Consider the following 120,424-nt stretch of genomic DNA (forward strand, 5'->3'; position numbering starts at 1 on the left):
ACATGCAACTCAGCTCTGACTCACAAGGAAAAGTTAGAGGGAGTGAAAGATGAGTGACACAGCAATAATCTCAGTCTACTGCATTTTCTGCGTCTTCCATTGAGGCTGACAGGATATGCCATCCTTGCAAGGAACTTTGTCTCTGAATGAATCTCTCTACAGACAACTTGATTCAGAAAAGCTTTTGCCTTGCTTCACGTAGAGCAAACCTCTTCTTTCATTTGCTGCTGGGCTGGTGCTGCTGCCTGTCACCAGCACTTCAGAAGCTGATATCCTTGAAGTCCATGCACCAATCTCTATGGCTTCTGATGTGAACACCTGGAGATAAGAGCAGAGCGTGGGAAAACTCTGGGATGGGACTGTGGTGAGACGATGAGCGAGAGCCTGTGCTAAAAACTGAAGAGAAATTGCAGAGAGCTCCTGGTCCTGCCCTCCTCTGCCACCCACCACACTGCACAGCAGAGCTGGGGAAGGCTTTCACCCACAGGGATGTGGTCACTGAGGTTTCTGTCCCCAACCTGGGCTTGACCCCACTGGGTGTGATGATACTGTGTGTATTTGCGACAAGGTTCTCACCAGAATGCCAGACATGTTGTGTGGCAGCTGTACGAGAAGGCCAAGCCTTCCACCTACACAGCTCCTGACAACCCTTTGATATGCAATCCTGACCCCACAGCAGGGTGTTGCCACCTGTCCTGGAGTGCTCAGGCTTCCAGCCCCACTTTAGCCCAGGCTGTGGCCCCTCTATGTCTCGGGAACGCCTGGAGACGGTGATGCAGCTGCACTGGCATCAGGGAGGGAATTTCCCTCTGCCCCACAGGTCTGTCACTCCCTCCCCACCTCAGGTGGCGAGAGTTTCCTGTGGGAGTTGCACAGTGTCCTGCCAGCTCTTGAGGATAGGGCAAGCTCTCTTGGGGTCAGGGCATTGCTGGGAGAGAGTCTCCTTTTGGCTTTGTTTCTGGTTTATCACTATAATCACTGCTCTCTGTGTTTTACCTTCTTCACATGTGCATGAATAACCATCAGGCTTGTCCAGGGAGATGGAGCAAAATTCCAGTTTTGGCCTCTCAGACCTGGTTCCTTTTGCTCCCTCTTAACGCACAGAAGAGCCCTGTTTTTTAGTAACAGTGAAAAGAAACCTCTCCAGTGTTCACATCTGCTCTTTGATGATGGTATTACCCTTACAGTTAATTTTTTTTTATGACTTCTCAATCATGAGGAAATGGAGACTGCAGCTTCTAAAATGCATGTTCAGCTTCAAGTCTGCTCTTTTATCATCTCCTTCCCACCAGGTGAAAACAAGGGGCAACACCTCCCACTGCTCCCCATTTCTGGAGAAAAAAGACCCAGCGTGGCCCTCAGTGGTGGGAATGTCTCCAGAAGAGAGGACATCCATAGCTGTACTGAGGCTTTACCATCAGACTGTGATGTAGAAAACTATAACTCTGAGGATCTTGGTGGGGGGTCAGTGAGATAAAGAGGCTGGAGAATTAGAAGGGAAGGCAACCTCAGGCAGGCTTTTTGTCTTGGAGTGATCCCACAGAAACACAGAGTTGGCACTATGGGAAGCCCAGAGCACAACCCAATTAACCTGCTGAGATGGGTGCTCTGGGCTTCATCCTAGCACCAGTCTCTGCCCTGGGACCTGGAAGATGGGAAAGCCTGGAGAAAACAAGGGATGCCACTAAGTGTCCTGTGGGAGCTGGAAGTCTCCATAAACATGTGGGAGAACTGGAGAAGAGTAAAAAGTGTTTTGCTGTAAGCTGTGAGGTTGGAGTAGAAAGGGAAGCAGTGGGAAACTCCTGTTGTAGCTTTTCTGGGTGACTTGAAAGTATTAATAGTTTCAGGGTTTCTCAAGCACAGAACTACAGCATGTCCTGACAAAGAATACAAAGTAGGTGATGGTGAGGGGTGAGAACATGGAAGACTTCAACTTGTCTGTTGTGAGGTAGTCAGTCCTACAGTCCCCATCATCTGAGTTCCTGCTGAGACAAGATTCTGGGGACAAATACTCAAGAAGTGGTTTGTGTCTCATGAAACCATTCCTTATCCCTGCAGAGGAAATCCCCAAACTATACTGTCCTTTACTGTGAGTGGATTATGCTCTGACAGAGGAGACACCAAAGGCAACCAGACAGCTCTGACAGCAGTTCACCTTGTGCTGTTGGGCAGGGCTGGAACAGTGCTACCTCCTTTGTTTCCTCCTAACTCCACATAAAAAGTTGATGACCAGCATGAGGGTTGTGCAGAGCCCCAGGTGTGTGGTACTCAGATGCAGATGGCAGTTTGAAGCCGGTGTGTATTTTAAAGTCCACAGTTGTTAGCACTGAGATGCTCAGAATTAGCTTGAGGAGAAGGATATGGAGAGCAGTACATTAACACACCTTTGTCATCTTCTCTTTAGATGTGCCTATAGGGTTTTGCTGGACTGCTTGTTCACTGAGTTGTCACCAGTCCTGGGCCCAGACTTGGCCATCAGTGACCAAGCATGACCTTGATCACAGATGTTGCACAGTGTTGTCCTGGAGCTGCTGCCTGGGCTCAGCCCCTCAGGCCCCCACCAGCAGGTCTATGCTCCACAGGCAGGTCAGTGCCAGCATGGAGGGGCTGGGGAATGAGTACCCTTTTTTACTGCTTTTTGTTTGCACTAGGGACAAAAGATGCTGGGTGGATGGGCAGGATTGTGTGTAAAATTGTGGTATTTTTATATATTAATTTATTTTTTAAGTTTGCTGTTCTCCCTGTCCCTTGTCTCTCAGTATAGAAGGCAGGGGGAAGGCTTGTATGAGCCAAAAGCCAGAAATCTGACACTCCTGGAGCAGTAAGATCAGAGATTGGCTGGAGGCAAAATCTGAATTCTTAAGGAAGCTTTTCCCACCATCGAGCATTCGTGTAGATTCTCCAAAACCTGTGAGGGTCATACTCCTGTTACCTCTTTCCCTTCACTGGAGTTACTGAAGAATTGTCTTTCCTCTGCTTGCTTCTGTTTATGAAACTCCTAAAACCTTAATTCCTTTGAGACCTTTAAACATCCATAATATTTAGTTGAAATTGGAAAGTGTGCTCAAAAGGTACACTGACGTGTGTTTCTGTTCCCTTGGACAGCGAAGCTAAAAACATTTTATTGCTGGTAGGAAGGAATTATTTCCTTCTCTTCAACTTTTTCTAACAAAAAATCCCCAAATATCCCACAGACTTCTTGCTCTTAAAAGAAATTCATTTTAACTTAAAAAAAAAATTAAAACAACCACAACCGCTCCCCTGGAAACCCCGAGCTGTGAATGAAATGTTTCATCCCCTGATGTAAAGGGTGGGGCTGATTTCAGGCAAATCCTGAAACCAGCAGTTGAAAAGGTGGCTCAGAGGAAAGTTGGCATCTCTCTGTCTTCCTTGGCTCCAAGTTGTTCAAAGGTCCTTGGACCCATAGACCAGTACTGGAGCCACAGAGATGTCAAGAAACTATGCCTCTCCCTTTCTCCCTTTTCAGGAGGGAAGCTGCACAAAGGCATCCTGGCACTGACCTGGGTGGTGGTGGGGAGACCATTAGAAATCCCCAGCAGTCTCCTCCCAAGGATATAAATGTTTGCCTCTGCTAAAAGATAATCTCGTGGTCATTTCAGTGACAGCTCAAATGGAAGCCAGAGAGAGGGTGCATGGAGGGGTAATGGGAGAGTAGTCCACAGCTGTTTCCCTGTCTGTTTTTCTCTCCCAGACGTGGAAGCAGCAGCGGCGGAGCGATGCCCCGCATTCCTGCCCACCTACACACATGCTTCCTCCGCATAGCCCTGTGCTGCCTGCTCACCACAAGCACTAGGGGCTTGGCTGTAAATCCACTGTCCAGACAGATCCCTGACACCCTGGCTTCCGCCCTGCTTCTGCAGGACACGTGCCTGTAGCTGTGAGATCAGCATCACACTCACTACCAGCACGGAAGCCTCCATGGAAGGGCAGTGAACACTGAGGATGTCACAAGCAGTCCCCTTGCCAGCTGACTACCTTTGAGGTCTGCTACTGCAAGAAACTCCCCCTTGCCTACACTCCCAGGCTGCTTTGATCATAGAAAGGTTTGGGTGGAAGTGACCTTAAAGATCATCTAGTTCCAACCACTCTGCTGTGGGCAGGGATACCTTCCACTAGACCAGGTTGTTCAGAGCTCCATCCAGCCTGGCCTTGAACACTTCCAGGGCTGGGGTGTCCACAGCTTCTCTGGGCAACCTGTTCCAGTGCCTCACCACCCTCACAGTAAAGAATTTCTTCTTAAAGAATTTCTTCTTAAAGAATTTTTTCCTAAATTAAGAAATTTTCTAGTCCTCATGTAGCCACTCAAACCCTCTCTGAAATCTCCAGCTCTTGAACATTTTGGCCTCCATCTTCCTGTAGATTTTCTTTAAGGCAATGCAAATGAAGTTGGCCAAATACCACTGAGAGCCTTCCAGCTATGCATGGGGTATTGTCAGCTCACACACAAACACACACACACCCTGTGGCTTGTGTTCCCACTGTGGACTGCGCTATGCAAAGGAGCGCCTTGCAGCTGAGAGGAGCTGGGTGCAACCTAACTGCAGGGGTGAATATCTCTGCCTAAATTCATGGTCAATCAACCCACAGCTAAATGTTGGCTGTGAGCAGGAGGGAGGAAGGAAGTTTGGATTGGAAAAGAGAAATCGGAAGACTTGCTGGCTTTTGCAGGGGGCTTTTGTGCACTGCTGCCAGTGGGTTTCCATGGTTCTATTTTCCAGTTGGAATAAGCCAAAGATAGACCTTCTGAGCTACCTCAGAACACATCCAGATCTCTGTGGGAGGCTGAAAATGTCCAGTTCTCTGGGAAAAGCAGCCAGGTGCTGTGTGCACTGCCAAAACAAACCAATCTATGAGGAATTTGCACGTGCCCAGTCCCAGGCACGAGGACTGGTACAGGTCTTGGGCAGTTGGTGGCCCCTTTAGAAGTTTTTATGGAAATGTCCTTGCTGTAAACCGCTCTTGTCAGTGCCTTGTGAGTGAGAAGAGAGCCCTGCTCCAAGCAACTATTTCTCATCAAAATTATGTGGTGCTGCTTTTAAAAATAAAGTGTTTTTTTTTTTTTTGAAAAGTTATTCTTTCGGTGTGAATTGCTAGATGGAGGCTAACTACCTCTTTTTGACTGTGGTGCTGCTAGACGTGTTCAGCATTAAAACCAAGAATCACAGGATTGATAGTTTGGGCTGTAACAGACCTATATTTACTGTCTGGGGTACCAAGGGGTACTCTGCTGTGCAGAGCTAAGGTAGTGTAAAACCAGAGGCCAACTTCACCCTTGGACACAGAGGCCAGCCCAGCAGCATCAATTTCAGGAGCTGCCAGTTGTACTTCACAAAGCTCTTGGCATGTGTGATCTGGGCATGTGCCAGGTGAGAAGACTGGCCAAAACCAGAAGTGGGTCTATCTCCAAGTGGGAATGGTCGAGCCTTTCCCTGCTCCCAGTGTGTTGACCCTGGCACTCAGGCCATGCTGGAGAAGACTCTTCTCCAGCTCCTGTGGAGAAGTAGGTAGAGCAGGATTTCACAAGAACAGCATCTATCTCATAGCACTTCTTTTGTCTTTTAGGCTGAAATCTGTCAGAAAAGACAAACTTTTCCAGGCTGTTGGAAGAGCACACAATGCATGACCACCTTTCCATGAAACCAAGCTTGGAGATGTAACAGCTAATCCCACCACAGGCATGGTAGAAGAAATCCAAAAAGGTTCTGGTGTTTCTCCAGGAGCAAGTATGGGGTCTCAGCAGTGTATCCAGAGCCCAGCCTGCTGATTGATGCTCCTCCCAACAGGTTGGTTATCCATATCCACGGGTGCCTATTGAAACCAAGTCCTGACGCAAGAGAACATGAACTCAAGCTCTTGATAAAATGGTTTGTGCATGGAGAGGATTTGCCTGCCATATCTTTGGTTAAGGGTGCATGCTTAAAGCCTAGACCAGAGCCAGGCTAGGAGTGTGGACCATGAGTTTGTCTGGCCCTCCTTGCCCATTCCCTGGAGTATTTGCTGCATCAGGAGAGGCAGCTGCTCAGGGGTCAGCACAGCACTGGTTTCAGCAGTGGAAGGGGATGCAGCCCTCTGTAGCCATGCTCCCTGGGCTGTTTTGTGTGTGTGCAAGCCCTGGTGTGATTCCTCCTCTCCCCTTCCTTGTAGGTTCTGGTTTGGAGATTCCCACACTTCTTCCCCAATGACACAGGCTACAAGATTTGGTGTTTATTCTGGGGTTCAGCCTAAGAGAGGGAAGGTGTTTCATATTACTGATCTTCCACAGGCAAGGCAGAGGAGTCAGTTTCCAGCTGTGAGGGTTTATTAACTTCAGTTAATAAACACATCCTTCACTTCCAGCCTCTCTTCCTTGGCGAATGCCACTTAGCGAAAGCTGCTTAGGCTTGGCCGGGGATCAGCCCTGCAAGTTTACAGGATTCACAATTCACAGATGTTAGGAACTATCAGGCTGAGTGTGGGTGGAGAATGTCAAGACTGAAATAGCTCCCCTGCCATCCTGGCACAGGCAGCAAAGAAAATGTTTCCACGTGACATTCTTCGAACAAAAATTTCCTACAAGGAAAACACAGAGGGAAAAAAATAAGAGGCCATCGCTGCTGTCTCAGAGGGTTCCTGGTTTTTGCTTGGGAGGCTGGCATTTGTGCTGACATTGGCACAAAATATAGGTGAGTTATAGGGCAGCCCCTTACCCTTCTCTTCATGTACACAAACGTATAGGTCTGCTTCAAGATGCAATCCCACTGGTGCACAGATATGTGGATGCTATTTTTTTCCTACTGGAATCCATTTTAATTTAGCTCCTGATTCATATTTCATTCATTCTCCAAACCCACAAAACCAGGATAGGTTTACAGCCTGTACTATTTGGATAAATCACGGTGGGGCAAAAAACAGGGGACAAAACAGGTTGCTTTTCTGAATGATTTTCTGTATGACTCAAAGGACAGAGAAAAAAAAGAAAAGGAGGTAGTGGGGAGAGAATTAAAGCTATCCCTTCTTGCTTTCATGTTCCTTCAGGAAAATCAGATCTGCTTTTCCTCTTTGGTACTTTGTTTTGGTGGACTTCACTTTGCTCTCATTTCTTTAGGCTTTAGTGGCTGAAAAAGATGTGATTTCTACTTTCTTTTATTTTCTCCTCAAGAAAATATTGTGGTTATTTTAATTATGGAAATGTATATACTATTTACAGAACACCAGAGCAATGACAGATTTCTATGTCATCTCAACTTTTTCAGAAAAAAATGGTAGAAATCTATAGAGGGAAACATTAACAATTATGTCTGATAGTTTTCTTGAGGGGAGGAGAGCAGGAAGGGGAGGGAGAAGAGCAAAAGTTCAGAGTTAATTTTAATTGAGGAATTTCCCCATATTTTGTCATTCAGCTTTTGAAACTGTGACTACAACAGGCTGTTTGAACTGTGGTGTAAGAGAGTCTGAAAAATTCCCCAGGCAACTATATGCAGGTACTAGCCACAGAGTTGACAAGGAGAGCTTTTAAAGCAAGATGAAATTCAGCACGGGCGCTGCACCCAGCAGAGGAAACTCCGGCCATCTGGAGACGAGGATGACCAGCAGCCACAGCAGTTTGAAAAATTGCAAGGGCTGCCAAAATTAAACTGTGAAGTCAGGCGGGAAGGCAACCAATGACCGGTGAGATCAGAAGTTCAGAGAAGCCCCAGATGAGCTCCCAACAACAAGTGTGGCCAGCGCACACCAAAGTTTATTAAGGATGTTGAGAGGAGGGGAAAATATCCGTGTAGAAGATGCCCAGCTGGCGAGGAGGGAGTGGTGGTGATGCTCATGTCACTTGATGAATCCCATTGGCCAAGTCCCCAGGAGATCCCACCCATTCGCAAGTGTAAAATAAATCTCTAAAGTTGTACCTCGTGTACCACTTGACCTTATTGCTTTTAGCCTGCTGGCTTTATAACTATTTATTTATTTTATTTTGGTTTGTCCCCAAAGAGGGGCTCAAAAGGAAATGAATTTCGAACCAGCACCTTTCACCACCTTGCAGTACTACCCTGATCCCTGCATCCAGCGGTGAGTCTCTGAGCGTGACGTAACTCTCTCCTATCGCAGGTTTGATCGGAGTGTCTTGTGTAATTGTTAACTTTTCTGCTATCGTCCGGTGGCAGCTGGGCTGCATGCGGAAAAAATGTGCCGCTCTCTTCATGCTCAATGGAGCTTATTATTATTTTTGGCTTTCTAGCAGGTTACTGTTTAATTATAGGCATCCGTTTAAGATATCCCCTTTTCCTCTTTGGCATTAGAGGGGAAAAAAATATGATAAATAACATGAAGGCTGATAGTATCTTCCCCTGTGTTTTGGAGCAGAAGGTTACTCTGTGCTCTGGGTAGTACAGGAATTGCTTTAGCTTTCTATAGTGTGTTTATTTGTTTCTTTAAATGAAAAAACTCCTGGAGATAATATGAGCTTAACTATCAAGCTCTGAGATTTTGGTATTTAAAGGATAAATAAAAAATTTAAAATATTCAGAGAAATAAAAAACTGCCTTCTAAGAGCAAGTAATTTTCCAGGAATATTTTTTCCTTCTGTCTAACAGCCAGCCTCAGAGCCTGCCAACCACTCTTATTTTAGCTTTGTTGTTACGCGGAGTTTTATAACTTTCCAGCAGATAAAAGAGCATGTCCGCACGAGGTGTCACAGTATCACATTGTCGGTTTGTTTGTTTCCCCCAGCAGAAGATACTATATTTAAGCATGTAAATGACATGTAGATGGTATTTTTCCAGTCATAAAGTTCGGAGAGGTGAAATCCTCTGAGCGCAGTCACTTGTTGAGCTGTTTTAAGACTAGTTTCTGTCTGTGTTTTGTAAAAGCCCTGGCTGGTGTCTCATGAAGACATTCAATCCCTGGAAGAGTTAACTATTAACTCTGCATCCTCTGCAGGGTGCTGGGGAAGGCTACTCACGATTAGCTCTCTGTTGAAGAAAGGGCTTGGCCACCATCACCCAGCCCTTGGCATCGCAGGCAGCTTTGTGATCTTTATTTTTTTCCCCCACTATTGTGACTTGTTACAAGGTTTGTGGGGGCTTTTATCCCCCGCTTAATCCGCTGGGTGCCTGGTGCCACCGCTGCGCGAAGGTCCCGGGGAGGAGTGTGGAGACCTGGCAGCGAGGAGGGGACGCGTTTGGGGGCCAGCAGAGGGGAAGGAGCGGAGCTGGGAAATAGCGCACGGTCCTTGGCCGTGCTGCCGTGGCAGAGGAAGATGGAACGAAGCCGGCGGGGTATTGGATTCCCTGGCGAGACCTTCCACAACATGAGCCCCAGGGCTGGCCAGGCACATGCAGCCACGCTCTGATCTCCTGCAAATCCACTCAGCCCTGCTGATCCCGATGGGGATGTGCCTGCAGACAGGAGAAGAGCAGTACAAAAGCGGTGCCCATCCGGGAAGGTGGATTCAGGCTGGCAGCAGCGGAATCTTTAGCAGATTAATAAATTTCCTTGGCTGGAAACCACAGCCAGGCAAATTCCAAAACAGAAAATGAAGAAAAAGAAAAAAGGGGGAAAAAATTAAATTAGAAAGCATGAAGATGCAATGCAAAGTACCAGCCCCTCCTGACAGTCACATCCCATCTAACAGGTTCAGAAAATTGGTGCTGCAGCTCAGGCAAAAACATTCAGGTGGAACAGGAATTAAAGGGGGGAAAAAAAAATCCCTTGACTGTATTCTGTAGAATTTTTTTAATGGGTCTTTCACCCCTTCAAATCTGCCTCGTTCAGCAAGTCAGGCCTTTCTACTGCTCCTCGCCACATGCCTTAGCAGCATGATGAGTTTTTAAGAGAACAGTGCAGTGTGGGAAGCCTCGGGACAGATAGAGTTTGTGACACCCCTCAGTCATAAAACCTGTTCAAGATATAGCTTAGAGTAACAACATGTCTCAGCTGTTATGCATGTCTGTTTACATGAGCCAAGAGTGGCATTTGTCCAATTATAAGTGACTGTGCTCTGCCACAGGTCAAAATCAGCTGAAAGCTGGTCCCAGAGATACTTTCCTCAGTTTGAAGACATAAACAGTCTTCAGCTTTAAGCTCCATTGCTTGCTTATTCATGATGTGCTGGGTGACATTTCTCTGACTGCTTTAACAAAATTCAATAGTTTCATAACTGCATTTATTTTACAGAGTTTGAAACACTTCTGCTTTGATGTGGTCAAAGTGCTTTATTTAGCTAATACCAGTGTGCTTCTCTGCAACTTCAAAATTACATCTAGTAATTATCTAACCAGCAAACAGATAACGTTGAGCTGAGGCACGCTGGCAAAAAAACCCAATAGTGAAAAGTGTGTGGAACCTGTCAAATTGCGGGGAGAGTGTCACCCTGTAGTTCGGTGTGGAGGGGGAAGCAGTTATAAATCCCAGTTAGCTCAAAGATTTCTGGCTTCGAATTTACCCTCTGCTGTTGCTTCATCTATTAATCTCTTCAGTTTGGGGGTGTCTGGCAGGCAGGCAATGTGGGACACAGATAAAAGATTTCCTCTCTCAAGAGGTGAACACAGATCACACCGAGCAGCGTTAGCTAATGTGCCATTATGATGCTCATATGCTTAATGCCTATCATTTCACAGGCCACTGAGAAATGGCATATCCAAACAACACAATAATTCAGTGCCACAGATGAGGAAAAATAGCTGGGTGGCCCGAATCTGTGCTATCTGTGATTGTTTAGGCCACTCCAGCTTCTGTCTCAACAGCCCAGCTCCCTCACTTGGGCTATTAATTTCTTTGTAAATGTGGGTATCAAAGCAAAGCATCACAAAAAAAGCATAGAGAACTCAGCTGGGCCACAGAGCAGAAGCCTCCTCCTTCACAACCCCACTCTTGCTGTGGGTGCTGGAGTTCAGTGCTGGAGCTGCAGCCCAGCTGAGAGAGGGGCAGAGGGACACTGGGTGCTGATGGGGATGTACATCCTGGGGCAGAAGTGAAGGGTGCAAATGTAGCATGTGACTGTCTGAAGTGAGGTAGGTTGGAAAGGTATATCCTGAGTGTGCTCATCTTCTTAAACGGAATGAGCTAAGAGATGCTTAAATTCAGCAAAAACCTCAAAATCTTTCTCAGTCTGCTTCCCTTATAAAAGGAAATGCTTGAAATCAGGAATATAGCCCACTCAGTGCTCTGGCTCCTGGGACTTGGAAAGTGCTGCTGTAATGAAAGAAGCATCTGCATTGAAGTGCTAAGTCACTGACCCCCCTGAGTTACTTGCTTGGATGGTACCGTGGGAGCTCATCCTGTGCTGCAGAAAACCCAGGTCAGCTCTGAGTCATAAAAAGAGCTGACTATCTGAAACAGGCGGGATTTCCACCTTCCAAGAAGTGCCCACCTAGCTGCAGCTGAAAGCCACTAATGTAAGATGAAGAAGGCACTGTAATTATGATCAAAGTCCAGCTGTTGAGAGCTATGTAATTAGTATCTCTCTCCAAAGCTCTTTTTCTTCCAGCTAATACCTGGTTGGGGGAGTGATGTTTACAGATAAGTTACTTGTGTTCTTGGAAATAGTGGTCATTAGGCTGTGTTTAAACCAGGAGGTCTCTTCTTTTGGGGCTGTTGGGAATGCACCTGCTGGTGCACTGGACTATGGTCCTGCCTGCTCTGCTTCCCCCCTCTCCCTATGACCAGGCTAATTGGTGGCCTCAGGATCTGGCATCCTTAGTGTGTTGAAGGTGTTCACTGTGGCTCACTCCTCCCTTTTGGATGAAAGGCCTCTTACACAAGCTGCTCCCTCTTCTTTCATTTCTGGTTTTGTTTTCTCAGCTCAGTGTGATATGGTCCAGCCTCCCAATTCTCACTAATAACAGAGGAAAACTCTGAATCCTCTGGTCTCTGCAGCATCTATGCTCAAAAGCTGATTTTTCAGACATGGTCCTGGGTTTTGGGTGGGTTGCCAAAACTAAAAAATCACACAACTTCTCCCTGCCCCCCCTCCAACCAAGTATGTAGAAAAAAAATCTATTTTTAGAAGAGAATGAGGGAAACTGTCAGAAATTAGTTGGGGCATGGAAAGGAGGGGAGGGATGGGCCATGGAAGCATCACATATTGGGTGCTGTATCCAGACAGATTTTGGTGAGCAGGGTCTGGTTCCAGCCAGCCAGAACTCCTGGGTTCAAAGAGATCTTTCATCAGGAGCACTGCATGTGTCACTTCACCTTCCTTCATTGGTTCCCACACGTATCAAACAGGGCTGGTAAACGGACTGCATTTATCAGATAGGAGTCTCTCCAAGGTTAATGCTTGCAATGCAGCACAAAGGTGAAAGCTCACTGTACTCAATGCTCATCTTTGCTAATAAGCACTAATGAAACATCAGGCTTCTCCTCTTTGGGGCTGGCTACCCCTCCTGGCTGCAGGCAGCAGTGTACTGTGTCCCTTCATGGTTGTGAATCCAGCAGCTCTCCTTTCTCTTGGGTGTTAGTATTGTGACAAAGATTTGCTTCAGTTGTCATAGGGTCATATTCTACAGGATCATGTCATCCCACCTGCAGGCTCTGCAGAATCCTTGCATTTGGGCAGCTTGCATGCTTTTTCTCTTTCCTCATGCTATGCTTTGCTGAGGGATAACTGAACTGCTGCTCTGACAGGGTGGACAAATCTCTGCTGCCTTCACCTTTGAGATGGGAGACCAAATTTGCTGTGTTGGCAGAAGGACTTGAAGTCAAGTAAGAAAAGACACATGACTTGGTATAGATCTATTTGCAGAAACAGCCAGTGATAGAGCAGGTACTTTCCAAAGACTCAGAGAGGGGCCAGAAATTTTTCTGAGCAGCTTGTGGTGTGCTCAGAGCAGCTGGTGCCTTCTGGAGGAGCAGAATTGGCTCCGTGCAGGAAGGAAAGGTGGAGGGGAGCTGGGGAGGTCCTTTTGCTATCGGCCTTGGAGAGCTCTCCTGTGAGGTGGTGTCACCTTCATGGCTGTGCTGCCACCCCTGGTAGAAATTCCGTGGGGGAAGGACACCAGCTGGAGCCAGATGCACACGAGGGGACAGCATGCCATGTGCCAAAACAACTCTCATAGGGTGGCCTCCTTGGCAGGAGAGCTTTGCAGACTCCTCTGCAGTGGACATGCTGCCAACACGGGCATAGCTGCCTTCAGCACCTTGCCAGGGAGGGGCACTGTTGGTGGTGAGGAGGGGAGGGTATTTATTTCTTCCTTGAGATCTGTTCTTAGGTCACTGTCCTGTTCTTGCCCTGCAATCTCATCAGAAGATGGGTCTAGAAGATAGAATCTTTGCAAAACGGTGCTCAAGAGATGCACATTAAACCCTCTTCAGTTCGTTCTTCCTGGCAGAGCCCCTGCAGTCTGCTGATCCCTGCTGCCCTCCTCCAGTCTGTCCCTGCTCTATGTCACAGAGACTTCATTGAGCTGAGGATGTTGCAACCCCTCCACAGTCAGTGTCAAGGACAGCACTTTTTCCTCTTCAAAACAGTATAGGCTTCTCAAAAAAAAAAAAAAAAAATCTGCTTGGAGATACTTTTAAAGCTGCTTAAAGGATTAAAGTGGAACCAAATCAACCATTTTCTGTGTTTTCTCAGATCTCAAAGGATTGTAAGGAGAATATGTGAATTCTTTCATGTGGTCCTTTTTACTGAAAGGAGAGAACACCTAGTTCATAGTGCCTTGCTCAGCTTCCAAAAATTCTGAAGGAATTAAAGAAGCAAGTTCTTAATAGTTCATCTGTTCAGAGGTGTTTAGGGTGTTCATGGTACATGTTAAAAGTTATAATTCTATGCTGATTTACATTGCACCTTCTACTACAAACTAATTTGCAGTAGCTCCCGTCAACAAACACAAGGATTTCTGGCCTGATAAAAAGCAAAAGGGTTCAGCTTTGATTTTGGGAAAAATAAAACCTTCTGACATTCAACAAGAGTCCAAATGAGTAATGAACCTTTATAAAAAAATGTCAATAGGGGTCATAAGGTATGGGGGAGGAAGGAGGGTCTTGGATGAGGAAGAAATCAAGGAAACTTAGCTTTCAATTTGGTACCTGGCTCTGTGTTAGTTTTACACTTACGTGAAAACCTTCATGGGAACATGGACATTGTGGTGGGAGCCAATGCTTACGATGCCATACAAATTTTGACTTCTGTTTGCCTCAAAATTTTGTAGCCATGATCAACACTGAAATAACCAGAAGGGAAATGTTTTGCTGTAGTAGATTTCTGGGGTTTGTTTGACTAGCTCTGCTGATAATAGATAACATCTGCTTAGATAGCTTCATGGAAATATCTGTATCTGTTCATAGGGCTTACTTGGGAGTTTTTGGTGCCTGTTTATAATCACTTACTACTCTGTAGCAGATCATCTCCCCACAGGATTTTGCTGCTGAGTCATTTCCAGTCAGGTGTTTGAATGCCACAGGTGGCCTGATGTGACAAATACCGATGCACATAAGCCAGGGGAATTCGGTTAGTGCACGGAGCTATAAAGAGAACAGCCACCTCCAAGACTGAGAAGGGGGAAACCCTGCAGTAAGTGATCGGGGGTTCAGTAGGTTCTTTGCAACATAAAAATAAGTCTGCTTACAAAACCTTGCCCTGGGAGGTTCAATGCCTGTCTGGTTTAGTGATGTTGATATGCACCAAAGTCACTGTATGCTGAACAAATGCATGGAAGGAAGCTTGAAGTGTGCTGGTGAGCTGGATGCTGCAAACAGCAGTGGCTCAGCTGTGTATCACCAGCAGTGTCTGCCTCTACACCTCGAAGCAGGAGCTGGTGAGGCACAACAGCGGGATTGCTGTGCTTGCTGTCAGTGGGGTCTGTGAGGGGGCTGTGACAGGTGTGAAATAGAAGTTCAGTTGGCTCTGAGGGTTAACATGGGCATTAGATGATCAAATATAACAGGATTAAAAATCTCAATATTAGACAACAAAATTTCTTTACACTGTCTTCCAAGTTTTGTTGTTCATATTTGTGAATTTTCCTCTTAAAATATACAGATTGGAAACGTCATTACTGGTTTTGATGGAAAGGGAGACTCTATGTCTTCATAGCACTCCAGGAGCTACAGCTTTAAAATAATTACAAGCAAAAATCATAAATCACATTAGGTGTGGCAATGTATTGATAAAATTATAGGGAGCCAACCCTGTAATTTCTTAGCACCCATCGTAGTTACAAAAGCAAAGATCCTGTGAGTGCTCCAGGTAGCGTTCCCTTACACACCAGCAGTGTTCCAGATAAACAGTTCATTTGTTCTTGTCTTCCAGGACTATAATCTGCTCTTAATTCTTTGTTCTTCATCTGCCCTGTCTTGGAGCTATTTTGTGACACAGAGAAAGGTTTCTGCAAGTGCTGTAATTTTTGAGAGAAGGATTCTCTGCCCTTGGGCTTAGCAATAGCTGCCCTGCCACAGAGTTGCTACGTGCTGAAAAATGCAGCTTGCATGGTATTTAGCAGAAGACTATCACTGGAGGCAGGGGTGAGGAATGGGAGTTATTGTTTAATATCCAAAACACATCAGATTTCACAAGTTGGCTGTGGGGGTAAAAAGTGAGAGCTTCAACCGAATTCATATTACAAGAATCTGCACCTAACATCTGCTTTGCTGGCGTTTCTGTTTTGCATTTTAATTATTTACTGAAACACAGGATGTTGCTGTTTACAGTTTCCTGCTTTTAAAGAGTTCTGGGGACTTTCTGTATTATCGTTTTTATATTTTTGTAAAATTCAGCCTTTGAGAGAAAGTTTGAGAGAGGGACTTTGTAAGTCCTCTGAGCAGTTCATAGAGTAAAGAGTTTGTGTAACTAAAGACAGAAGCGGCTTTTGTAAGAGTAGGTAATTTAGGCAGCCAAGTGTCTTACCTGGCTTACAAAATGTGATGAGTCTTTTGCAGTAGACAGTCTCAGAACCCTCCTGTTCTAAAAAGGAATCATGTATTTCATGTTCCCTGTCTGGCATAGCTGTCTCTCTGCTCTCTGACTATATTTATATGACTAAATGCCCTGCTATGCATAGTTTTACAAGGCTGAAAATCAGTGTTGGCTGCATGATTTCTCTTGCTTTGCTTCTTCTTGGTGGGGGGGCCATGTTGAGGCCTATGTGGGATGTCTTCTCCCCAGCTTCTCACTGCCACCTCCTCACAGTGGCCAAATTTGAGGAACGCCTGTCCTACATGAACCGGGACAACAGCAGCTCTGCACCTGCTGTTGGGTGGGCAGGGATGTCCAGTGCCTTCCTGGAGGTTGTAGCTGCAGCACACCAAGCACCTGGGCAAACAAATCCTAGGAGCTGTTGGGGCAATCCTGGCAGAGAGAGAATCTGGCTCCTTAAGATGTCAAAAAAGTTCAAATCTCAGCAAATTTAAAAGAAGCTCCATTCTTGGCAAAGCATTTTGGTGTCTTGGGGCTTATATCCCCTTAATACTACTGATAGTGGTGTGGTGCAAGCAGGGAAGAGGCTGTTTGCAGGAGACATGTCAGGCTCTAAATGGAGCTCAGAGCATGTTGGAGGACTACAACCCCATCATGAGCCATCAGGGCTGCAGGCATAGTCAGAAAAGCCCATGCTGCGTGTGTCTCTGCCATGCTGTGGAGTCTGGGTATGGAATACCCCTTAGGTTTGGTCCAGAAAAGAGCATTCAGTTCCATGCATGCAGTTTGGCAGAGGTGGGAGGGAGCCGATTACTGCATTTCTCATTTTGTTTTTCTAAAGGGTTCAGATGGCACCAGAGCTCAGGAAAGGTTTGGAGGGGGCTGAAACTTCCTTACCAGGAGAGATTACTCTCTCTCCTGCTGGCTGGAAACACCTGGTGTTCCATGCAGGAGTGTGAGGAGAGGTGCTCAGTTTAGCTCACTGCCAAGACCAGATCCCAGAGAACAGCCCCCTAACACCTCGGACCTGACCCACAAATATACACTCACCATCATTAACGCAGGGACATGGAGGACAGTCAGCCACATGAAGATTTGAGCTGGTTTTACTTGGTTTTCCAAAGCTCATAGGCACATGCTGAAGACATCCCCTCTTTTTCCACTAATCCTCACCGCAGCAGGCTGGATGAGGCACACACATGTCATGGTGAAGAGCTGCTTCATGCAGCACTGAGTGTTCACAGCTTCTGGGGAGTTGTCTTGGAAGGACTCGCATAAATGCACCATATCTAATAGCAGTCACTCCATCAGTTCCCATACACCATACTTCTGTGTTTATCTGCCACTAAATGGAGCATCCTGTGCTTGAAATGAGCTATTATCTGCTCACCTGGGTGCTATCTGTATACTTTGGTCCAGAGCATGTAAATGAGTGGTGTGAGAGTTCCTTGGATGATGTTTCATCCTTGCACTCCCTGGGAGAAGCACTGAGCATGATTTCATCTCTGCAGGCAGGAGCATTACATGTGAAACATTGTTGGGTCCTGACTGTATCTTTTAAGATACACAAATTGATGTGGGTTTGTTTGTTTGTTTTTCTGGTTTAACCCTGTTGCACTTCGGGAGAATTACTGCCCTAGTTGTAGTCTCTAAGCTGTTACTCTTTGCACCACATAATCTCCATTTATTGTGTTAACAAAAAAACCAGTCAGGAACCCAAGGAGATCTCCCTGGCAGCTACCCAGCACAGTGCAGGTCCCTGGTTTGGGGGACGGCCCCCATGACGAACCCTTGATCTGAGGGTTTCTCTCAGGTTCTCTTGGTGATACACTGCCTGCAGCTGGCACTTGCTCTGATAGTGAGCAGTCCTTAGGAAGGGATGAGCTCAGGACATTTGGTGGTACACTGGCTTGGAGAAACCTCATCTGAGACCAGACCTAACTTTTCCCTGCTATATAAAATGAGAGGTTGGGCTCAACAGTGCTCACGGTCATTTCCTTTCCAGGTAGCCCTGTGCTCGGGTCAGGGCCATGTCTCAAAAACGTGCTTGCATGCAGATAAGGAATAATACACAAATCAGACCTTGAATTCCAGCCAGACCAGCAGTGTGGATGTAGCTGAGGCCTTTCCTTGCTGCTCTACCCTGGCTTCAAGTTAAACTCTTCTGTTAGTTTGGGTATTTTTTTCCCTTGGCTCTGGCTTCTTTCAGAGCCTTGCAGTATCTAATAAGAACCAGTTCCTCACACCCTGATTGCCTTTCTGAAGCTCTGATGTGTTTGGATGAATTATTTTACTATCTGTAATAAATAAAGTAATTTTCATTCTGTGTTGTGGTCTCTGTATTGGTGTGATGAAGATAGACCAGTGAAATTTGAGAGATGCTGGTTGCACTCAACACTGCAAAAATTCAATAGACAATAGTTAAGAGTCACATTTCCTGTGGGAAATACTGAAAGCAAGCTCCTTATAAAAAAGAGACAGCAACAAATTGAGGTAGATACTGGTTTGGGGTAAATGCAGGGAAAATACTGATGACCAAATCTCAAAAGAGGGGAAATTGATAGGGCAAGCCTCAGGAAGGTCAGATTTCTGATCACTGCCTCTCCAGAACTTCAATTTTCCTATTAAATACCTAAAATCACTAAAAAAAAGAGTAGTGATGAAGGCCTGTAATATCTGTATTTTTCTCATGACTGCCATCTCTTGAAAATAACCTTGCCCAATTTCATTTTTGGAGCTGTTGCTTTCTTTTCTTTTAATATTCCCTGATGCTGTGGAGACCTGGGTAACTGGAAAGGATGTGGTTAACTGGTTTAGGCTGCTTTGGGCATTTAACAACTGCCTTTCTCCCACTCCTCCTCCAGAAAAATGAGGGGTCTTCCCATACTGTGCAGCAGAATGCAACAGCAGAGGTGTCTGAGTCTCCTACTTCCCTAGATGCTTCCAGGCTGCAAACCACTACTGATGGTGGATGAGGGGACCATGGAGTGATTTTGGGTTAGGCATTGCCCCCGGAGAGACAAAAGATGGTCTCTGTTGTCTTTAATTGTAGCTGCAGCTGGGCAGCAGAGGTTGGCATGTGACAGCAGGGCTGGAGGCGGCACTGACCCAGCAGGAGACCTCAGCAGAAACCTGTACTTGTCCTCTCCTTCACCGAGCAGAGAAAGCATCACTCTCTTTGTCCTGCTGTAAAACCATCAGGGCTGGCTGGCTGCAAATCGTGTTGAGCAAACTCCGAAAGGTAGACCCAAATATGTGTTCTCAGCTGTGTATGTGAAACTGAGCAAATGATGTCTTTTACTTAGACCAAAGGGATTTTTTTTTTATGGACTTGAAAATGTTTTGTGGCTTTTGAACAGTTTGCCTGAAAAGTTTCTCTAGCACTCATTTTTGAACTTGGCTCAAAAATACCTCAGAATTTTAAGGGCTGGACCTGGATTTTTCTGCTTGTGCTGCTTTAAGAAGACTATCTCACTGTGTAAAAGCTTTCACCTCTGCCCAGCCGCTCTGACTCTTCCCTCTGCAGGTGGGCACTGCTTTTAACGACCACTGCAATAGGTTTGGGGAAGGGATTGACTGGAAAAATGAGTTACAAAATAATGCAACTGCTTTTTAATTGGTTTTCGGTTCAGTGCTTCCTTAAAATTGATTATTTACATGTCCTTTTATTATTTAAATTGAAAAGTCTTGAGAGCACCTTACGCTGCAGAGGTACTGATTGTCAACAGGTCGCTATGTGCTTTACAAATCTGGGGATACTCCTATACCTCAGGAATGGAAGGACAAAGATGGACAGGACACCCATGGGCTGGGGGTTGGGCTGGGTGTCCCGAGCTCCAGGCTTGCACTCTAATTCTGAGCTTCTCCACAGAGATTGCTCAGGTTCCTAGGTGGTCTTCTGGACATTATGAGGACTCTGTACTCCAGACTAAAATGCACCAATTGCAGTGGAATTGCTGTGGCAGTGCTTCACCTTGGCCAGAGCTCCACCCTTCAGCCCCTGCTGGGAAAGGGAGTGGGTGTCGGGGCTGAGCTGAAGGGGAGGAGATGTCCATGGCTGAGTTTCCAAGGATGGGTGAGAAGGGGGTGTCCAAAATTGAGTGGGAGATATGAGAGGTCTCGGAAAGTTCACAAGATGCTGAAGGAAACCTTGAAGGAAAAAAAAATTAGGGGTGACTTTCTCTAACAATTAGGGGACAGTAGTGCTGGTGGAGTGATGGGCTGCCTGAAGCCCTGAGGACACAAAGAAATACCTCTGTTATATGGAAGTGGTGACTGTTGTCAGGCTGATAATGATGACATGTAGATAGCTGATGTGATGAGACATTGATAGGAGATGCAGTGGGTTCCTAGGCTGCAGGGGTTACTGATAGCACACTGAAATCGTTCTGCTTCCAGAAGCCATTCCCAGCAGTTTGCAGGGAGCAGGCCATGCAGTGCTCATGCTGGAAACCCTCGTCATGGTAGTAATGGGAATGCAGAGGGAGTCTTTTTCTCCCAGAGGAGCTCTGCAGTCTGTGCTGGAGCAGGGTGCTGGCACGGGGCACATGGCTGCAGTGATATAATGTGCTTTGAGTGGTGGCCACAAAGCTGCAAATGTAGCATTCACTGCAGGCAGTCTTACTCAAAATGACTATAACTGAAAGGAGATGATGAATGGAAAAAAATCCCCCTTGTGTTTTGCAGCATGGTGAATTAGGAGGATCACTGTGCAGCCAGTTTCACTTTCTCTGATATAGGTCAGTCTTTTCTGCGAACTGAAGACTGAAGCAAAGAGCAATTAGGAAGCAGAACAATCCCTTCCTACCCCTTTCCATTCAGTTCACACACATACGCTTCCAAAAGACAAATCTAAGTCACAGGGAGATCAGGATGCACTATTACAGTAGACCCTAGCAGAACACCGAGCATTCCTCTGAGACAGGATTGCTTTATCTCCTCTAAATATATAGTTCACAGTTGAAACAGGTTGTGTGCAATACAAGTGCCATTTGCCTAGTGACTGTGAAAGGTAACAGTCACAGAATCACAGAAAATGCTGAGCTGGAAGCGACCCACAAGGATCATTGAATCCAACTCTTAGCCTTGCACAGGCTGACTCACACCATGTGCCTGACAGTATCATCCAAACGCTCCTTGAGCTCTGGCAGCCTTGGTGCTGTGACCAATTCCCTGGGGAGCCTGTTCCAGTGCTCACCCACTCTGTGGGTGAAGAACCTTTTTCTAATATCCCACCTAAACCTCCCCTGACACAACTTCAGGCCATTCCCTCGGGTCCTGTCACTGGTCACCACAGAGAGGAGATCAGTGTCTGTCCCTACTCTTCTCTTCACAAGGAGGTTGTAACTGCAATGAAGTCTCCCCTCAGTTTTCTCTTCTCCAGGCTGAACAGACCAAGCGACCTCAGGCTCTCCTCATACGGCTTCCCCTCAAGGCCCCTCACCATCTTCACAGCCCTCCTTAGGACACTTTCTAATAGCCTAGTGTCTTTCTTATATTGTGGAGTCTAAAACTGCCCCAGTATTACAGATGAGGCCATATCAGTGCAGAGCAGAGTGGGACAATCACCTCCCTCGACCAGCTGGTGATGGTTTGCCTGATGCCTCCCGGGACATGGTTGGCCCTCAGGGCAGCCAGGACACTGCTGGCTCATATTCAGCTTTCCCTCCCTAGTCTGTCCTTGGATGCTGTAGGACATTGTCAGTGTCACGGAGCCCTTTGCCACTGTCACTCCCAGTTCCTTCTTGTGTTCCCCATATCTCCTTGCCTGTCGGCTACTTCTGAGATCAGGGTTCACCCTTTTGGCAGTCAGCTTCTTTCACATTTTCTAATGCACATCTCTGTGCCACTTGACCACTTTTCTCTCAGCTGCCCCTCCCCATAACCCATGCTGCTGTCCACATGATTTTTTAATGAGATATCAGATCTGGGAAACATCTGAAAAAAGTGAGAAGTGGAAAAAAAGAACAGGCAATTGAACCATAGGTGAAAGTTCTATTCTGTCTCAAAGGAATCCTGAGCTGGTGTTTGTTATTCCTTACATTTGTCCTTTCTAATCCATGCAACCATCAGTTTTCTTTTGGACTGACACATAGAAGCAGTGTTATATGGAAAGACAATCTGAAGGGTTTAAAGAAGTTGCTAGGAGTCTAGATTTTAAAATGCTAAATCTGAAAGCTGGGCTCAAAATTGAAAGGAGAATAAATACCTGTGAGCACAGTTCAGCAGGACCTGCCTCTGCCAGGATGGGAGTCAATCTGTTTTGGGATCATGTGAGCCAAGACCTTGGAATATGGCATCAGGCAGAGAAAAAAAAGAAGACAATGCATTTTACAGTACAATTCATGCTGGGAAGGGAGGTTGCTTGTTGATGAAGTAGACGCAGAAAAAGTGCACTAGAGTTCAATGAAATTCAGCCACAATCTTCTCCGAGGCAGTTGAGAGCCTGCCTGTCTACCATTTGGCTTTCATTTTGGCACCCCTGTTTGCAGGAATGAGCCAGGCTGATTTCCTAAGGTCTCTAAGGGGTGCTTCCAGGGTATGCTCTGCTGGTCGAGGGTGGCCACTGCGGTCATGGGGGACAAGAGCGCTCTGCACTTCGGGGAATTCCAGATGACACTGCCTGCCAGGCGCAGCTTGTCCCGTGCTGCCAGACCCCGCATCCTTCTCCTCTTGCACAGCTGTGAGCCTCATTAGGTACCGATGTCTACAAATCACTGCAGTGTTACAACGCAGAGCAGGGGGAATTCCAGCAGGACGAGGGCTGCCAAGTTCCTCGAGTTTTAATGGTATGATCTGAAAAGGAGCCCCCTCCCCACTCAAAACCTAAAAATACAACTGACACCAAGATTTAGGCATTTAGGCGTAATGCTTGTGAACTTTAAATTGTTTGTTTACCATTGCTTTTGATACACTTCAAGGTGTAACTGCAGAAGACAGGGATGAGCATGTGGATTTGGATTGCTGATTGCCGACTTCTCTGTGACTTAGTTCTCTACCCAGCTCGTGCCCTGTGATGGTTGAGCACTAATCTATTAATCTGTGCATGAATTAAGGGTTTTTAAGGGGTTAACTGCTTTAAGCATTCAGGAAGAAAGATTAGAGTTTAGTCTGGGCATATAAATTGGAATTACACTTCCACTCTGAAATGTGAGTGTGGTTTAAATCTAGTCACAGCATTTCTGCAGCTTTGATTTTCATTCCTGGGCATCAGCATTTTGGTGCCTGAAGATAGATAAGTAAAATTTGGGAGTTTCTTGTTCTAGGAAGTACAGTGCATACTCCACCTGAAGAAATTAAGGCCTTTTTTAATTTCGCTATCTAAACACCCAAAATCATTAGTTCCTTTTAAAGCAAGCACCAGACTGGGACTCGGGTGACCAAGGTTGTATTTCTGGCTTGCTGAGTAACGATGAGTAATCCTATGACCTCCCAGTGTCTTAGTTTTCCCACAGGTAAAATGGGAGTAATTACCTTGTCTTCCTTTGTAGAGCACTTTGAGAATTATGAATAAAATGAGCCATATTAGATATCATTATTTAGACATTATTAATTATTTTTTGGTACATTTGCATAATGTGGAAGTGCTTTCTTCATAAGACCAGATGTTCTTCTCTCTGAATCAGGGTTTCCTGAGTACTCCACTAGCAGGTCCTTTAGGGGAATATATCTTGTGAAAAAAGAGCAAAATCTGTAGCTTACAGAGAAAGACTTCTCTGGCCCCATCTACATGTCCACTGGCTGAGAACTACAGACTCAGTGATAGAAAAGTGTACACCATTGATAAGACATCTCGTGGGGACAAGCAGAAAACAACATTCTGTAATTTTGGCAAGAAGAAGAAAAAAAATCTCCAGATCATTTTAGTCGTCCCTATTGTGAAAGTTTTCATGTCACAAAATTTTACACTGTGGTTATACACCAATATCAAGCCATGAAGTTCTGCATCTTCAAACTATATGATAATTTCTGAGAATTTGCCCAATGCAGGAGGAACGCAAACAACCCCAGAGCTCCAGCTTTCAAGGGAAGCTAGGGAGAACAGAAAGTGCTTGGATCTCTTGAAACCCAACACAGCAGCTTCACTGAGATACCATATTCGTTTCTGGTTTCCTCATAAACTGTACTATTAACCCAGGAGTGGCTCAGAGTGTTGAAGCACCAAGCCCATTTTGGATGAAAAAACAAAGGAAACCAGCTATCTCTTGGTTGCGACAGTCTTTATTTTTGGAAGGAGGCTGCTGGACTCACACATGCGCCCCAGTGGTGCTTGAGCTGCACCCTGTGTCAGATTTGACCCTCTATCAGCGAAAGCAGGTGGCATCCTCCTTTAAGGTTAAAGCTATAGGGGAGGGGCTGTGCATGCTCAGTATCAAACCTAGGTCTTGTTTTCCTCAGGAGCTCCCGTTTTTTCCCCAGGGGTAAGTCAAACCTGGGTGTTTTGGCTTTAGCCCTTTCTAAGAAAGATTATTTGCACTAAAAGGTGGCATTTTGGGTGAGAAGTGTTGCTGTATTGCAATAGTTGAGTTTAATAGTTTTCTGTCATTTTTTTCCTGCTGTGGAAAGTAGTTTAGGGTTGTTTTGTTTTGTTTTGTTCCTTTAATGCCTTTGATGTGAAGGTGGAAAGGGGGTGAATGTGGTGAAGACTGGAAGCATGTGCTTAGACTGAGTAGTGGGAGCAGAAATGTCTTGTTTTCTCTCTAGTTTGCCACCAGTTTGTGGTCGTGCTGGGCCAAGCAGTCGGGGCTTCATTTCCTCCAGTGTTGGGACCTTCGCTTCCAGAGAAAGTCAATTGTAGTGCAGATAGGTTAAAGCTTATGAGAATCAAATTCTGTGCTTGCCTGGATTATTTGGTTTGGCTGTTGGTTTTTGGAAGGGTGGGTTGCTTTCTTTTGTTTGGTTGATTGGTTTTTTGTTGGTTTGGATTTTTTTTTTTTTGGTTCAGTTTAATATTCACAGCCTTCTGGAAGACTCTGAAAGTGAGTGCTGTGTGGACACGGCTACGGGGGCATGTGTCTCTCATTGCTGTATTTTGCAGAGATCTCGCTCATCAGTGAGATGGCAAAGGGGATCAGCTGGGACACATCCCCAGTGAGGGGGCTGTAAGGCAGCTCTTCTGGGGGAGTGGTCAGGAGGCAGCAGAATAATCAGTGTGTCTTGAGGCTTCAGCCCACCTAATTAATCTGGAAAACTGCTTTCACCTGGAGTCTGGGCTGCTCTTGCTCCATCAAAATAAATAGGATGGAGCTGAGCTAGGTCTCAGTGGGAGTGCATTGCTGCCTTAGACCTGGGAGTCAGTGGCTCAGGAGCAGCGTCCCAGCACTGCGTGAGGAAACACTGTGCTCTTGGTGAGGTCCCGCTTCTTGGAAAAGATTTAACTTGCTATTAATAATCCCCTAGTGGTTTTTGAAGGAGGGACTTGTGGATGCAATGTCCTATTCAGCTTGCAGTTTGATGGGGGCTGTAAATCCCCCTGTAGTTCCAGTCTGGTGTAGCCAGTGTTCTCTGCTTGTGAAAAGCAGCCTGCTAGCTAGTTCAACAGCTGATGCAGGGCCTTACCTTAAACAGAGACACACTAGACAAGACTTACTACTATGCATTGTTCTGTTGTAATCAGCAGTTTGGTATAAGAGCCAGTGTTCAGTAGTGCCATTTCCTGTGATGCCCTTTGGGAGAGTGGATGTGGCTAAAAGGGATGTTGCTTAAATGTCTGTTGATAAAAAAGTAGCTGGTTGGTAGAACCAATTTGAGCAATGCAAATGCTTGAAATCTTGTGTTTAACTTTAGGCACACTGATTATTTTACTGTAAGTAGAGCATTTGCTGATGTGGGAAAGGACAATTAACTAGAGTAGTGACATTTATGGATAGATTTTGCTTAGGCTTTAGCTGTTATTTTCCTGTGGAAATTCAGGCCCTTAGGTATATGTTTAGTAGACAGAGGCTGCTCCTTTGTGTTGAAGGCTGATAGAAGGAAAATGGCACTAGGTTTAGGTTTTATTAAAATCACAGGAAAGAAGACAGTTTATCTTGTATGCAGCTTTGTGCTGACGTTGGTTTTCATGCAGCTTAACAGCCCTTTCCAACCTGAGAGCAGGATGCTCCAAACTGAGTAAAAAGCAATGCTCACTACCTGTCTAATGCCCACAGTATTATCACAGCTGCCTTGCCAAAGCTGGCTGCCTAATCCTGCTGCCTGCTTTGGAAATAGACTTGTACAGGTAGTAAAGGTTGCAGAGAGTGTTGAAGGAGTCTCTCAAATTTTGCTTCTGTGAAAGCATTAACCAGGAGACTTCTTGTGCATGGTATAGGGAAACATGCCTTTTTGGCTATCAGGTAGAATCTGATAATGCTTTTCTTAGAAAACAGTAAGCTAGGAGCTTGGCTGGGTGCAGGGATAAAAGTGAAACAGCTGGAAAATACTTCTCTGGAGAAATTTGGAGTTGTGTTTGGTAGAGGGAAGTACCATCTGTGTCCTTAACTGGTGTTATCAGTGTGTGCAGCTAATACCTCCTGCCTCTCCTGCACTGCAGGCTGTGGGCACTGCTTGTTTTGGGGGAGGTTTATGGTATCGCTGCTGAATGAGACCACCAGGGCCAGAGCAGGCAGGGTGAACTGGGTTGCTTTGCCTTTTTGAGACCAAGATCTTTGTCCAGCAGTGAACCAAAGCTGGGGCATGCCATGGCATGCGGGAATCAAGTTGCACCGAGACTTTTCAAAGGAAAGGTCTCTGAGGAAGGTCTGTTTTGTTATAACTATTTATCTGTTGAAGGTAGTTCCTGTTTATGCAGTAACAAGAAGTGTACAAGTCATGAGCAGTTATGATAAGTGGAAAATAATTGTTAGAAGTGACCACTTTGGTGGCTTGGGAGAACCTACTGTGGGGTTTCTCTGCCCACTCCTACGAGGTCAGGACTGAGTGCAGGGTATTGAGCAATGCCTGAGGTCTGTGGGTTTAGCGGCAGAGCAGGTTGCAGAGCATATGCTCCCCCACTGTGATCCTTCAAAGCTTGTGGTGGCATTGAGTTGCAGCTTATGTGGAAGGTTTTAGGCTAGATGTGATCTTCTGGGTTTCAGTGTGGCATTCTTGAAAGTGTCTTACCAGACTGAAAGCCTGAAAGGAGTAATTTCTGGTACTTTGTGGGATAACTGCTGTTCTCAGAGAATTTGTGATTATTCACATGTAGTGTGGATATGTGCTCACATCTGTGAGGCACAGCTATTAGCTGTGACACTTCTGCATTTTATTTGTCTCTGGCTGTTCATGAGATTTTAAATGATGTTGGTTTTGGTTTTTTTTTCATTACAAAAAGGATAAGCAACTGAAATGATACTTTCACCTATTTTGAGGCATGCCCAGCTTTGGCTCTGGGAGCTTAAGACACTTTGATTTCCATTAGCTTAGAACAATGGTCTGCTCTTTTCTAAGAGCAGGAAGTTCTGTGGACAGCAGAGGTGAGGAAAGCCCCACTTTTTGCAGACCGGAGTCATCCTCAAAACATAAGAGGTCACACAAATTAAGTAAAGAGAGCTAGATCCCTCTCTAACAGCAGCCAGAAGTAGATACTTCAGGAAAAGAACTGTAGTATGATCTTCCCTCTGAAACACTCTTTCTTAATTTTGGCAGTTTAATAAATTAGGGTCTTCCAGGCAATTTGTTTAGACCATTGTGTTAAACAGGACGAATATGTGCCAAATAAAATATCAGTCCAGTTCTCTTTGGAATCGAGTTATAACCGTGGCTCTCGCCACTGCTGTTTCCCTGGCAAGGAACATGGCCATTTGCTTGCATTGTGCTGAAATAACTCTTTCATATGAAAATTTTGCAGGATGCCCCCAACCCTGTAGCAGGAAAGGTGGTCACCTGCCTCATACTCTAATTAAAGTTGAACTGAGAGTTTTTGTCAACTGCAAATATACTCGAGAAATTCCTCCCGCTCTCCTTATATTCCTGCAGCCGTCAAGTATTTTGACATGGGTGTAAAAGCTGCTGTGTTTGAATTTAGAAATTGGCCAGTGGGATGAGAATGTGCAGCTGTGGAAAGCATGAGTGCTCCAGCTCTGTCACTGCTTCTCTTGGGTCCACCTATTTCTGTGAGGCTTGTGGGAGGTTAAGGGGATAAAAATGGCCAAGGTAATTAGCAGATCTGGTGGAAATCAGTGGGTCAGGCTCTGAAATCGTTGGAGGGGAGAAGGCAGAAGACAAGTAGAAAAATTTTTATGTGATGGAACTTATTTCCATGGAAAATAGAACAAAAATATTATTTATTATTATTTAAATTTAAAAAAAAAATACTGGGTTTGAGACCTCAGCTGCAGTGGCTGGGTGTAGGAGAAGTTGCCTAATCATCCAAGGGCATGCCATTTAGAGAGGTAACCAGCCAGGGACAGTGAAATCACACCCTGCTTAGTTGCTTCACCTGCTGCAAAGACTACCTGCTTTATATGGGGAGTTGATTATTTTGGGGTAAAATGGAAAGTGGATTTTTTTTTTTCTCTCTGGGATTCTTATGATGCAGCATCCCAGTGGATTCTGAGGGATATTTAACTTATTGGGAAGGTTGGCCAAATTCTCTCCCATCTAAATACAGCATCTGCAGCAGTGTGGAATGTGTGTTGTACAGCTGTGAATGTTCCAGGCATTCAGCATGTCTCCTTTTTCACACAATAGCTTCTATTTATGGGTTTTCATCAAGTTGTACTCATGCATTCAACTTGTCTTTGTGCGTGTGTTTTTCTTTTTTTCCTTTCTCCTTTTTTTTTTTTTTTTTTTTTTTTTTGCTTTTGTTTTTTAAGGTTTGTAGAAACTCCGAGCCCCTTCTCCTGGAAGGAGAGTTACTACCGATCAGCCATGTCCCAGGGCTCACAGCCGAGGGAATTCCTCAGCCCAGAGGTAATCCAGCATCTCTGGGACTTCCTGGAACAGTAAGTAGCCCTTATGTGGAATTTGTGAAAGGTGTTTTAGGACAGGATGCTCCAGGGATTGATGCTGGGGGTTTTGGAACCTTATGTACCTGTTGATTAGATATGGATGTGATGATTAGATGTGTCAGTCTGTGGTGACTTACAGCTCTTGAGCTCTCAAGAGTTTCCACATCCAGGCTATGGGGACCAAATGCAGTGATCAGCAGTGACACTGACTCTCTTCAAGACCTCTGGCTGAGCTGACTCCTTTCTAGGAAGTGATCACCTAAGGCACATGGTTGGCATTTTCCCCTAAGGAAATGGAAGGAGGTGAAGATGGTGCAGAGTTCACCCTCCCAGGTCCATTGAAGGAAATAAAACTGACTCTGTTCCCATTCCTGACTTGCCATGACTAATGCTAAAACAGTTACTGCTATAAATCCTCCATGAGTTCTGTCTTTCAGTGATTTAACTCTTGCACTCTTATCTCATCTTTCTGGTCAGGCAAGTGAAATGTCCCTCCAGGCCCTGTCCTGGTTTGGGGCTGCTGTAGTACAGCGGGTGAGGAGATAGTTGTTCGTTAGTAATAACTTACTTTGTCATGAGACTGGTTCGTGGTTATGCCGAAGTACTGGATGACACCCTAGCAGGAGGCATGGGAAGGGAAGGTGGGGTGGTGGAAAATGGAATTTGGCCAGTTTTAACTCTAGTACTGTGTTCTTTTCAGGCCAATATGCTCAGTTCAGCCAATTGATTTAAACTTCATCGATGGCCCATCTGAAAATGGCTCTACAAACAAAATTGAGATTAGCATGGACTGCGTCCGGGTGCAGGACACGGAGCTCAATGACCCAATGTGGGTGAGTAGTGAGAGCTTCCTTGACCTTTGGGGAAACATGGAGAATTTTTGCAGGAGCTATTCCAGCTGTGTTGCCCCAGGTCCATCTTCCTCCCTTGGCTGACTCCTGACCTGCTCTCCTTCTCCTGCCACAGCAATGGCAGGAGAGAGGGATGAGGCAGCTAAGCTTGGCAGGAGAGCTGGGGAGTCTCTTTCACACACTACTCAACCATCCCTGCACTCTCCCTGCTTAGAGGTAGTTTTATGTGGCCTTGTTTGGGTTCTGGGCGCAGTCACAATTTTGCTGACCAAGGCCAGAGGTTCTTCACTGGTTTTTGTTCTCTTGAGGGTCATATAGGAGTGAAAATTTTTTTTCAGACCACAGTTGGGTTTTTTTCCTCCTGTTTCTCCAGACTAGAGAGTGTTTATATTGAGTCTTGGCCATGGGTGTCTCATCAGTATGGCTCAAGACTGGAATGCAGATGAGGCACTGGTGGTTGTTGGTTCATTGCTTTTGGCACAAACAGACTGACTCTTTCTTAGCAATAGCCCTACTGAAGAAGCCAGGTGCTGTTCTTGCAGGCTGGAGCAGGAGCTATTTTGAAGTTTGAGTTGTTCATGTCCTGTTTCTGTTCTTCCTGGGTTTTGTATACTTTAGGATAAAAATAATGTGTAGTTTGGAATTTGTTTTGGTGTCTGTAAATTTTCTTGTTCCACTGTTTCCATCCTGAGAAAGTGGTGCCATTTGATTTCCTGGCTAATCAACCACAATTTTTAATGTACCCAAAAATGGTATGTTGGCAATTTGAATCCTGGCAGTGTTTGTAACCTGGTGGATTGTGTCTGCAAGCAAAGAACTCCTGGGTCATGCTGACTGCAGTCCCCAATGACAGACAGTTTGATCTGTTAGTGCTACTTTGGTGTGACTGCTGGGGAGACTGCAGTGCTCTTCTTTTTCCATGGAGGTTACAAAGGGTTAAAAGGACAATTTGAGGTTGGGTATGTGCTCAGCTAATGTGGTGAAGCTAATCCAAGTGCACAAGGAGAGGTGACTGAAATTAAGTCTGGTTATCTTTTGATTCTGCATTTTTGGGGGCACAGAGGGGTGGGGTACAAGCCTTCCATCAGCATGTGGATCTCAGCTTTTTCCACCACTATAGCAAAGCTCCAGTGAAATGTTATCTCTTCAATGGGCCAAAGATTCTCCACGTTTACAGGGACTTCTGACTTTCAAAGTGCATAGTTATAGTCTGCTTGAACTATGTCCTCTTAAAAAACAATACCCACCAGTTTAAGGGTCATCAGCAGAAACTTTGCTCCTTCCACGCTCAAATCTGGACTTGTGGCACTGAACACTAGTAAAGCCTCCCCATCTCCAGCTCCTCTGAGCTGTCTGCAGAGCACAGTGGTGGCTGACGGGCTCACTGAAGGCCTGTTCAGAGTCTCCCTCTCCCGTCTGTGGAGCAGAGAAACATGAATGGAAAGACCCTTTCCCCTGTCCTCTCTGAACCTTGCTGAAGTGAGCACTGGTGCTAGGGAAGGGCACAAGCAGCTTTCTCTATGCAATAACCTCTTGCTTATGATGGGCTTGATCCCAGCCTTGTTGGAGGCATTTCTGGAGAGGCCAAGCTGTACGGTGACTTCTTTTTAAGAAGTGTTTTTCACTGACGTGACAAGCTGAAGGGGGAGCAGGGAAATTCCATCCTATCCTCACCCTTACTGTAAGGCACCAGCTTAGAGTACATTAATGTATGTACATTAACAAATGTTCCAGTTTGTCTCCAGTGGAAGACAGCACCTTTGCTCAGTTGAATGCTGGACAAAAGCCTTCACAAAGCAAAATATGCATCGCAAACCTGTGCAAACAGCCTGTCTTTTAAAATGAGGAAAGCTCTTTTTACTCCCCTTACCACCACCACCACCTCCCTATAAATTTGCAAACATCCCTGACAGGTGACAACTCCCCTTGCAGAGAAGTCTGTGTTTGCTTTGCTGTTTCTGGGGCTCAAAGCGGCTGCAGCTTGCGTTAGCAGAGAATGTGTAGCCCGAGGCAAGGTGTTTGCTTTAATCTGAAATACCTTACAACCCTCTTCCCCTCCAGCTTCTCTTTTCCTTTGGATAGCTTCAGGGCACGAGCTTTCCTTGCACCTGTCTCTCCTGTAACCTCAGCCATGTCACTTCTAGACACGAGGTGCTGCACGCAGCTGATTGCAGCAAAGGGTTGAAGAGGGCAGATAAACACAAAGGAATGCAGCAGAAACAGAGGGGCCCTGGGAGATGAGCACTGAGATCAAGGCAGAGGGCTTTATAGTATTACATTTGTCTTAAGAAAAGAGCAAGGCCAGCTTTTCTCCAAAATGTATCGCCATGTGAGATTTAAATGGGTGCAAAGCAATTAAGACTGGTGTTTTTGAAGCAGTTGTCCTTGTGTAGACTTTGAGGCAATCCCAATCAGCCTTTAAAATAAGTTCTGCACCTTCTTTCAACTTACTTCTGAAAAATGAAACTTTCAGTCTTAAAAGATGTCCACCTTTGATCCCAACAGTTGTATTGGTAAGACCTGTGATTTTTTTTATTATTTTTTTTAATTTTATTTGTATTATTTAACTTTTGGGGGTACAGTTGTTTGTTCACAATAGAGTTGGCAGTGGGGAAGGAGCTATAGTATTCAGAACAGTGCCTGAAGAAACTGTCCTACCAGTGGGCTGGAAAGTGAGCATAAGTTCTGCCCTCCTGAACACCCATTAGTTGTGTTCATTGCCTTGAAAATGCAACTGTGTGGAGAGAGAGCTGGAGAAGAGGGTTGTGTGACACAGAGATCCCTCTCATCTGAGCCCTTGCAGTTCTCACACACTTCTTTTTAAGGAAGAAACATTCTTCCTGTGTCCATTTAAGAAAGGGGTAAGAGAAACTGGTGATCTGCACTGTCTTGGGATGAAAAGAGCTGGAGGGGCCAGGAAGAGGGTTTGTGGGTCTGGTGTAACACCAGACAGTCAGCAGCCTTCCCTGGCTCTGTGCCTTGTGACCAGCTCTTTCACAATGTCCTGGGTGGCCCCTCCGTCAGGGTGTCGGCTGTGCCCCTTCCTTTCCTCTGGTGTGAACCACAGGCAGACTGGAAAATCCCAGCAAAGATCTGCCTTTTTGCATGACCAGAGTGAATGGCTGGTGGTCCCTGTGGGTGTGGAGAACGTTTAGCTTCTGCCATGGCCCTAGTGTGGGAAGGAGCTGCGGATGTCCAGGGAGGTAAGTTGAATGTGTGTCCTTGTGGGCCTCCTGCCATTCATTAAGCCCACCAAAGAGGGGTTCCTCAGCCTCTACTCTGATCAAGGATGCAGCCAGCAACCACAGGGTCTGTGGTGGGGTGGTGTCTAGCTCCCTGCGTTCAGGAGGAACACTGCTTACAAAACCTATAACCTGCAGTGCTAGAAATTAGGCAATGTTATAGCAATTTTATATTTTTGTCTGACTGACTAAATGCCCTGGAGCAACAGGGAGGAGAGGTCTGGAGACCTCTCTCTAGGAATGAGTGTGTGGCAGTGCAATAACCCTGCATTGCCCTGGAGCCCTCTTAGTGCTGTCAGTCTGACCTACCAGGTGCAGAATTGCTTTCCTTCACAATCCCTCAGAGGTCCTGTAAACTGTTCAGCAATGCTTAGAGATGCTAGTCTGGACCCAAACAAAGCTGCTTTGGGCTAAGGACTTCAGCGAGCAATATCCTGATAAAAGTGTTATTTGTGGGGTTTGCAGAGTCTGTAAGTCGTCTGCCACCACCGTCCCAGCAGTATGTCCAGGATTCCAGGGAGCTTGCTGGCAGGAGCTGCAGTGCTGTCCCCAGTGATGGAGCAGCTTGTCCCCCTCCCCCTGTACATACCTTCCTTTCATGCCCCTGAGCGAGCCGTCCTCCCGCAGCCCCTTGCCTAACCAGTTCAGTGGAATGCCTTTTGCCCAGACAGTCGCCGTGGTCAGAGTTTTCTTAACCTGGATCCATCCCTCCCCATAAAAGGCAGAGAGAATTCCTCGTCCTTTTTTTTACTTTTCGATATTTATTTGTTCTTCCTCGTCTTCTGCAAATAACTGTGGGGATTTGCTGTGTGTGGCTTGATTAGGCACCGCTGAGCTCCTTGTGGGGTGGGTTTTTGCCTTGGAGATGGTGGTGTAGTACAGGAGGTTGTCCTTTTGAGTTTGGGTACTCAGCTTCATGGGCTGTGGGTGTCCCAAGCCTGGTAGCTACAGAAATTTTTGAGGTGCAACATGCATTTCATAGTTTTATAAATGAGAGCTGAAGCTCCGTGACTGCTGTTCTCTATACATAGAGGTGAAGATAACTGTTGGCTCTAGGATAGACAGGATGCATCTCATGGAGGACATGGAGGTGTCGAGGCTCTCAGCCTCAGCCCTCTTACCAATGACACATCTCAGAGCTGGTGTTTGATGATTCCCAATGGAAACAAGAAGCCTTTCCCAAATTTAGCTTGCTGTAGGCGCATGAAGGAGCCACCCAAGCCACTTTGTACAAGATACCCTCCCCTGCTGCAGCCCAGTGGGCTGTAGAGGAGCTACTCTGGCCCAAGGTAGCTGCTGGCTCTCTTCTGCATGCTCTCAGCCTTGGTACTGTGTAAATCAGTTCAGTAATTCATACTTGGCAGCTATGCACTGAATTCCTGGGTCCCCATCACCTGGGAGCTGTGGTCAGGATCAGATGTGCAACACTACGAAGGGCAGACACAAAAAAATCCAACTTACTGCCCAGAAGGATGTCTGTGGTGTCCTATCCAAGACTTTAATATTAAAGCACAGGCTCTAAACTGTGTTAGCTTTTAATTGCTTCCTTAAAAGTGTTTGTGTGGTTCAGGAGGACTCCACTTGCTGCACGGTAATGGCTGAAGAAGCAGATGAATGCTGGTTAAGGGGCGGCGAGACTGTGGGACAGGCTGGACGTCCCTGTGTATCCACAGCAGGGCAGGGAGAGTGCCTTGGTGCAGGGACTGACTAATACATGGTGTGTATTTCCACAGGCTCTAGCAGGTGTTGCAGTCCTGCATTTTGTTGGGAAATGGTTTTGCACCTGGAGGATAAGGCTGATTTGATAAATAGATGCAGCAAAGTGGGTTGTGTGGCCATCTGTTTCCACGCCTAAGTATTCCTGGATTGACCATAGAAAGGAAGGAAGGACTTTGTACAGCACAGGGATGTGATCAAAGCTTTTATTACTGTCTGGTTTGTGCTTGAGAGAGTTTGAGGCTTGCCAAGTTTCTCTTCTTTGTGGGTATTTATTCGTTCCATAGCCGTGCAAAGAAAGTTGAGATTATGCACAGGCATTTCCATAATGAGCAAATGCATTACTCTGTTGGAAGCTTCCCTCCAGCACCTCTCTTGTTTGCAGTTAAACTCAGAAGCTCTCCTAATTTAGGCTTGGCTATGTAATCTTACTCAATGTTTAATCTTCTGCAGTGTAGGTCCCTCCAAATGATCTAATCATCACATTTAGAGCTGCAGATCCAAATCTAGAAATGGTCAATTCTTTCAGATAAGAATGAATGTAAAGAATGCATTTGTACATTCAGTTTGGTCAGAGCTTGAAGACTTCTCTCATCTTGTGTGTATCAGGAGTCTAAAGACGTATTCGTGTTTCTTTAAAATAATTTTTCCCTAGCTCCCTTTCCTGTGCTACTTGGCCCTGGTTCTGGCTGCAGACCAGGACTGGCTTCATTTCTTCCTGTAGGAATGCAACCAGTTGATGAATATCCTTACACCAAGTGTTTTATTTTTATGTAAACTCCCAGGATTCTCAAAGGTATTGAAGAAAACTAATGGGTGATATGTCTGCTGTGCTATAGATCATTTTGGAAGCATATTTAAGATTCCTTTAAATATTTCTTCCCTTTGAGCATCTTGCTTTGCATCCATCTTGGGAAGGAATAAACTAATTTTAAGCTAAAAAGCACAAAACTACTGGAAGGTAGCCACATGTGAGATGAGGTGTTTGTTCTCCTCTGGAGGGGTGGCTTTAACTCCACGATTCATATTGCTATGAGCACCTGAAGTGGAAGAGTGTAGCAATTGGAGTCCTGTCGTCTGCCCACATACAAATACCTCAGAACAAGCGAAGCAGTCACTTCAGAAAACATCTTCCCCAAGCAGCTAGGCCTGCCTCCAAAGGTTTCCATGGTGCTGCACGTGCTCCTTGAGCAAGTATGGAGCAATAATGCATAGTGCTTATTTTACATCTTTAAAAGGTCTGCACAAACACTGAATTGATCTTGAAGCAATAGATTGTAGGAACTTTTGCCTGTGGAGCAAGTTTTAAGGTTTATGCTGTTTTGATGGGAACTTTGCTCTGTTTCTACCTGGTTGATAGGATCCTCTTAGGATCCTCTTTCCTTCCCCCTCCCCCCAATTATAGCCATAATTTCCATATTTTTTGGGAGCACTTTGATTGGGTTAGAGCCTGTAAGTGGTAAACCCCTTGGGTGGCTGGCGTTTCAGCAAGCCATGAAGTGCAGCATGAACACCAGTAGAAGTGGAGTGGCCATCCCCAGAGTTTGCCTTCCTTTAGACTTTTTGTGTTTGTTTTGCCTTGTTATTTTTGGTTGTTTTTAAACCGAGCTGCTGGAAGAAGGAATGTAAGATCCTTTTCTCTTGTTAGCTGGAAGTAGGGTGATGAATTGAGCTGTCTATATCCAGCCAAGTGAAAACTTATGGAGCCTTGTGGTGTCCCTCTTTGTAGGCTGAGATGGATGGAAGATGGAGAGCACCTCTCAGTGCTGTTGCAAGCTGCAGAGCTGACTGTGCCAGGGAGAGGTTGCTCCTTTCAGGCTAAGACAGACCTGGAGCACAGCCCTGGGAGTGTCCTGCTCGCCTTCCTGGTCCAACACAGCCAAAGTGTCTGTGCTGCAGAGAGCTGTGGGGTGTAGCTTTTGTTTTAAAAGTCATTTCTTGCATTAATTGGGATTCTTGCTTTGAAGAGAGTCTTATGCATCCAAAGTCTCACTGTATATGTTGCTTTGTGGTTCTGCACATCCTGCCCACAGTCCTGTTAATGACTATTATTTTTTCCTCCAGTATTTCATGGGGAGACTTTTGGACTAGATAATATTTCCTTCTGAATGTCTGTACCATCTACTTTCCACCTCACTGTCATTGATTTGATAGCATTAAAATTAATGGGGGAGTGAATTGTCAGGCAGTCAAAAATTAAATCAGTCTCTGTGAAGCATAGATTAAGGAGTGGTTTGTGGGGTGAGATCGTTTAATCACTGGTAACTGAACTCTTCACTAATCAAAATCTGAATTTGCAGAGATTAATAAAAGATCAAAGGAATTTTCAGTAATGAATGTAACTGCCACTCTAAAAGAATGGATTTTTATCTCCAGCTTGCTTAAACAGAAGGAAAAGGTACCCTGAAGTACTCTTATTTCTCTTTGAGAACATGGATGGGTGTGGTGGACCTCATGGGGATGTCCAGACTGGGTTAAAATTAAACAAGTGTGAAACAAAAGTGATCAGTCTTCTGGGAAAGATCTCTAACCCAACAACTGAACCCCATGGCCATTGCCATACTGGTGTTGGACATGGCATGTGAGAACAGGCAAGGGTCACCCACAGACCGGCACTGCCAAGTACAACATTTCTGCATAGGAAACAAGGCATAACCCAGCTTCCTGGCTGCCTCAGGAGGTGTGTGGTACCCCAGCACTCTGGCACAAGGTAGGTAACAGTGACGTGTTAACATGCGAAGCAGGAATGGCCATTGGTTGAAGGGTCAGGGTTTAACCAGAGGTTTGGAAGACTGTTCTCGAATTATTGCAAAGTGGTAACTTTCTTTTTAATACTGGATTATTTTGAAAGGGTTTGGGTGGGAGGGAGTTGGCAGTGTAGCAGAGTCTAGTTGGAAAGAGCTGCTATGATTGTGCATTTATAAACAGTTGTGCATTTCATGAGAGCAATCTGTAGTTTATACAAGATAAGGGAAGAACAACGCTTTCCCCTCTGCTGCTTGTGCAAGAGCAGCCCTGGTCTATCAACACTTGCTCCTTTCTCTAATTGAAAACAAAGGCTCTGTAATCTGTCGCTATCTCCTTTTCCCTTTCCCTGGCCAGAGCGCTTGGTCTCTGGGATGCAGGCTTGTGCCATGACCCTGTCCCACCTCCAGCTGGAGGGATGGGACTGTTTATGCCAATCAGTAGCAATTTTCATGAATTTTCTTGCGTAACCCTCTATTAACTTTCAAAAAATATTTCACAGATATGGGAGGGGACAGGGAAGGAGAGGGTCAATCGTGCTGTTTTGAGCATCCAAAGATCCTCATGAGGCAAAAATGCTGTTTAAGTGTTGAGGCTTGTTACTCCAACAAAAGAGCTGCAGAGGCTTGAACCCCCAAAATCCCCTGGTCATATTTCCATGCATGAGTGTCTGCTGACCCGCATTTTGTGTTCATCAGTGCAAAAGTGTCTGCTCAAGTGTCTGCTGGCCAGTGGTTTTGTGGGCTTATGTGTTGCCTTGCCAAGAGCTCTGTGTTCATACAGTGTTATCTCTCAGCTTTTTTAGTGAAAGCAACTGTTCTTTAAAGAGAATCAGTAGGGTACAGAAAAAGTTAGAAAATTAGATAAAAGGAGCACCAGGAATAAGCAGAAACACTTTTTAATAAATCATCTGTATGCTCTTTGACCAACCTATGTCATACACCAACTGTGAGTCCTTGCTGGCACTTTGATGGGAATGACCCTTGATGGTATTGGAGGGTTTTTGGTTGTGCAGACATAGGGCAGGTGTGGGAGCCTTGCATCACCTTGGCTGGAGAGCTGAATCTCTCCGGAGGAGTGTTTTGCTCTCTCATTAAATGGAGCTCAGCAGCCAGAGGGCAGAGTGCCTGAGGGCTGTGTGCGCCCTTCCTAAACCAATATTGCACAGTGGTTGTGAAGGGAACTGGTTTTGTTTCACAATTCCTTTCCACCTTCCCTCTCCCTGCTCCCCTCCATGTAGTGTTATCTCCTGACATGATGCCATTAACTCTCTAATTAGCCCTGGGGGTGTTCTGGGGGAGATAACGAGACTGTAGGAGCTCAAATAAGCAGCGTGCGCAGATGTTTACCCAGGGTCGGAGGGCAGGGCTGTTGTGACAGGCGATTGCCTTGGGGAGGGCCTGTTCCTTGGGGAAGGAGAAAGGGTCCTGCACTGTGGGCAAGGCTGGAGCTGGGCTCTACTCCTGTTTTTGGCAAGTCCACCTATTTACCCTGCACTTTCAAAATGGGGGGAAAAAATGCCAATGGGAGTCCTTGGAAGAAAGGATTGATCCTCAGTACTAAACACTTGCAGACAGGGCATGTTTGTAGCTTGAAGGCTCATACATTTGAGCGCATTCCAAAGGAATTTCTGGGCTTCCGACCTGTCCCTGGGTCAGTGGTAAGGAAACCAGGAGGGAACTGAATTTGTACTCCCGGGTGCAGCAGACAGGTTAGCTCTGAGAGCAGGGGCTGCCTGGTCTCTCTCTTGCACAGGGATGAACTGCAGCTCCACGCATTGCTCCAGAGCAGCCTGCCCAGGATGCACACAGGGCTGTAGCCAGTCAGCAGCAGGCAGGATGATGCCTTTTATGCATCATCTCTCTTTTTTTATTTGTTCTATCTTGCCATAGATGTTTGGATTAAAAACACACACACAAAAAGGAAAGTCCCTGTTTCAGGGACTGGGATGTTTTTCCCTCCATTCCCTGTGGTTTTAGCAGTGAAGTTTACTCTGCATGAGTTTTTGAGAGGGCAGGTTGACTTTTACATTTTCTCGAAAGTATTTTCCTTTAGCTCTTTAACCTGGCTGTCTTCTGTCACAGAGTATCATGTCTGTCCCTGTGAAGTCTTCACTGGAAAGACTCTCAAAGCCAATTGGTGGAGGCTTGCTTTTTGAGCATTCAGCAGTTATTCAGATGTAACGAAAAAAAACCACAACAAAACAGCACCAAAAAACTGTTCTATTTTTCCCCCTCCTCCTTCTGTTATCTCAGTCCTAATTTGTAAACATTTCTGAGTTCAGTGAATGTCACAGTCCGTGGTGACGCGGTTGATCCAGATGCTATTTTTGTAGGAGCAGAGAGGTCTGAGCAGATTATTTTTTTTCTTTGATCTGCAGAAAATTCTGCATGAACCGCCTAACATGCAGGCAGGTGTGTGTGCACACCCCCCCTTCTACGAGAAATTACGCAATCTCCAATTAACACTGCAATTGTGGTCATGACATTTTTAATCGTCACGATTTTGCGCACTTACCTTGCGACCAGGAAGGTTGAGAACTTGCACGTGGTACTGGTGCGAGAGACTGGGATGAACCATATAACAGCACAGAGAAAGAGCATTCAAACAAAGAGCCTGAATCAGCAGTTTGGCTTGGCCGACAGCTCATTTTGGAAACTTAGGGGTCTTGTTTGCGTATTACTTTGTTCTTCAACATACCAGCAGGAGCCACAAAGCATTGCCAGAAGCTTTCTAGAATATCTGAGTCAGACCTGGGAGAGTTGCAGCTGAAACTTTCAAATCTAACTAGCAATTATTATTTTTAGTTTCCTACAGTATTGGAGGTAAATTGCTTTAAGGAGACTTCCTTTCCTGAGGCTAAGCTACTTTTTTTTAAAAAAATTCGATCCAACTAAGTATCCAAAGCATGAAGTGCCAGGCTTTTCTCTTGCTCCTTTGGCTTGATTTCTTTGTTTTCTACTTTGTTCTTTTTCTGTTCAGGGTGGAAGAGAGTTTATTGGACTAGAAGAATAGAGTTAAACCTTGTTCATCTGGCCTCAATATGAAGTAATTCTTTTTAACATGTGAAAGGAGGGCCTTTGCCTGAATCTGTTTGCTTTTTCTGATTGCTGTGATGAGGCATACATACCTATTTACAAAGATTGTCTTGCCATGACTTCACACCATTACAGTTGGTGTTTCCCTTGGAGACCTGTCCAGAAGGCTCAAACAAATTGTAACTATCACTGCCCCATGGCTGAAAAGTGAGTGTTCAGTCTGAGGAGGTGGGGGATGTCATTCTGCTTTTATGACTCAGCCACTTAAACATACGGTGTTTCAGGGAGTCAAGTTTTCCTCTGAAAACCTCTAAGATAGGCTGCCTGGCTGCTGTTAGGTTGTTGGAGGCTCATCTATGTGAAATTTTTTGCATCTACAAAAGGAGAGAATGAGAGCCTGAGAGCTTTTCTTTCTGGTGGTAAGGTAGAAAAGCTCAAGCCTTTGCTTTTCCCTTGTCCATTAGTGCTGGCACGAATATTCAAGGCATGACACCAGCCCATGGGACAAGGGAAAGCATCTTATGAACATCTTTAGGTCTGGAGCCAGTGAAACAAAGTTTGGATCCCTGGACTGATGAGAGGGGTATGCTTGTGCCTGGGCTGCAGCAGCACTGGTGGGTGCAGTGTCTGCTGTATGCTCTGTTACCTCCTGCCACCCCTGTTGGAGTGGTGGTGGCCTTCCTGGTGTCCCTTGTGGATGACTGATTTGCAAAAAGCCACTTGTCCAGCATCCACTTCAAGGTGACCACACAGGCTAATGCCTCTGAAATACTGAGCCAGGTCAGGGCAGTGTGTACAGAGGGAAGGGATTTGTGCTGACATGTCAATTTATTCATGCTATATACACTTCTCCTCGTGTTTGACATGCAGATCTCTTTGGATAAACTTCCACATATCTCTTTCTATCTGGGTGTTGCTTCACCCACAGCCACCTCCAGCCACCTGTGGGACAGAAGATGGCAGATACATAGCACAACAATGCTGCATTAATGACCTGTAAAAGGAGGATCTTCTGATAGCATAGCTATGAAAGTGGTTTTTGCAATGACTTGCTGAAGTTGGGAGATTTATCTGTCTATCTTCTCGTCCTCTCTCCATCCTGTTCATAGATTTTGAACTCGTGGGGCAATATCAAAAACTTGACAGTATTTAGAGATCATAGTCCTCTGAGCGCAGCATAACTTTTCCTCACTATTGGACAACAGATATCCAGAGGTGACTTCTGGTTTGATGTCCAGCTCTGTGTAAGCTTTGCAGTGCTGCTACAAAGATCTAGTTGGTAAGGGTGCTGTGGCTGCTCCCTGGAAACCTTGCCTATATCTCCAGATTAGCATTTGTGTGGCTTTTTGGCTTGTGCCCATCTCGGATGAGGTCAGGTAAGTACATCAAGCATAGCCCCTGGTGTTAAATGGTGCTGGGGAAGGTGGAGAGGAGGGGAAGGGGCTATGGCAGTGCTCTGTTGAGTTCTTCCTGTGATGTAGGAAATCTGTGTGCTCAGCAGGCTCTTGCTGCCTGGTAGCTCAGGAGCACTGACGCTGTGCATGGCCCCAGCCTGAGCTGGGATGTTGCTGGTGGTGATAGGCAGGGCTCTGCCTTCTCTGGAGAGGGCTCAGTGCTCCTCTCTGCAGCCTGTTCTTGGAAGTGCCTCCTTGCGTTGTGCTTGGTGAGGAGGAATTGGTAAAGTGCACTGGAAACACTTGGAACCTTTTGTTCTTGTGCCCAGCAGCCCCCTGTTGAACTGTGCTCACAGGGTGGGAGCTAAATCAGACCCGTGTTGTGCTTCGTGTGGCAAGAAGCTGCTATGAGGGAAGGAGGGTACTGCGATCCTCTGCCCTGTGTTTGTTCTTGTTTCGCTTCCTGCCTGAAGATGGTTTTGCTCCATTTTATTAGTGGCAGTCTTAGGATTGTGCTGCCTGTCTCTAGCCTGGAGAAAGGCTCGTGTGAGCTTGCAATGTCCTTTAATTCACAGAGGCTGCCGTGTGGTGAAGAAGGCAGCCCAGAAAGCTGTTGGCCCTGTGAGAAACACAGCCCGCTTGCTTCCATCTCCCTGTGAGCCCGAGTCCCCTCCCTGTGTGCTCAGAGAGCTGGGGTTAAGTGATGCCCAGAGGCGAGGCGTGGCAGGGAGCAGCAGCAGCTCCTGGGCAGAAGCTGAGCTTCAGGGAGGTGTTGAGGCCGTGTGTGGGTTTCAGCCCTGCCAGGGTCCCCTCTCCCTCCCTGCAGAGCACCTGTGGGTCGGTCGCTCAGCACTCGCGGTGGGAGGTTTGGCGTTTTCTGCGAGCGCTCGCAGTCCGTGCTCGGCAGTCCGGCACGGGTCTGCTTGACGACAGGTCCTCAAATAAAACCAGGGAGCGCTGTCATTAGGCTGGGCGGGCAGGCGGCCGCGCTCTGATCTGGATGTTTGGTTTCCTCTCTTCCCCCCCTCCCCACCTCTTTAAAAAGGTGTTTTGTTTCTCCTTGCTTACCCTGCTCTTTGGGAGCAGCTGCCTTTTGTTCTCGCCGTGCATCCCGCTCGCTCGGCGAACCCTCGCACGGGGGTGTTTTGGGGTGGATCGGGGTGATCCAGCTCCGCTCCGGGCGGACCTCGCACCGCCGGCACGCTCCGGATGTCTCCGCTTGGGACACTAGGACAGGACGGGGGGATTTTGTCTGCTTGTTCAGAGTAAAATCACAATGGGGCCGTTGCGATCTGCCCGTCTGCGCGCTCTGCTCTCGCACAGATTGAGTCTCAGCTAAGTGCTCTTACTTTTGAAAAGTTTGCTGTGGGCACAGTATCCAGCTGTTTTTTACTGAACAGTACCTAAAAACTTTTCCCCTATATTAATTCAAAATCGTGAGTCCCTTTGGACGAATTGCATTTTTTACTTTTTTTTAACATTTCCTTGGCGTGAGTTAGAAGCAACTGCAAAGGAGGGGAAAAAACGTAGCTGGAGTGATGCCCTGTGAACACAGGACCTGTTGGCTGTAAGCATGTATGAGAGCACACAGGTGATGGAGAATGTAGCTGGATTATGGTGCATGAAACCAGTGATTGATTCTCAGCTCCTTGGGATTTTTATCCCAAACCTGCACACTGCAGCAGCCAGGTACTTGGCTGCGTTACTGCACCGCCGGTGTCGAGCATTGCATCTCAATCCCTTCCCTAACGTTTTGGGCTTTGGTAGCAGCAAAGCCTGCACCTGAAAAAAGCAATCCTGGAGACTTCTCAGAAAATAAATAAATAGGGGAAGTTTCTCAGAGGGGCTCCTTTGGAGCAGCTTCATGGCTATTTTTTGAGTTCCCAAACTTGTAGAAAAGTGACAGGGGAAAGTTATTGTTTCCTTTCTTTTCCTTGTCTGTCTTTATCTTTTTTTTCTTTTTCTCTTTTTTTTTGTCCATTTCCCCCCCTTCCCTTCCCTTTGCTTTTTAGAGATTGGTGATAAGGAATTCTAACTACTTAATGAGCTGGGAGAGGCCTCTCTCCATTGGAGTGGAGGACTCCAGGTGGCACTTTGACAGATTGGACAGGTAAGGCAGGAGAGCCCCACCTCCTCCTCCTTGCCTATGGTTAGGTATATAAGGGAAACTTCAATTATGCAGAGAGGCACACTCTGAGTCCTGTTATCTTCCAAGTAGCATCACATATTTTTAGGGTCTTCTAGGGGGTGGGAGGTGTTTGTCAAAATCCTGGAGCCAGAAGAAAGAACAGCAGCATTGATCAATTTGACTGCTAACATGTTGTACCTGGAAAACAATGCCCAGTCCCAGTATAGCGAGGTAAGGATTCTAGGTTTGAGCTATGATATCGCTAATTATTTTTATTTTTAGTGAATGTGTGCAATTTCTTCACCCCTGAAGTTAGGTGTAGAATATACACTTGTTATTTGAAACTTTTGCATTTTACAATGGGAAGAGTTTGGGCTAAATATTTGAATGAGAGTGAACTTCAAGTCTTTATATTTGGGACAGCAAATTTGTTTTGGGAACCTTGATCAGCCAAACATAATTTTCTTTTGTTGGGGAAGCAAGGCAAGGCAGTCGTTTATGGTGGGCAATGCACACAGGTTGCATTCCTGTAGCAGTCTGAACACTATCTATGTTGACTGCATTATAACTCTTTTACGAGTCTTTTATTGCCAAAATTGCTGCTTGTGGTTAAAAGTGGATGATATCTAGGAAATAACAAAAATGTGTTATAAATCCCTTCTTAGATTACTTTTTAAGTAAAATAATATGCAGAGAAAGGTTTTGTGCTGCAAATGCTGCGTTAGCGTCCACACCAGTAACTCTTTTACTCAGTGCTGTTAATACCTTGCCTTGTAACTTGCAGCAGCAAGGTATTTTCTACGGGGTGTTTGTATAAGCATATTATATGCGGGTGAACGTGTGTAGAGTGGATGCATTTTGCTTTCTACAGCCCTTTCCACCTCATGGGTGTGAGTGGAACGCAAACTTCAGATGCAGCTTTGGTTTAATTTTTTTAAATTATTTATTTAATGGCTTTTAACCAGCTGGGTCGATGCTTTGTAAAGGTGGCAGTGGGGAGAATTGCCACACGCTGTGCAAATCTTTCAGGAAGTTACCAGGGGTTGAGGGAGATCTAACGACAATATTGGTTTACATTCCAGCGGAGACAGCAGCTGTGTTGACACTTGCCAGAATGGCAAAGCAGCCACAGCTCCTCTGTGTGTGCGCGAGTGTGCGCCCGCGTATTCCTGGTGAAAAGGCTTCAAGTGCAGGGCATGGGGTACGAGCCCCGAAGCAGACAGGAGCTCAGCCTCTTGGAAGAGGAAACAAAATAGAAATTGAAAGGCCAAGAGCATGGTTAGGAGATGCGATAGCTAGCGAGGAAAGCGTGTTAAAAGTACACAGTTGGGGCTTGCACGCCTGGGGTGGCGGGTTTGCGACTCGGGGAGAGCAGGGGGTAAACTGAAACCAGCGTGCTCTCCCTGTCCCCCTCCGCAGGGAGTGCGAGTGGGTGCTGCTGCTGCCGCCGTACAGGAGACCCAAACGGGCGACTCTTTTTTTTTTTTTCTCTCTTCCTAGGTTAATTATAAACTCTTAAATGTGGAGAGAGCACTTCTTGGAGTGTTTGCTTGGTGTTATTTGTCTGCTGCTATCTGATCAACTTTCGCTGAATAGCAGCGGTGGGACTGTGGAGTCCCTATGGTTGACTTGCTGGGCTCATCTGTCAGAAGCGATGCGCTCAGGAGCGTTCTCGCTCCGCTTAAATGCCACTCATCACTGTTGCTGTCAGGGGAAGTTTTTAAAAGGCTTTAGCTCTGGATTTTTTTTTTTTTCTTTTTTTCCTCCCACCCTCGCTTTTCCCTCCTTGTGTTTGAGCAAGGTGCACCGACTTTGTTCATCCAGCGAAGCGTTGTACGCTGGGGAGGGAAAACTCGATTAGCATTGACTTGGCTTCATTTCTGAAGAAGAGCAGCCTTGCTAATGACTCGTCTCAAAAGAGAGGGAGACTTGTTAATGCTCAATTAAAAAATATATTGGTGATGATGAACCTCGCCCATCCTAAGCTTGCAAACAAGAAGTAGGCTTTGGCATGGTTTCCTTAAAAAAGTAAAAATAAAAAGCTCTCACTGTGCAAATAGAAGCAGCACTTTGTTGTCATTGGTGCTTGCTGTAGTTCAGATTTTAGAGCTGTTGCTGGGTTGGTCACAAGGCAGCCATACCACCTCATGAAAAACTTAGTGTAGACTATATTTTGAGTTTAAAAGCAGACAAAAACTTATCTAATTTTTTTCTTTTTTCCCCTACTAAAACTAAGTTTTAAAATGGAGAGCAGGGAGTCTCTTCTCACCCAAAGCCCCCTTTTTTGGGGTGCTCTACCCAACCCGCCCCAGGTTGCTCGCTGCTTGCTTGCAGATGCTGAGCTGTGCCCTCCTCACCCGCGGGCTGTGCGGTGCATTCCACCCTGCAGCCTGGGAACCGGCCCTTGCACAAGCCCCAGGTCGGGCTGCGTGGTCAGGGTGGTGAGCTCACACCATCGCCCACAGCCCTTCGGCGCCTGTGCCCGCAAGCGTGGTGCTGAATGCCACAGTGAGATGAGGTATTCCTTCCAAATGGGTAAAATCTCCCTGAGAAAAGCTGAGAGAGGGAACAAGGGTGCTGAAGTGAATCACAGCCCTGAGAGGCTGGAGGTGGAACCTGCCTCAACCACTTTTCCAGCTTAATCTAACTCAGCATTTGATCTGGGTCAGCTATAAGAACGATGAAGCTCTTTGCTGGCAGAGCACTGGACTCGATGACCCTGGAGATCTCTTCTTGTGTGTTTAGACACTAGGGTGTTTACAATAGGGTGATGAGGTGCTGATGAACAGGAACCCTTTGAATCTCCTTGTGTCTTCCTGCCTCATCTCCACATCTGGAATTTTGTGTTGTATTCAAACGTTTGTGGGGAAGCATGCACAGAATTGGGTGTGAAGGAGAGTATCTGCAAGTTTGTCCGGTCTTGTCCAGGTTTCCTGGGTGCTGGGAGGGGAGGATGAGAACAAGAGAAGATTCCCTTTAGGAATTCTGGATTCTTCTGCAGTTTGACTGAGATGATGACGCAGAGTTTGGAGTGTTTGCTAAAATCAAATTAAATCACTGCCAAAAGAATAAACACATCTTGTTCAAACACTGATAAGAAATATGTGCCATGACTTTTGATTATATCCGTCATCCTTCCCGAAGATCTTCCTGCTCTTTGTGGGAGACAAATTAAAGAATCTCTTTCCGTTAAGATTTTTATCGTAGTTTTGGGAGAGGAGGGAGGAAACTACTTTTATACTAAGAGAACTTGTGCACTGCTTTATTGGCTTTTTGGCAGCATTCCTTCACACTGGAAATTAAGAAAAACTAAATATAGATGGCTGCAAATAAGTTTGAGGGTTAGGATGGTCTGTTCAGAAGGGTGCATTTTTGGTTTTGTTCTTCCTTTCCATCTTAGCTTTTAAAATACAAATTCAGATGCCTGTGTTTGGGCTGTAGTGCCCTGGATGTGAGTCCTTTCTTTTAGCAGAAGCAGGCATGTGGGACTCCATGGTAGCCTGGGCGGATGTCCTGAGGGAGCTGGACCTCCTCAGTGAGAAAAATGTTTCTTGCACCTGTCATGGGATATTGGTTTAGCAAACATTAGCTTAAGGTTAAGGAATCTGGGGATTGAGATGTAGGGGGTTTTTTTGAGCATCAGCTTCATTGGTGCGCAGTAGAAGTATGACTGGAGCTTATCCTTGCTGTCAGCCTGGATTTGGCTCAGAACTACCAGAGGATGAAGCTATGGCTTTCCTTGGCTGTTTTTGCCACATGGCGCTAGTCACCCCAACTGCATTTGGCTCGTCCTCTACCACTGCCCCTTCTCTGTGGCCCTCAGCCAGACCTGGGTAAAGGAAGCAATCTCTGAGGGATGTTGCCTGGTCACTGCCCAGGAGAGCAAACCACCTGCTCCCTTCCTGCAGTCTGGAGCTACCAGAAAGAAAGGCTTATCTGTGCAGTACCTCTGTACCCCACATCTCAGTGAAAGCACTTGGATAGATGCTATATAAAACCTAATGTGTTTCTCAAGGAAGAAGGTCTTGGCTAAACCCGACCTTCTCTCTTGGTCCTTCCCCCTCCTATTTGTGATGATGTCTCTGAGTTCTGCTGGCTCTGAGCAGGCAGACAGCTCTTGGTTCCTGTGAGAGAAAACCTCTCCCTGAGCTGTGCAGGATTCAGGTACAAGTGCCGTGACTTCCAGTGGCCTCTCATTATTTAAATATTATCAATACCCCACGTGTTTGGGCGCAGTCTTTCATTAGGAGCAAGGAATAGGGAGATGTATTGGAGATTGTGTTCCCTGATGGTGTCCAGCTGGAATTCCAGCTATGCTTCTTTTGTGTTCATCCTTTGGTTTTGCTGTAATTGCACTTACGGGATTCAAGTTTTTGTCATGTGATGACATCTGTGCAGGCTTGTGAGGCATGTGTCTTATCCTTGGGCTGCAAAGGTCTTCTGCAAGGATGCACAGGCCCTGTATAACCAGGTTCCTTTTCATTTGAGAGGTTTTAAAACTTCATTCCCGTTGCAAAGGTTTGACCTGAGGTAGAAAAGGCTAAGGTCAGATATGCATGTATCTTTTGTTTGGAGAGACTAAGTGGATGCTAATGCCGTGTTTGCCAATGAAGAAGGTGAAGTAGTCTAGAGAGACGGGTAATAGGAAGCCAAGACCTGACCTGCCTCTTCCCATGTGCTCCCATCTCCCTCTCAGCTGGAACAAGGGGATCACACTGGGGGAGAAGCACAGGGAAGGGTAAGAGTTGGGTATGTTTCCAATAAAGGTCCAACCCCTCATTGGAGCTGGTTTGTCATGCAATAGATGGCTTTTTGTTCTATCACAGGGTACCAAAAATTTTTTGTGATAGTAGAGGTAATGTGACCTCCATATTGAGCAGTGAATTGAGGATTTTACCTGGAGAAATCCTCTCATTGCTTTTAAGGTGGAGGGATGGGACCTCAGCAGTCTAAGGCTGTGGGTGTTGCCCAGAAGTAAGTGATTGTAACCTGCATGTGGGTGGAAAGAATGAAATGTGTGCTTTATTACACAAAAATGAAACCTGATGACATTCGACCATCTGCACAGATTTAACTGCGTATGACATGCAGTACCTATGCAGAAATCAGGATAGTTTGGCTGTGTGTCAAGTGTTGGTGCTGCTCAGTAACAGTCATGCTTTGGGGTTTGCACAGTTGTGCAATTACGCTAGACATCAGATTGGAAATTGCATCTCCATTTTACAATTTTCCATGCTCAAAAGAAGCATTAGTAAGCAGTATGAAATTAGGAGCAGCTGATCTCAGTTACTTGCTTCATTTGGCAAGAAACTAATACTAGGTATTTTCTAGAATGAAAAGTTTTTCAGTGTGAGAGATGAAAAAGAGTTGCCATTGCAGCGCAGTCAGGACGTTTTACATCTTGAACTGGTTGCAACTGATGATCCAAATTGTTTTCTGTAAGTTGGCCTTGGTTGAGACAGGATGAAAGTATCCATATATATCTCCCCGTATTTTGTTCATGATTTTTACTTGGGGAATAGAACTGTTGTTTTGACTGATTATTTTTATTAGTCTGATGGTTTGACTCTTTGACAATGTCGCCAACGCTAAATTTCTGATTTCTTCCAACATGAGCCGAGTTATGTCATTGCCTACCTTCTCAGGAGCTATTTTTCTTTTCTTTTTCCATGTCTTTTTTAATAATGAACTAATGGGCTAAAGTGGAGTGAAATTTTGTCTTCTCTACCCCCCCCCCCCCGGGCACAGAGAAACAACAGAAAGGAACTTTTTCTGCCTTGTGTGTTTCAGCCCATCTGGTGGCAGCGTTTTGACTTGTGTTTGTCCAGTTATGCTTAGTGGAAGGGTTTATTCCCAGTTGTGGCTCTCTTTACCGTGAGACAGAAGCATCACTAGTTCTATGAAGAAGACATGGCTTCTGCAACAGGAAAGCTGTGGATGTGGGCTGTGAGAGGGTGTAAACCATTTGCTTTGCACTTTCTTTCCTCTGGAAGACGGTTATAACTAGTGGAGAAACTACTTATTTCATTATCGTGAAGGGCTGAATAAAAGTGGGTGTTGCCTGGCTCAAGGCAAATTTTAAATTCTATTTACAAAATGTTCCCACTGAAAAAAAAAATCTGGAAACGCTTCAGAAAGGAGCTCTTGCACCGATGGATTTGAGCTAGACATTGTTAAACCCTGTTATTTTTCTGGCACTGCCTCCAACGCGTCTTGAGAATGTGCAGAGTAGGCAATAAAATGAATGCAACTCTTTTAAAGCAAGGTTGCATAAATCATCAGAAAGGAAAGGAGCTTCTCATACACTAACAGCAACACTCACTCCATCCTCTCCAGCAGGGAAGTGAGCTCAAGCTCTTTGTGCCACTTGGCCTGGATTAGTGTTAAGTCACTTTTGGTATCAAGTGGAATTAAGAAGAAAACAATTTCTCTCCAAGGGTGTTAAGGTTCAACTTTTTTTCCCCTGGATGCGTTTTCTAGATTCTTTGTATCTCAGTGCCACGATCGCCTTGCAGTCCCTTGTCAACTGTCCAAGGCCCTGATCTTTAGAGTGTTACGTGAGCCCAGCCATGGTTAGGCATGTGGGTGGGTCTCTCCAGGTGAATAAATTTGCTGTTCTTCAAAAACTTCCTGTTTTGTTTTGATTTCTTTACTTATAGTAGTAAATGATTTCTGAGGAAAATACTCCAGTCTTTAGTCTCCCAAACAGAACTTCCCATCAGAGCTTTGCTGTGCTGGGAGGAGAACCTGTAACTTTCACATGGATTAAAGAGCTGCTTCCCAGTAGGAGCAGACCGTGGCATAAAGCCTTGGCAGAGCAGCCCAGAACAAGACTTTGCAAGTGATGATTTAGCTGTGAGCTGCTGAGAAGAAAGGCTCACCCCTACATTTCTCTGCACTATTTCTTATAAACACACTGGCTCCTAGGGGCGCATCCCAGGTCTCTTCTGAAGAAGAGCCTATCAGAGGCTTTCCAGGGTTAGCTTAGCTGCTTTGCAGCTACCTTGAGCAAGGAGCAAATAGAGCAGGATGACATTTAAGGTGATTGAGCTTTTACTTCTGTAAGGCTTCTAATATAAGGAGCAAACTCAGTGAGAAATTACTTTTCAGGAAGTTGTAGATAAGACACATGAAAGCTTCAGTTCCTTGGCCTTGGCAAAGTAAACTTGTATCCTCTTTGGGAACTTTAATCTAAACTTGATTGTATTTAACATTACTGACCATTGTTATCAGCAAAATGTGGGAGATGGGGGGTTTGGTGGTTTCTTTTTTGTTGTTGTTCCTTTTGAATTTTATTTTTTGATTTGTACTAGGTTTGAGCGATTGTGGAGTTGATCCAAGAACGCGCAATGATATCTCGTATTTCTGCAAATCCCCTGTCACTGCTGTTTCACCTGGAGTCTTAGTGGTACAGCTAAAGGAGTAGTGTTTTAGCCAGGATGTGTGTGAGAGTATCTAGAATAGATGGCTCGAGGTGTGATATATTTCTGGGCTTGTGCTCAGTTGTCCGCTCTGTTTGGAAGTGGACCCAAGTGGCAAGGCTGAGCATGTTTGAAAATTAATGCATTGATTGGAGCCCAGCAGCCTCTTGGGATCGATTCCAGAGTTTGGATCCGGATTAAACTTCCCCCCAAGGACTTTGGGAAGTGGTATACAAGGGGACCTGGTGAAATTTGAGATGAGTCCAACTTCCTCAAGATGGCAAGAAGATGAGTGTTTTTACCAAGGGCAAGAGAGTGGGAGGAAACGCCCAGTTTAGGGAGGGAAGGGGAAATATTTTATGGTGGGGTAGTGTCTGGGAATGAAAGAGATGGATTGTGTCTCGGCAGATATGAATCTTTCAGTTTTAATCCACATCTAGGAAGTAAATACAAAGAATCTTGCTGACTTCTGGGAATGGGGAGAGGGAGGAGGTGCAGTGCTGGGCTTTTCAGCTGTGCTGCTGAGGCAGAAATCCCTGTGCTGCAGAGCTGCAGTCCAGCTGCATAAGGGGATGATGCACAGAGCTGGAGCACAGTGCCTCAGGAGCGGAGGTGAACAGAACAATAGGAATAGGTGGATGCCAAAAAAAGTGTTGAGTCAGCAAGTGGATCTCTGCTGTATGGGAAATGGCTTCAAAGTGTTTAATCATTTTGCTTAGTTGTTTTGGATGTTTTAGGTAATGTCATGATGTCTTTGGGTGTCACAAAAGTCTCTTTTTGGGGTGTGATTGCTCAAAGAACATAATAAAATTCTGACTGGTTGCTCTGTAAAACTTGGATTCTGCAGGTTTGTCTTGGAGACTCAGTAACCTCTGCAAGCCTCTACTGTGATTTCTCACTGCTGCAGTTTTACTGTGCATTTCATCCATGTCCTAGGAATCGGTTACATCAGGAGCACTAGTGGTGACTGTAAGGAAATAGACGAGTAAATTTCCCTCCACCCTCTTTTAGCAGCAGAAAAGTGTGCAAGAAGTTCTTAAAAAGGAAACTAGAACATACATTGGCTAGGTGTGATCTAATACTTCGCAAACAGGAAACTACTACTTGAATAGTAGGGTGGGAAAGCTGTTGAGAGGAGCCTTGGTCAGTCTGCTGTGTTGTGTGTCTGAAAGGAACCGTGAATGTTCAAGTTGGAGGGGTAGGGAGTTTAATGTGGTATTGAATGGAAATGAGTAGGTATGTTGCTACTCCAAAAATCTGGAAGAACCCCTTTCTGTCTCTTGGCCACTGAAATCACATGAATCAGGGTAACTGGGGGAGGGGAATAATGAGAAATTCCTTGCAGTTAGCTTAGCTAACTTGCTTATTGCAAGAAACAACCAATAAAATTATGGCAGGTCTGTTTTAGCAGAGCATGTTTCCGTCTTTCTGTTAATGTGAGTGATTCCATAATGAACAATGAACCTGTCAGCTTCTCACTTTGCATAGGGAAAGGTCTGTCCAGCTGAGTACCTCAGATGTTAATCTCTGAAGCTGTGCCTTGTATAAGTGACCATAGCACCATGTGTCCTGGTGTTTGCTGAAATCAGTAGTATTGGACAGGAGGGAAGTACTGAAAACTGGGTTTAGTTGTGCTGTTAGGACGTTAGGTCCCATACCAGAGAGCCTATTGGAAATCCTGTGTGTGCAGAATATGTGGCAAAGTGATTTAAATGTTGAAAATATTGGATATTAAATATTAAAATTAAAAATATTTCATTTATATTTAAATAAAAATGTAAAAATAAATATTAAATATTCCTCAATATTTAAATTGGGGAAAATATTCTTGAAGTTTGTAAAGCTGATGCAGTAAAGTTGCTGTGGAAGAAGCCCTGCCTTTGCATGCATGTTGTGTCTGTATACTCTCACACACACCCCCTCTCAAAGAGCAACTTTTGGGTTTGTTGTATGCACAGCCTGGCATCTTTGGAAAACACCATATAAAACTCCTGCTCACCTCTGAGTGGGTTGCAGCAGCGATATGAAGTTGTTTCTGACATATACCACAGAGGCTGGGTGTTTAGGGGAGTCTCCTGCCTGTGTGTGTGTGCGCTGCTGTACTGAACCCCAGCAGATCCCTTGGGTGCGGGCAATGCCAGCTTGGTGCGGGTCAGGAGCTGCTTTAATATAAAAAGTAGTGTTGGAAGGCAAAGCCTCGCCTTCTTTTGTTCTCTGCAATTGGGATATAATCAGAATTTGGCATCCAGTCCTCTTGACTCCCTGACTCAATCTTGAAAGCTTTTCAGTCTGCTATTTGGTGTCCCAGGCTTCTGAGAGTATCATCCAGAAGTTTTCTTGCCTGATTTGGACAGTTGAAATGGCCAAATACAATAGAAAATCCAGTAGATCTTCATTTTAGTCTATAAGGACTGATGGTGCCGTGTAACCCTTTTCCTTTGCTTGCTCTAACATGTTTTAATTTGCCCTTTGCCCTCCTATAACTCTTCTTATGAATTCTTATATTCTGTAGTTGCACCACGCTTCAAAGAGTGGGCGTGGGGGGTTTATGTGTGTGGCTTCTTCTTTTCTTTTTTTTTTTTTCTTTTTGGTATGTGTTTAACTGCTTGGCTTATTTAAATTGCAGATGATCTTAGTTTCTTGTTCTGACTAAAATGCTACCTAGCTGGAGTATTTTAGCTTGGTGTCTGAAAGATGATGCATTCTGATTTTATTGAGCATAGTGATGAATTTGGGAGCTAACTTCAACTCCTGGTGTTATTCTGACCCTGGTTATTCATTGTCCTTGTGCCCTTTGGCCATACTTTGGTGGTTACCGTGTCTGCAGCCTTTCACTGTGGATGACACACAGATATCCTGTCCAGCCTAACACTGCCCTCTCAACACAATAAAATGCTGCATGTCTGAGATGACTGATAACATCAATGGTTACCGTCCAGTAAAGAGTTCAAGAAACAAGGCAGCTTTAATCAACTACTGGAGTTTTCCTCTCCAGCCCCTGCTTCTCCTCCCCACTTCCCCATTTGTATTTTAATTGGTTCCTCTTATGTTTAAAGTTTTATTTTTTTAATCCAACTTTTCAACATTGTTGTACAAACTCAGAACACAGGATTTCTGGGCACCTGGCCGAGCTTTGTCCCTACAGTTGTTCTCAGCCACTGAAATCAGGCAAAAAAAGCCTTGCTGAGATCTTGCAGTCTTTTTCTAGTTTTTCTGATGCTGGTCTTTGTCTTCATTATGTTTGCATCTCTTGGGAGCATGGTGGGGTGCTTTTGCAGTTCGTCTGTAGTTTATGGTTCTTCAGATCTTTGTTGGCATTGTGTTCTCCAGCTGGTCATAGGAGAATGTAGGAAACTCTTGGCCTCTCTTTCACTTTTTTAGGAAGCTGAGTTGTTTGGGTTATCAATTTCCTTTAAGATCATGGAGTTCTAATGTCTCATGATTTCATGCATTTCGTAGAGATGATATAATATGATTTCCTTGGTTTTCTTTCCTCTTCTCTTTCTTGTTTATATGTTTTCATATTAAATTGCTGAGCACAAGCTCAGGATCAAGAAATGACTGTGTTGCAGGGGGGGTGGATCTTGGACTTTTCCTGTTCTAAACTGTCTGAATTTTCAAAATAACTAAGCATAGCCTAGATACTCTAATGAAAGTGGTTTATGTTCGTGAAAGAGGGGTTTTTTATGTTTTAGGAAGACCTTATGGTCTAAATACCGTAAAATGATCCGACTTTCAGAAACCAAGTTGTTTTCTATGCAAGTAGAACTTTTTTTGAAAGCCTAATTCAGAATCTGTTGGTTGTTTTTTTTTTTAAGAGCCAGAAATGCTGCTCTAGGGAAATCAGTGATATTATTTTCATATACATTGGAAAATATTTAGAAGTATGTACACAATGTAGGATGTCCAGCCTTAATATTTGTGTAAAGTGGGACGCACTGTCATTCTGATAATCCTTGAATTAGACAAGGTCTTTTACTTGAACCTGTGGCAGGTGGTAGAAGTCAGGAATTACAGGCATTCCTGCTTTGGGCCGAGCTTGTTTTAAAAGGCACCCTGCTTCTGGCTGAAAAACACTTCTTACTGAGTTAAATGAATTAACCAAGGGGCAAAACTCAGAGTTTAGCTAAAAAGGAATACAATTACGGCTGGGGGAACAAGATGACTCCAAAGCTTACAGCCCTTATGGGTGGACAGAAACTTACCCTTGCATTGCTTTTCATTAATTTGTCTCATTCTCAAACTCCACGTATGCAGGTAGGTATTTGTAGGCTTAAACTTGAACATGAAGTTTAGCTGAGTTCAGCAGAACTGTGTCTTAGTGAGACACATGGTCTACAGCCTTACTGGGTATGACTCCTAAAACTGTGCTGCTTTTGTAAACCTGAAGGGTGTAGATGTGGCATGACGTGCATACTGGAATGGCTCATCCCAGTGAAAAGCACTCAGGCTTTCCTTCCTCCTCCCAGTATACAAGCCATAGTGTTTGCAAATTACTGATGTACACTGAACTCTCCTGTTTGATGTATGTAGTGTGTTGTCCGTAGGGCCATAGGGCTGTTTGGTGACTGCTGGGAGAGAAAGGGTGCTCTTTAAGTGGGCAGAGCAGTGAAGTTTTTAAGCTTGTGTATCTGAACTTTAAACACAGTAGTGTGATTTCAGTTGGTCACTTAATGTTGAGGGCTTTTTGGTGGGGAGAGGGTAGTTGTTTGGGTTGGTTTGGTTTTGTTTTTTTTCTCCTCCCCAGGTGGTTGAAATGAAGGACTGTTTTCCTTAGGCTTTCCTTATGTGTTGGTGTGGTGTTGGAAGCTGTCCAGGCAACTGCTGGGGTTATCTTACTACTTAATGTGAAATACCTGTGCAGGAAAATTGTGTGTCGCTCATGGAGTTTTGGTTTTTATTCCTCTTGGAAGAAGTATGTTTTTTTCTTTATTAGTCTTGAATTTAGTTTCTTAAAATTACTGTGGTTGTACATATTGCACAGCTCTGTAAATCTAAAATAGATTCCCTTCTAAATAATACAGGAGTATGCAGAAATATTTGTTCTCCCTGCTTAAGGATGGGACTGAGCTGAGGAGGTGCTGTTTGGTTATGCTGCAGCAGGTCTCATAGCCATGATGGGAGTGACTGACTCCAGGGCTTTCCATGCACTCCATAACACTGGGAACCTGTTACACCACTAGGATGGGAAATAGCCTTCTCTCTTCCTGGAAATGTAGTGTCCCAACAGTAGGATTATTCAAATCAGATTTTGTTCTGTTATAGTGCCTGGGAACCTATCTTGGTAACTTGATATCTTCGATTCAACCAAAGTTATCTGCTCCCTCACTCTTCACATTCAGTATATGGTGCACATTATCATTTTATCTGAGGGTTTCCGAGTCCTTAGTGTATTCAGATGAACAGTAGCTCTGGGGAAAAACCTCTTCAAAATAGACCCACAGGATTTGTGTTCATTTTAGAAGTGGAGCTGGAGGGAGTGCTGCCAAGCTGGTGTTGAAATGACTGTACACATCTTCCCCTCGTGGCTTGTAGGGGACCAGAGCAGCATCCAAACTGAGTTTGTTCCTCATAAAGAAATATTTTAGTCCCTCTCTCTCTCTTTTCTTTTCTTTTCTTCTTTTTTTTTTTTTTTTTTTTTTTTTTTTTTTTTAAATGAGAAAACAGGGTAGCAAGGAAAACGAAATCACAGCTTTCATTGTGATGAGTGAGCTGTCTTGGCTTCAGCCCTGATCTTAGCTGAGGGCCATGGGTGGAGCCCTTTATTTCTTGGCACTGCTCTATAGTGGCACAAGCAGAGCACCTACATTGGGTATTGTATCAGCTGCCTTCTGAGCAACTGAGAGTCAGCAGTACCTTGGTTAATAATTGTGATAGAAGCACTTCTGTTTAGCTTTCTGTTTAGCTTATGTGACTTATTTCCACCTACTAAAATCCTTTACCAGGAAGGTTTGAAAACCTAGGTGGATTTCTCTTTCTGGGTATATTTGAGGTGTGTGTCATCTGATTTGGATAGGCATCAAGCACTGTGGAAAACATTTATTCTGCTGCTTTTAAGATAGCTGCTCTCCAACAGGATTCTGATTATTTCCCTGGTCCAGCACTGAAATGTTGCTGTAAGTTGCTTCCTACTAAGTCCTGCAATTGTTAGCCCTAGTGTGTCACTGTGGTGCGGTTAAGGACAAATCACCAAATTTGCAAAGTGCTGTGCAAGTCTTTTTGTTGCTAATAACCGTGATAGTTTATTAGTTTCATCATCTCATATCTTTCTTGAGCTGCACAGATCCAGTGGTGAAAATTTAAAATGCAATTGTTAGGTGTGCACGATACAGATGCTTGTTCTTTTGGTGTTGGGGAGAAGGGTTTTGGTAGGGGTGGAGGCATCCAGGTGTTCTACACCTGAAGATGAGAACTTTTCCTTTATTTTCTCAAGCGAAGGAGATTTCAGAACTCTCTCTGAAATGTTGGTAACTGGGTAGTTAATAGCTGGTGCTGTATATTTTAGGGGATTTTTGCTGTGGAAGTCCCCTTGAGAACTTTTCTTAACTTGCATTAGTTGCTTCCCTCATGCCTTCATACGGAGGTCTCTTTGCACATCTGTCTCATAACCTTATTAATTAACACAATGGGCTTAAAGCGGGCTGTGGCCAGAGAACTGGAGGTGGATTCTTGCTGCAAGGCAGTATGAGAAGAGCCCCAGTTTGGGTGGGTTGGGGCATCTTCCCTCGCACACACCAGCTCTGCCGTGTGATGGAGCATTTGCATTGCCCTCTGGTGGCAAGTGCCCCGGAGCTGCTGGGGTCAGAGGAGAGGCTCTGCTTTACCTTGACCACCGTGTTCCCTGGGGAGACCCAGCCTCCCAGCAGCAGAACTGTGCTTAAACAGCTCTGCAGTTGTCAGTCTGGGTTTTCATTCAGCAGCCTCTCCAGTGCAATCGCATTTCTCCTAATCTAGAAGCATGAGTTAGCACAAAAACCTAAAAGTGAAGCTGATGGGATATAGGAAGCGAAACTGATAGTTCAAGATACATTATTGAAATGATGTTCAGAAGTGCGTGGTCTATTTGCAGTTAAACTTGCCTGAAGGTTTTTGTAATGCTTTAGTGATATTAATAGTTTCAGAAACTTGAATGGAGGGAACAAAATAGTGAAAAAGGCACTGAAAATTAGATAATCTGTTCTTTCATCTTTGCGTGCAATTCTCTTCTTTCCAGCAAATAGCTTTCTCTTTCTATCAGGATTTGGTGGTGAGGCTACATTCTACAGTTGTTTAAAACAACCTCACAGCAAAACATGAGCTCGTGTTAAATTCTGGGCTACAAACTTGCCATGAATTAATTTCTGGATTAAATACTGTTGTGTTTCTTTCTGTAAATGGTGAAAGGAAGCTATGTGTGTGCAAACACACGCTCTGCAGACCCCTCTTGGGGGGGCAATACCTTTCAGACTGAATTTGCAGCCTCTCTTTGTTCTTGCCATCCCCAGCATTGCTGGGGCCAAGGGGCCTCCTTGTGTTGGTGGGTGAATTCCTGCGTGTGCCTTTCCCGGGCCTTTTGCCCCTCTAATTGTCCTGTTGTCAGAAGGCGTGTGCCTCCCAAAGTCTTATCTGATTCCTCCAAAACCTTGCAAGCAGTTCAGATGTTGACCCCTTGAGCACAAACAACTCTCCCACCTGCCTTGGGGCATAGCTGCGAGACGGGGTTTAGTGCTGTGTGTGTGCAGACCAGCGGCTGGCTTTGTCACCGGGATGGAGCACCTGCCTGGGGAGGGGAACAAGGGGCTAGAGAAGGTGAAAGGCTGGTAGGACACGAAGCAAGAGAAGGGGAGTCCAACAGCTGCTTGTGTCAGCGTGAGGATAAGTGCAAGGAGATTAATAGTTATTTAAGGAGCAAATGGGGACACGGCATTTGACTGTGGCATGTCAGTGTATAAATGCAGTGGAATGGCTGCTCTGCTGATAACATTTAGACAGATGGTCTCTGGACTGAAAGGAATGAAAGGGATCTTTGATTCTCCTAAGGATATCTTACATTTTAATAGAGCACTTATTTTATTATTTTTGTTTAATTGATGTCCAGGCAGCACCTTCAGCATTTCCAGACTGTGCTGTCTTGTTAATGCTGACTGCCTGTTTGGTCATCTTTCTCCATCAGCTTAAGTTGCCTGGATTAGAGGGAATAGTTTTTAAGTGAAAGCTGAAACACTATTGTTTTGCTGTCTGTATGTCTGAGCTGGTTTAGGAGACTGTTTTCATCACAGCTGTCTTTTCATCATTTGCTGGTTAGGGAGTGTGTCTGATGGTAATCTCCATGAGAAATGAAACAACTGAGTGATGCTTCTACCTTTTTGAGAAGTCTTCAGGTCTTACTAAGGTATTCTGGGGTAGGAGGGCAGAGAGGGTTGTTTTTTGATTAAATGCAGAATTACTGAGCAGGTAAAAAACTGTTCCTGGTACAGTACATCAGCATTTTGGCTCTTTCTGTACAGAACTAGCCTCAAGGGGAAACATGTACCAAAAGTCCGTTAAATAGGTCTTGGTTGACTGAATAGCCTGCAGGAGATGAGACATAACTGTCATCTGCGTTGCCAAAGCTGCAATCTCCTTTTGGAGAAGGAGAACAAGTCTGGATCACTCATTCCCTTGTCAGCTCTCTAGCATGCAATGAGTCCAATCGCAGATACTAGCTTTCCTATCTGACAGGGGTGCTGTGCATCTGTAACATCCACACTGACACAGAGGGAGAAACTGAGGCAGGGAGGGCAAATGAGTAACCTGAGGCAACACGGAGAGTCACTGGTTCACCCAGGATTAGGACTCAATGTGTAATTGCTTTTATTACTCTGCTGCCTACAGGCCTCAGACAAAGCAGAGGCCCATTAAGTGCAGTGCTTTTACATGGTGAGGAGCAATCCCTGCCCTGCAGACCTTGCTGCCTGCAGTAGGCTGAGGGTGGAGGGGGAGGTGAGGTGCCTTGCCCAAGGACACAGTGTGTTGCTGACAGAGCAAGGGAGGGAGCCAGCCCTCCCTTCTCTCTGCAGCCCATCCCAGCTTCCAAAATGAAGTCCCCTGTGCTGTTCCCCACCGGGCCTTCCCCTTCACAGCCCAGCTCTTAGTCGCAAGCTGATCCATCTCTGGAAGGTCCCAAGTACCTCACTGAAGATCCCAGACCATCAGCCTCACCTTCAGTGTTTAATGAAAACCCCAGAAAATACCAGCCTCTTCCAGTGAAACAGAAACCTAAAGAAGAGCTGCAATAGGAGGTTTAAATTTCTGTAATTCCTCCCCTTCTGGAAGAACAACTGAGAGTGTAGAGTCTTTGGGCACAGGGAGGACCCTTCATCCCTGCACAGGGACCACCCTGTTTTCCTCTGTGGCTGAAATGACTGGTAAATCTGGATGTTAAATGGCTTGTCTAAAGTCCTAGGAGAGCTCAGCATATAGCTTGTGCCATTCCCCTTCAGGTCCTCAGAGGAGTGGTGTGCTGCTCAAAGCTTCAGTAGGGCTGCTGGGATTCCTAGTATTGGGAAAGCTTTTCGTTATGGGCCTTGTGGTTGGTGCTGATTCAGTGAACCTTTGCTTTTTGGCTGATAAGAAGTTGTCTGGAAAAGGAGCAACTGTTGGAAAGATAGGGAAGTTATGAGCAGACTGGCTGAAATACTCGAAAATAGGTGAGCTTGATGGTTCTGGGTGGGATTGAAGCTATAAGATGTTGAGGGACATGAGCTGCTTGGACCCTTGGACAAGCGGAGGAGCCCGAGTCCCTTCTGCTGTGTCAGCAGCAAACAGAACCAGGTGCCTTTATTGGTGTGTGTTCCTGGTTGAACCCAGAGCTGTTGGGAATGGGTACCACAAACCTTTCGGATGCTGCTTGCCCTAAGCTGGGTGCAGTTAGTACCCTTTGGACACAACGAGGATGAGACTGTGTACCTGACTGAACCCCATGTACCGCTTGCCTGGTGCCCTGTCACTGTGGCCAGTGCCATGTCCTCTGGAGGATTAAAAATGCGTGGTAGTTGTGTAACTTTCTCCGTGATACTTTTCCAGCTTCCAACTGTTTGTAGTTCAGAATTTTAGAATTCTGTAGTGTAGATACACTTGTATTGATGGATTTTTCTCTAGCAGAACTTGTCTCCTGCTTTTTTGAATATCGGTAGTCTTTTAGTATTGCGACATTTTGTGGCAAAAAATTCCATGTTTATTTGTGGACTTTGTGAAGAATCACTCTCTGTGTGTTTAAATCAAAGTTTTGCTCCAGATGTTTGCATGTTTCCCAACTCCTCTACTAAATGAATGTGAAAATTTTGCATTTGCTTTTTTCCACGTCGCCTAGGAATTTATCCCCGTCTGTCATACTGAGTTCTGCCTTTCTCCTCATTGTCACTGTGTGTAGCGGAATCAGATCCACAGGAAGAGGAACAGTCTTTATGTAGAACACGAGACTGTTGGAGACGATATAGCCTTGTACAAGTTAGAGCCAGTTGCTCTGTAATGAAGCTGCTGATTTTTATCAGGTTATAGCAGTACGTCCGAAAAGGTCTGTCTGGGTGTTGCTAGACATAGCAAGCCTGTCTCCTTGTGATGGCTTGCTGCCGTGCAAATCACCTTCTGGTTGTGTGCAGGCTCTTTTCCCAGCTCTGCTGTTGATCCACTGTGTGACTGTGAGCAGCTTTACTTCTTTCTGTTTCAGTCACCGATGTAAAGAGGGGGATATCCCTTGCAAGTCTTTGTCCTAGTGTGACACATGTACAGTGGTGCTGAGATTATGCTATGTACCCTGTCTTGTGAAGGCAATGCCTTGCCTAGCCAGCCTGTCCTAATGCTGCTTCTCTAACACTCCTGTGCATCTCTTCCCCTCCAGCCGCAGTACACGAACCTGGGGCTCCTGAACAGCATGGACCAGCAGATCCAGAATGGCTCTTCCTCCACCAGCCCTTACAACACGGAGCACGCGCAGAACAGCGTCACGGCCCCCTCGCCTTATGCCCAGCCCAGCTCGACTTTTGACGCTCTCTCGCCCTCCCCAGCCATCCCTTCCAACACAGACTACCCAGGACCTCACAGCTTTGATGTATCATTTCAACAGTCCAGCACAGCAAAGTCAGCAACATGGACGGTAAGGACACAGCAGCACTTTGCTCCTCACTGGCTTCAGTCCCCATGCCCTTAGTGACACTATTCATATGATACATATCAAGGCTTATGCAAGAACAAAGTGACCCAAGTCCTCTACAGAGTATGATGTGTCACACAGAAGGGAGAGATTTATCTTGGTTGCTCTGGGAGGGTGTGGTGGGAATTTAACCCTCAATAATATCATTAAATCCCAGGTGAATAAAATGCCTTGCAAAAAACCTGGTTGCCTAAAGACCTTTTGGGTCTAGCAGGTATGCTGGAGTAAAACCTGGGATAGGAATTAGCATTGCTTCAATACTTCCCTTGGCTTTCTTCAGCATCCATGGGTTTGTGTGAGGTTTAGCATGTGGGGCCATGCCAGCAGGATGGAGGTGGTGCTCCTTGCTCAGACCCATGCAGTGTGAGGCTTTCTCTTTTTCTGTGTCTTCCTCTTGCAGCTGGTGTGGGAACCCCACTGCCACCAGCTTGGCTCAACCCTGTGTTGGGTTTCTTTTAAGAGGGAGGGGTTGTTTCATTGTGGGGTTTTTGTTGTTGGTTTGTTGTTTTGGTTTGTTTTATTCAACACTTTGCTCTTGCTGTCAGAATACTACCTTTCTTATAAAAAAAAATGTGGAAGCTTGAAACCTGAAGCCCAGCTCTTGATTTTTGGTGGTGCTGGCTTGATTGTTCAAGCTGTAGACACTTCGTAGCCCAGGACACAGCACTGCAGGAGCTGTAAGTCCAGCTGTTGTGATTTAGGGCTCTAAGAGCAGAGATGTTTACAGTGGAGAGTATCACTGCCTTCAAGATGTTCAATATTTGCCTTCATCTCCTGCAGGCACTTAGAGTAGGTGCAGCAAATAATGTCCTACCCCATGCTACCCAAAAAAAAGCAAGGACTTTATTTTATTTTATTTTTTTAAGCAAAAAGATCAACTTTTTACCAAAAGCTAAGAGCGTTAAAATAACATGTGCTTTTTTTTTTTTTTTCTATTTTCCTTTTTAATTGGAGGAACTACTTTGATCTCAGATTTAAATACAGTCTAGCTGCAAATGCAACTAAAAAAGAAACTCTCAGCCACTGCTGCCAGCAAAGCTGCAGAGCCCTTGCACACCACTTTGGAAAAAGATGCCACATAACAATAGATCACTAACTTTGCATCCTATATGTTTTAAAAGCCTTTTCTGGTAAAATTTGTCTAGAACTGATATTAAGAACTTAGTTCAGAAAATTGTGTTAAATTAGGTTAAAATGTGATAGGTCTAGTCACAACTGAATTTTTCATTTGTTTATGTATAAATGGTGAGGTATTTTTAAGGTTGAGGTTGAAATTGCATTTTTTACTCATCTGCATGAGGAGTGATGCCCTGCTGCATCCATGTTTCTCCTATGGCACTATAAACAATATTTATTTTCACTTCCCTTTAGGTGAGGAAACTGTGGGTCAGTTCTGTTTTGCATTTCTCAGGGCAAAGAAGTGCCGGCTTGGATTTTTGCAAGCTGCTCTGGAGAGGGTCCTTTGAAGGAGCTATGAAAAGACATTCTCTTTTGATACATATGGTACAAAGAATTATCTAATGCAGCTACAAGGAACCAGAGTGTTTGATGCTGCCCTTTCAACTACGAAAAGCAGTCTTTTGAAATGAGACTTGAACGTATGTAGTAGACTGTTCCAGCAGAGATGAAGGAGAGAGAGCTACTAGGAAGCTTAAAGTTAAGCAAGCACTTGAGATATTTCACCTTAGTGGTAGTGGATTTCTGGGATAGAAGTGAAGGCTGAGTTTTAGTGTGGATGTGGGTAGTGGTCAAAGATCAGAGTACATGCTGACTTTAAAAATAAATAAAATTAGTATTTGGTGACTACAGTCATCAAATGTGTGCAGCCTGAGGCAAGGCACATTTAGCCTCCCCTCCTTTACCTTTGCCTTGATGTGGATCACACTCCCAACAGATGAAGGTGTGTTTCCTATATATGTTGCAGTCTGTCTGGGTATAAATCTATGTATTTTACTAAAGGAATGGGCTCCTGAACAGCTCTCTGATCAGGAAGGAGTGAGTGTGGTCCAGATGTCCCTGCTCTGAGCCAAGTGACCCAGATTTAGCTGCTCGTGCAGGAGCTGGCACTGTGCTGTATGTTGGCAGTGAATTATGACAGTCCTGTGGTGGTGGCTGGGGACCTTCAATCAATATGCCTTTCACAGCAGAGCATCTTTCCATCTTCAGAGCTCTGCCCTTCTGCTAATTAATCCACCAACTCGTTTCACATGAGCTCTTGAGCAGTCGGTAATATGTGTTCGACAGCTTTATCAGTGGGGTGGGTGGGGAAGGACGTGAAGGCTCTCCTTCCCACTGTCGTCCTGAGAAGTGTGGAAACATGCATGAAATGTTGATGAAAGGAGGAGTGATTGCCCCATCCTCCCAGCAGGAGCAAGTTCTTGGAGTTGCTCATCCCACACCCCCCCCATGTGACTTCATACACTTTGATTAATGCCTGTCATCTTTTTTTTTAATGATGGATTAGGAACTTACCCAACTGGAAGAGTTTCTTCCACTGAAGTGACCTATTAAAAGTTTAATTACTTGATGGCCCCACCCTTACTAAGAGTCCAAAACTTGAAAGCCTCGTTTCTGAGTTGTTTTTTTTTTTTTTTTTACTCCCCTCTTGCAGTTCCCCAGGGTAACAGTATTGTAAGGAAATCCATTGTACCACACTTTCCCCTGTTTGGGAGTGGATGAGCCAGACTGACCCACCTTGCCCTGCTGGGAAGGCTCAGTGGTGACTGGCAGGGGATCTGCTGTCCTGTGGGACAGCTCACTTCACCTCACCAGGGCTCCTCCGAGCTTCTGGGCTGAGTCATGTCAGATCAGGTCATGGGGACAAAGGTTGTGGGCTTGGTAAGAGGAATGGGTTAGTTCTCCAAAAAGCAAGAGCTGCTTTCATGGAATGATTAGAGACCTGTGAAGATGCTTCAGATTTCTAAGCCACTTGGTGCATTTAGATCCCAATCTGTGTGCTTTGGATGCAATATCTGGAATCACGTGTGGATCCCAAGGTTACTTTTGTTGGAGGTGGGGGAAAGGAGAGAGGGTACTTGCTTAGTACCTAAATGCCATGTGTCTTAAAATATCCCTGGTCTGGAATAACTTTTTCTCCTAAAACTTTTTTGTTTTGTTTTTTCCCCTCCAAATTCTGCGAACTCTTTCTGTGGGTGAGGTTTATTGTCCCTAGACAGTGGACACTCGTTACAAAATCAGCAGTATTTGTACAGTGTAGGCTGGAAGGGAGATGAGTGTAACAGCTTCTCTGCTCAGGTTTGTGATGGGTTCCTAATTAAAGGGAAAAAAAAAATAGACCAAAATTACAAAGAGAAGCACTTGCTGATGCTAGGTGAGAAGGTGATTCTGTACATATGAGCAGTTCACTTTGAAAATATTACAAATTTTCTCTCTGAACCCCTTCATGACCTTAAGTAGGAATTCCAGTAAAACGTGCTGTCTAATCATGTTAGCTCTTCATTTGTATGCAATGTTGATCTAATTAATGATGACAAATTGAGATTGGATTGCAGAGGACTTTATAAGCATCCTTGATTATTTTTTTTAATTAATGACCTCAGAATGCAAGTAAGAATATAAGCAAGTTGATCAGTCTTTTCAGAAGGAAAATCTTTAACAATTGAAACTCTACTGAAGTGTTTAAAAACAAAAACCTTTATAGTCTAAATTGGACAAAGTTTCTCTTGTGCATACTCATACAATAAAACCTTTTTGAAAACCATGCTGCAAAGGAAAAAGCAGTTATTGTTTGTAATGCTGAGATGAAGAGTAGGTTGTTGAGATTGAGTGAGAAGCCCTCTGAACTGGGTTAAGTAAAAACTTAAGCAGAATAGTATGTCATTTTTTGTGGGAGAATTCCCATATGCCCATACATTGCAGTGTCTCCTGTTTCTGCAGCAGAAGAAAGCAAGGCGTTTCAAAAGTTTGCCACCTCACATTTTTTTGTTTGTGGAAGTCGTGTGCAGACCTTCCCCACCCACTCTGAGCACAAATAAATAAATAAACAACCGCACTCCCTTTTCCCTCTAAAAAAAATATTTGGCAATCACCTGTCACTAGCAGAACCTGCTACACAGGGAAAAACATGATTGCAGTAGGAAAGTAAAAATTAAAATTGTATGTCAGGGTAAGTAAAAGTTAACATTACTGCCAAATGCAAGCTATCAAAAAATGAATCTGATCCGCCCATCCCCAAAAGCAAGATACCACCTTATAAGTCATGAGACTCTTTTTAAAAGACAAACAGGTTCTTCTTACTCTTCCCCAGGTTTCTGAGCCTTTAGGGTGCATCTACTAAATATTTTAAAACTTTTCTTGGTAGTCACGAGAAGGCAGAAATTGCTTTAAGTTTTTAAATGAAAACTGAAATTTATTTGCAAATTTTTGATTCGGCTGAAGAAAGACACCCAACCCTGCAAGACTTGCATAATTCAGGTGTTGGCAATACCTGAGTTTAGCAGTTTATTCTCATGGCCTGCAGTAGGTTGGAGCTGAGCTGGGTTGGTCCTTGCAGGGTTTATTATGAAACGTGGAGCTCTCCAAAGCTGCAATCCGTGTTCCAGGCAGGCTCACTGGTTTTCCTGTTCTCTGTAAACTCAGCTGTACCTACAACCATCAGAATATGCTCAGATTCCAGACTCTTCTTTGCTAGCAAAGCTGGATAATAATCTCTGCTGCATGCATGAAAGCAAGTAAATGGATTGTGCCAATTGGGCTTGGTGGATTTGGAAAAGCTGCATTTTAAGGAAGCTGAAAGGAATGCACTTAAATTAGTCCACACGAGCAATAACAGGTTTCTGTGGTTGAGAGGACAGATTCCTTGGCTGGTCTATCTCAGTATTTTTATTTCAGGTTGGTTCATTCCATTTTTATTTTAAATACATTCTGTGTCCTTATCCACCTAGTAAAATTGGGAAATTTTTTGCCAGTCTCTATAAAATGAATTAGAGGACTGTGCACAAGCACAGTGAAGCGGTGAAGGGGCAATTAGATGTGTACATTGCCTTGACTCAGCAGTTCCTAATTATGTGTTGAGTGTTCTCTTAAATAATCTGTTCAAATAGTGCATCATTTCAGTAACACTGGTAATGTCCAATATGTCCTGACTACTGATAATCTCTCAGTATCTCACCATGAAGACTTTTTCTAAAGGCTGGTGACTCTCCTGATGAACATACAGGTGGGGCTGTGCCAAGTGTTCCTGTGAAATCTTAGCCTTGTGATTCCTTAGTGGTGTGTTGGTCAGTGCAATTTGAGCTTTTCAGTTTCACACTTTAACATTGCATTTAAAGCTGTCAGGAGAAAGGGAGTGGAAGTGGCCTTGTTATATAGGCTTTTGGATTTTCTTGTCCTCAGAGGCTCTTAGTCAGCAAAAATATAGGATTTGGCTGTTTGTACAGGGCAGGTGAGAAGGGTCTTTGTAAAAACCTCATTTGTGCAGTGGGTTTACAGACCTCCATGATCCTCAAATTGGTCACCTGCTGGCCACTCTGATAAGAAATGTAGGCTTTCTCTTCAGCCCAGCTGGTTGTCCAGCAAAGTTAATTTCACTGGTGATAAACCCCCCTTGTTACAGCAGGAGTGAGGAAGGGAAAAGATGCTGTAACCCAAAGGGAGAGAAGCAATCTTCAAGGAGAAGGCAGTGGAGGAGGAGATGGGGTTGCAGCCTTTAGACACAGGCACTGATGCAATGGTGTGAGCTGAGGGCTTGGCTCCTCACCCATCCTGGTGAATCAAGAGCAGGAGCGCTGCTGTATTTGGGCATTTGTCTCCAGTGAGAAGTGGTTCAGATTTGGCTTCCTTTAGCTCTCAGCAGCTGTGCCTGTCTGAAGGGGCTGTTTCCAGCGTGTGTGGGCTCTTGGCACAGGGCAGGTGGGGAGGCAGGGCAGATCTCAATTGCCACCGTCACTCTTGTGCAGGAAGAGGTGGTGATCCTGTTTTCCTCCTTGAAGAGCTTCTGAGGTGTGTTTCCCTCAGTGTGACATTACAGGGCCTTACAGCAAGGCTGTTGAGGCATACGTAACTTGTCCTAGGTCATCTACCTGGAAAGAGAGGAGCCGGGCTTGTTGTCTTTGAAGGAGGTGTCTTTCTCACGGCAGGGAGGTGTTTTCAAGCTCACAAAGCTGAGAAGAACCAGTTCAGCTGTGAGAACCAACCAGGAGGGGCCTGCTGGCTTCTGTTTGGGTTTTTATGCTTGAGTGAAATGAGATCTGAGTGCATTAGGTTTCCTTTAGAATGTAATTGTACTTTTTCCCCATAATATCTTTGTCATGTATATTTTGGTGTTATTACTAGTTATCTTCTTCTGTTATTCCTTACAAGCAGCTGTACAGATCTGTGTAGTAGTTTCTGGAAAATGTCTTGTGATGTGAGCTGTCTTGCTTTTCTTCTTTTTCGTTTTTGTGGCCCTGGTTGTTTTGTAAGTCCTACCAAGGCAGTATTGCCTCCCTGTATGAACTGCAGTTTTGCAATATGCTCTCTAATACACCAGTGCCCTCTGTGATGACAGAGCTGCACTGTGGTGCAAGACTGCTCTGTGAGGGACAGTCTGTACCCCACACATCTGATGATGCCCAGGAAGGATGAGAAGGGAAGTTATTTAATTACTCTATGAATTGGTATCGAGCAGCACTGGGAACTGAAAATTTGGGTTTCCTACTTTGAGTATGTTCTCTCAAACAGCATAGTCGGTGTGGGGCACCCAGCATGCCTGACCTGCTGAGAGAAAGGAGGCATCAGATGTCACGAATGTCCTTTTCTCTCAGCTAGGATTTAGCCTCTTAGTTGCAATGTTTGTGGCTGATTCTCTCCCACTGTAACAGGAGATGAGTTAGAGCTCATTACAAGTGTCCCTGGATCTGAAAGCGAAAAACCATGAGACATTAGAACATAGGAGAATGGAGAAACGATGAGGAGGGGTTGTGTCCCCCACAGGGGCAGAAAATCCCTCTGCTGATTTGTACAAGCGGTTTCTAGGTGTATTGGTATCACAATTTTTTTCCCAGAAAATTTATTATAAGGTTTCAGCTAATTTTAAAGGAAAATTCAGAGGGAAAAAAGTAAGTGCAAAAAAATTTTTTTGGTTCTTAAAGAGATTTTTTTTTTGCCTATATGGAGAGGGAAAAGTGTTAATTAAACATAATTTTCATCAATGCAACTTGCACAAAAAAAGCCCCACCTACTTTCATGAGAAAGGAATAAAGAGAATCATAATCCTGGATTAGGTATCTTTCACTACACATATATAAAAACAACACCGTGTGAAAAGGGGGAAAATATATATGTGTACATACACACACCAAACATACCAATGTGCCTCCAGCAGTATTACCAAAGGAATTAACTTTACAAGAAACAGCCACAGCCTGGAAAGAAGCCATTTTTCAAATAAAAGCTGAATGAGACTTGTGGTTTCTGAGAACTATGAGAAGGAAGGGTTAAAAAAACATTTACAGATAAGAATAGCTGTTGGGAGATGAGTGAACATCTTTAAGTAGGGGAGGGTCACTATTTAAATCAGCTTTTTTTTTTTTTCCCCCTCCTCTTAGCTGAAAATTGGCTTCTACTAAGAACAGCATGTAGGATTAATGTAGTACTTTAAATCTTCAAAGTGCTGCACAAACATTACTTCCCTAATCAGCAAACACCTTTGCTTGGTAGGCAAATCAGGAGTGGAGTCGCCATTTTAGAGAAGGGAAACCAAGGCGCCCGAAGTGCCAAAGTTTCTGAAACAGTAGTTTTTTGGAGTGGATTTTTTTTCCCCCCCTTTATATTTCTTTTTTTTTTTTTTCTTTTTCGATGCTTCAGGTTTTTTGTAGCATTCAACATGGGGACTGCCTCTGGGCTGGCTTGTAAAAGCTGCTGAGCTCTCCTGGATTTCACAAGTACTAAAGCATGTAAAGCAACCCTCAGAGCTCAAAGAGGCATCAGCAGAGTTGCCTCCTTACCTTTCCAAAGGTCATGGCACACTATCCCAGAAGGGAGGCAGCGGCTCCAGGGCAAGAAGGGTTTCCTAATAGCTGCCGATTTCCCCCGTAGCATTGATCTGTTTAAGTTAAAATGCATCAACTGAGCACTGTTACAAGCTATTTCAACCCTACAACAAAAAAAGGCCGTGCAAAAACTATTCGAGTGGCTGCTTTAGTGTGTTATTTTTGGGTAAAGTATTTCAGGTGGGCTGGTGCAAGAGCTATTGCTCACTTTGTAGACAAAGACTGCCCTTGGAGATGATCGTTCCTTTCTTTAGGTCAGCTGAAATATCACATTTGTCATAGATATTATATCCCTGCCAACTCAATACAGAGCACACAGTGCTTTGGCAGTGTGCTGAGGCAGCATAATTCTGTGTGTTGCATTGGTGGTGCTCCGTGTGCTGAGGGCTTAGCTCCAGTGCTTGGCAGACCATGTACTGTGAAGAAATTCCTACTTTGTTTTAAAAAGAGGTGTCCTGGGTAGGGATGCCTTCTGTATAGAAAGAGCATGAACTTTATTATGCAATGGAAGTCTTTTCATGAGGTTTTGCTGTGTGCAGGTGTGTCAGATTTGTTATTGTAAACACAGCAGGATAGCTACCCTAGTAAGAGCTTAGATCCTCTTGCAAATAGACCTGAGTATTGATACAAACTTTACCGTTTCCAGTTGGTAAAGATAACACTTAAACATTGGAACAAAAGTTGGTGGAGCCGCAGAAGGAGAGTACTACTTCTTCCTCATTTTTGGGGGATTTTTTTAGATGTATTCTATGAGAGTGGGGTTTTTCTGAGGAGAGCAAAATATTACTTGTTTGATAAGGAGTGTTTTATGATCTGCTGATACACATTAGCTGCTGAAATTCATCTAAATTCAGCTTTATGAAAAGTTGAAAAATGTGCTACAGGAAACACAGGAAAACAGCACTCAAAGGCTGACCTGGCTTTCCTAAATGCATGAGACAGGACTTGGGTCTAAATTTTCTGGCTCTATTGTTTTCCCCATTAGCCAAGATGGCTATGCTGCCTTGGGGCTTTCCTCCCTGCATGTTTTGTCCCGTGGGGTGCACCACACTCTCCCCCTGGGGAGAGAAGCCACCCTGCCAGGAGATGCCCTGCTCGGGAGCAGCAGATTTGGCTCCCAGCCCAGCCTTGGAGCTGCTCCTGCACTGTGATTTAGATGTAATCTGGGTAACATTGTGCAAGTTATTCCCTCTGCCTCTGCTCCCTCTCTTCCCCCTTCCTACATACTTACCCTCAAATCTGGGACTGTGTCAGGATGATCCTGTGTTGTAAAATGCTTGGACCCCTGATGTGAAATGCCTGAGGGGGACAGCTGGACACTGCTGCTTGCTGTGTGTACCCTGTCAGTAGCCTTAGCTTTCAGGCCTCTCATTTTGACTTAGTTACAGGACATTAGAGTGTTTCTACAAACTAACTTTTGAAGCAACCAAAATGTATCTCCAGGCTAAAACTTGAAGCCTAAGTGCCTCTTGGGTTATTGCTTCCCCTGTTTGAGATCTCGAGCTTTACTAGCATTGGTCCTACCAGGTGTGAAAATTACTGACCCAGCAGCCATTTGGGGGCTATGGGAATAAGGAAAGCCTCTTCCTGTTACATAGACAGAGCACAGTGCTGTACCAGCTGCTGTATTAGCTGTGGTGCCAAGCCTCGATGAACTCACCCTGCCACTTGTCGGGTCTTATTAGCTCAAGTGTGTGAGCTGTGGCAGGGACCTGACTGGCTCCTGACCTTGCAATGGGAGCAGAGTGAGCCCAGGCTTGCTATTAAACCTGCACCCAGAGCTCCTTGGACCCCCCCTTAAAATGCAGGGCTAGAAGAGGTTCCCATGGGGAAGGGATGGGAACGGTGCCACTGGGCTTGGTGCCCAGCCTGAAGGGTGTTTGCAGAGCCGGCAGCGGGGCAGGCAGAGCACCCGCTCTGTCTGCATTTGAGCATCAGCACTGCCATGGGTGGGAGAGAAAAAGTCTTCCCATGAGATGTTTGTCCAGTGTCTGAGCACTGAATGATCCTTCTTCATTAATCAGCAGGGTGGTGGCTGGTTTTGCAATGAGTTCCTTGTCTCCCATCTCTTCTCCTGCAAACCTCTCATACAACTCATTCTTAGTCATTTTTTTTTTTGACCCATCCTTGGTGAGCTCTTGTAGATGTATGAGCAAAGTGGACTTAACAGAAAAGAGCCTGTGCATTTCTAAATATCGTACTAAAACCTCTTACAGTATTGGCACTCAAAAGGAAGTGGTGAGGCCCCTAGGAAAATCTTCAGAAGAGTTACCATTAGTTCTGTAAGGTTTGACAAAGACAAAGCATGTGGACTGATTGCTTTGCAATCAGTTTCTGTAAGGAATTCATAAATTTGACCTTTATTTGGCATTCCCTTTGTGTGCTGACTTCTCTGATGAGTCATTTTTGCCCATTTCCTTTGCCATGCCTCTCAAAAGGGCTGCAGAGGTTGGAGTCTGTCTTTCTGGGCTTGTTTTTCAACAGACTGATCTGTGCGAGATAAAGATGGGGAGATCTGGGTTGCTCTGGTGCTGCTGGCGTTCAGAGGGAGCACTGCAGCATGGTCCCTGGCCGACAGGAAGAACAGCTACATGGGCAAGACGAGTTCCAGGATGATTTTGCAGGGACACGTGCTGGAAGAAAACCATTTCCATGCTGCATGTCTTGATGTCGAGAGCACAAAACCTCTCTGATGCTGTTAGTCACTCTGCTGATCCCAATCTGTTTAATGAGGCTATTTTGTTTCAATGCACTGATATTCTGATGCGTGTTTTGCAGCTTATTTCAGGGAAGCTTCCAAAACATAAACTTATGAGGTCTTCCTCTGAAGTGAGATGGCTTGGTAGCATTTTAAGTGTTGATAAATCACCTGTCCAGGATCGACTCTGTTGGTTAGTGATTGGGAATGACTCACTTGCAACCGCTTCCCTCTTCACCACACAGGTCTGAGCTTTTGCCAGCCACCCCCTTGCCTCTGAAAGTCCATCTCCTGGGGTGCACCTTACCCTGGACCTCCCTGGGTCGCACTGTGTCTGCAGTGTGACCCCAGTGTAACCTGCTCGCTGGGGAAGTCAGCATTTCTCCGCTCCCGGGAGGAGCAGAGCTGAACATGCAGGCAAGTGCTGACTGCCAGAGAGTAGATGGTGCAGGATAGCCAGGCATTTCTGTGTGCTGGGGGCTCTCTGGCTCTGGGCAGCTTGCTGCCTCCAGCCTGCCTGGCATGGCCGAGCAAGAGTGTAGCAGTTCACTCGGCTTTTTTTAATGTTGGTTTGTTGGTTTGTTGTTTGGGTTTTTTTTCCTTTTTCCACTGGCCATACCAATCTGATTACACCTTCGAGGGATCATCTGCCCCTAAAGCTTAATTAAGGAACTCTTGTCTGACTCGTCACTGACTCACCTGCCACTGTATGAGCTCATGTCTGACTTGTCCTAGGAAGATAGTGAAATATGTCAGGCTTCTCTGAAATATAGCAGTTTTTTGTTTTATTGCATCCCTGACATTGCTGTTGGCTCCTACAGAGGTGAACAGAAAGATGACTGCCCTAGCTTGGTTACTTTTATCTAAACTTAGTCGCTTGCCTCTTTGTGCCTTGAAAAACCAGACGGGGTTTTGCTTGCACAGCTGTAGGTATGTTAGAGTTAATAAAGAAAAAATATTAAAAATTAAATAACCTTTGAGTTTTGGCTTCAGGCAAAGTAGGTGAAATGATGTGTTTTGGAGATGAATGCTCTTGCAGGAGGCAAGATGTAGCTTGCAGGAGAACATCTGCAACCAATCCATTCTGTATGAGATGGGGCCAAGACTTGTTTGTATCTCAGTACCTGTTCAAACATGTTATAGCACAGCAAAAAAGAGGTTTTGAATGCATTGAGGAAGGGTGGGTAAGAAGGGAAAGAGACATCAAGCTGAATGTTTGCTTAATAGCTTTGATTTCTTCATTAAACTTTTAAGCACTTTAATAATTTGATTAGCTGCTTTCAGAGCACTGTAGATTTTTTTTTTATTACATTTTTTTTTCTTTCTTAAAACAGAAAAAACTCTACTCATCTTGGTGCTGTGAAATGAGCTTGCTTTCTGGCCTGGAGCAAATCTGCTGTTTGCTACTTCTTTGTACCCTCCCTGAGGACTGCCGGTGGAAGGATGTTCTGTAATTCATTGATCAAAGACAGTGCAGAGACTCAGTTACCAGGCTGGCTACCTGGACCCCAGAATGCAGCTTCCCAGTCAAATGCCCCTTGCCAGCTACTCCCATCCTCGTTTTTCTGTAGGAACTGAAGGTAGCATGAACATCTTGCAACGGCAGCTTGCAGAGCTCCTTCGCCTGCCTTTAATTGCACACTTGAAATGCCTCTTTCTCAAGGCCTGTGGCAGCACAGAACAGTTACATGACTCAGGAGCAGCTGAAGTGGTGAGGTTGGCAATAGAGGTTATCCTGCTGAGGTTCTCATATTATCCCACTGATGTTTCTTATACTGACCTCTGGCTTTAGTTTTTTTGTAAGACGACCCCTGAGATGCACATATTGGTTTGCATATGTAACTAATGTGAATTTTGAAGGTGCAGACTGTGTATGACTGGGATCTGTTGTCACTGGAGTGTAGCAACTGTTACTTGGATCTTTTTCATTGTCTTGTGGGCTGGATTCCTTCCTGGGGAGCTGAGGGGAACTGATTTGGGTTGAGTAAGGTGGACAGTGTGAACACAGTAGCTCTAAAATCCTACCAGAGGAAAGGGGCATGTATTCCAAATGCTCTGTCCTGTGTAGAGAAGGGGTAGTAATACTACCTGAGTAGCGCTTAAAACCAGCAGACTGCTTTTTTTGTTCCTCCCCTTTTCTCAAACCAAATCCTGCTGTGACTTTGCCAAAAGTGCTTGTGCAAGCGAGGCAGTCCTGGTCATGTGCTGATCTTCATCAAGTCCTCAACAGGGAAGCAAATTAAAGAACTGCAAGGTGCACAAATGCCTGTCCTCTGCCTTTGATGTAGACAGGGCTCTTCCACTCTACATTTGCTCATCAGAGGGATGTTCATCTTACTGCTGTGTCTTCATGCCTTTGTCAAGTCCCTGGTGACTCCTGGTGCTGCTGTTCACCTGTGTTCCCTGGCTGGCTACCAGGACGGCCTCCTACGGCTTGTCCACACTTGGCAGGTAGACACACATGCTAGGGATGGCCTTAGGCTCTGTGCAATGTTGTGTGGACTTGCAGGCTGTGCCTAGAAAGAGATCTGCTGTGTCTGTGTGGTGCTGCAGCAATGGGCAGGGTTCATTGTCTCTGGCACATTGCGGCCGGAATGTGATGGTTTTGGAGCTGGGCAGAAATGGCTTGGCCATGCCTGAACTCCTTTTTCCTGCATGTCAGACACTGGGTTAGCATGTGGCCAGCCAGCACTCCCTGCAGCTGCACTATGGCCCTGCCTTCAGCAGGAGCACTGTTTGCTTTTGCCTTGCTCTGCAAGAAGTATCCTGACTTGGAGAGGCAGTCAGGGCTGTGTTCAGGTGCAGGTTATACCTCACTCCCCCATGCTTAGGGCTTCAGATAAGGAATTTAGGTGGCTCTCTTGTCCTTCCTTAAGTTTATTTTGCTGTATTGCATGAAGAGCCTAATGTGTATTTCAAGCTGCCAAAATGGGTCTTTGTCCTGATGCACTGGTGTCTCATGCAGTCTTCTTCCTTCAGATCTGGGTTGCTGTGACACTTCTGAGAAATAGCAGAGCTCATCTCTGGAGAACTTTTCTTTTGGAGAGAGTTTCCAAAATGGTTGACTGACTGAGGTTTTGTTTCCTTGCTTAGGAGCTTCCATCCCAAAATCACTGAGGAAGGTGGCTGAAGCCACTAATGATACCTTCTTACTCAAGCATTGGCTTAATGCTCCAGTTTTGTCCCTCATCTGTGCAAACATTGTCTTGTCCCCCAAAACCTCTCTTTGCTCTTTCTCTGAGTTGGGTGATATAATTATGCCTTCCAGCCCATGTGAAAATGGGTTCCTCTTGCTTTTGCAAGGACTTTTCAAGGATCTTACTCTTTGGAAAGTCAGCACACGGAGAAGCACACATCAGCCTGTGTGGGAATGGTGTTTTGTTTTGTTTATTTCCCCTTGGCTACACAAGCAGCTAAAACCTGTAACCTACAGGAGTTGGAAGCTCCATGCAGAAAATTAGCTTATGTTGGTGGAAGAGTTGAGATCACATTTTTCTTGGCTAATTAAAGGATTAAAGGTGCAGAGATTTAGAGTGAACTGTCAGAGTGCTACAGAAGAGAGCCTTTGATGGTTGAATCCGACTTGAGATTAAACAAATTGCATTTAAATAAGAAATATGTGGCAACAGTTACAGTCTAGCTGGGCCTCTATCGTTTGCTGTCCTCCAGGGTCAGGTAGCTGGTGTGCTGTGGCTAGGGCTTCTTTTCCCTTACCAGCTTGCTTCTTCCCAGGTGTCTCCCCCTGGATTGCTTCAATCTGTTGCCTCCATGCTTTGTAAAATGGGCTTTTTTTTTCTAACCCAGTGCTTTGTGCAGAGGAGCCTTGCACTCTACCTTACACAATAATGATCTGCTGCCCATCATAGTAGTAGCATGGTCACATCCTTGTGGTGTTTTTTGTAATATCTCTGATCCTATTTAGGGTTTTTCTGCATCCTGGTGCTTTGTTATCTGCAACTGGAGAGCTAAATATTTCTCTATGGACTCTTTTCTGTTGTTCATTTGTGAAGCTGGTGGATGGAAAGAGTCTTTTGGGTTATGCCAGTTGTTTACTGGTGTCTTCCTCTTAGTGGTGGCTGATTAAAAGTCTGGAGATGTAGTTGGCTTCTGTAGGTTCAAAGTCCTTGCTTTCTTTGATGTCAATTGATTGTCTTCAGTGGTCTACGCTTGCCAATGGCTTGCCAGTGTTAGTCCCAGCCCTTCTCCTGCCTTTTCATTTGGATAGCATTAAATTCAGAGCTGCTAAGGGGATGTTTTTAAGTGTTACCCTTGATAGCTCTTGCAGTGGTGAGTCTCATGAGCTTCATGGTAGCTATCTCAGAACAAACCTCGCTTTCTGCAAGGACATCTGTACAGCATCATGCAAGGCAACAGCATGTTCTGTCCATGGAGACTTTGCACCTTTCTCTAATGCATCACGTATGAGCTGTAAGGAAAATGGGAGTGCCAGACAGTGTGAGCCAATAACTTCTGATGTTGCAACTGTCTTGTTTTGTTCCACTTTGTTTTATTTTTTTTTTTAGGGAGGAAGGGTCTTACCTTTCATTACCTACCACCCATATAAGATCACGAGGGAGTTTTGTTTCTTTTTTGTTGTTGTTGTTGGGAAGATGGAGAAAATCACAGAATTGAAACTGGTGAAAAATCTGCTGGGATTCCATAATCACTCAAAAATATGGCATTACTTACTAATTGGGTGTGGTTAGTTGGGAAATCTGACTTTAAAATTATGTTTCCCAGGGAACTATTCCTGTTCTCATTGTTATCCAGTAACAAAGACTGCTTTTTGTTTGGGAAAGCAGTCTTACTTTGAATGGGCTAGGTCTTCTCACAAAGCATCTGTTGCTTGGGGTCTTCAGAGCTTGCAGTTTGCAAATGAAGCAGTGTACAGGTAGTAAGGTCTGCAGGGACAAAGAGCTATTTGGTGTTTTCCTTGGAAAACCATCTTCAGGCTGTGGTTGCAAGGATTTGCATCTAAATCCACATTCATTCCTGTTATGTTTCCAGTTAGATCATCCAGAGGACATAATTATCTTTGTTACCAAGTCAAATAAATCAATTACTAAGTATTGAGAGACTTGATGTAATCTATTTGCAATAATTTATAGATCTGTTAGTATGTCATGAAGTATTTTGGCAGTCATTCCTGATGAGTTTACCTATCAGGCCTGTAAAGTGCATCCAGGTCCATGCAAGCTTGCTTTATGCACTTGTGCTTTCTTGCTGAACTTTCAAAGCAAACTAAAAATCAGAGATATGGACTGTGCTGTGTTCAAGCCTTCCATTTCTTATGTGATATTTTACTGCACAATTTCCTTTTGGCTTGCATGTCCACTGGGGTGTGGTTTTTCTTTTAGTCTTAGAGGGCAGGAAATGCCAAGCTGAAGATTGTTATTTCTATGAGGGATAGGAAGGACTGCTGCTAACATTTTCCAAACTCATTGCAATCCCTTTCTCAATGCTGCTCTACAGAACAGCTTTCTTCCCTTAGCTGTTGCAGTTGCATAGCTTCAGGGCTGCTGGAGAGCATGAGAAAAGGGGAGAATACCCCAAGCCTGGGGTAGGCTTGTTGCTCTTCCTAGCCAAGAAGATGCCACAGCATTGACCTCACTAGCTGCCTGGGGGTGAGGTGCTGTGTTTTGGAGGGGATGTCTCCATGGCCTGATGGCTGCAGCAGCCACACTGCTACGCTCCCTGGCATGGAACTGTATGAATTGTTTCCCACGGTGTGTAGGAAAATCAAGGTCTCAGTTCAGTAAGGCACTCGAGTGAGTGCATAACCTCTAGCACGTGAATATTCCCAGTGAAATCTCTTGGGTTCTGTTGGAGTCAGCAAGGCTGCTCCCAACCTTGAAGGTAGGCATCTGCTTAAACACCTTGCTGAATCATGTCTTGACTTTTCAAGTAGGCTCAGGAGAAACCACATGAGTTGACTTGAGGACTGTGCTTAGCTAGGTCATTGAGGATGGAAGGAGAGGGCTGAGAAGGGGGAGGATCTGGGTAAAATACAGATCCCAGAACCCTGGAAATGCTGGTAATACCTAGTGACTGTGTTCTCGTTTGACTTTCTCGACATTCATCCCCAAAGCTTAATTGTATGAATAAAAGGTTTAAAGGTTTGACTTAGTCACCATTCATCCTAAGTATGCTGGAGCTGCTGTCATGCTTTATTGATCTAGCTTAGACCTGAGTTACTGCATCTTTATGTTCTCAGTAAAACTATGGCTTGCTCAGTTAGGTGTAATTTTTGTCTTGCCTTACTAATCCTTAAGTTTTCTCTGTGACTCAGAACTAGAGTATGGCCTCATTGGGTCGGTAATTGCAGAAAACAGGGATGTTTGCAGAAATGATTTGGTTCAGTTTGGATCCTCTGTCTTCTAGGAGGAGGAGAGAGCCCTTATCTGATGGTCTTCATACAGAGGAAGAACATCTGTCCCTGGTTGGTGTCTGCACGTTAGCTTGTTGCCTCGCTCACCATCCTGGCCAGAAAAGCTTTGTTGGCTTTTCACTTTAATTGTCAATGAAATGCTCTGCAAGCAGGAGAACAATATTTGCATAGATGTAATTCTGGAAATTGAGTGTAATGTGATCAGGAAATGGGACAGGCCCTGGCTGTTATCATGGAAGAGACTTGCTGGTACCTGCACCTTGTTTCAAATGTAATAAGATCTGACTCAGTATAGTTTCCTGGACGTTAACAGAGAAGACTCAATGCCATTTTGGCAAGGGACTGGTGCTAACCTTTCTGCACAGGAACAAAAGAGTTTTCTGGCAAATTCATAAATCTGTTCTGAAAGGGCTGCTAACAGTACACTTAAGATTTAGAGGGAAATGGTCTCCCTTGGAGCAGAAAAGCAGGGGCGTGTGTGTGTGTCTGCTTTCAGGACTTTCTTTTTCTGAGACAGAAGCCAAGGAACAAGGCGCTTGTGTGCACTGCCAGTGAAATCTCACCGGGAAGACATGATGCTACTTGCAAGGTATGCACAAGACAAGACCAGAGGCGCCGCAGTGCTTGATTACTGTCAAGGGCTCAGTTGGAACTTGCCTTTGCTCTTTGGCCTGCAGCATTTATGTAGAAATTGGGGACGCTGCTGCTTGCTTCCAAAGCTTTGCCTTGATGGGCCCTGCCCACATCTAGGCAGGGAGGAAGGGGGGGGCTTGGAGCTCATGAAGTAAACAGGAAAATTACTCACCTTAATGATGCATTTCACTGGCACTGCCACTTTGAGAGACTGTCAGATTTAATGCTTTCTGTCTTTCCTTCCATCACCTCCCATAGGTGTGATTAATATTTTATTACAAGGATGAAGTGGAGAGGTATCTGTACTTTCCTTCAGGGGGAATAAATGGGGGAAAGCAAAGTGAGTAGGAGAGAAAAGGGATCACCTTTTTCCATCTGAGCCATTTGGTCTTTGTCGAGAGCGCCCATACAGAGTAGCGCTCGCTGACTGACTTGGCTGGTGGCCCCTTGTTTTATCAGAGCATTCCAGTTCACAGCTGAGCCTACTGGCCTCACAGTTAGCTGCTGGCCCTGCTCCATGGGGTGCATTGACCAGTTCCCCACGCCAGAAACAGTCAGGGAGCAGTCCTGCACTTGGTGACAGCATAAGAGATACAGCACTGTAGGAAGGCAAGGAAAACAAACCAAATGATCTGTATGTGAACTTCTTCAAGGATTATTTGGCCTTTTTGTAGTGTCCATGGATCTAAACCCTAAGTCAAGAAAGAACAAACGGGATAGAAAATGTATCTGGGCAAAGGTATTTAGCATGAGAGGTCAGAAGACATTAAATCTGGTTTTAGTTTTGAATCGCTTTAATGATGAATGAGCATGCAAAGACAACTGGTTTGCATCTCCTGTCAGTGACCCAGCTAGGAAGATGGGCCAGTATTTGACACACATACTCTTACCCTTGCAACGTGCTGACCCTGTGGCATTTTCCAAGTAGGACAGTCCTTTGGCATGAGCCAGAATTTGGGTGGAAATCTGTCACCATCTAGCAAAGTGTCCTTTTTCCAGGGTGTTGAGTGGCTTGTCCAGTCTGTGGCAGAGTGCCTGATACCTCTGAGTCTGACTCTGCCTCTGAGTTGCAGGCTTGGGATGTTTCTGATTGAAAAGACTATGTTGCCAGACCAACCTTGTTGTGTTCTTTTTCTTTTTTTTTTTTTTTTTTTAATGTGTTCTATCATCCAGCTTGGCTTCCCTCTGCTGTAACAGATACTGTACTAGTGACTCACACACTTTCCTCTGAGTTATTAATGAAATCCCCTTATTTGCAGATGCAGGAACTAAAAAGAATTTTGGACTTAAGCCTTTAATTGGGATTTTCTTGTACCCTGCTCCTTCCCCTTGATTGTTAGCTGGTGTGGAGCTATCTGAACCTGTGGCTATATTCCAAATTTCTGAGGACCCAAAGCCTCTATCTACTCTGGGAGGGGGCTGCAAGATCTTGACCTGCTTATCTGGGACTTTTACAGCTGACTCACATTTTTGAAACCATGTTAGATTTGGTGGGAGCAGACATATTTTGGAGAGCTTTAGGATTTTTGCTTCGCTGTTTAGTTTATCTTAATTGAGTAACCTTCATGTACTACTGTGCTGCTTCCCTCCTTACAGGTGAGTTCATCACCCTTTGACTTTCAGCAGGGGACAAAAGTGACAGGGAGATGCACTGAAAATTAGTGTGTGATTACTCCAGACAATGTTTCCTCTAGCTGATTAGAGTGTTTGGAGTTTGGCTGGTAGGATGGAGCATGCCATAACACGTGGACTTTGAAACAAGTGAGATCTAAAGGAAGCTAATAGGAAACACACAGCAGCTTTCCTCTTAGGCTGAACCTGAGACAGATGACTGTAAAAAAGTTTAATCCCCCACACTAATCTAGGAGGAGGTTTGAAATGGCCAGTCTGGGCTTTACTTAAAGCAGTCCATGAGCGGAACAGGTTCTGGTGCTCAGTATCAGAGGCTAAGGCACGTGAGTCAGCAGCAGTATGTGGTGGGGAGGGTTTGCTGTTGGGAGCCTGAATGTGTTCTTTTTAGTTAATTTCTGGAGTCCTTTGTAACAAAAATCTGATTTCCTTTAAAATACAAGTTAAATCAGGTCTTAAGTTCAGGACTGGCTTCACAAAAGCCCTTCTGCAGAGGCATACTGACTTAAGCAGGTGTGATTAACAGTGCTGCCAAAAGTTACGCTTATGCTGAAGATTTTTTTGCTAAATCAAGTCCTGGAGGTTTTTACCTGCAGCTTTGGTGTAATGAGTAGAATTGCCTGGAAGGACTGTTGCTGGTTATGTCATTGTCGCAGTGTCTAGTTGGTGTGATGCTTGAGGTTGCACAGTCAAATTAGTTTCATGTAAGCAAACCCGTAGTCATATGTGTACTGTCCACTCACATTACCTGCAAGCAGGTGTGTGTATTTATATATAGATGCAAATACTTGTAGCTTAAGTATAGCCCTTTGTTTGCAGTGGGTTACACTCTTGCTAGGAAGATGTGAAGTAGCCACGTGTCATTGAGAATCATGGAGAGAAGAAATTCAGTGGAGTTATTCACAGAGCTGCTTCTGCATTCACTTTAATGGTTAAAAATTTTGCCCTTGAACTTTGCTGGTTTGCTAATTAATGCTCAATTATTGAAGTGGATGTTTTTGAAATCCAATTTTAAGAGACTTTAAGCCTAACTTTAATCACTCCTCATTATTCTGCTGAAATTTAACACGTCATAGCCTTTAGGTGAGTTTGGGTAGCATGAGAGTGGACTTCCTACAGTATATATTTCTTTATGTTATATCTCCTGTGGCAGGCAGGCAAACAGGTTGCTTGTTTGTTGTGCAATTGTAATACAGAAGCCACTGGGAGACCGAGATATCAGGGAAGATGATGTTCAGCATTGGGTCAGCTTTGCCTTTCTGCAGGTTCGTTCTCATTTCATACCTTCACCTCACAACATTTCTGGTCAAAGTAATCTATCAGAAATGCAAATTACTAGACATTGTTAGCATCTGAAACTTGTTCGGTACTGCTGCAGTTTCAGTTTAGAAAATAGCAGAGAAACTGGACACAATACACAAGCAGCACGTGAGCTGGCTACACTAGCTAAGGCCATTTGACTGCAAGAGTCGTATGATTTTGGTTTTTAAAGAAATTAATTTCAAAAAGGTTTCAAATAATAGACTAGCAAACTCACAAAATCAAATCATAAAGTCTTCCTTTACACCCATCACTTTGTATCAAAAATATGTGTAAAGCTTGCCTCTGAAGTTTTCCATCGGAGACTTTTTCCTCTTGAAACAGGATACTTTTCAGTTAATTATTTTTTGTTGTTGTTAATTTTTAAAGTGTTTTCAAGCTGAACTTGAAGAGGTCTTCAATTGTTGATAAAGCAAGTCTGTAGATATGAAACTGAAATGTGAAGTTTTCAAATTTACAACTGTTTCACTGTGCAGAAGCAATATGGGAAATTATCAGTATCATTTCTGCTATCATTGTGGCTTTGCTGACAATGTTCTGTAGAGATATTCCTAAAGCAGATGATACATCCTGATCAAGGTAGTTTTGAATTAAAACCCCTGGGAAGCCTCAAGCGAGACGCTAAGTATTGTCATATGAAGGAGCGATCTCATTATCCTAAAGATGGGAGACACTAGCAGATGCTCTGAATTTGATATTTTGGGTAATTTCAGGGGGTAGCATGACCACTTGTGAATATCCCCATCTCAGCCTGCCTTCTGAGTCGGGGTGTTTGCGGGGCGGTGGAAGGGGACGGGGCGGGAGCGTGGCGCAGAGGGAATCGCATCGTGCGTGGAGGGGGAACGCAGAGCTGTCTCCGTCTGCCAAGGCAGGGGGGTGGTAGTGCCTGTGTCGGAGGGGAAGAGCTGCTTTTCTCCCCCTTTTTGCACCCTGCGGTGGCACAGTGGAGCCCCAGTGGCCCGCGGTCCCCGGGGGAGCGGGCGGGGCGCGGCGGGCAGCGGCCCCTGAATCCCTGTCCGCAGGCTATGTTTCTCCGCTCTCCTCCCCGCCACCCCTCCCCTTCCCCGTTTACCTAAGCAGGTCAACACACACACACACACACACGCACGCACATATATATTTATTTTTTTGCGCTAGGGTTTCCAAGGCGCAGCAGCAGCAGCTGCCGGCGCTGGGAGTGCCGCCAGCCCCGGGGCAGCCCCGACACGCTCCTCCCTCCCCGCGTCTCCCGCTCCTTTGCGGTTTCCGCGGCGCTGCCGGTCCCCACGCACCCGTGGGTCGCGTCCCCCCTGGGCGCGGGCGGGCGGCCGGGGGGACGCGGGGCCCACCTGCCTGATGTCAACATCCCGGCGGGCGAGGCCGGCAGGAATGTGCCGCTCCCCGCCCGGCGCAGGTAATTAATCCCCGCGACTGACAGGTGGCAACAGGCGGCCTTTGGCTGCGGCTCCCGGGGAAAAGCGCTCGGAGGAAGGATTTTAATAGCTCGTCAGCACCGTTCGTGCGCGCCTGGCAGAGGCGGCGGGGACGGGGAGGGGGCAGAGGAGCCCGAGGGGGAAATGAAGTTTAAGTCTTTGCAAAGGCGGACGCCCTTGGGTGATTCACTGCCCTTCCTCAAGAGGGAAGAGAGTGTGACAAGAGTTTTTCCTTTGCCCCGGGGTGGAGAAATTTGGTAAATGTCTGCAAAGCACTAGCAGGGCTGCATCAGCATCCTCTCCGGCTGCCATCCTCCCGGTCATCGCAGGATGGCTTCCCTTGCAGATGGGGGATGCTCACTGGTACAATGGACTGTGAGGCTGGGGGTTGTTGCCACACATGGTGGATCAGTAGGCACCCGAGGGGCTGATGATTGCCAGACCTGTCAGCTGTGCCCATGGTTTGAATATCTGCTACGTCCAGTAGCAACAAGCTGTCCACTTTTCTCTGAAGCCTAGTGAGATAGACGACTTTAAACTGAAGCTACAAGTCAGCTAGCAAGTGGTGGGGTTAAGGTTATGCTGAGTTGAAGGTTAAATCCATGTCTGCAGTGCTCCTGTTGGAACTCTTCTTTGCTGAGTGTCCTCTGGATACAAGTTGGTTCTTAAGTGTGTGTGTCTGTGTGTGCACACATGTATTTCTAATGTGCCCACACATGCTCCCAACAGTTTTTTGTAAATGAAAAGATAAATCATTATCAAAGCGAAAATGTTTAAGGTGCTTGAGTAAATCTCAAATTTTATTCTTAGTAGATGGCTTCCTTTCTTTCCATTACCTCTTTTCTCCTAAATAATTAAAACATATGCAGATTATTTTCTATTTTTTGTGACTCTCCTTGTTTTCACCGGTGAATACTTTGGTGGAGGTAACTGTTGCTTTCCCATTCTTCCAGTCTGTTCTTTTCATTTATTTTTCCCTTCTTGGAGTTAGTCTGATAGGGGAGAAAGCATAGCTGACTGATATAGCTTTGAAAACATCAAGTAAAACAAATCTAGTTAACTGAGTTGAACTTGACTGCTTGAAAGAAGTTTGAAAAAGATTTTAAAGACCTGTTGATCTGAGCAGAAGGGACTCAGGGAGCTGTAATGCCGTAAGCCAACCTCTGGGATCACCTTCAAGTTGACATCCATCAGCATTTGTAGTGCTGACTGAACCCTGCTCCTTTTAAAGATTTAGGAGCCATAATCCCCCGGCTAGATCAGATGGTAAAGCAGATATTAGAGGTAGATTTTAAAATGAGTGTTTGGGGGATTTCACTGCATCAGAGTTTTGCAGGGGAGTTGAATGCTCAGTGAAAAACCATTGCTTGTATTGCACTGAGCATTCAGTCCTTTCTAGCAAATATTCTCCATTTGAGAGTCGAAAAGTGTTTTGTTTTCTCCTTTAAACCCTCTGTTGACACACCTTCCGGAGAAGGGGCTTACTGAGAAATCAGACAGGTGTTGCCTGATGGTAGCTGGCTTGTGTATATTGTGATACTGAATTACCAGTCAGGGTGCCAAAAGTGGGTAATACAGTATGTCTGCACAGGCAGGTGGGGAGAGCAGAGCTGCAGGCGCTGGAATGTTTTCATCTTTCCTTTTAAAACATATTATTAAGCAAAAAGCTAAATTCACAACAGCCAGCACTTGAACCCCAAAGAAAAGTCTGAGCTAAAAACTCTTTCCTCTCCCTCTTGAACAGAGGACACGTTACCAGAGTCAACTCTTTTGTTTTAAAGGACTTTCAGGTCTCTGTCTGGTGGAAGTGGTGTTTGCACTCCTCAGGCTGTTGGCACAACTTCTGTTCCTGCTGCTAGATAATGACTATTGTTGTCTTGTTAACTGATAGGCTTGTTTGTTGGATCGAGCTCATTTTTTATATTTGCACTCCGAATTAATTTAGTTTTCCTACTTAGGTGTGTTGATTAATAATCATGCTTTGGATTTCTGGGAATTACTCGTCTCATGATCTTACCCCTCACACATGAAAACAGTGGCAGGGGGACACCTCCTGCAAGGTGGGGTGGTTTGGGACCACTGAGGAGCAGCAAGATGGGCTGATCCTTGCTTGCAGGCACTATCTGAATGCACAGACAGCTTCTGCCTTGGGATTTTTTTCTGAAGCGCATTTGCTTTGAAATCTATCTACAATATCCTGTCTTGCTCTGTGGATATAGCGATTATCACTGATCCAGTACGAAGTCATCATGACCTAGTTGTTTGCATCTATTTGTGCCAGTAAGTGGCTGTGTGCATCAGGTTACCCATGGTTGCAGCAAAGTTGGCAGGGTGGGAAACTCGAGCCCCTTACTGTCTGACAGCAGGTACCTCGTGGACAGATTTACACCAGTGTTAAACGACCGTCCGTTCAGTGATTACACGCTTGCAGGTGGCTGTGCCTGGGGTAGTTGTGAAATCATGGCTCTATGCCATGTCTTCAAGCCCTGTGCAGTGCCTGTGAGGCTTGAACTCCTTGCAGTCGGGTGACAGAAGTGGCTCAGCCCTCCTACTGTCTTGTTTGCCTCTGCTGGGTACTGCTGCTTGCATCCCCATGCCCTGACCATGTCCTGAAGCAGAGGTGAGGCTCCTGCTTAGCCTCCTTTTCTGACATGCCAAATTCAAGGTGTTGGCCAGAACCTACAGCTCTTTAGTTTACCCTGTGTTTTGGGAGCATATATACATGTATATATATTTCTTTGTTCGACAGGCTTGTTCATTAGCTCTTGGCTGTTTGCTTTCTGTGAAATTAAACTGCAGGTCTAATGCCTCCCTTGGTGTTTGTAGCCAAAGGGACCTGACAGTAGGGGTGCCAAGGGGTAGATGAGGAGCAGATCCCTTTCTCTGCTGACAGAGGGGCCATGCTGTTTCATCAGGAGCTTCAGTATTCATGCTGGTGTGGGGTACCTCACTGTCCTTCTGAAAGCAGTGATTTCCCCCCCCCCCCCCCCCTTTCTTGTAACCCCAGCTTTCTGTCTTTGAAGATATTATACATAAAATTACAGTCAACACCACTAGTCCTACCCGGTGACTGAGGGGTGTGTATCTCCTTCCATTTGTTCAATTCTCTGGATGCCTGCAGACACTGGACACGTTGGCTCCTGGCGTGTGCTGTGCCCTCCATGCACCACTGCTGTTCCATATTTGTGCTTTCATTTCAGCCCATCACCTTTGGGTGCCCAATTTCTTTACACTTCAGTGATGTTAAGGCATCCAAGTGATTAGTTGCCTTTTTGAGATTTTTGAGGCTTTCTGTCCTTGAAGCCTTCACAATGCTATGAGCAAACTGATGTATTGAAGGAAACAATTCTCTACATATTTTCTTCCTCTTTCACATATAAGTGATTCTTCTTCTACCTCTTGAGATGAAAAGACAAGATGGTGAGCTCACTCTTACCTTCAGTAAGGAATTGCTTTTTAATTAAAAAACAATAAGGAATTTCAGGTTTAAAAGATGTATGATATAAATCACCATCTAGATCTGTTTCGCAACTTTTTTTTGTAATTGTTTGGCATGTTCCCTGTTTCCGCGGGCTGGGTAAATCCTTTGTGGGTTTAATCTCTAGCCTGCAGGCACATATAATACATTGCACAATTTGGCCTTTGCATTTTAAAGAAATCTTTTTTTGTAGCTTAAATACATGTAGCATCTTCTCTGCCACATGGCAGGATGGTGTTGAGTGAGGAGGGAAGAGACTGGCTTATATTTAATCCCCCTCTCCTACCCAGTGTCTCTCCCAAGTTTGGTTTTTCCTGTGTTAGCCATGTGTACACCACTTTGAAATGCAAATAATCCCTGAATATAGCTAACTAATCCTTTTGCTGCCACGTCATCCGCCACCCACCCATGCACACGCTGGCTCTTCCCATCCCAGTGGGGTGGATGGCCCAGTCGTGCTCTTGACCAGTATGAACCTGTTGCTGCTCTGTTTGGACAGTTGGGAAAGGGGCTGTATTGGCCCATGGCTGCTAGACACGTTTTTTTGTGGAAAAAAACCCCAAAACCACCCTGGGGCTTTCACTTTTCTTTCTCTGCAAGAATTGAAGACATGGAAATGGGGAAATGCCAGCAATTCCTGTGAGTTACATTGTTAGAGTTACTGGGAAAGCTCTGCACTCCTCAGTGTCTGAGCACCAGGAGAAAACGGAATACCTCTGGAGTGGGGTACTGAAAAAAAATGCCATACTTTGGAACAACCTTGTACAGCAGGGAAGACCGGAGTGTCTCCTTCATGGGAGACATCCAGGAAAATGGGTTCAGGTTATGCAGTACTGAACCAATTAAGAGTTCCCTTGCAATCCTCCCTGGTAAAGCATGTGCCTTTATTTCATTGAGGGGTTTTGAAAAGAAACCAACAACCTCAGCCTTGATGTGTTGCTGAGTAAAGGTTTCCAGATGTGAACACACTTCAGGAAAATGCTGCATCGGTGTTACTGTTTTAGTGGAGAACATCTTAAGAGAAACCTAATATGATCCAAAAGAGCACAGTGAACAGTGTTTCAGATGTTCATTGCATGGACACAGCCTCCCTTATGGAGCCAGATGCAGAGTTTTGCTCTAGGTCTCACTATTGACCTGGTTTCTGGGTTGTTCAACTCTTCTGGTCTTTGAATATTTGAAAAAAAAAAAAATTAACCTCTTTTGTGAATGTAATGCTTTGAGTTTAGAAGTGAGGAGATTGCTACAGAGGTGCTCAGTAGATGTATGAAATGCTTTTAAAAGATAACTGAAATGTCAGATTTGATACAACTCTCAAATCGGTCAGTCTTGCTTTCAAGTACTCTTCAGTCCCAAGGTTCATGTTTTTATTTCATCTCTCTGCAAAAGTAGAAACGTTTCTTAGAAAGCAGGGTGAAACACTTTATGTGTGTGGTTTCCAGTGCTTCCAGGATTACAGGGTCCTGTGAAAAGAGTAGCATCTGTTTTGTTAGGTAGGTAATGGATGTCCCTTGGAAGAGAAGAGGTGTGCCCAAGAGAAATAAAGACTGTATGTGTTTGTGTAAAGGAAGTGCTCTTTATCTGAAGTTTTTGCCTTTGGGAAAACTAGGATGTAGATTTATGCTCTGCTGCTTTAAAACAGGTAAAGGTTTAGGGGTTTTGTCACTTGTCTGGAAGTGTGGCTGTTGTGCAAACAAGTGCAATGCAATGCATTGGTGCTTTCAGTTACATGTGCAAACCCATCTCCATCCTTCTGGTGTGCCTCCATCTCTAGCTGACCTTCCTGACTCTCTTGGTCTTTTCACCTTTCAGTATTCCACCGAACTGAAAAAGCTGTACTGCCAGATTGCCAAGACATGTCCCATCCAGATCAAAGTGATGACCCCACCACCTCAGGGAGCTGTCATCAGGGCTATGCCAGTCTACAAGAAAGCTGAACATGTCACTGAAGTGGTCAAACGCTGCCCGAACCACGAGCTGAGCCGGGAGTTCAACGAGGGTAAGGAGGGCAGTGCTTTGCTGGCTGCTGACTGGCCAGGGCAGGGATTTGACAGCAGCTTCAGAGCAAACCTTCTGGAAGCAGACCTCTGTCCCTCTTGTGCAGCTTTTTATTTCCCATGCTTAGCAGGAAGCGTCATACAATACTTTAGCTGTCCCTGTGCAAGCATGTCCTTGGGAAGAAAGTACTGAAATAAACCCCACGCCTGCCCAGGTTGGATGGATGTCTGTCCCCATGGCAGGCAGTGTCCCTCTGGCAGCCTTTCCCTGCTCTGCTTTTGCCCCTGCAATGAGAAGCAGCTGTTCTTGTGCTCAGGAATGAGCTTCCATGTCGCTGGGACAGGGATCTAGTAACAGGATGCAATATCATCTCCAGTCCTTAATCCGTGCCTCAAAGACAGAGGGGCTGTTTATCTCTAACAGGACAACACAAAGTGCCAGCATCAACTGTAGGTAACCTTCCTGTACACTCACCACTATTGGGTCAGTATTAATGTTATAATCTTTTAGTTACTTCTCCTCATGTTAGTGAAGTAGCAGCTGCTTTTAAAATGCCCTGGGGTTTTCTGCAAACTCATGGGCTGGGTTCCATTTTGCCTTGGCCACTTAAGTTCACATAAGTTCAGATGAGCATCTGTTTTATTCTACGTGCATAATTTATCTCCTACTGTAAAAAAACCCAGTTGGTGTCAGTTATCAGGATGTCTTAGGAGCCTGGATCCCGTTGCTGGTTACAGAGCAGTCAGCTAGATGAGCCCCAAAAATAAGCAAGGACTTGTGAGTGTAAAATCAATGAGACAGTTCTTCAAGACAATTTTTCATATTAGAAAGTGCTTTTCTAACAGAACTGGATTTTTTGAGTGTTGATACCTTTCAATAATGGAGTTTTAAGAAAGAAAATATTAAAACTATAAATTCTTATTCTGAAATAGTTATTGTCTAGAAATAGGCTGTATTTTGAGTAAGAAACAAGTAGTTAATACACAAAAAAAATTCTTGAGATGAACCCATAGCAGGCTTCTTTCCTCAGAATTTAGTTGTCTGTTGTAGAAACACTGAAGAAAACTTCTAGAAAGGAAACTTTTAATTATTGGAAAGTGGCCTAGGAACCAAGAAGATCATGTTGCCTTCTGCTGCTGTAGGCAAGCAAGATTTTTCAAGCTGACTGTTAATTAAATGCATATTTCTCTTGCTGCTTGAATCCTTTTTAGCTCCTTAGGATCATGACTGATGAGAGGGAGCAGAAGAGGGCTAGCAATTGATGGGGAAAAGAGTAGAAATTGAAACTTGAAGGATTTTGCTTTGTGTATGCACTAGAGGGAGGAAGAGAAAGGCTTTCAGCTGATGTGAAAATCCATACAAATTCTGTGCTGGAAGAGCTGCTGTTGACATTTGGGCTCACTTAGTCTGGGATCTTGGGAGGCACTTGTTCAAGTTTAGTCACAGGTGCCCAGAGTAAGCTTGAGAAAGTCCATGTTGCCTCTGATGTCTGGCATAAGGGATCTTGGGAAGGGATGCTTTAAGGGCTGGGAGGCACGTGCATGCTCCGATAGACCTCTGGGGCCAGGAGTTCCCTTTAGGGAACTCCCTGCACGTGACCTTGCTTCACTGAACAGTGTCTCTTGGTTTTTTTTTCCTCCTTACCCTTGCAGGGCAGATTGCACCTCCCAGCCACCTGATCAGGGTGGAAGGGAACAGCCATGCCCAGTATGTAGAAGACCCCATCACCGGCAGGCAGAGTGTGCTGGTCCCCTATGAGCCGCCCCAGGTACGTTGTGAGCTCAGGGTGGTGGTGTCCTGGTACATGAAGGGGTGGGGATTGCAACCCTAGTCAGAGGAGTTGGGATCTTGTGCTTTCCCCATTCTCATTTCAATGAATCCCTTCTTCCTCTTTGTCAGAAATGAGCTATTAAACACCCTCTTTATCCCTTGAGGGCAGGAATTCTTCATTTCCTTTAAGGAAGCCTTGTAGTGGGGGCCTTTTTCATGCTAGTCCGATTGCAGCTTGGGAAATAAAAGAGGACGGCTTGGAAAAAGCAGAGCTTTCCATCCACCATCTCTTGTGCTCATCCCCTTTGTCTCATCCAGGTTGGTACTGAGTTCACCACAGTCTTGTACAACTTCATGTGTAACAGTAGCTGCGTTGGAGGGATGAACCGTCGCCCAATCCTTATCATTGTGACTCTGGAAACAAGAGAGTAAGTAGTGTATCCTGTGGGTAAACCTTTGCTGGAAAGGTGGCCTTCTGGCTTGTCTTCCACTCAGGGCAACATTCCATATTCTTAGGAACAGTTTGATTCAAGGGGCTGTGGGATATTTTTTTAGATTTTTGCAGGTGGGAGTTGCCCAACTCCTCGGAAATCCTGACTGGGAAATGGGAGGTTTGGGTCCGTCTGCATAGTCTGGTATGAAGCTGAGGGGTGCTACTGGCCTGCATCCAAGATGCCAGCTGATGTTTCTTCTCACCTCTCTTCCCAGCGGGCAAGTCTTGGGCCGCCGGTGTTTCGAAGCCCGTATTTGCGCTTGCCCAGGCAGAGACCGCAAAGCAGACGAGGACAGCATCCGCAAGCAGCAAGTCTCTGACAGCACAAAGAATGGTGATGGTACGAAGCGCCGTAAGTAGCTGGCAGAGCTGGGCAGATGGCAAATTGTGCTGTCACTGGGTGCGGTGCGTCCCCAGTGCTTGTGCTGCAGGGACAGGGTGGTGCTGTGCATGGGCTTGGGGGCAGGAGGACGTCAAATGTCTGTTCTCCCGGGGTGAATCAGCCTAAAAAAGGAGCTGGTGTTCGCAATACAGTGTTTGACAAACTGGGTTTGTGGGGTCTCTTACAGCACTGCCGGTGGTGGCTGTGGGGCTGTTTATTTGTCACTTTCCAATTACATGCCTGGAACTCAAACAGCTTTTTGAACCTTTACTTCTTGTTTGAGGCTGTGCTGTTATTCTCTGCTTCATCCAGCCAGAGGCTTGTGCTGTGGCATGCCTTCCAGCCACAGGGATCTAGATTAAGGCTGCACATAAACCCTGCTGTGCATCAGAGGTGCTCGGGTGAGCAACCTCTCTCTGTGCTCTAAAGAGTGCAAAGTACTCATCGGACATGCAGGACGTGGAAATTCAGCTTTGGTTTCCCATGTACACCCAGTGATGGCACAAGGCTGAATAGCAAGGCAGCATGTTTTAATAGGAGGCATATTGGAGTATGGCTTTCTTTTCTCAGTGAATATTGAATGTTCCCTGTCTGTTATCTTGCCTTTGCGGATCAGTGATTCACCAACAGCTCATGAGCACTGTAATACCAAAACTCACAGCCTTTAGAGGAAAGTTCTAAACATGGCTTGCTGGGGTTTTGTCATATATCCAGCACTCTTTGGCTGATGTGTTTCTCCAAATGGTATGGTCAGCCAACATCTGCCTTATTGATCCAGGAGAGCTTGCAAGCACAGTTCTGGACTGGCTCAGGCAGAGATCCTTTCAGAGCACTACAAATCTAAGCTGACCATGCACTCCATGTCTCTTTTGTATCTCTTTTTGCCTTCTTTGTCATACCCTCCTTCCCCTCCTCTTTTTTTTCTTTTTTTTTTAATGGGATGATTTTGGGGTTTCTCTTCCAGCGTTTCGACAAGGAACTCACGGCATACAGATGACATCTATCAAAAAGAGACGTTCCCCAGATGATGAGCTCTTATACTTGCCAGTGAGTTCTCTCTATCTTTGCGTTTACCCTGTGTTTAATATCTTTCTTGGTGACTTGAGGCTCAGCTAGACTTCAGAGAGGACTGATGATGGGGCTGGGGCTGGAAGAATAGTTTCTGGGTTTTTCTAATCCCAAGAGCTACCTATTTTAAGTACATATTGCAAATTAAAAAATATTAAAAATCTCTTTAGCTGATGACTAAGAGTGGCTTGTGTGAGACATACGAGAATATCCCAAGGGCTGTCACTAAGGAGTATAGATGCAGTCCTTTAAAGCTTTTTTCCCCCCACCACCTTTGCTTTTCCCATGATGCAGGTGAGGGGACGGGAGACGTATGAAATGCTACTAAAGATCAAAGAGTCCCTGGAGCTGATGCAGTACCTTCCCCAGCACACGATTGAGACCTACCGGCAGCAGCAGCAGCAGCAGCACCAGCACTTGCTCCAGAAGCAGTGAGTATGAGAGTGCTTGCAGTGGTCAGTGCAGTGGGGACAGTGAGGAAGGGGGAGAGAGGAGAGAGACACAGAAGGCTTCTGCACTGCTGTTCATAAGGAGATGGTGCTCAAATGAGGGCCAAGCAATGGGGCAAAGCAGTCCTCCTTCCCCAAGCACATGTCCTGACTGCTTGAAAGGTCCCTCTTTAGTCTCTTGTCCCACACATTTCACCTTTTGGCCTCACAGGGTGAAAGAGGACAGACTTAGTTCCTTGTTTCTGACTTCCAGCTAGAACCTGAGGGGCAGCACAGAAAGGCAGAGCCATTGACAGCCTGGGGTGAGAAACCTGCTGCATGTGCCTGCCCCAGCTGGGGAGCACAGGCTGGGTGCACTGCTCTCTCGTCTGCTCCAGGGGAATGGCAACAAACATGGAGCCATCTCCCTTTCTTCTCCAGAGAAGCATCCACTGATCCACTTCCAGCATTTCCACTGAGCATCTTACCACAGTGTGTAGAGCTGGGACTGTGAGCACTGGCTCAGCTGAGTGCTTGGACCTGACTGCTATGCATCTCTGGTGTGTTGGAGGGCTGATGTCTCGATGGGACAGCAATACTTTAGATTGCTCAGCTATAAAACAGGGAGCTGAAAGTCGAGAACGAGGTTGAAACATGTGAGATTTCCTTTGTGACCTGTGGACACTTCAAAGAAAGACTCTACACGTACACTTTTAAACTGTTGTCAAAAACTATACTTTGCCAACTGACTCTCCATGTTGCTCATGAGAAATTTCCCATCTGGGCAGGTATAGGCCCTTTCTGAACTCAGCTGACGGGGCTGCACTGGCATTGCTTTGGGTGGTGTAAGTGCCAGGAGGTCGGGGGAGAAGAAGGGCCAAATAAGTGTCTGGTTTCCATATTCCTCTCAGTTCCCAGAGCTTTGCAGTTACAGAGGCCAGGTCAGAGAATGACTTCCCAGACTTCCCAGCAGTGTTGTTCATGAGCATTGCTTCACCTGCTGTCTCGGGTGACACAGAATAGCTGCCCAGACTGTAGGTGGCTGCCAGCGGTAGTGCTTCGGAACTCACGCGTTCCTGCCGGAGAGCTCTCGCGTCAAGAGGCTGTGGGTATAACTCATTCCCCTGCAGAGGTTAGCACGAGGCCAAGGCACCACATAAGTCCCACTTGAGCCTGTAGGGATTTATTTCAGTGCCTTGGCCTTGTCTCAGGACTTCTGCAATACCGCAGCTTTCAGCCAGCTCTCCGCGTGTGTTCGCATTTCGGCCTGTGTGTTTTTAGTGTCAGCTGGAGTCTCGCGGAGGTGTGAAAAAAGCCTTGTGCCAAAATGGCTGGAGCATCCAGGGCCTCTGGACTCTTTTTTGGGGGGGCACTTAAAAATCTCATTATCATTAGTTACTTTTATCAGTCATCTACACTGTTTGTATATACTATAGCTTGTATTTACTAGCTTCTAGGCATTGCGGCCTTCGTGTGTTCTGCTGCTCGTTTTCAAAGCTCCACCTGAACCACAGCCATTTCATCTGAGAAATGGTTTTGTAAGCAGAAATGGACAGCAGCAGATGACAGCTTTCGCTTGGTGCTGACAGTTGGTTTTACCATAATTACTGTTTTCATTCTTCCTGTATCAGGAGGATGGGTTTCTGGCAACGGAGGTTGGTATTTGTGTTACCTTTAAGACCAGCATGTAGAAGTCCAGTCATTTAATTTAATGAGATATCTTTCAGCGTGTCTCCTGGCACTCGTCCCATTATAAACTCATTTTTCTCAGTTGCTGAGTGTGCTCAAATACAAGGGAGAAAGATTAAGAGCTTTTAAGGATGCCAGGAGTGGGGAGAAAAATAACTTTTCAGTGCTTGTCCAGAGCTGCTGCAGTTGTCTCTGCCAATAGCCTGCCATCAAGCAGAATCTTCTGTGCTGAAATTCGTATTCAGGCAATAGTTTCTTAGGTGCAGTTGGGTTTTGATGCTTTTTCCTCAATAATCCAGGGTGTGGCTTAATATCTGAAGGAATTTGTTCAGGGCAAAGGGATTTTTAGGCTGAAAAGACTCCTAGATGCAATTGCACCCCAAAAAAGAATCGAGTCTGTTCTGGCCTTTCATTTTGTAAGTAGGGATGTACTTCCAAAATTCAGGCTTGGTTCACCTTAGTTCAATGCCTGTGTGAAAAGTGGAAGCTAGGAAAGTGCATATGCCATGACCAAGTTTGAGTGTGTTGGAAGCTGTAGGTCTCAGCAGGGCTCTGTGGGACTGGAATGTTTGCAAGTTGCCTTGACTGCTGTACAGTCAAACCTTGATGGAGGAATTGCTTGATTTTTTTTCAGTTTATTTTTCAGGGCAATGATTAACATAGAGAAGCTATCGAGGTGTGTGGGAAGAGTTGTCCCTTTCATTCCTACAACATGGAAAATGTCATCTTTTTTGACGAGTAGGAAAAGCAAGGTTGAGGTTATAATGGTGAAAGGTAGTTTTAAAATGATAAATCTGTCATTTTGGAAAACAACTGTATAATTGCCCTCATACACATACAGACCAGTATTGCATATGACAGGCTAGCAGATGTAGCTGGAATGTTCTGGAATAAAAAGGATAAATCTGGTGACAATCAGAAATCTCGTGTCCCACAAGATGACCAAAATACTGCAATGTTCCGGGTTGTGCCAAGCTACAATATTTCTCTGTCTCATCTCCTCTCTCTGCTTGCTCCTTTGTGCATGGTTTTCTCTTATTTACTGTTATGCCAAATACCTTCATGATCATCGGTGGGAAGTTGTTGGGCTTTTTTTCCTGCAGTTTCTATTCTTCCTTTTTCACTGTCTAATCTTGGGGCCCATGTTTGAACCACAGCACACATACTTATTTAGAAGATGTCCTTTTTGTGGTCTGCCACCATTTGTGTAAAACACAGATTTTCCAGATAATCACTGCTGCAAGAGATATCAGAAGTGGCGAGTGCTTTGTTGGAGAGAGAATGTTTCTTTGATACCCTGATGTGAAATACATTTATGATCAATATTCCCAGGGAGTTATCTGCACAGTCTTTAAGGGTTTCACTGGAAAACACTTTTCCATATTCAGCAAAATTTCCTGTGCTAGATTTCACTCTGAGCGCTGTTTTCAGAACAGTCTGTATTTCCATTTACTGCAGCATAGAATCATAGAATGCCTCAAGTTGGAAGGGACCCATAAGGTCCATAAGGATCACTGAGTCCAACTCCTGTGATTGGAGGGTTTTCACAAAGTCTTCCAATGGCTACTGAGAAGAGGGCTCTTATGTCCAAGTGGGATCTTGTGTCCCAGCAAGCATTTCTTTCATATCAGCAGAGCTGCAGCTACCAGCCCACTGGCTGCCTTAGTGAGTAGCACAGCTCATTATGCAAATGAGGAGGAATTAACCTCATAAGTGAGGTGTGACAGAGCTTAGTTATCCAGTGCCTGGAGTGCTCCACCTGAGCTGGGAGCTGCAAGGATCCCAGTGCTTGCTGTCTCGGGGAGGGGGCTGATGGGGAAGGTGTTCTTCATACCTCCACCTGGTTAATCTCATTTTTGGAGTGAAACCTAATAATGGATTTTTGCATGTTTTGTTTTGGTTTTGTAGTGCTGTGCTTGCATGTGAACTCCAGGCACTTGGATAGTGTTCTAACTAGAGAATTGCCAAGATGAAAGTAGCCAAGTAAAAGCACTTTGTGGGCTCCAAAGATACAGCGCCCTCTGCATCAGCTCATGGCCCCAGGGGGGTAGTTGAGCTGTAATCAGTATGGGCAGTAGGCACCATCCTCTCTCCCTAGCACCAGCCTCTGGTTTTGAAGTGATTTGTAGTTAGATGTGGAGTCAGTGGAAGCTGCTGCTCCTTTTCCCTTTTGGCTGAATGCTTTTGTTCCTCTTTTGTCGGAGGGAACATTATCAGGGCATTATTTGTATCCATGAGACTAGGACACAGAATCAGATTTCCATATCAACTAGTTGCTTTCCCTTCCTTGCCAAGCACTCGCTTGTGCCTGTGGCTTTCCAGCTTCCTAAATCTCCCTGTCACATACCCTCACTGTAGGTGCTAAGACATCTGCTTTTCCCCTCCTTCAAAGCCCATACTGTGATCATGAAGGTGGAAAGTGACTGTTTCTCTCTTGGTGGCTGGTGAAGGGTCCTGTACATTCATCTTTTTCTTTTCTCTGATTCCTTCTTTACAGTCTCCTTTCGGCCTGCTTCAGGAATGAACTCACGGACTCAAGGAGAGACCCTCCCAAACAGACTGATGCCATCCTAAAACATTCCAGCCCCCCAAACCCATCAGTATATCCATAAACCAAGCTGGCAGAGTCACTTTGCCCAGCTGGTGGGACTAGGAATAGTGGGGCAAATACACAGCCTGATAGCAGCAGAGTGAATAGTGAGAGTAATCTTCTGAAGGGACTCAAACTTTGCAAAAACAACAGACACATCTACAGACCTCTTAGCTGTAGCCCATAGCATTGGGAGGTCAGGAACCATGTTGTCTGTCTTGGTGTAACTTTTTTCCTGTTTTTGTAATGTGTCGATACTCTTTCTTCTTACTTCTGTATTTGTGAAACTCAGCAGGGTTTCTCTGAGCAGGTCTCAATTTTAAAACGCCTTTTGTCTTGTTTAAGTTAAAAATCGTGTTCATGGGCTGGGGGGACAGAAGTGGGGGATGTGTGTTTAAATGGTCTGTGATAGTCAATTTGGCCTGTTTAATGCTGGTCATGCACTAATGGTGCAAGCAGCTGACGTATTTGTACTGCTGGACAGGGAGAGGTAATAATTATATGAATTGACACTGCTAAGAAATCACTTTTTTTTCCACTGATTTAGCATCATGAATTTTTCCCCTTATTTTCAGCCTTACGAAGGGTCTGATCTAAAATACATCGAAACTGTAAGGAGGACTGGGTGACTTTGACTTTGCACCAGCCCTGCTGGCCTTGATCCAGCTTTACTGAACTTAGGAAGGTCCCTTCTGAGTCTGTGGGCTCGGTCCAAGTGGTGGACTGAGCTGCACAAGTTGAATGTGAGGTTGAAGTGTAATGACATCCATGTATGCTCAATGTCCCTGTCTCTTTGCAACTGAGGGTGTAAAGGGCAGTGTCCAAAACTGCTCACTGCCCTACCTGTGAAAAGGGGTCAGGGTTTAGCCCCTTTCCTTACAGATGTTCAGCAGTTATTAGATGTCACCAGTGTTTTCATCAACCCTGCTATCTTTTATCCTTTCTCTCCAAATCTCATAGTTCAAAAGAAAGCAGTGCCAGCATATGTTGCAGTTTGACTCAGCCAAGTGGCCTCAGGCCATGCCCACCTTGTCCATTAATCCTGCAGCCAGAGGATTTTGCAAATTGTGTCCATGAAGTGCATCTGGGTTTAGCAATTCCTGCACAGAGGACTGTTTCTCAGCAAGGACTTGTAAATTCTCACTGCTTCTGTCAAACTCTTATCTCTGAAAGCCAGTTGTACGGGGCTTGACAAGGAGGGGTTTGAGTCATTTGGAAATTTCTTTTCTAAGTATCAAGCCCAGACTATCACAATAGAGGAACAATCAACAGGCAAGTAATGTGTCATGGAATTAACCTGTCAATGCTGAGCATGGCACCAGGTGTGGATACTGGCAATGAGGGAGGAGCAAGTTGAGAGTGAGCATTTTGCCTGCTATGGCTCTTCCCTCTGAGAGGTGCTCAGATATCTTTACATGAAGAACAGCCCCTAATGCTGGTAAGGAAGTGTCCATCAAACCACACTTTCAGGCAGTGGCATTGCTTCTGAGGAACCCTCCAATGTTCACAGCAGCAAGAAACAGAAATGTGAAGAAGTTCCTGAGGGTGCTGTCTCACCAGATCAGCAGTGGCTGGGGAGCAGAGCTCAGTTGCAAATGCCAGTGATGAACAGCTCCTAAGAAACACAGGAGGCTGTATCAATACTGGTGGGGACCTGTGTGCCCTGCAGTGCTGTCTGTGCTGGATTTATTTGGGGCAGGTGCATACCCAGCCCTGACAAACTTGTCAGCACAGCCTGAAGAGAAAGTGCCTCCCAAATGCAGAGCGGGCCTCCTGGCCCACCCACTAACGAAAGAAAGCCTGATACACTGGGAGAAGACTCTTATCTCTGAACATCATATCATCTGCTTCCAGGCAGCAGAGCTGTGATCTGAGCAGGTGATGACTTGTACTAACATCTCCTTTGAGAGCCATATCCCATCTCTGGATATCTCCTTCATTGTCTTAGCAAGACTTGTTCTACCATAGGAGTGTGGAGGAGGGCTGATGGAAAAAAGCCCCCAAAATTGTGATTAATATATAAATAATAACTAATTAAACCCCAGCAGTGACTATTTCATATAAGTGCAACTCTACCATCATTCCTTGTGTAAAGATAATCAAAATCAAGTGCCTCTTTACTTTTCCTGTAAATTCGAGGAAATTCTTTAAGATCACAAAGCAGGTAACTATTGTTCTGTGCCTTTTTATATGGGAGAAGAAGGGCAGTAATTCCTTTCCCTATGAGAGATGGGATCTGAACTCTAAATGCAACCCAGTTGTACAATCATGCTTGGCACTGTTGTCTGTCCTTCCAATGAAGGTTTATTCCTGGATCTTGTCCTTGTCTGCTTGTGGATGGCAATATGAAAACACTGTGACAGGGAAACACTGATCTGTATCTAGAGCTCTGCTCCAGGGCCTGTCCACCAGGAAGTTTGAGGAGGCAACCCACCAGAAGATACAAGGCATCCACAGCCTGCCCTGGGAAATTCCAGTTTGGGCTCCAGTTCATCATTTGATCTGACCTCTAGGAAATCTCTTGTACCGTGATGGGCAATACAGCATCTCGGACTTCCAGTAAACAAGAATATAAATTATTTGGATCCTGTTGTTCTCTGTAAAGGCTTTCCAATTTGTCCTACTTTAGCTATAAGGGGATGATGATTGTGAAACTAATCTTAATGGTGACTTGATTTGCTCTCCAGCTACAAGGTGCTTAGAAGGTGCTATTTTTTTTTTTAATGAAATACCTGGAGCTGAAAGCAATTTTAGTTGCTTTGTAGTCTGTCCTCTGCAGATAAAATGAAAACTTTTTCCTAGTTGTCTTTTCATTGCTTCTTTACCATCTCTGAGGCTTCAGGAAAGTAAGCTTTTTCCTTTCAAGGAATAACTAAGTGGACTAAATGGGCCTTATCAGTCAGTCAGGTCATATCAGTCTGTGTCAACTAGTTGATGTATATCCACTCTCTGTATTACAGCTCTATTCCCTGGAGAGCAGATTGCATCCACTGCCTGCCTTGGGAAATTCCCATACCTGAAATCCAAGGGGAGTTATTATCACCACCCCTGTCCCTTTAGGTGCTGTCTGCCTGCAGGAGCTCCTCCTTTCCATGCTTCCAGTTAGTTACCAAGCCTACAAACCAGTGGTGTGGTTAAAAAGATGCACTGTTCATTGCTCTTTGGGATGTGGGGAGCAAGGGCATCTCTCTGCTTTTTAGTGTCCTGCTTCATGGGCTTCAAAGCAGATGAGTGCAACTGAGCATCATCTGTGTCACTTGTATGCTGTTACTAGACTACATCAGTGACACCCCCGTGTTATGCAGCCCAGTGGGAAAACTTGCTTTTAAAAAACATTGCCAATGGGCACGTTGACCTTATGTGAACTTGGGATGTGACCTTGCAGTGGCTCCTGTAAGGGAAGGCAGACACAGACCTGGACAGATTTGATTCTACTTGTGTGTTTCTGCATCGTGGCTGGCTCTGGGTCTTCAGGGGCAGCAAACTGTAGGCACAGAGGATTGGGTGAAATCTTAAACTCTAAGCCTGAGCTGCCCTATTCTTGTAGCTAATGAACCTTTGATGTCATTTGCATTAAGGCTGCTTACAGGGCAGTGTGCTTCTCTAGTCAGTAAGGACTCTGGGACTCACCTACTCAATCAGGTAATTGGTCTACCCAAACAGTTAACTACCTCTGGTGAAGGGCTGGTATCCAGTGAGTTGGGAAAGTGTAGAGTTATACAAGGTAACCTGTGAACTGAACTTAGTTCATATATGGGAGAAGAAGGAAGTTCCTTCCTGACCTTTTGAGATGATCAGTATATGCCTTGAAGCATGAGAGACAATTGCCCTCATATGAGCTTGCATAACTACAAATGTTATTTGCTAAATAATTACATAGCCTCTTGAAGAGAGAAAAATCAGTTGCAGAATGTGACTCAGTGCCTTTTGTATCAGACTGTTCCAAGAAGTATAATAGCCTCTTAATTGAAGTCTTTATACCTTGATATTAAAATGCATTTCGTTGGCATTGATATCAAAGAAATGTTAATGCTTCTACTTCTAATCTTTCTTGAGACATAGTAAGTACAATTTTAATGAAAATCACTGTGCATGACATTCTTATATCTGTTTCAAAAAGAAAATGAGAAAAAAAGCAATATATTTTAAATGAATCCTCAAACACCATGTAGTCCTTGTGCTTAATACCAAAAACATTTTCTTGTGTTTCTAAGGCTGTTGCTATACTGATGTGTGACATTAATTTTCAATAAAATTTTGCATCTTGGTTTATCTTGCAACTTTTCTTTGGCTAGATGGCTTTCTCTAGGCCTTTTAAACATCTGCTTATGTGATGGAATAGCTTAGTTGAAACTAGTATGGATACAAAGAAAAATGCTTTTGTTTCCTGTATTTTATTCACTTGAGCTTGATTGTCTTCAGCTTGACTCTTATGAGTATGAATGAGATAAGAATGGAGTCCCTAAGCTATATGTTGAAGTATGCATTTGTTTTCTAAATTGTTTTCTAAAGCTTTGGGTTGGTTTGCTTTTCTTTTTTCTTTTATCCCCAGAGTATTTTGTAGCCTCCTAACTAGCTTTGCTGAGATTACCGTTGGTGGTGGAGAGGGCAGATATAGGGCCACTACTGACCTCAAACAATGCAACCCAATCTCTGTGTGAAATTCTTTGTTGATTTGCTTTGGAATTTCACTGTGTACGTGGTGACCTCCTCACTTGCATATCATGCAGATTTTGCCGTAAGAGACTTTTCAGATGTGTATTAATTTCAGCTGAAGCTCAGTTAAGATGGGTGCCTGAACCTGTAAAGTGGAAATACTCACTGGTCCTAAATCCAGAAGCCTTTTAGGCTAAGGGTGGTGTCAGCCTGACTTGAATTTCATGGCTGGCCTCAACTTCATAATTAGGGAATTGAAACCTCAGATCTGAATCATTCCCTTCACTCTGAAAAGTTGGGTCTGAACTTCATGGCTCAGTTTCACTTCCCCTTGGGAGTTGCTGCCATTGTTAATATTAATTTGTGAAGCTTCTTGTGCTTTCCACTTCCTTGAGTCTATGAAGTTTGCTGGATCTTGTCCTGCATCTTCACTGCCAAAGGACAGTTCACACCCTTCTGTACCTCCTGTAATTGTGTAATTAGGTAACATTTCTTCAGGGCCTTAGATACTCCAGCCTGTTAGCATAGATGTTTTCTCCACCCAACACTCCAAGTCTTGAAAGTACAGAAGCTGGAGACAATGTAATTGTATGGAACTTGACCTTGAGTGCTGAAGGTTTTAATAAATTATCTAGGAATAAGCCTTTTCTTTCTTTATTTGAAGTAATAACTATTCTATTTGCATAGAAGAAAAGCCAGTTCCCAGGAATTGGTGTAACCAGTTATACCCAGATGAACAAGTTTCCCAATGGGAAATAAGATGGGAATGTGCCCTTCCCCATTCACCATGGGGTCACTGTGATATGAGTGCCAGGCTCTGTGGCGAGCTGGGCAACCTCTGCTCTGCAGGAACACCACAGCTTGTGAGGGTGTTTGTGCTTGGGAAGCAGGAACATTTCCCAAGCCTTTGCCCAGTCCTGCAAATGCCCCTGGTGAGAGAGAGAAAAACCTGCTCCCTTGTGGCATGGCAGTGCTCTGCCAGTTCTGCTGTTGGACCAGCTTTAATGATAATTTTCTGCATATCCCACATAAGACCCCACTCCAAATGGGATGCCACAGCCGTAACTTGATCTGGGAACTGGGCTGCTGTTCAGAAGCAGTCTGGTCTTCACAGTCTGGATCACTTACACAGCAGGATTGCAGCTGGGACCCTCAGGGCTGGGCAGTGGGAGCTTGCCAGCAAACCTCTCTGGCCCAGTTCATGAGTATGGTGGATGGAGTTTGGGGCTGGATGGACTTGAGGGAGGGTAATGCTGTTGTTGAGTGGTAGTAGGAACCTGATACTCTTTGTAAGCAGCCTGCGGGGTTTGGATACCAAGTTTTCCTTAACACCAGCAAAAGCTGTTTGTTGGCATCCCAGGCAGCTCTGTCCATCTCAGCAGTGGGCCCTAAGGTGTATGGAATCTGTCTTGAGCAAAGAGCTTCTGGCTGTTAAATATGCACCTGATAACAACCCGACCATATGAATAACTGTGAATTTTGGAGAAACCAAGGTGATAAGTGCCACCTGATCTGAGAATTGCTTCTGCAGTCAGGTGTCAGGGGTAGTTCGAATGGTTTGAGATGGCTTCCTCAGTTCTTTTTCTTATGAAAAAAGTTTTTGAACACAAAGAGAGCTTAACTTAAAAATACACTTTGAATTTTGGTAGCTGGTTGCTGGCTTTGCATATATTCTTTTCAACTGAAGAACTTCCATAGACACTCTACTTTTAGTTCAAACTTTTTATTTAAGTAAAAACTTTACCTATTTGGTATTCACTTTTTTTTTTTTAAATAAGTGACAAGAATACCTGGGAAACTTCTTGTCCTGTTGACTCGCTCTCCAGTGATCTTTATCTGCGATGATCCCATGGTGTCAGTGATTTCACTGTAGTAGGTCATGTAGCCCCTTGGATGCACATTCTTAACAACCAACGGTTGTGATCCCTGTCCTAACTTCTCCTCGGTTTGCAGGACCTCCATGCAGTCGCAGTCATCCTACGGCTCCAACTCTCCACCACTCAGCAAAATGAACAGCATGAACAAGCTGCCCTCGGTCAGCCAGCTCATCAACCCCCAGCAGCGCAATGCCCTGACCCCAACCACCATCCCCGACAGCATGGGAACCAACAGTAAGAAACACTTATTCTTTCTTCTCCTGTTCCCTGTGCGCTCCCTGCTAGTCTGGGCAAGGAGACTTGGCATCTCCAAGTGGCTAGTGTTAAGCTGGAGAGCCTGGAGTCATTTGCTGTGAACCTGCAGAGCCAAATAAATATTGCTCACTTATGTGCCATGGGGCAAGGCTTCAGCGTCCTGCTCAAAGCCTCACAGGGGTGAACAGAGCTGCTTCTTGCTGCGGTTCTAGCTGGCTGCACTGTCCTCTGGCTTTCAAGATTCGTTTCTTCATCTTTTCCCAGCACAGGAGATGCAAATGTTAGCAAGACTTTTTTCCCTCAGTTCAATTAAGACACTTCTTAATTTCAAAGGAAATATCTGCATCTCACAGCTCTGTTCCTCCTGGCTGCTGAAGAGTGCCCAGCAGGCCTGTAAATCCAGGATGACAGACATGGTTCTGGGGGCTGAGTTTTGTTGGGGTTTTTTTGGTCGTTTTTCATTTATTTATTTATTTATTTCGAAAGCACTGGACTCTTGCCCACACCTGTTGCTGATCCCCTTCGGGTGCTCTTGCTGTCTCTGAAAACAAAGCTGTTTGGCTTCTGTATTGGGTTACTCTGCTGGCTCTGTCCTGCTCCTCTCCCATGGCAGGGCAAGCCAAGACGAGGTTTCTTGCTTAGGTTTCTACCAAGCCTATCTGTGAGGGAAGGTGACACGACAGAGGCACTGCTGACAGTTGCTCCTGTGAGGAGAGGGCTACTGAAGGACTGTCTGTCATCTGGTCCTTGTCCCTGCCTGAAGCTTCTCGTGCAGGGCATTGCAGGGGAATTAAGGCTGCTTGGGCTGTGGGTGCTGTCCTTCTGTGCTGTGCTGGGGGCGAAGCAGGGGTCTGGGGATGCCTGGGTAACAATGTGCTCCTCCTTCTCTCCTCCAGTTCCCATGATGGGCACCCACATGGCCATGACCGGTGACATGAATGGCCTCAGCCCCACGCAGGCGCTGCCTCCTCCCCTCTCCATGCCTTCAACGTCCCACTGCACCCCCCCTCCTCCATACCCCTCAGACTGCAGCATCGTCAGGTGAGCGGGAGCAGGCTGCCCGGGGCATGTTTCCCACCCGCAGTGAGCACAGGCCTTGTCTCAGGAGCCTGAAGGGTCCTGCCAGGTTACTTGTCCCATTCTACTGGAGCACTGGATCCCCCTGGGCCCTTGGCAGTCGTGAGGCTGGCACCCTCTGGGTACTGAGCCTCAAATTCCCACCTCTGAGCAGCTGAGAGAAACAGGGATGTTAGGACTGCAGGAAAGCTGAGGGATGCAGCATCTGTCGGACTGGTGGAGCTTGAGGGTGCCAGGCAGTCTTGCAAACATTTCTTATTTTTCTTTTTTCCCCTTTGGACACTTGACAAGCTATGGCTGGGGTCAGAAGCCCCTCTGTCCTTCATGAGGTCAGAAAAGTTGAAAGATGCTGCCCATAAAGGAGGAATCCCTTACACTTAGAGAGGAATATGCTGATTAGAAGTGCATGGTGTGTCTGAGCCTCAGACCTCATGCCTTTGCTGAAGCCCTCTGTGCATGCAACAGGCTGCCATGGGCTCAGCCACCTTCTGGGTGACAGGACCTGGCAGGAGGGTCTGTGTGAGCCTTCCTGCCCCAAGACCCAGACTGTGCAGCACTAGCTCTTGACTAAGGCAAGGTGCTGCCATGAGGGCTGTCTGGTAGGCTAGCTGAAGGACTCCCTTGTTTGATGTGGCAGTGATGTGGCTTGCTGACCTGGGATGTCTTGGAGGAGGTCAAGCCAAGGGTGAAAGCTTTGTTTCCTATTGCTGCAGATTGGCTGAGTGTTTGGTTTTTCTGTGGTTTGGGCTGTTGCAGCCAGGGTGATCCTATTTTCTCTCTCCTTCCTTCCTTCCTCCTCTGCAGCTTCTTAGCGAGGTTGGGCTGCTCATCCTGTGTGGATTATTTCACGACCCAGGGGCTGACCACCATCTATCAGATTGAGCATTACTCCATGGATGTAAGTAACTCCTCACCATTTCCTTTGTTTGCATTCTTGGCCCCGCTTTAGAAAGAGGTCAGAAATCTAGACTTAGTATACTTTTATTTTTACATGATTAGTTTGATTTAAGGCTGTAGCACACAGAGAAGACATGTTGTGAGGTGAAGAGAGGCTGGACTCAGGACCAGCATTGTAACTGCCTTGCCTGGCACAGAGAAAGTGTGTCTCCCCTTCCCCACCACTCTCTGTTTTAGCCCCCGAAGTGGCCCCAGCCCACACGCCTGTTAATTCTGCAAGGCTTGGTTTCAGTTTACACCTCGCTCGCCTGCGGACAAGTAGGCTGTCCAGAAGTGGTCTGCATTTTTCCCTCCCTGCTTCTGTTTTCTGGCCTTACCTTAATCATCTTCCCTTGCCACTGGCATCTCAGCCCTGCTGTTGTTTTTTTTCTCTTGCATGGCTTTTGCTGCAGGGTTGCTGCTTCCTCTCCTGAGCCATTGCTCTTCTCCGAGCTGGCTGTCCCATTTTTTTTCCCCTGAGACTTCGGAAGGCTGTGGTGCTTTTGCTCCCTAGCATAGGCTGCCTTCCTTCTGTTGCTGCTCTAATTAGAAAAGCTGACCCAAATTAACCAAAATTGATTGCTAATTTTTTCAGAAGCTGATACCACGTGTCCCAGAGTTTAGGTAATGCAACCCTCAGGTTTTGCACCAGAAATGATGGGGCCTCAAAGTACAAGTTTTCAAAGATTGTGTCTGTTATTAGGTTTTAGTTATGTTCAAGTAAATAAGACAGTTCCTATAGAGTCAGACCCAGAACTTTGAATACTTGGATTCTAAAATCCTTTTGCAACCTTTGAAATAAATATGGAAGTTTTCAAAGCCATTGACCTTCAGCAGCCCAGCATACCCCACCACTGACAACCAACAGATCTCTGAGGTTGCCTTGGAGGCCTTGCAGTCCAGTTAAGCATCTAGCTTTAGATCACCATGTCTTATGCATGAACATGTGTTTTGTGTAACTTAAAAACAGTCCTCATGCCTTAAAACCAGATCACTACTGCCTCATGGCCCCACAAGCCTGTTCAGAAGTGATCAGTTCAGAACCACTTTCATGATCAGTGGTTTGTCTTCTGCAGTGTATTGTGGCCACCTGGATTTTAGCAGCTTTGGTGCTTCATAGGCATTTGCAGGGTGGCCCAGTGGCTGCTGTTACTCCTGGAGCCCAACGTGCCCAGGGATTAATTGCCCTGCTAAGCCCTGCGCCTTGCCTTGCAGGATCTGGTGAGCCTCAAGATCCCGGAGCAGTTCCGCCATGCCATCTGGAAGGGCATCCTGGACCACCGGCAGCTCCATGACTTCTCCTCCCCTCCCCACCTCCTGCGCACCCCCAGCGGCGCCTCCACCGTCAGTGTGGGCTCCAGTGAGACGCGGGGGGAGCGCGTCATCGACGCCGTGCGCTTCACGCTCCGGCAGACCATCTCCTTCCCGCCCCGCGACGAGTGGAACGACTTCAACTTCGACATGGATGCCCGGCGCAACAAACAGCAACGCATCAAGGAGGAAGGGGAGTGAGAGCCCCGGACTCCCCCCACCCCGCCTCGACCACAAACTGCTCAGCCCTTCATTTGTCTTCCTTCTGCTTGGTACTGCACCCCTGGACGAAGGGCAGAGGGAACCTTCTTGCTCACTCGTGCCCAGTTATGCCCTTGATGCTGTCTAGGTCATACTCCTGGACTGCGACCTCCACCCCGGCTCTTGCAAGGGGAAGAGCTGAGCGAAGGGGGAAGGCGGGTGGTGTTTCCTTGAAAACCGTTGACCTTCTTGAGAAGGTGTTGTTCTTGTTTCATGTTTTCCTTTGGGGATAGGGCTTCTTTTCTTGACTTTTGAATCCTCGCACACATTGTGGGCGTCCTGACGTGCAAACTTGTTTCTGTCATCCAGTGATCCCACTTTGAAAAGCAGAAAGGTTAAAATAAAATTTTTTAAAGGCAAAAAAAAAAAAAACCACAAAACAAAAAACCAAAACCAAACAACCAAACTCATGCTAACAGCAAATGCAAAAAACCTAAAGCAACCCAACCCTGAACTGACCATCTTGCTCTTAAACGTTGCTCTTAAACAGCCTCTTCCCATGGAGCTGAGTGCTCTGTTCATGTATGATATTCTCCAGCGGAGACAGCACATGCACTTTGCTGGGCAGGCCAGCACTTACGGCACCTCCATCCTACTTCTCCTACTTCTCCCTTTTCCCTCTTCCCTCACCTTCTCTGGGAAAAACCAAACCTGCTGTCTCTTCTTGTTTTGGATTGACATTCTTATGTATGTCCTGGTTTGCTTCTTTCAGGCTATGAGTGTAAATAAAGCTATCATCACTTGAATTCTGCCCCTAACCAGCCTTTAACCATGATGTACCACTACTGACATTTAAGTTAGAGAATTAGGCTTTGCCAAATATGCAGCCTGGCTAGTTTAGCATAGGGATTTGCCCACCTAACCTCCAGTTGAATGGAGGACCAAGAGCTGCACACTGATCTGTAGGGCTTCAGCTATCCTAAACTCAGACAATCTTTTATTTAGACCAGGCTAGATTGGTTTCCTCCCATGTAAAGTAGAACTGTCTTTAGATATATCTGTGATAGGCTGGAGCCTGTTGTGTTTTGTTGCTATTAACTATAGGCTGAGTGACAAGCAGCTAGAAGTGGATAATAAAAAAAGAAATAACTGCCAACTGCCTTAAATCGAGGACCTGGTAATATGGGTGTTGTTACTACAATAAGTAATGTTTACATGAGAACTTGATTTATCTCTGTTTTTTTCTTTATGTACTCTACCACAGATGTGCTCTGAGGCATTTCCTCTGACTGCCAGTGGTCCTGTGGACAAGTAACTGAGCAGTGTGTTTTCACATTTTTATAGGCCAAGGTCGTGGAACTGTCATGAACGCAAAATATACCTAAGCTGAGGAGCAAGGCTCAGCACAGCTGCTTTGAAGTTGGCTTGCTCTTTTTAACAGTAAGTCTGACCTTTTTTGGCTGGGAAAAGATGAAAAAAGCAGCTTAAATGACTTGTCATCCTACCTTGCTACAGCCGAACAATCTCGTTTCAATGCAGTGGCTGTTTCCTGGGCCCTGCTGTGTGCCATGTATTTCATTTAAGTCCAGTATGGTTAGCACCCTCCATCTGTCTGCTGTGCCGGGTCTGTGTTGTGTTCAAAAACTGCCTTTTGGTAACTGTGCAAGCTGGGTTAGCTATAAATGGTAATGCCAGATGGTTACTGTAAAATGTGTATATAAATGTTTTTTGTATGTGTAATTTTTGTTTTCCTACAGCAGAAGACGGGAATTTTTATTTCTTCTTGGGCTACTGGGTCACACAGAACCACAATAAAATGTTGTTTGTTTTTCTGGTTTTTTTTTTAATTATTATTTTTATGCAGAACGCTTACACTATACCTTGTGACAAATAACTAGTGACTGGAAGAATATATTTGTATTTTTCATACTGAGATTCCTGTTACTTTGCAGTTGAGGAGGGAGGGGGCAGGTACTGAAAGTCTGTTTTATCATTTTATTTTGTAACACTTCAAAGAGCAGTGTCCTAGATTTCAAAGTATTTAACATGCTCAGTGTGAGAACTTACTGTGTCTATTAATTTTTTTTTCTATATGGTACAAAGGGAGAAAGTCATTCTGCTCTTGATACAATAATTAATTCAGTGGGGCAGTGCAGGGAAAGTGTTGGTGTGAATACTTCACAAATTCTTGGAGGTGAATTAGGCTGTGCCCTTCTCACATCCAGGGTTTTGCATCTTTCTAAGCTGTTACAGTATTGTACTAATATTGACGCTAAAGACCCAAATCATTTTTAGGAACTAGGAAGCTTCTGACTATAAAGGTTAATGCAGTTAGTGCTGTGCCCAGAGTCTGGGTACAAGAACTTCAGTGTCTGCTTTTCAACTCAGCAGTGAGATGGAGCTTTTCTGATGCATCATGAACAATAAAAATATATGCTGTGAAAACCTTATTTCCGCGGGATAGTACTATGCAGCCCACTTGGGTATATCTGGAACATACAAGTGAGTTTGAACTACTGTAGCTTTTACCCTCCCCTGTAGAGCTGTGATTTTGTTGTTGTTGTTGTTTTGATGCCTCGAAGCATTATGAGCTGAGAATCTGCCAATGCTTGTAGCAATGACAGTCCTGTCTGCACCAAGATCAGTATGTGTTTTGGAAAGCCTTGTTGTTGAAGTAACTGAAAATAAAAACCAAACTGAAAATGACGTTGAATTGCCAAACGACTTCTTTTTTTGCCTGTGCGCCTTTTTGGAAATGAGCAGGAACGTTTGCTGCTGTGTCCTCCTCTGAGCAGCTGAGGCTTAGTGTCACATTTGCCCATGGGTGCAGTTTTCTCATCCCCACAGCATCCATGTCACGAGGGTGTGTTATAGGGTGCCATCACACACAGATGGAATGGGTCAGCCCTGTAAGCCTCTTGCTGAACTGTGTTCTGCCTTTTGCATGGCCCTTTTTTACCCTTTCATTGGGTTTCTTTATTCTGTTTCTGAGCAATGCACCAGGTAGTGCCCTGTGTTCCACATCCTGCTCAAAGTCAGTGGAGCTGTGACTGCTGTGTGCCCTGTCTGGGGGCAGAGAGCACTTGCTTTAAGCAAGTAGGGTCAGTGCTGCCCTGTTCTTCGTCTGTGCTTGGGAAATAGCCTTCCACGGCCATCTCCATCATCTCCCTTGGAGCTTAGGTGGGGGGTTAACATCTTTATTTAACTACACCAAAGGCTTTGTGCATCACTCTATGCATCCTCTCCCCTAACAAAGCCATTTCCCTCTCCATCTCAATTCTTCTTCCAAGGATTTGAAATAAGAATAGCTCAGAGCCAGTGGAGCAGCTGTCCTCAAAGTGATGGAGTGGCCTCCATCAGCCAGGGGCATCATCCTGTCCATGGACCACCACATTAACAGCCTAGCTTCATCAGTGGTTTCTGTTTGGGACCCCATGTCTGTCTCTTGCAGTTTCCTGGGTTATAGTTGAGGAAGGATGTTCAGGAATGGGGAGAGTCAAAAGAAAACCCCACAAAGATCATAGAAGAAGAGGTGTCCGTAGCTTCCCTTGGGGGATAGTTTTGTTTGGGTAGGGAATGCCTGCCTGATTTCTTTGGTTCTGATCACTGTTTCTTTTCCCTTCTGCCAAATGTTTAGAGAAGTAGTTGTCTCCAGATGCCAGTATCCAGAGGCATCAGTACCCTGTTTGCACTGGCAGGTAGAAATTGCCCAAATGTGGTGTTAAAAAGTATGTGGTGTTAACTAGTATGTTGCTCTCAAAGAACTGCTACAAGAACTAGCTGTGAGAACTTGTTGTTTCAGCTAATTGACTCTTTGCCTCTAGATGAGCAAATTGGACCAGATAAAGTAAGATTTCCGTTTCCATTAAGCAGGCAGGCTTGAAATATGGTTGCAGTTTCTGTCTGCTGTGATCCACTGCTGAAGCAGGGAACCTCTACTTTGCTGAGGTTACAGCAAAGGTTTCAGTGCTGAGGAATCCCAAGCTGGTGCTCTCCCTTTTGCCCTCCACCCATACTCATTGGAATTTTGTCTTTGGATATTGGGATGCTTCATGCAGGCATGAAGTTGTTAGAGCAGGGATCCATTACAAGCTTCCAGCTGTGTTTTGCAAGCCTGGGTGGACCTCTGAAGACGTGCATGCCCTTCTATGCTGTTAGTTCTAAGTGTGCTGAAGCTAGCAGTCCTCTGGAATGAAACTTACCCGGACACAACAAAACCTGGCAAATATCCAGGTGGAGCCTGTGAAGAGTGTCTTGCTCATCATGTTCTTCCTGTCCTGTATGCCTTAGCAGAAACCCCTTCCTTTCTGATGGCGAAGTGGCTGCCTGTGCTGTGGGGGAGGATTGTGGGACCTGGCCTCCTGCTCTGCCTCTTTGCAAGTTGTTTCTCTGTGGGAAAACCATGTGGGTAGCCCAGCCCTAGCACCAAGTCAGAGCTCGGGCTATTTGGCCTTCTGATTTATTGAGTTATAAAGTGCATAACTAACATCATTTGCTGTGTGGAGGTTAGTGAAGAGCTGTGGCAGGCCCTGCAGAGCTCCCCCATGGGCTGTGCCAGTGCTGAGCCTTTGCCAGGAAGGTTTGGCAAACAGCCTCGTCTGGCTGCCAGGCTCGAGCTGGTGGTTTCTGGGTCCCGAGTTGTTTTGCCTCTCTGCGACCCATGGCAGCAGGGATTTGTTCTCTTGAGTAGGTAGCAAAGGGTGGAGGCTGGAGTTTTGGAGCCTTATTGGTATTGGGGTATGCTGGCCATGAAGGTCAAACAAACTGGAAGGAAGCTAATCTTTATGCTCTGTTGGCAAGGACTGGCTGTGGCTTTCTCCCAGCTTGCTTCCCTAAGATTAAGGAGCCAAAATTTTACTCAGAGGTATATGGCAGTTGCCAATTACTACAGCTTTGCTCTCCTCATCTGGGCCCCATGGACTGATCTTTTCCTTGTATGCCCGGCCTCACCAATTGTATATGCCATTCCTTCCCACAAGGTCTTAATATCAGCACTGTGGAACCATGTAGTTTTAGTTGTTTATGTGTGTGCATTTTTATTAGTAGGTGCCTTTCATTCAGTGAGGAGTTGGAGCCCCTCTGTACCCCGTCTATCTGCCTGTGCTTGTTGCAGGGCTGCCCATTGCAGCCATGCCCTGCTGCTGGGTGAGCATGGCTATGGGCTTCCATGGCTCAAACTGGTCAAAGTCCTTTTTAGGGTGGTGGAGGGATCTATCAGCTTTGTTAAAATGCTTTGACTTCCTTGCAAACACTCCTAGTGTCATATGTTTTTTTTCTTAGGAAACATTAGCTCTGCCTTCCTGAAATGAGCGAGGTGCCCGGGGCCACAGGTGAGTGAAGGAAAGGCTTTGTGGGATTAGAGGCAGGAGATGCAAGATTTGGGGCAGGATGAGGGGGCTGCAGGTACAGCCCCAGGACATGGGCATCCCTGGGGGTGGTATACAGTGACTGCAGCATTGAAGCCAAGGGCTGAAGAGTCTCAGCTACACCTGAAGACATTGACTGTACCCAGTGTGTTTCTGTCTTGGTGACTGCAGTCACTGCAGTACCATGGCTCACCCTGCTCCACAGCAATATCCAACACAGGCCCATGGACAACTGGATCTCAGTTTGAGAGCTCTAAGATTGTTTGGTGAGGGTTTCCATGCACCATTCAGCTGATTTCCTCACTGCCATTGCAGTGCACTGCCCTTTGCCTTTGTGGTAATGTAAGATCAGCAGCCAGTGGCTTCTTGGCTGTGCCACTTCCCTGGACGATGGGGATACATGTTCCAACAGGAGGTGGGTGCCTTCTGGCATGCTCAGCAATTACTCACAGGCAGCTGGGCTGATACCAACCATTACAGCATGCAAGGGAGATGCTTATATTGTCTCTCCCAACAGCCTAGGGTAGGAGATTAGGCTCCCTGCATCATCAGTGGCAAGGAAGTCCCTGGGGAACCATTCAGAGCATATTAGATTCCCACTCTGAATCATGCCCTGGAAGATGTGGTCTCATTATTGCCTGCATCAAGGCCAAGGGAAGACTAAGCTCATTTGTTAACATTAAGCAGGATGGCTCTGTCCATGCAATCAACTTTACTGAAATCCTAAGGCTTGTGGCTGCACTGTGAGAGAGACACTGCCCTGGCACAGCCATTTGTAGCAAAGAAACTTGTGCAGAGTCTGAGGTGAAAAAGGGAAAAAATGAAACAAAATAAATCAGCACAACTGGGGAAGAGATCGTAGTTTTCCTCTTCTGTTTAACTGCCACCACTCTCAAAATGAGTGTCTACAAACAATCTTAAAAAAAAAAAAAAAAGAGAGAGAGAGAGAGAGGAAGAGAAGAGTACAAATCCAAGCTTGCATTAAAAAAAAGAATAGCAATTGAGGCAACGGGAGATGTGGCTGCACAGAAACCAGGACTCTCCCAAGTACATCATCTCCCACCCACATTGGTTCCTCGTCGAGGGGGATTTGCAAACCCGGGTTCCCAAAAAAGAGCCAAGTGCCCAAGCCGCGCTCCGGGCCGGGCGGTGCCGGGCACCCACCGCCCCCTCGCGGCTCCGCCCGGGATCGCGGCACCGGCGCCGGGAGATCGGCGGGTGCGGCTCTGCAGCAGCCCCGGGGAGCCCGCGCGTCCCCCGCGGCCCCTCAGCCGCCTCCTGAGAGTGGGCACGAGTTTTATAAAACGCCTTTTTTCTCACCCCTCGCATCCCACGTGCAAGAGCAGCAGCGGCAACTCTTGTTTGTTTATTTTGCATGGGTGGAATAACCAAGTGACCTGTTGGTGTTACAGAACAACTCTTACTGCAGCTGCCTCTTAGGAAAGCTGCTGGTGTCCTGCCCTTCGCTGTGCACCCAGGGGATCTCCAGTGTTGTGCCCATGCCAATCCACACCAGAGCAAATGAGAAATTCAAACACCATCACCTGCCAAACCAGGAGAAATGACTGCTCTCAACTCAGGCAGCTCTTGGGTGCAAAAAGCCTGAACCTGGGCCTTCCACTGGTGAACCTCTGCCCAGAGATGCCTTCAGAGCCAGAGCCTACCCACTCCAGGAGATTGGTTGGAGGCACACTGAAGGCAGCAGCCCTGAATGGGTACTCCATACTGCAACACCCCACAGCCCAAAGCAGCGTGCACCAGCACCCCAGGCTCCCGGCACCACGCGTGTCCTGCCCAAGGGCATGAGAGGTGCTCCACCTTCCCTTCATGCACACACACACAGAGCCTTGGCTGCAGAACTCTTCCCTGCCAAAGTGATACGCATCACTTTTTCCAGCTGAGAAAATACCACCGGGTATTTTGCAGAGAGCACACGCCACAGCCAGGAACTCCCACGGCAGCACCTGGCTGGAGCACCGGCGGCCGGCACAGGCTCCCACGCCACCACGGCAGCCAGCTCAGCCAGTCTGGGTGGGGAGCCCGGCACCCCGCCAGGGCCGACCCGCCCGCGGCTCCCGGCACCCCGTGTGCACCTGTGCAGCTCCACAGGGTGCTGTGTGCGGAGGGGGCTCCCCCTGGGGCTCCCCGGGGGCTGCTGGCTCACAGGCTGTGTGCTGGCTCTGGCTCAGTTTGCTGGTGCTTGCTTTAAAAGCTCACCCTGGCACACATGGGTCCTGCCCTGGGGAGGCCAAATGTGAGAACAGCCCCCAGCACTGGGCAGGCGCCCGCTGCAGTTCTGGGCTGTGCTGTGCAAACAGTCTGCAGCTCCCAAGGAGAAGCTGGGGAGCTGGAGAGGATGGCACCCACCTTGGCTGGCAGGTGGGGAACGGCGTGCTGTGCTGGCAGGCATAGGCAGTGCTTGTGTGGGATTTGAGCTCCAGGGCCATGCTCTGCCCACTCAGGCTCTCTGCTTGGCAGCAAGGTGTCCCCAGTGCTCACCCATGCCTTGGGCTCCAGGTCCCAGCCCAGTTTTCCTGGCTGGGGTTGCCATAGTCTGCAAGAAGCCCAGAGAGGAGAGCCCAAAGTGCCCATTTGCACTCAAAGGTGTGAGCTCTCCAGTGTGGACAGGCATTTGTCAGGCACTTTTGTGCAGTCATTTAACATTCAGCTCAACCATCTCCAGGCTTTACCTACACTTTCCTTCCCCCATCAGGGCAAGAGTAGGTCTGAAGGGAAAGGTGTTGGCGTAGCCCTTTGGAAGGTATTTTCATCTCTGTCCTAGAACTGTAAACTCTAGCAATGTGTTTCCTGGTTTTCTAGGAGAACCTCTGATGTCCTCCAAATTTTCCTGAGCTTCCTAAATGAAACCCCAGGAAATCTGCTGACTTCTCCCTGTTTTCTTCCTGATGTTGTTTTCGTCTCTTGGCTGGTTCTTTTTTATTTTTGTTTTGTTCTCCCAGATCTCTTTATGAGCCTCTGATTAATTCAGCTTCTGATTCCTTGGCAATCGCCTCTGGAGACAACGCTCAAGATTTCTACACATGTGATCCATCTTCTTCTTGGTTGTATAGCCCTCAGTGCTGGAATTGGGTAAGAAATGTTTCAACAGATCCTAGCACTCTGTAGCAGGGGTGTTAGGAAATAAAATATTGCACAGTGCCGCGTGAAAAACTCTTTGATTAATTAAAGGCGTGGGTGGCTACACAATTGCATCCAATTATCCACGCGCCATGGCGAAATGCGAGATAAAGGCATCGATTTCTTATTCCAAGGACACGGTCGAGGAGCCCATGCTGAGCCCGCAGAGAGTTGCTGGCCTGAAGGTGAACAAGAGTATTTTCATGGAGATGTTTTTCACAGAAACAGGAGGTAATGGGTCACCTCACCACGCTGTGCCCAGAAGGTGCTGCAATAGCTGTGTGCAGGAAGCCTGGCCCCAGAGCAGTGCCCAGCACCCTTCTGCCAGGGCAGTGTTTGGCCCTCTGAAGGCTGATGCAGAGCTCCTTGCACACTGAGCAAACACCCAGCTCTGAGCATCGGTGTGTGGGAGTCTCCCCCCTTCTGGCATTCAGGCTCTGGCCTGATCCTCAAAGCCACAACATCCTCTGAAAATCCTGAACAGGGCTTCCATCAGCTAGGAGAGCAACCTGTGGAGGTTCCTGCCTGCCACTGAGGGTGAGAGCTGGAGAACTCACTGTTTGCTCTCCTCAGAGAAAAGTTTAATTCCAGCTTAAAGTGATTGGGTAGCAATACATTTACTTCTATTATGGTTTATATTCTAGCCTTTCTTGCTGCTTAATTAGTGACTTGAACAGAAGGAAGTCAGTGTTTAGGAGCTATCAGCGGGCAGGACTGTGCTGTGCATTGTAGGTTAAGGGCTCACAGTAAAAACACATGCACCAAAACCACACACAAACTTGATTTTGCACAACTCTAACAGCAGTGACTCAGCTTGCCCCAAAGAAGAGATGGCTGAACGTGTTCCACCTGGCCCAGAACCTTCACCCAAGGGTAAAATATTAAGGCAAGAACATTACAGTCAGGCCACAGGCAGCAGCTGTCTCAGATTATTTCAGCCTTGCCTTGGAGGTGAGGAAATCAAGCAGGACTGAAAGCCCTGCCAGGGATGCCAGCAGCCAGATGAAGATGGGCAGGTGAGAAGAAGTCACCCTGCATCCCACATAGGCTGTGGCCGGCTGCTGAAGAGGACCCAAGAATGAGTGAGAGCTGATTGAAATTTTGATTTTTGGTGGGGTTTTTTTGTTTTGGTTTGGGTTTGGTTTGTTTGTTTGTTTTGAGGTTTTTTGTTTTGTTTTGAGGTTTTTTCCTGTTGTTTTTGTAGTGGTGTCCCCATGGCCAGGAAACAGAACAGAGATGCTGAGATGTCTCACAGGAGATAAAGCCCAGCAAGAGAGTCTAGCTGGGAAGACATGGAGCACAAACTGTAGCTCTTGGCTCTTTCACATCTTCAACAGCATTGAATAGAGCCTTCTGTTCCATTCAAGGTCATGCTGGGCCCAAAGTTCACAAAAGTTAACCCTTGCATGCCTGGATAGTCCAGGGCATCTGGAGTAGCTTTGACAATGTTCTCAGCTAGCTGAGATAGGCAAGTCAAACCCAGCAAGTCTGCAGAAAAGGGTGCCTAAGAAAGACATCTATACTGATGCAGGCAATCCTAAATCTGATTTTCTTCCCATTCATGCTGTATTAGCTGGTTGTGACCATCCCCACTGCAAGTGAGAGAACACAGAACAATACTAACTGGAGTGGGCAGGCATGACAGGGAGTGTTTCCAGGCAGCACTCTGCCCTTTTTCCCTTCCTAGGTTAGAACAGGATGATCTCTCTCTGGTGCATTTATCCCTGGTGCATTTGTCCCTTTTTATACCAAGTGTGCCTGCAAGGCAGAGCTGCCTTAAGGCTACCATGGCCTGCTAGCATGACGATTAATGGCTTGCAGAGCAACTGAAAGAGGAGAAAACAGAGAGTCCTGCTGGGTTTTCTCAAAAAGTCAGATATTTAGGAGGAATTAGCAGCAGCCATGCCTTTCCTTGGAAAGGGTGGAAGTGCTGAAAGTGAGATGCAGTTTGAGGGCAGCAGGGGAGAACCCAAGGTAGTGCCTGGGGTGTGCAGCACTTTGGTCTCCCCTACATGCTGATACCATGCAGTGTTCACAGTGGGAACAAATTGGTGCTGAGGGAGAGCAGCTCTTCCCCATAGCCTGGAGCATGGGCTACCCATCAGGAGCTTCTGACCTGGAAGTTTTCTTTTGCTGCTAGGCCCAGCACAAGAATGGAGAGGTGTTTGTTATCTTCTGTCTGGTGGCGCCAGCAGTTGAGCAAGAGGAGTGGGAGGCCGATTGCTGGCTTCTGTATTCATGCCATTCAGAGCTCCCAACTTATCCCACTGGGTGGGGGACTTGCAAGCTCGGTAGCATTCCTGGTATGGTATATCTCACCTTTTGTTTCAGTGTAATTGGTCTGAAAGGAGAGAAAGGAGGTAGCATCTTCCACCTCAAAGGGAAAAGCTGAAGATTCATTATGCTCCCGGAGCAAACGCAATTAGTAGATTTGCCCTGATTCCCCCACAGCAGCAATGCTGGCAGCTCCAGCCGGTGCCATTGGCCCTCCCAGCTGAGGGTAGGCAGGTAGCCAGGCAGCCAGGCTGTGTTCAGGGCCCTGGCAGAGTGCAGGTCACAGCTGCAGGGGCAGTACCACAGCTCCCGGTGCAGATGTTCAAGCAAACAGGGAGGAACGTGCATGATGCCAGCTGAGCAGGGCAGGGTGTGTGCTCATCAGCCAAGATTTCTCACTCCCTGCAGCGCCTGGGTTTGGTGGAAGCACGTTTACTTTCCCTGCAGCCTCTCAGGAGGCTCCAGAAGGGTGGGCAAGCCCAGGCTGCCAGGGAAGCCTAGTGGCAGCACTGTGGGCTTGTGGCTGGCAGGGTGAACTTGGCAGTTTGCTGGGCACAGGAGACCAGCACATCATTTGCTCACGGCTGAACTTTTGGAAGATGCATGTGAACATCATTCTCTTCATAGCTATGAGTGAGATGAGCAAAACCCCCCTGGGCTGCTCTGCCTGCAGAGATGCTGAGAGGGCTGTGTGAGTCACCTGGAGAAGCAGAGGCCACAACCAGGTTCAGAGAAAGTCCCTGTGTACTTCGTCCCACCCCTAAGAGTCACTGTCGGGGCCACATTTTGGTGTGGGGATGGTTATTCTGAAAGTATTTGCTCAGACCACCTCAAAGTGTCAACCACACATGGCTCAGGGCTTTCCCAGGGACCTTTGGTGACAAA

At 45.6% G+C, this 120,424-nt stretch overlaps 1 protein-coding gene and 1 long non-coding RNA gene across 6 annotated transcripts; one reads left to right on the forward strand and one right to left on the reverse strand.

Annotated features, from left to right (window-relative positions):
* Positions 1-211: 211 nt before the first annotated feature.
* Positions 212-3,885, reverse strand: LOC127468716 (uncharacterized). The gene is made up of 4 exons (XR_007903660.1): positions 3,803-3,885; positions 2,933-3,022; positions 2,156-2,345; positions 212-318 (listed from the first exon to the last, which is right to left on the reverse strand). It is a non-coding gene; the product is annotated as an uncharacterized LOC127468716 (long non-coding RNA).
* Positions 3,673-111,468, forward strand: TP63 (tumor protein p63). Of its 5 annotated transcripts, none has more exons than XM_051782158.1 (16): positions 3,673-4,064; positions 5,584-5,804; positions 7,401-8,061; positions 28,642-28,770; positions 29,477-29,609; positions 62,170-62,424; positions 89,843-90,029; positions 91,681-91,796; positions 92,117-92,226; positions 92,507-92,643; positions 93,638-93,720; positions 94,036-94,172; positions 105,058-105,215; positions 106,133-106,277; positions 107,118-107,211; positions 108,465-111,468. In XM_051782158.1, exons 3-16 carry the CDS (start codon positions 8,000-8,002, stop codon positions 108,759-108,761), a joined length of 2,043 nt encoding a protein of 680 aa, XP_051638118.1. In that variant the 5' UTR covers positions 3,673-4,064; positions 5,584-5,804; positions 7,401-7,999; the 3' UTR covers positions 108,762-111,468. The 5 variants fall into 5 exon arrangements, with proteins under 5 accessions (XP_051638118.1, XP_051638117.1, XP_051638122.1 ...); XM_051782157.1 differs by having other exon boundaries at positions 3,673-4,003; XM_051782162.1 differs by lacking the exons at positions 105,058-105,215; positions 106,133-106,277; positions 107,118-107,211; positions 108,465-111,468 and adding an exon at positions 98,356-102,711 and having other exon boundaries at positions 3,683-4,003.
* The last annotated feature ends 8,956 nt before the right edge of the window (positions 111,469-120,424 follow it).

Source organism: Manacus candei, unplaced genomic scaffold (assembly GCF_025592945.1).
Source record: "Manacus candei isolate 608988 ecotype Guabito, Panama unplaced genomic scaffold, ASM2559294v1 h1tg000015l, whole genome shotgun sequence".
Lineage (NCBI taxonomy): Eukaryota > Metazoa > Chordata > Aves > Passeriformes > Pipridae > Manacus > Manacus candei.

Excerpts from the sequence above, each read along its gene's own strand:
- TP63 (XM_051782158.1), top strand. The coding sequence starts at position 8,000 with ATGAATTTCGAACCAGCACCTTTCACCACCTTGCAGTACTACCCTGAT. Across the intron at positions 90,030-91,680 it reads GAGCCGGGAGTTCAACGAGG|GGCAGATTGCACCTCCCAGC; the intron begins GTAAGGAGGGCA and ends TTACCCTTGCAG. Across the intron at positions 94,173-105,057 it reads CAGCACTTGCTCCAGAAGCA|GACCTCCATGCAGTCGCAGT; the intron begins GTGAGTATGAGA and ends CTCGGTTTGCAG.